At 45.9% G+C, this 101082-nt stretch overlaps 4 protein-coding genes across 10 annotated transcripts in view; all 4 read left to right on the top strand.

The window, feature by feature from the left end:
* The first annotated feature begins 7092 nt into the window (after nucleotides 1-7092).
* Nucleotides 7093-41905, top strand: sulf2a (sulfatase 2a). Of its 2 annotated transcripts, XM_071917421.2 has the most exons (22): nucleotides 7093-7145; nucleotides 14736-14804; nucleotides 30700-30978; nucleotides 31789-32028; nucleotides 32188-32339; nucleotides 32664-32833; nucleotides 34479-34629; nucleotides 34937-35112; nucleotides 35282-35410; nucleotides 35736-35792; nucleotides 35911-36040; nucleotides 36833-37043; nucleotides 37430-37694; nucleotides 37836-37932; nucleotides 38066-38160; nucleotides 38256-38315; nucleotides 38424-38590; nucleotides 38765-38907; nucleotides 39125-39233; nucleotides 39325-39358; nucleotides 39908-39961; nucleotides 40349-41905. In XM_071917421.2, the coding sequence occupies exons 3-22, from the start codon at nucleotides 30777-30779 to the stop codon at nucleotides 40377-40379; spliced, it is 2673 nt and encodes an 890-aa protein (XP_071773522.2). In that variant the 5' UTR covers nucleotides 7093-7145; nucleotides 14736-14804; nucleotides 30700-30776; the 3' UTR covers nucleotides 40380-41905. The 2 variants fall into 2 exon arrangements, with proteins under 2 accessions (XP_071773522.2, XP_071773523.2); XM_071917422.2 differs by lacking the exon at nucleotides 39908-39961.
* An 829-nt stretch (nucleotides 41906-42734) lies between these two features.
* arhgap46a (Rho GTPase activating protein 46a) lies at nucleotides 42735-76319 on the top strand. 2 transcript variants are annotated; one of them, XM_071917442.2, is made up of 10 exons: nucleotides 42735-42844; nucleotides 54896-55405; nucleotides 64313-65759; nucleotides 68411-69077; nucleotides 69434-69526; nucleotides 71925-71998; nucleotides 72349-72548; nucleotides 73244-73335; nucleotides 73453-73622; nucleotides 74593-76319. In XM_071917442.2, exons 1-10 carry the CDS (start codon nucleotides 42831-42833, stop codon nucleotides 74785-74787), a joined length of 3462 nt encoding a protein of 1153 aa, XP_071773543.1. In that variant the 5' UTR covers nucleotides 42735-42830; the 3' UTR covers nucleotides 74788-76319. The 2 variants fall into 2 exon arrangements, with proteins under 2 accessions (XP_071773543.1, XP_071773544.1); XM_071917443.2 differs by having other exon boundaries at nucleotides 68411-69053.
* Nucleotides 76320-79500: 3181 nt separating this feature from the next.
* Nucleotides 79501-95239, top strand: phf20a (PHD finger protein 20, a). Of its 5 annotated transcripts, XM_078283589.1 has the most exons (18): nucleotides 79515-79629; nucleotides 80677-80763; nucleotides 81890-81996; nucleotides 82458-82629; nucleotides 84308-84392; nucleotides 85793-85869; nucleotides 86021-86639; nucleotides 86797-86847; nucleotides 86967-87233; nucleotides 87516-87710; nucleotides 87940-88035; nucleotides 88682-88837; nucleotides 89313-89494; nucleotides 89751-89850; nucleotides 90855-91050; nucleotides 91228-91684; nucleotides 92748-92928; nucleotides 93785-95239. In XM_078283589.1, the coding sequence occupies exons 2-18, from the start codon at nucleotides 80761-80763 to the stop codon at nucleotides 93925-93927; spliced, it is 3087 nt and encodes a 1028-aa protein (XP_078139715.1). In that variant the 5' UTR covers nucleotides 79515-79629; nucleotides 80677-80760; the 3' UTR covers nucleotides 93928-95239. The 5 variants fall into 5 exon arrangements, with proteins under 5 accessions (XP_071773555.1, XP_078139717.1, XP_078139716.1 ...); XM_078283590.1 differs by lacking the exon at nucleotides 80677-80763 and having other exon boundaries at nucleotides 79507-79629; XM_078283592.1 differs by lacking the exon at nucleotides 88682-88837.
* A 1010-nt stretch (nucleotides 95240-96249) lies between these two features.
* ndrg3a (ndrg family member 3a) overlaps nucleotides 96250-101082 on the top strand; it is a 31717-nt gene continuing 26884 nt past the window's right edge. The window contains exon 1 of the mRNA XM_071917417.2: nucleotides 96250-96382. The gene's annotated coding sequence lies outside the window, so the exon portion shown is untranslated. The remainder of the gene's footprint in view (nucleotides 96383-101082) is intronic.

Below are 101082 nucleotides of genomic sequence, written 5' to 3' on the forward strand. Positions count from 1 at the left end.
CAATTAGACCTCGGTTACTCAAAAGCAATTTGCAACTCCCCGCAGAGTAAAATGTGTGCCATCTCCCAGGCCTTACTCTGTGATTGTGTTTGTGATGTATTCATTCCATTTCTGCGTGTGTGTGTCCTAGTTTGAGACAAGCCACAGTATGTTATCCACACTGTCCATGCACACACAAAAGGTAGAACATGTTAGAGGTGTGTGTGTGTGTGTGTGCGTATGTGTGTGTGTCTGTCTTTGCATGCACAAGGGTGCCCATGAGCGTGTACAAGAGGTATTGATACGGCTGGCATTCTGGGCCCTGATTAATTGCCATGGCATTTGGCTGCTCTCGGTAAATGCCATATCCCATGCTGAGTGCTTGGTTAATGGATGTCTGTCCACGGCAGGCCCAGGCATCAGTCTCATCCTTCCTTTCGTCTCCCTCCATCCTTCTATTCCTCCCTCCTCCCTTTCCTCTTTTCTCGCTCCATCCTTCCCTCCTCTCTTCTGCCCTCTTCCCCTCCTCTGCCACAGAAAAGGTTAGCTGTGTTTTATCAGCAGGAATAGACAGATGAGTGGACTGATACCGCGCGGCCCGGGGGTCCAGACTGTTGACAGTTTTGGTCAATGTGGGCTGCCGTAACGGGGGGCAAGAGGCTCACCTCGTCAATATTTTTGACAGCGCCAGTTCAAAGGTAGCTTAAGGTGACGTTCTTTCCCTTTTCCCCTATAATCTACTGTAAACAAGTTATGATAAGAGCCAGTCAGGAAAGCGCTCTACCTTCAAGTGCACGTATCCCTTAAGACCCAATTTAGCTTGTCTCTATATCTACGAGGGGAAGAAAGATATGAAGAATTAGCTTTCTTCCTCAAGTGAATTAGTTTGCTCTATCTTAATGAGGTTTGCCATGTCGGAAGGAACTGTTCCCAGCCTGCATGCTAAACAGACAGACTGAAATTGGAATGAAGTGTTAGCTCCTTAACTGCAAAATACCTTCTCTCTTCAGCTCTAATTCCAACCATGCCACGCAATTACCCTCTCACACAATTTCATCTTGTCTCTTCCAAATGAGAATAGAAGACCAAGCAGAGGAGAAATCTTCTTGTTTTTTAGGAAAACTAATTCCGAAATCTAATTAACTGTAGAAAAACATGTCACCAGTTCGGCTGGAAACATCTAGCATAGTTATGCAAATGAGCCCAAGGATTGTAGAATATGATTTGACAGAATCTCATGCTGGCTGATGTGAGACCAGATAGAAAGATTACTCAGCCATATCTGAGTGGAGGCAAGCAGGAGGCGATGAGCCTGGTAATTTATTGTGTTGGTATTTCTCCTGTTTGACTTGAGACAGCTCATTAAGGAGAGAGGTGTCGCCCAGCCGGACAGAAAGACAGACAGGACCATTTCTCTAATGGGCCCTCCTCCGCTCTGTCTGCATCAGCTCTTTTCTGCCTTTTGCGTGGCTGGCTTAATCTCTGACTTTTTTTAATATGAGGTGCCAAAGATGATTTTACACAATTCATCATTTTGCTCCTCACGGGAGAGCGGGAGATGCTATTTCATCCTCCCACCTGTCTTTTCTCTGCTTACAGGGCTGTTTCAGGGCACCGACGGAGAGATGGCCAGAAGGCTGAGATAAGGAGAGAGGGTCTGGTTTGGATTTTCCAGGATACTATAGAGCTTAGAGTGATTTGACGCTGTTGTCTTGTGACAGTCTGCTTTACAGCTGCTATTCCACTGTAGCTGGTGTACTATTGGCATACAGTGGTCCACATGCAGGAAGTACTGAGACTCAAGGAGCATTTGTTCTTTTGCGCGTGCATGCATGCTCAAATACACACACACACACACACACACACACACACACACACACATACACTGCCAGAATCCCCCCCTGTAGTGGTGACCTTTCGCTGCGATGTCAGTTCCTATACCAGGCTCTTCAGGAGCCCTCCTCACACCCTGACAGCTCCTGATTGCATGCCAGCGAGTGTTTGTTTGCAGACACAGACAGCCGTACAAAAAAGAAGCGAGGTCCACTTCTGGTACAAACAAGTAATTAATTATTGAGGACACCAAACACGACTGCCTGCTAATCTACATAGCCGTTAAAAGGCCCCGTGATTTATAATTCAGGCCCCTCTCCCTCACTCTGGTGAGAGCGGAGGGCTGCAGTGGAAGGCACTTGGAGCTTTACTGGGGCAAGATCTTTGTTAAAGTGAGGTTCCTGTGTGACTCTGTGTGCATGCGTGTGTGGTGTGTGCATGTGTGCATGTGTGCAGGCATGCATGTGCCGCTGAAAATGAAAACTAAGAATACGTTGAATATGCGCACCTTACAAGTTCACACAAACTAACACCTATACGGCAGTACAAAGTTCACTGCTATTGTCAGAGTAATTCAGCGCCTCTGTAATGCTTCCCCCTCCTCCCCCTGATGTTTTAAAGTGATTACAAATGTATTTGTGCTAAAAACACTGGGGTGCCTTGTTAGACAAACCCACAAGTGCTTCTCGCTTAATATGTGTGGCAGATATTACAGTGAGCGCTGTACATTAGGAATGCAAATAAGACGGCGTCAAAGGGGGTTTTAGATAATTAGCTGGAGATGTGGTGCTGGCTCTGTCCCATAGAGGCTTCTGTTCCTCGGGACCGCAGACCTCAACGGGGGGCCACTCTTTGATCTGTGGATCCCACGGTCTGCTAACGGTTCTCCAACCACTGCAATGCCTACCACACACAGACAGATGGGAGCAAAGATGGTGTGTGTTTGTGTGTGTGTGTGTGTGTGTATTTGTACTGCATGTGTCTGATCCAATCTGTTCTGACCTGTTCTGCTATATCTTCCTTTACTGTGACTCTGTGAACAGGTTGAATAAACCTTTGAAGTGTTGAGCAATTACCACTGGTAATACAAGATCATGCTGCTCATCGATGGAAGATACCAACGTTTTTCTTCCTTTTTCACAGCATAGAGACAAACGTGTCCATCAGTTTGGGATGCAGAGCAGAAGATTTCACTAGGGTCCTCTCCACACATGACTACTCCGCCCCCTACTGGCTGGTGACAAAACAACATGCGCTCGCTAGGTAAGACTTGACCTTTCTCACCTTTTCCTTGGCCCCATCTCTGTCTTTTCTCTCCGTCTTTGTTTCTATCTGTCCTTTTCTCAACTCTGTGAGATTCAAGATCATTTGCAGACTTGCAGGATACTCATGAATGAATTATAACATCACCTCAGGGCATGGAACCAATTGCCGGAAAAAGATGGTTGTTCATAACTGACTTATTAACTATTTATATTTACAATGGGAGCTCCTGATGTGCGGGTGACAGGAGGGACCAAATAAATAAGGAAAGAACACATTAGACACGACAGGATGATGTGTGGTGTGCATCATTGCTGGGATGTAATGATGTCGAGGTGTTCGGTGTTCCTGCCTGGCATTCTGAGGACACACTACGTCACGGGGACTCGGGCAACGGAAATATGGTTCATGAGCGATGAGCACAACTGCAAAATGTGACTGAATCAGCTATTTGCATTTCTAATGAGCCAGGAAAACTGTCCTCTGGACCGACAGTATTTTTAATCCTCTGATGTTTGCGTGTGTGGGCGTGCATGCGTGCGTGCGCGCGCGTGTGTGTGTGTGCAGCGCTTGTGTATGTGTCTGCACATGAGCAGCATGTTGGGAGTGTATGTTTTTATAGTGTATCCGATAGTTTTGCTGATGACTGCTGCTGTGCGTTTGTGTGTGTGTGTGTGTGTGTGTGTGTGTCTACACAAGCTGATCAGCAGGGTATGGGAGGTATAATGTGGCTGTCTGCCTCTGATCTAAAGCCACGTGCCCAGAGGTTAGATAGCCCTATTACCATTCTACCTGCAGTGGCCTGTGTGCTATTTTCAGGAGACTTGTTCCACGGTGCCAGGACTCCTCTCATCTCAGTATCTGTCAGTCCTCCGTCATTGAGTCCCCACATTCTCAGCTCCTGCATTCTCTTGCTTTCTTAGACCTCTCTCTCTCTCTCTCTCTCTCTCTCTCTCTCTCTCTCTCTCTCTCTCTCTCTCTCTCTCTCTCTGTGTTTCTCTTCATAACGTAGCCATGGTGATGGAGAGCTGTCTCAATGCAAAGGCCCCACTGACGGATCCACACACCCACATTCAGCCAGGGAATCAGAGGATGGATGGAGGGCAGGGCGGGGAGGGATGGGGGGGGATGGGGGGGCGACTCAGCCTTGAACTGACTAGCCTTAACCAAGAGAATAGAAAGAGGAGTGCTTTCAGAGATAGAGAGCTGGCGAGGAGCAGAAGACAGTGAGGGGGTCTGCCTCATTTGCACCGAGTCCTCCCCTCTTCACGCACCCAGCTGACAGGGGATATTTTTATCAGCCCGGCGCACACTGCGCAGAAAAGGAACAAATTCATTTGTAACAGCAGACTCTCGGCCAAGGACAAGGTCTCAGCAGGATAGAACATAGCTGTCTTTCTGCGCTATCAGAGGAGAAATCATTCATTCTTATTTATGCACCGGCCTCGGCAGCATCACGCAAAGGGGGCTCACAAGGCCTCCCCCACTCGGTGTCCACTGAAGCACAAAATAGCAAGGCAAAACAAGTTGCCCAAGGTTAGCCCAGCCTCGACCCTCTCTGGGGTCTCCAGCACAATTGTCTCTCATTTATTTGTTGTGTGCACTGTGCAGACATTTGTATTCATTCTCTCTCTAGATCTCCCTGTCTTTCTCTCTGCTTCTTTCTCTCTCTCTCGCTCTTGCGCTCTCTCCCCTGATCCTCTGTGTACACTTTCCTCAGTTTGGTACATTCAGTGAAGCCAGCGGGGATCGAAGGTGTCAACCTGTAATAGTAGTTTCCAGCAGGAGAGCTTACCGCGCTAATATGGTTAGTAAATTGTTAAGTGGCAGTTTGATGGAGGATATACGTATCTGTTGATCTATGCTAAACTCAGTCAGAAGTCAGTGGGATGACACAGCTGAAGGGTGCGTGAGAGAGAGAGAAAGAGAGAGAGAGAGTGAGCATGAATAAACCATGTGCTAAAGTGGTGTCACTGGGTTGCTGTGTTGGCATGTCAGCACCGCTCAGGAAAAACATGGCTGTCTCTGGGGCTTTGTTTGTAATCCAGCATGTTAGAGCGGCTAGATGGCTGCTTTATGTAAGCAGTCCCAGAGTCTCAGACATCATCTGATATGCATACGGTGGAGGAAAGGATAATTTTCTAGCTGTATGTTTTGTTATAAGATGATTATGAATAGTATCAGACTTGGCTAATCCAGTTTTACAAAGGACTTATGGTTCCACTTGGGTTGAATGACAATGCTTTCTTAGCAGGATTAGTGGTGAATGCACCTCACGTTAGACCAGGAAATACATTGTTCTGTGTCCACAAATGTTATGCAATGTCCTCTATCTTGCAGACTTTGTTTTGCATCTGCAAAGGACAGCTGTGGCCAGAGAAATGCAGTTTTCATTCTCTCAAGACAGCGTGATTTCATCTCCTTGCAGCGACACAAATACCGCTGCGTGCCAAGCTGACAGATAGATGATCCATCGCAGGCGTTGTAATTGAAAACACTGAGAGGGGGTGGACAATTAATCTCTCTCCCTCTCTCTGTCTCAGATTTCCATGGAGAAATACCTAGAAATGCAGATAATAGATAAGAGCGTTATTGATTAGATGGGGTGGGAGGAGAGGCGAGGAGGTGGAGAGGTTCTCCATCAGTAATCTCTCGTGCTGTGACTGCATCTAAATAACCTGCAGAGAGGGATAAACAGGCGCATCCATCACGGGACGGCTGCTACAGACAGTGATGGATGCCTCCGCCCTCCTCCGCCCTCCTCCACCACACCTCTCCCTCCTGGGATAGGAAGTGACACCGGCACTCAGGAGAAATACCTGGCTTCAACCAGGCAGGAAAATGCCTACTTTGGTTCCACTGTGATGGAAGGATTCAGGGCGGATATGTGTGTGTGTGTGTGTGTGTGTGTGTGTGTGAGTCTGTGGAATTGTCCTCTGTGCTCTGTCCCCTTGTCTCTTTGAGTTTGCAGGATTATCCTTCTTGATAGATCCTGTTTGTTTTGTCAAGGAGGAAATGGGTTTTGTGGATTTGTGTGTGCGCGCGCGTGTTGCGAGTGTGTGTATGTATGTGTGCATGAGCGTTCCTGTTCCAGTGTGTGTACCCACGCGTCCATACGTGCCTTTTGAACGTGTGTGCGTACGCATATGCACGCAAATTGATTTGGGTGCACGAGTGTGTGTTCTTTTTGTGTGCATTTGTTTTCTATCTGCAACATGAGCCAAATCCCCCTTGAAACCTGGTCCCAATAAACAGGCTTGCCCACGCCAGCGCGCCTCGGAGGTGCCAGCCTGATAGATATGGTGTGTGTGCCAGGCTGTGCCTTTCCTCCCCGCCCCTCCAGCATTAAGATTGATCCCTTGTTCCCTCCCATTCCTTTCTCTCTCTCTCCTCTCTGCGCCTCTGCCTTTATGAGACTGTGAATAGGTGAAGCTCACAGGCTCCAACAGATGGCCGGAGCTGCCCTGTTTCACTGTCTCGCACGCAGGCATGCACACACAAACACACACACACACACTCACACACACACACACACACACACACACTCACACACAAGTGCCCCATGAATGAGAGCCCAGAGAGAGGGGCAGAGAAAGAGAGGAAAAGGCAGAGAGGAAAATGGGAAAAATGTGACAAGGAGAGAGAGAGAAGAAACAGGAAACAACATAGTAGAAGAAAAGCAGAAATGAATGGAAACAGAGAGCCGAGGAGGGATAAACAGGGAGGAGGGAGGAAAAAGGAAAAGGAGAGGGAGTGACAGAATAAAAGCGAGAATACGCTAAAAACAGGGCGAGAGAGGGAGAGAAAGACAGCGACGCGGCGAAAGGGGGAGTGAGGGCAAAATTGAATTGTAGATTGAGGGAGCCTCTCTCCTCCCCCGTTCCCTCCCTCTTTTATTTATCTCATGTGAAACCACGCCTCCCTCCTTTCACTTGTCAGTGCATCTATAACAGTGAGCTGTCTGCGCCGGGCTGCGTGGGGGGTGAGACTAGCTCCTCACTCTGCCAGCACAGGGGACTGGATCGGAAGAGACCGGACAGGACCGGACGGGACTGGACTGACCAAAACAGGTGTGTGTATGTGGGTGTCAGTTAGTGTGTGTGTGTGTTTGTGTAATAGATGACTGAGGACAGCGTGTGTTTCCCTCGGTGTGTGCGTGATCGGTTGTTCTACCCAGGGACTTGTCTCCAGAGTAGCATATCCAGAAGGTGCAGTGCTGGAGCTTTGCCCTAGTTTACACTTGAATGCTCTGATCCATTCTGTTCGCCTCTGAGATTTATTCATACAGTCGCTAACGGCGCTGCTTATCGGGGTAAGGGAGTTGAGACCTCTCATTTATCATATGCACTGGGCTCTTTCTCAGAGTATCTGGCTTTGCATTGGACCGGTGTGGAGTGGAGCTGCTGTTTATCTGTTGAAACAAGTTGGTAGTTTTTGGACTGAACTGTGCGAACACCATGTATTGTGTCTCCGTTAAGTATTAGTTCAAGTGTCTGTATTTTAAGTGTTGTTCAGGTGTCTGTGTGTCTATTATGCTTTTGTTACACCAGGGGAACTGTGAGATAGGGTTTGTGCACGACGTGCAGAGAATCTGTGAGAATCCACTTTGTTCAGCGTAACGGGTCGGTTGGTCGGCTTCCACAGTTTTTCTGTCTGTCTTGGTGTTGGATCTGATTTGTGTTTGATCTGTCTCTCTGTTTCATGGTCTTTTTTGTTTGGAAATCTGGAACATTCATTGTCTCAGCATTGCTTTATCTTTGCTTAGCTCGGATATAATCCCGACCGCTGCTCAATAGTCTGTGGGTTTTAAAATTTGAGATAAAAACAACAACAGTGTAAATACAACTATTTCCAAAGGCAGGATAAGTCCATTTTTGGATTGTTTACCTCGTGGACCTTTTTCAGAAAATTAGGAGATATCCACCAGTCAGCATTCATCCAGCAGGCGCCATTTCAACAGTTCCAGCCATGCCCCTCCTATAGAAGCCTTTGCCTGTAGTCTGTGTGGTTAGTCCCGGTGAATATACTCACTAGCAGAGTTTTGTCGGTGTCTTTATGGGTCATAAGGCTGTGGCAGCACCGTGTGGTGGGGGCTAAGTGCAGCGGGGTGGAGGTGGTCGCAGGCACTGACCTAGAGGCTGAAATATTTATGGCGGAGACAGCTGAATGCCTCGGCCCCGTGCTGTTTGTAGCTGTACGGGTGGAGGGATGGACGGATGCAGGGATGGAGAGAAGTAGCAGAGCTTCACAGATCTGTTCTTTAAGCATTCATTATTTAGCACGGCGCACTCTGCCATGGAAGCTCTAACCCCCAGATCAACTGGCCTCTTTTCTCACTGAGACGCCAGTGGACTGGAGGAGGACACTCCTGCTTAGTCTACCTGTCAGCTGATCCCCAGGCATGTCACCACTGCTGCCGCATGCTGCACCGTGCACACACACACACACACACACACACACACACACACACACACACACACACCCATGCACACACAGATGTTTACAACTTTCTGTTTAGGTGTTTGTTTTTCACAAGTGAACACCCACAAACACACTAACTGCCGCTATTAGTATTACTAAACTGTAATTGTTTGGTTACACTCACTGATGTAATGGGAACGTGCGCACAGGAGAGTGCCTTCACTTCTGCACATGCACTCCAGCGCAAACACACACTATGGTTACACTCACTGATACAATGCCACTTGCTCACACAAGCATCCGCACACAATTGTGCTCTTGCACCCATGCGCATGCGCATGCACAATCTTATGGTTATGCCTACTGATATAATGGCACATGCGCATGCAGGCGCATGCATGCACATTCACTTGTGCAAAGGCACGCACGCATGCGCACACACACACACACACACACACATTCGCACCACACCCTTATTTACATTTATTTTGCTCATATCTTTCTTATTCTTCTTTTTCTTCTTCAACTCTTCACATGTATTCTTTCTCAAACACCACATATACACAAGCACTCATGCACACACACACACGCGCGCGTGCACACACAGACAAAATCAGCAGGAGTGACGACCTTGAGACCTGTTGACGCTGTTTGCTGTGGCTGTGGTGTGAATACATAAGAGGACATGTGGGACTCCCGGTGAAAATGGGGCACTTGACATGCTGTTTGTAAAAATGGCTGGAAAATGTGCAGGAGTGCCGGCGATGCAGTTGAAGGGAGACACCGGCATGAATATGTATTGTATGCTAATGCTGCACGCTTAGGCTGTTGACTCAAGCTGTTGATGAAAGCAGAGGACATGTTCCCCATCGCCACACTCAGGAGGAAGTGCTATTGACAGACCCATTGTAGACGTGGCCACATCGCCGGCCACAGGGGCCGCCTGGTGACAGGTGGCAGATATCAGTGACAACAGCCAAGGTGACACCGCTCGATAGTCTCTGTGGGCCCGCAGGCGGCCGGGGCGGCTCCGGTGGCTGCTCGTTTTACCGCTGCTCTGAACCTTTCTGGTTACACACACAGAGGTTAGATTAAAAGGGTCTTAAACCTCATACTGCTCAGCTCTCCCTCCCGCCTCCTTTAGCCCTCTCCATAACTCACACTCTCACTCACTCACACACACACACACACACACACACACACAGGGGGTTACTTTAAAATACATTAAAAGTAGCCTGACAGTAAGTATTGCTCACATGGGCTCCCTCTGAGTCTCCCTGTTCATCTGTATGTATGAGCTGCTGTTAACGGGTCCTGTGATGAGGCGGCATCAGGAGATCAGCGTGTAAATCTCAGTGCTGCTGCTCCACTCAGCTCTAATGATGGAGAGGCAGAGGGGCTCTTTGACAAAGCCTCTCAAGCGCTCCTGTCTCAACAGTGGGTAGCGAGGGAAGAGCGAGTCTACAGGAGGAAGGAGCAAATAAGGAGAACGAGGAGCGTGTGTTTGTGTGTCCCGTCTGTCTGTCTGTCTTTGGGAGTGTGTGCACGTCTGCCTTTGCCATATCTGTACACCTCGGTTCTTATGAGTGTGTGTGCAAGGTGTACACGTGTGATTCCAAATGTTCATGTGTGCACGCCCACTCTCCCGTTGTGTGAGTGCAATCAGATTTCAATCTTTTCCCTCGATATGGCTGAGCTGCTGCAGCGGAGGTGCCCCACGGGGAAATGTAATTATACCCTGCTGGCCACAGAGTACGAGCTTCACTGCCCTATCTATCTCAGGGGAGAGAGCGGCTGGAGGGCCCTTCTCACTGGCAGTATCAAACACCGGAGATGCCACTAAGGTCCAGCTAGTTCTCTGAATTTGGATTAAATCCTTGCTCCGCTCTCTTCCTCTGATCAGTTTTTAGATCCCAGGGTTATCGTTGGCCTTTTGCGTCACAGTTGTGAATTATTTATGACGGAATTAGCTGCGGTTGCTAAGAGCAGCGATCAGGAGATTTTGGAACACGGCCCAAATCTGACTCAATCCTCTTGAAAGTCCAAAGGCGCTTTTCTCAAATGTTTCCTCCTTTTGATGCACAAAATATCTGCACCCTATCATCATCATTGTTGTCGTAATTATTGCCGTAATCGTTTTCATCGGCGTTATTTTTTTAATCATTTCCACCGTCTGAATCCCTCACATCTTTATTCCAAGAGTTTTCATTGATTAATCTATATTCCTCTGTGCCAGTTGTTCCTTCATGGCCGTGTCTCCTCCACTGCCTGTTATTGGCCCGGCGCTCAGTGAGGTGTGTGCTGGTATGGTGTCCATTAGTAAGGCAAAACAAATAAACAGACACACCCCACTCTCCTGGATTTAGACACACAATCAATGAGAGCACTCAGATAACAGCAGTGCTAAGTGGCCCATTGATGCTACGATTAAATGAGTACAGGATGCAGTGGTGGTAGAATGGGTCCTGGTTCGGTACGCCGAGGACAACAACAGGCTGGAGTTGTAGTTACAAGCACGCCAGTCGAGACCAAGACCAAAAGCACTCACAACTATTTTCTATTCAGAAATTCTATTCAAGTATACACAACATAACCCAAATCCCCCACTAACTCCGGCCTATTCAGGCTTTTGAAAGAAGCAAAGATACAGGCAGTAATTGGCGGGGGAGACACTATGTGTAATAAAAAAAGAATAGAAAAGAAAAGAAAAGTGGTGTAACAAATTCACAAAATTTGAGACGCACGCCTGAAACCAAGACAAGATTAACAAATTATGTCTGAGACTGAGGTGAGCGATGAGATCTGCAGCAGCAGGGGGGATGATGGCAGTAGGAGGACGCTGACTGTAAATACTGACTGGCAAGTTGAAAATTAACTCCATGAATCTTACAGCATTGCCCATTTCATTATCTTGTACCTAGTCATGCTGACTTACTTAAAGTGTAGCTGTGTATGGTGTGGCAGAAGACCTCTTTTTTTCTTCATTGTCTTCATTCGTCTGATTTGCTACACTCCGACTCTACCTTAATCTCCAGTTCTGCGGGTTCATCATCACCCTCTCCTCTCTCTCTTTCCCTGTGTTAAGTGTGGTCATGCCTTTAACTACCCTCCACCCCTCCCTCACCCCGCTCCCTCGGGGTGTAGCGGCTATTGTGGTGCCTAATAAGGTTTATGGAATTACAGATCTCTGAAATTGGATTTTCTCACTCCACCAAAGCAGCGGGATTACAGGTTTAAGGCCGGGTGCATTAGGGCCCCAGTGACCTGTGACTGAACCGCTTTTTGCGAAGTGCCCCCTCAAGGTGGACAAATCAACAGATTGACAGACCAAGAGTTGTGAGGAAAGACTGGCAAATTCCTAGTACCTGTAAATGTACCAATTAAATTGATTCCGAGTCGGACAGCTTTTGGCTCCGACTCTCAATACGTGTGGATTTCTGTCTTCTCTCATGTCGACCACTCTCACGCACGTACACACAAACACACTCTCCCACTCTCTCCTCACAACTTTCAGCGTGTTTGATCTAATTCTAATCTAATGAATCCTTTGATCCTTCTCGCCTGACACCCAGACATATCTCTGACTGTCTGATTTTATACATCCAAAGTAGCTCAATTCGGTCTAATCCTTAGATTCTGGCACCCGGTGAAGCAATTGATTCCCAGTGATGCACAGAGATTTGGACTTTTCTACCCATGCTTATGTTTAATGAACTGTGGGATCCTTTTCGTTAACCTTGATTCCTTACTCCACCCCCCCCCCCACCCCCCCGAAGCCCCATGCTGCTTCATCGCAAATGCGGATCAATTCTACTGCCGTAATTGAACAATAACTAAGGCTAAGGTGGAGGAGTAGCGTGGAAGGGGGTAACGAAAGTGAGAAAGACGGCGAGAAAGCGCCAGAGAGTGGGGAGCATAGTGAATAGCGATGTTGGCAGGAAGGTGGTATTCATTAGGAGCGGTCCATAGTGGCGGCTTAGTGAACTCTTAATTGGAGGAGAGACAGGGCTGGGGATGAAGGATCAATAGGGGCAGAGCTGGGGTTCCAGCCCACTGAAATCAATCAGCCTCCTGCCCGAGAGGGAGAACGCAGCCAATCAAAGAAAACATGGCCTCGGGCTCCCGCTCATTTACCCTCTCGGTCAAACTTCATCAGGATCAGCCTGGAGAGACGGACAGCTCATTCCAGCTCATCACGCTCAGAGGAAGATGGAGTCGCCTGATCGCTTTTATTTGTTAACACGGGCATTTGATGTAATTGCTGGAACGTTTGAAAATGCCGTTACAGTTTTGATTTACGTCTGCCAAGAACAGGAGATTATTGTCTTTAATAAAACATGATTTGATGAACAGAGTAGTGCTTTTTATGGCAAGGAATATTAATTGAATGCCAGGCGTATTTTTACTCTACCTCTAAAAATAGTCACTTTCTCCTCTTCTTCTTCCTCTCCCTCTTCGTCTGGATAATAACCGTCTTTTTGCCCTGTCACTTTTTGATGTATCATCCTCTTATCCATATCAAGGACAAGGCCAGGTGTCGCATTTTCTCTCAGTTGCCACGCTTGTCACATTGCCTTGTCACCCGCAGCCTATTCCAATCCCCTCCCTTCCTCCTCCCCCTCTCCGCCTATTTATATTAAATCTGTCACTCCTTTATTTTAGCGAGAGAAAAGGAAAATAAATCATTTTTCCCATTTGCAGCCTGCGGTGTCTGCTGAATACTGCAAGTTTATGCGGATGTCGTCGTGGGCCAAATAAAATCCTGTGTAAATGGATGATGTGTCTCTTGTCTTTGTAGTGTTGTTGCACAAACGAAGGTCCTCCTCCTTGTGCCCTTGGCTTCAAATGTGTATGTGTGTTAAGCTGCCGAGGAAAATGCTCCACAGTGCAAAGCAAGCCTCGACAGCTCTTTTTTTTTTGTTTGCTCCAGATGGACGGACAGACAGATAGACAGGCACAGGTGCCCGGCCTCGCCTCTCTTTGATGCCCATGAGTGGCTGGCAGAGCTGGCATGGGCGGAGAGCAGCTGGGGTCAGAGACGTGCCTTGGCAGGGAGCTTCATGTGGGCTTATAAGGTTTTCCAGCGTATTCTTAGAATATCAAAGACCTCGCTGCACATACCGAATGAGTGTATGCGTGCGCGTTGTACATACAGTGTGTGTGTCTATGTGTGTGTACGCACTGGTGCATGCATCACCACAATGCAACCTCGCCGAGAGACTTTGTAGTGTACATACTCCCAGATAGCATTTCACCAAAGACTTAAGTATGAAATGTTAGAGGCTCTATCAATAGTGAGAGATTGAGGCCAACATTTCACAGACTGGTTATGGAGATGTCGAAGTTGGTTTGGCTTGGCTCGGATGGTTACACGTTGGCCGCTGACACCCGTCCAATCACAACACGGATCAGACAGCTCCAGTCCTGTCAACACGTCTTCACAGGCAGACACAGAACAAGGCCTTGTAGCTTACAAGATCACAACGAGAGGCAGTTTGAGACATGGAGACAGTGTTAGACAGCAGCTTGATGGGAAGAGCTGGGTGAGAACGGCTATTTTCCTGTAGCTCAGCTTGTTCTGACACCTAGTTTAAAGCTCTATGGGGATTTACTTGTCTGCCTGACTGAAAATGAATGGCGCTTACATAGCATAACAAAGAGAAACTGATTATTAATCTTTATGGCTAAAAATGTCTCGGGAGGTGAGAGGTAATTACGCTAAAGATAAGACGCTTTTTTTGCACTCTATTTCTGACACAGTTCAAATTTAACCACCCTCTGAACTATGCCTTCCTAAAGCATCACAGCACATCAGTCAAATGTTGCGTAACTGCTTCCAGATGGGTGTGATGATAAACCCTGTGGATTGACATGCTGTATGTGGTAGTTTACTCTCCATATCATAATGTTCTTCGCAGTGTCTTTGTGGAAAACAGATGTGTCATCATCCTCCGGGCATCTGTGAGGGAGGAATAGTGGCTGGGAGTGGCATCTGCTAAGTAGGACTCAGAATGGCTTATGGCATCTGTCAGGGAGGACAGAGACAATAGAGGCCGGCATCTGGCAGGGATGAGCCAGAATAGACTTAACACTCCTAAAAAGCCAAAACAGAGTAGCTATGGCCAAAGCATGCTTCACCATATCTGTTTTCTGAGCCATTTCCTGGATAGGCTGCTCCTAAGTGGAGGACGCATATGCTCAGAGTGCTCATCTCCTCTGGACGCTGTGTTTGCTTACAGAACTTGGCAGTTAGAGGCTGACTTCTGAGGGAGAGGAGAACATCAGAGAGCGCTTCTTTAGAAAGGAAGGTAAGGCTGCTCATCTCTTACACACTATGAAAGGGAGTTCTCTTTCTGCCCTCTTTCCCTCTCTTCAATCTTCTCTCTCTCTCTCTCTTACACACACACACAGTTGGCTTGCACACGTGCATGTTCATGCAGGTGTTGCTATGGCTATAGCTTTGTGTATTTATTTTGGATGTGCGTGTGTGTGGATGTGTGTCAGTACGAGGGTGCTCTCTCTCTATCTATCTGTCCATCAGGCAGTCTCAACCTCTCGCAGAGCAGGAGTAAGATGGGCTCTTATTAGTGCTCCTATCACTATGGATTCTGCAGACCCCGGGGGAGACAAACAACACAGCAGGCTGCTGTCAACGCCAACACTGTATTTACCGCGGGGGATAGATTCATCACCGCCAGAGGCAACTCTCACATCACGCTGCTTCATTCGGCCTCACAATCACGTCGTCTTATTTCATCTCCCTGTCAGTGATTTGCATCTCTTTTTGGTCAAACAAGAGACTGGTTATTGTCGGGCCAACTGAGATGGAGCGCATGATCAAAGAGAGCTGTGGTTGTTGTTGCAGTCGTGTTTTTGGCCGCGGCAGATGCCCCCTTGGTGGTCATCAGTCCATGGTAATCATGGAGAAAAGAGAAAGACAATTGAAAAAAGTATGGAGAGAGAGGGGGAGCCGGTGTGTCAGAGGGGAATAGCCATGAGAATTAATGACCAAGCCGAGCTCAGAATTAATAAATCAATAGCTGAAACATCACGTCGCTCACTGTGGCGTTGGGCTTCACTGCAGCGGATTAATGCTGTAACCTTGCTTTATGCCTTTACTGTACAGCCACTGATAACACAGGCCTTGTTGTGTGCTATAAATCACTAGTTACTGGCACTGATTTCCAGAAAAAAAAAAAGGAAAAGTCTTTGCAGGAGTTTTGTTTGTTCCAAAGAGGAAATTAAGTCTGCATGAGTTGTACACATGGCTTGAGTAGCCAGCACTGTAGCGCTACTACTGTACTGTTGGCTGCTGACCAGTAAGTAGCCAGCAGGCTTGTGGTGCTGATGTGATCAGATTCATCCTGTGTGAACAGTTGGATGGCAGCAGAAGGAGCAGCATTCAAGCAGATGTGGCCATATTAGGTGCACAGCTGCCTGGCTCATAATCACTTGCAAAAAGATCTGCATGTGTATCTGTAATCAGCTCTCCTTTTTGATTAACGAATGGCTCGCTACGAATGCCGTTGAACAAAGCTGTGATAGTTAACTGTTTTGTTTGTGAAAAATGTGGCTGGCTACATAAAAAGTTTCCCGACTGAGCATCGGAGGAAGTTTAACTTTGATTTGCCTTCTTGTCTGTCTGACACTAGCAAGAGAAGACAGGTGAATGATGTGCCTTTGGTGAGCTATTCTGTTTGAGGACTGATCTCCACTTCAAAACCACTGTGAGGACAGCATTCACCTCTCCCTTTCTTCTCCCTCCTCTCACTGGCAGAAGGGGCCTTTGGCAGTACAGGATAAAAACCAAAACTCTTCAAGAGAAACTCTTCAAAGGCACAGTTCAGTCGCCGTGTGAGGACTTCATCAATTTCAATTTTCCTCTCCTCGACCACTGTCCCTTCCTCAGAGCCCTGGTTGTTTCTGAACAGAGATATGCGATGTTTCTCATCCATTTCTTGCAGCTGGTTGCGTAAGGTGCTTTTGATATCTTGTGAGTGATGAAGGGACGTTTTTCCTCGCCGCTCTGGGAGATTAGCCTGTTGTTAGTAGCGGTTTCTCCCCAGACTCACAGTTCTCACATCCTCTCTGGTGTATGCGATACGTGACTTGGGGCTCTGGGAGCGTTTTCCTGACCCTCATTTTCCACATCTGCAAGATGGGAACTGCCGGCCTTCTTCCATGTCCCTGTGCGCCTTCTGCCCACTGATTAAAAGTCAAATATTAAAGTGCTCTGTTGTGAGCTTGGCCTAATTGATTCTTTCCGCCGGGTGCACACAGAATGGGCTGACAGCAGGCGATACCAGGCTTTGTCAACATCGGGCATGCTGCCCGACGCTCAGGACGGCACCCCAATAAAGCCCCCTGTGAGTGTGCCAACCTGCGGCGCCACACACTGAGATGCCGCTCGGCATTCTAGCCAGGCTTTATAGCAACGATACAGAAGCAGCTCATTCCCTCGCTTTGTGTTAGCTCCCAACGGCTAGCTGGGAAGCCAGCTCTCTGTTTGTGTAGGAAGGAGCTGGCTGTGTAGTGTGTGTGTGTGTGCATTCTGTATGGTATACAGACAAAAAATACCTCTCATCTCTACAACAGAAAAATAACTGTTCTGCCCACTTGCATAACCACTCAGCTAACTTAAGCTATCTGGGGCGATGGTGCTGAAAGGAGGTTTCATCTAAATTCGACAAAATTCTCTCTCTTCTGCGATCCCCGGCTCTCCTGCTGTTAACGATAATTGCTTTAATAGCTTTTAAACACAGGCGTGGTTAACAAGGAGCTTACGAAACACAGGATGACACCGAGTATATCATCACTGCCCACCCTGTGAAAAATTCAACACAGTTGGTGGAGATTTACCCCCCACATCTTTTGCTTACAGTCTTATATTCTCCCTTAACTACTAAATGTAAAAGAATGCCCCTCTCTCCTCCTCAAACCGAGGCACTGTACCCCTGTCCCTCTGCCTACTTACCCTATGAATTTACAGGCCATTTTATGTGCACCTTGAATTGGCTTCGCTCCCCATTTATTTTTACTGCTTTTCTACTCCACATGTTGGAGAGCGCAACAGCGGTCTTGGCACTATGCGCTGTTCATTAAGGGCGGACATCCATCCGCGACGCTTTCCTCATGAATCTGATTGACCTTTTCGCTCAATGTGATCCACGGTAAAAGGTTATAGGCCTCTATAATTCTCCCCACGGTTGAATAGCTGGGTATATCTCCTGTCCTGTCTGATGCTTTATGGCCTGTCTGAGCTGATAGAATGGTGAGATATTGAGAGGGCCAATAAAGAAGGTTTGTGGGGGTGGGCTGGGGGTCAGAGAGCCGGCCGACGGTGTGATAATTACTCTATTAGTGAAATGGGGCTGCGCTCCACACTCTGACACAGCACTAATTACAACGCAAGGGTGATGAACTTGATCAAGGCTCTGCTAATTCATGTTTAATAGAAGAGCGAGGGAGAAAATTTGAGAGAGAAAGAGACAGAGACGGCGAGCAGGTTGCCGCTGCATATGTGTGAAGAGCATTTTGAGGAGAACATAATCAGAACGTGTGCCTTCTCCACCCGTGCAAATCAATTATAAAGTGCATTTGACATTTGAATTTTTCCACATCGCGTTCCAGCGTGACGGATTGAGCACCGCGGCGCTCCTCTGATCTGCAGCACGTCCCGAACGTGGCACCGTGTCCCGGCCGCTTCAATAGTAAAGGCTACTGAAAAGTCATTACAGTGTCCACTCCCCTTCACTCGGGATGATGAGGAGTGAGCAGGGGGTTTTCAGTAGCACCTCCATCCCTCCACTTCCCTGCCGTGGATCCCAGGGGAGAGTCTTACAGGCCGAGGTGGGGTCATGATCACAGCCACAGGGGGGCCGACAGCTGGCTGCCTCTCTGACAGCGGCCTAATGGAGGGCTAATAGGAGAGAGCGGGGTCCCAGCCCGCTGCCACGACCTTGACATGAGCCTGGCTGTGGTTACTGTGGTGGGAGGCAGGTGGGGAGCAGGGGAGGTGGGGGCACGAGTGCAGGGAGATACCATTAGAGTTTGACAAGTAGCTGGTTGAAATGTCTCTCTTTCTCGCTGTCACCCTCTCCATCTCTCTTTCTTTCTCTCTCTCCTTCACTCTCCAACTATCTCTCAAGATTCAAGATTAACTTTATTGTCCCACAAAGTGGAAAATTTGGCTTGGGCTTTCACCCATGCTGCAGCCGTAAAACACAAAACATTCCACATACAAAGATGTTAGTAAATAAAAACATACAGCAAGGTTCCTAAAAGCACCTATAGACAAACAGAAGAAACAAACACATCAATAAAAGCAAAGATCTGCACAAATCTCCAGTGTCCATCTTGGCCTCGTCCTTTTCTTATCTGCCGCTATTTAAAAGTTTTATTGACACATAAATGGATAAATGAATTTTTAAATCTATTTAATCAGCAACACGGGACTCTGAACCTCCTCCCAGAGGGCAGTAGCTGATACTCAGTGTGTAGAACATGGGATGGGTCAGTAACTATCCTATTGGCTTGTTCGTAAGTAAACTGCAAGGATGGATGCTGTCTTACCCCTATAATCTTCCATGCAGTCTGCATCAATCAGACCAGTTTAGACTTTAGTTGCACGGAGAGGTTACCAAACCAAGCTGTGATGCCATATCGGATAAGGCTCTCTAAGACTGCCTGATAAAAGACTAACATAAATTTTTGATCAACACCAAGTCGACGCAGGAAGTGCAGTCGTTGTTGTAATCTGCTACAGAGACTGTCCACATGGGTGTTCCAGGTTAATGAGTTGTCAATAAAGGTATTTGTATGAGGAGACCTGCGAGATGGTTTCATCGTGGATGACCACAGGCCTGTGATCGCCAACTCCCCTGGGGTCAAACACCATCTCCTCAGTCTTTTTAACATTCAAGACAAGGTGGTTATCATCACACCATTTTACAGACCTTTGTATCTCTGAATAGTAGTCAGATAGATCGCTATCCTTTTTCATTAATCTCTTCTCCATTCGTACTTTGTTTATTTCTATAGTCCAATTAGTGACCCCAAGTTCAACTGCTACACAGAGGAACAGGGGAATTTATTTTGCATTTCCTGTGTGTGTGGGTGGGTGAGTGGGCGCTCGCAAGCGTCAGGATTAATTTTCATTTTTTTATTTAACTTTACTTAAGTTATTCATTTCCTTGTTTTAGTCTGGCTTATATTTTATTTATTTTTTTTACAGCTTTTCATATTTTGTCTCTGTGTTGTTTATTTTCAGTTGAAGGGTTAGTATTTCAGCAGTAGCTTAATATTGCTGAATTTTTTGCTTTCATTTTGTCTGTTTTGTTTATTCAGGTCAGATTTCAGTATAAGCCCCTAGGGTTTGTGTTTTTTTTATCTCGCTTACACAGTTTGTTTCACCTGTTACCTTTTTTTTTTTCCCTGTGTTCCATTACATTGTGCAAATAAACTTGAACTTGAACTTGAACTAGCTCTACTGAGAATAGTGTTAAAAATATGGGATTTGGGGAATGATAGTTGAGATGATACAGAAGCTGGACCTATTCATTACTACAGGAAAGTGTGCACAGTGTACTCTTAACTCTCATTAAAGTAATAGCCAAACGACGAAAACTGAAAATATTTACATTGTTTATTGTGTAGGCCTAGTAATATGTTAGCAGCTTTAGTTTGGTTTTAGTTTGAGTAAACTTTCATAACCCTGGTGTTTTCTAGGGCTTGAAAAATTTGCGTTGGTGTTCTGCAGATTCTTGCCTTCTACTGAGGGGAATCCACATGTCTTCCCAACATGATTTGGAGGAGTAGTTAAGAGGAGCAGTAATCTGCTCGTCAGGCTGACATGATGCCACTAGCAAGCTTGTGTACTAGCAGGCTAGTAGAAGAGATCGCAAGATTGACAGAGAATGAGAGTCTATGGAGCCAAGGCATGAGGAGCAAGGGACGCATTCAGTTCAATGGGCTGTAAAATAAATAAATAAATAAAGTAAAACAAACTACTGTTTTTGGCACATTTGACGTGCAGGTTGGGACTCAAATCCATTATGATTTTTTTGGACATTTTACTGAAATTTGAATATAAACATTTCTTCTAACAGCCACCCACAGTTTTTTGTTGGTTTATATGTGTGTGTGAGTATTTGTGTATGAGTGTGTATGTGTGTGTACATATGTAGGTGTGCGTGCAGCATGCATGAGCGTGTGTGTGTCTCGACCTCCCTCCTCAGTCCCTGCTATAGATCAGAAGGCGGCCAGGCCTGCAGGGACGGCCTATAAGCATCATCCAGAGTAAAGGGAGAGCCACTATTGCCTGATCAATCTGAGCTCTCATTAAAAGGCTGCCAAGCCCGATGCAACCCGATACAACGTCAATACTATAGCGCCACAGAGAGACCTCCAGAGCTGTTAGGCAAGCCGCTGGCAGCTTGACTGTCATTACAGGGTGGGCAGCGTGCCAGAGACCCCCTTCCTGGGCCACTTAGGCTCCCCCCACGGCCCCACACACAGGTCAGGACAGACAGATGGGCTGTCTGGGCATCTGTCCCGAGCAAGGGGCAGAGAGAGATGGATACCGACCTGTAGAGGGGGAGACAGCCCGCGCTCACCCAATATGGAGAGATGCGGACTGTGTGTGTTGGCTCGATGCGGTTACACACCGCCACGGTTTCACCTGAGGCCTGTTTGTTTGCCGTGGGTATTTAGTTTTGGTCATTTACCACGGATGATTAAAAGGACCATCACGCATGTTTCTGATTATAGTGAACAAAAGAGAAAGGATTTGGCTGAAAAATACGCTCACTGAACTCTCTAAATGTTGATACAGATTCAAAAAATCTGCCCCGGGCTTTGGCATATAGCCCAAGACTCCTAGTGGGAAAATCACTAGCGGTGAATAGCGCTCTGTGGTGATTTCTGAGTAGAGCAAATGGGGGCATATAAGTGGGCATACATAGAGAGCCTCTGTAATTCAGATCATTGTGTTAAGGTCTCGCCTCTGCGCTCCAGTCTTAACCCCCTGTGTGGTTCCGATGGGGGACAGGGGGGGGATCAGGGTGTGCGTTTCTAAGCCCCCCGTAATCCCCCGACAAAAGGGCTAGGAGAAAGCCGGCAAGCGAAAGAGGGGGGTTAGGACAGAGAATGGGAGGAGTGAAGAAGTAAAGAAGTGGTCTTTGCCTCTCCACCCCCCAAGGGCATGCTTTTAACACCAGATAAGACGGTCCCCACGGTGCCCACAGTCCCATTAGCAACCCCACTGTTATCCAGCTCTGGGATGCTGAGGAGGCCGAGCGCTTCAACAGGGCCCTATGATGCTGACTACTGTAATCCTGCCCCCAGTGAGAAGTTATGGGAACGACAAGTGCCCCCCCTGGGTAAAACATGCCTCCCGTTGAGTAGGGCCCCTTCGAGTAGTCAAGAGCCATTGTCTTTTAGCTGAGTAAAACAATCTATAGAAGTGATAACTTCTGCAGTCGCTGCAACAGTAGCTCCCTCCCGGCATATTGATTTATCTGTGCTCTCTGTAATTTATTCAGAGGGCGGGCGGCAGTTGTTTACTGAAAGTTGAAACCGATATTGTCTGTAATCATCATTAAGTCAGAGCCATTAGGAGTAGTCCCCACTGCAGGTGCTAATTTGATGAGGGAGAGAAATGGGATGTAATTAAAACAGAACAAATGACAGTTTAAAACCTATAGGTCCTGTGGACCACGATCTAATTTTACCAACGCGAGTGGAACTTATACACTAGAGACAAACACTATTGTTTAGAGAGCAGATGATTGTATTATCACAAGCAATCTCCAGCTAAATATCACTGTGCATTCCACTAATGTTCTTCTCATCAAGCTTTAGCTCATTGAATATTATTCAGTTTGTAGCCGATCGTATCGTCTGAGTGATGAGTGTTGATCATTAGCTCTCATTGGTGCTGCAGTCATGCAATGTCACGCAGGAGTCACTTGGCTGTACTGGGGTCTCAGTGAGGTAGTTAGGCCAGAGGAACAATGGGCCCCGGCTGATTTGTCTGTAATCCATTTAGCTGAGATGTGACACACTGTAGGGGGGCTTTGCTTCTGGTCAATAAGTGCCAATAAGAAACAGCCATCACTCAGCGGGCTGCCCTGTCCACCAGCTTGCTCACTTGTTTCAGCTGTCAACCCCTGTCTCAGAGAAGCCAGCGATTGTACCTCTCTCTTTCGGACGCATCGCAAATGGCTTTCCCATACAAAATTCAATAGCACAGGAAAGGCGAGAACACTCACAGACTGCAAAGCAGGCGGCGTTTCCCTCCGACATCTGAATAAACCCATCCAAAGTGAAAACAGCTAAGTATTTACAAAACACCATTGACAGTTTCTCATTCTCTCAGCCTTAAACCCCTGGAGGTGGGGCCGCGGGGGGGTTGAACTCAAGTCAGGGACAATCGGGGCTCTGTTTGTGTTTTCTCTACCACCTCCATGTTCTTTTTGAGTTCCCTTGGAGCGTACCGCAGGGGTGCAGAGGAGGAGGGGTAGATGCCGTGACCCCTCAGGGTCAGCCCACACAGCCGTGGGCCCTGTGTGAAGCCCCCCAAAACTTGCAGACCACCACGCTAGCCCCGCATGCCGCCGCGTTGCTGCTGGAAACAGAGAGCGAAGAGCAGAGTGGACGGCGGATGAAAGTGGAAAAACCCCTAAACCGGAGCCTTAAGGGATGAAGACTGGATTCAGAGCTTGTGTCACATCCTCACTGCAACAGTTTCTGACATTGTTATTGTGGTGCGGCTACAATCCAAGCTCATTATGAGGAATATCTTCACTGAGATTGTTTGTTAAACCTGCAGGAGACAAAAAGGCAGGCAGTAGCCGTGTGATGTCCCTCTAGTGCTGCCGGGGCCAGACAATTTGAGAACAACAAGACACTGTTCATTTCCTCCAGATTCTGAGATAATTAGCCTGGCTGTTGTTCTCTCCTTTTATGTCCTCTTGTTGGAGAGAGAGGTTTGAAGTCTGATACACTGTGTGTGTGTGTGTGTGTGTGTCTGTCTGTCTGTCTGTCTGTCTGTCTGTCTGTCTGTCTGTCTGTCTGTCTGCCTGTGTGTGTGCGCACGGTGTACATTTATAGTCAACAGAGCAGACCCAGAGAGTCTGTCAGAGCTCTTTGTTCTCCAGCGAGAACACATCATGACTGGGCCTTTTGTCTGAACTGACTCCGTCATACACTCTGTTTCTCTTCCTCTTCCCCTCTCTCTCTCTCTCTCTCTCTCTCTCTCTCTCTCTCTCTCTCTCTCTCTCTCTCTGTGTCTCTCTTCCTCGCCTCCTCATTTTTTCCACCAAACCAATCACCCGGCATCTCATCGCTCTCTGTCGCGTTGAAACCATTTAAAAGATAATGGGCCTATGTGGATTATGGAGTCGGGGAGATGGAGATGAGGCTCCCAGCATGCATTTCTGTGTCTTTGCATGCACGCCCTTGTGTGGGTATGTTTTTTTTTTTTGTATGAATGTATGTGTCTTTGTCTGGCTTTGTGTCTGGGTGTGAACAGACTTGCAAGGAAGTCTTCCCAAGTATAGAATCACTACCAGAAAGTGACTTGTGATAACAGTTGTTCCAATCGTCACGATCTAAAAGGGTTTATTTTAGGGTTTCGGTGTCGGGGTTTGAATTAGAGTTCGTTCAGAGTCACAGTTAGGCATTCGGTGGTTAAAGTTAGAGTGCTATTTCAGGGAATTAATTCAACTGCAATGTAGTGGTAAACGACAATTGATGGATAAACTATAAACAATCACCAACATTTTATAAATACACCATAATATCCAGTATTAGATATTATATTACATTCTATACTAGATTATCTAATTAGATAATAGATGAAATAATAAATAATATTGATTAATAATAGGTATATATAATGTATGATTTATATATAATGCATTTCCTTGAAAATACCCTATTTCCATGTAACTTACACCGATCTGATACATACATATTATAGATGCATATGATGAATAAGTTTGGAAAGGGAAAACTATTAAAAACTGTTTCACCAATAAAATGGTGGATAAACTGAATCTAGGTGAGTTTACATTGCACTCCACTCCTGGAGGTAAGAAAATATATTTGAATGGAAATTCAAAGTAGCAACATTTGCGTGTGTGTGTGTGTGTGTGTGTGTGTGTGTGTGTGTGGTATGTGTGCGTGTCTGTGTGTGTGTTCCAGCCAGAACACATCACAGATTCACCCTTCCCTCAAAAAGCCAGACAAGCAGACTCATTGCAGGATTAATGATGTGTTAAGCACTAAAATTACACTCATTCATATTTCACTGTCTGAGCAGCACATTCCAGCTGATATTAAAGGTTACGGGAGAGTTTCACTGTGTCACCGAGGAAGGAAACACACACCGAAACACACACACACACACACACTGAAACAAACAGCTGAACAGTAACTGGGTATAAATATTTCACGCTTGAGCCTCCTCATCGCAGCAGAAATCTAATTTTCCCACTTTTAGAGTCCAACCACTGCTCTTTTGTGTCTGCGTATTCAAACAGAAAATTGCTGTGCAGATTCTGACTGTCAAGTTAAAATGTCTGCCGAGTGCCGAGCTTATCGGAACCTCAGGGAAATCTAAATGAAATCTTCCCGGTGAATGGGATCAGCCTTGGCGCTATCTCTTGTCATTCTCAGCTATTAAAGTTAGTTATTAGGAGGCAAAGGCACATTTGTCAAAAGAATGTGCGGGCGCTATTTTTAACCACAGAGCAGTTGGAGAGTTTTTGAATGAGATTTCAGGGTTATCAGCCTGGGGCTCGACAGCTTGGAGGGACCGCGCTGACCTATCAAAGGAGCCATTGTTTTAGAGGTCACCAAACCAGCGCTTAATGATGGAGGAGCCGTTAGCTTAGAGGTCATTGGTAGAGCGGGCCATGTGGGACACAGCTGTACGACCTGGGTGATGTTTACAGCACATGAGATGATGCTTTTCCTTTAGAAGTGGGATGTAGATTGACAGGCCCACTTGAATAGAGTGATCTTACCGCTATGTTTTCCTGGCTTCTAATGGCGGAGCGGAGATTTGGAAGCAGAGAATGCTAGATGAAGGATAGCAATGGCTGCTACAATCCATAGCTTCACATTATCATGAGAAAGGAATTCCGTACAGTATTTGGCAATAGCCCCCACCCCTACACACACACCCATACACACACACACACACACACACACACACACACCCCATCCCGGCACCATATCGTCGTATCAAACACACACACACACCCATGCACGCACACACACACACACACAAACTCTCTCTCCTCTCAGAGAAAGTTACTCTCACATAGAGGCATGCCATTGCAAAATTTGCATCTGAATGCCAACTTTTGTTGGTAAATTCAAGGGTCCTTGGAGATTTTGCACATTCTGTCCAGAGCTATACAGGCCAATGGGAACAAAGTCACACATTAGCAAAGCTCTGCCAGCCTCAATTATGACCAAAGGGATTGGCTTGATAGTGTTGCAACAGGCCGCATTCAGGACTGGATGTGTCTATTTAAACTTTCTTGGCCATTCCCTTTATTTATTCCAGCACCAATAGACGGTGGATTGAAAATTCCTGTGTCGAGAATGCAGAGGAGATTTGGGTTTTCTGCTATTGCATTCCGTTTCATTCCATTCTATTTTATATGGATGCCTTGGTCTGTGAATCTACTTTTCATGTTTGGGAAAAACAGTCTGCAATGGAAGTGCTCAAGCTTTGTTCTCTCCAGATTGTATGCCTAGAGGTTCTTTCCTTTTCTTACACTGTCTCCCCCTCTTTCTCTCTCTCTCTCTCCCTCTCTCTCGCTCTCTCTCTTCGAACATTCGTGATAGAGAATCCAGGAGCTTGGCTTCATGCTTGTGGGCTTTCTCCTCCATATTTCATATGCATTATGAGACAGAGAGCTGATTAAATTGTAAGTGTACGCCATGACTCGTCCTCCTTCAGTATGTAATAAGTGTCTGTTTTTTTCCCGGTTTTCTCATATTCTTTCTGTGTTTCACGCCTTCTCAGGGGGCTGCAGATAGAATGAATCAGACTTTATACCTATTTCAAAGCCCAAGGTGTTTTATTTATGGGGAAAAAGTACATTAACGCCTCTGCAAAGCCTTTGGAAGATTTATCAAGTACTCTCTCAGCTTCCTTCCCAACTCACTTGAGCTATGAAAGTCAGAGTACAGCAGTGTGTTGTTGAGCAGTGTAACGTATCTGTCTGTCGATCTGGTGTCTGTGTTTCATCCCTCCACTCTCGCCACCGTCTCACCAACATGCCCATACTGTGACATGGCCAACTCTGTTGTCACGGCATTTATAATTCAGTCTTATCAATAAAAGATGGACGGCATTAACTTTTTATCTGGTGATGCAGTGCTGCTGTCTCCTAGAGCCTCTTTACAAGGGAACGACTTAAGAGCAAAACTTTGCTTCTCTGTTCTGAGTTCCAGGCATCACTTGGCATTAGTATAACCTTAGATGATCCTTGCTCTTCAAACATGCTTTTAGAAGCTTATTCCGTATGATCTTATATTCTGCTCTCTCCAGCCCGCTCTCTCTCAGTCCCTTCCTCCCTTCCTTAGACTCCATGCTCTAGCCTTTAATGAGTTTTGCGGAGAGTTATATTTACTCATGTTGTCTTGCGCTTCTGTCTAAATGGCAAAATTCCTCTTTCATTCTGTCTTATCCAGCTGAATCAGCGTTGTAGTTTCGCCGTTCACTTAGAGCAAAGAGCTGATGTGGGCAGCACTCTGTCTGAGTGTCAGGAAAAGGAGCTCTAAATCATCACAGTTTACAGAAACAACATGGCTTGGCTTGCATTATGAATGCATACAAATCATCGCATTGGTCGTGTTGTCAGACACCGAGAATAGCTTGGCTAAGTCCCGCTTTTTTTCTAACGCTTGTCCATGTCTATATTTCCACACATATTCAAGGTATAATGGCTTCTGTCTGTTTGGAAGTTATGGTTCCCACTGCTTTATTCCTCGTGTTTTCATGTTGCATCTGCCACCTGGAGAGATAAACAATATGGGTAGATAAAAGAGAGAGAGAGAGAGAGAGAGAGAGAAGTGGGAAATAAAGGACTGTATGTGTCACTTAGAGCTGATAAAAGCCTGGGAATCCAATTAGTCTTCCCTATCAGGGGAAAGAAGGCCTCATGGGAGGAAGATCAGGAAATATCCACCACCGTAGCATCATGTCAATAACACCACATTTACATACTTGGCTATTGATAGATCAGTGCAGCATGCAAAATGGAGCTGGATGTTTCTTGTAAATTCAGGCCTACACGTCCCTGACGGGTTTTTGCCCACATCAGCTTTTTGAACAGACAAACAACTATCAAAGGGAAGTACCTTCCACGCCACAAACCACTGTGAAAGAGGAACCAGTGGTGGAGGACCGACTTAATTTGAGCACACTGAATCTATTCTTTATTCATCGTAAAACGTCCTGGAAGCCATTTCGGCGAGGGGGTATTTGCTGCTGTTTGGAGACAGAGCTGGTTAAGTGTTTGTCTTTCTTTCACCGGGGTTTTTTCTTTCTTTCTTTTTTTTTTTTTGTGGCTTTCCTTGTTGCTGGTGTCTTGTTTTCATCTCATGCCAGAAATGAGAGAGGGATGCAGGGAGGGAGAACAGGAGGGGAGAGCGAGAGAGAGAGAGAGAGAGAGAGGAGCAGGGAGAATTTCAAACAGCACACCGCCCCGGGTCAGAGCTCATGTGTTCCTCCAGGGAAGAACTGCATGCCCTGGGAGAGAGAGGAGCACGAAACCAGAGCTAACACAGCTGTTTTTGTGTAAATTTGTGTGTGTGTGTGTGTGTGCATTAAGGCCGGGCAGGGGGACGGAGGACATGTGTGGGTGTTTGAGCGATAGGGAGGATCTTAATGAGCGGGATCTGAACTACAGCGGAGACTAGAGACAAACAGGAAGCTCTGTGTCAGACAGAGGAGCTCTCCTACATTCGGACAGAGTGTGATAGCTCACGCTCACCTCATCTGCTGTGACGGTGCTTACAGATAAAGCTCCACAAGAGGAAAGTTCCTCAGTTATTGGTGAAGGAGGTAATGAGTATCTCTTCTGTAATCATCTCTTCCCTGAAATGAAGTGCTCTTCAGGTTTTTGCTTTTGATTACTTGATTTTGCTTATGAGGAGTGTGTAGGCGCTGTAGAGGTGCATCCAGTCACCTTTGCGTGTGTGTGTGCGTGTGTGTTTGTTCCCATGTTGAATGGCACACCACTCAGGTTGTTGTTGAGCAGGAGGTGCAGTCCCAGCAGAGGGACGTTGGCATTGTGTTGTTGTTGTTGTCATCTTCAAACAGATAGCACTCTGATAGCTACATGCTCCCTGTGGACTCACACACACACACACACACACACACACACACACACACACACACACACCTTTCTATGAGAGTGGAAGCTCTCAGTGGACACATTGATGGCACTGCTCGCTAATTGTGTTCGTCATTGTGGTCACTGAGGTCTGTGGCTGGTGTGATTATGTGTTGTGATAAAGCAACGGCATTATGTCAGCACTTCTCCAACTGGCCAACCGATATCCATTGTATGATAGTGGTATGACAAATAATAACAGCTCCATAATAGGTATGTGGAACAACATGAAGGCTTTCATTTATTTTTTATCCTATCCATTTATTAAGACAAATTATCTGATGTTCAGTGCACATTATTTCAAAATTACCCCTTCTACAATGTCACAGATTTACAAACAAAGGCCTTGCTTTAGCTTAAAACTTACCTCAGAGCTCAAAGAATGTGAACATAGTTTAATAGATATCTAATTTTGTGACAAAAATCTTGTTTCTAACTCCTTGTTCATTTTTTGTTAGATTTTGCAATCTCCAAAAAGTCGAGTTTCATCATTCAGATTCTAATAACTGCACATAGTGCTGAAGTCTAGATTGCCATGTGACTGCTGCTCTGTCTGCACAGGAACATAACTAACAGTTGCCATGGTAAACTCAGGGGGGATATGCGCTTAATGATGAGGAGATATATACTTGTATTAGAGAGCTAATAGGAAGGTAGTGTAATTTTAGCAAACTGTGCATAGAGGTTCATTAAGGGAAAGCTCTATTGCCATGACATTAATTGTTATATTAAACTTACACAGGGTGAGCAGAATTGGTAATTTTCTGCACATCTAGAGGCAATTTGCGTTTATGGAACTCATACAGTGTACTGATATTGATACTGTGATATTGTCACATTATCGTCGCCTGCTGTAATTTTCACAGGCGCTTCGATATTATTCTGTTCCACGGCTCTCTTGACTCGGTTTAATCTGAAGTTTGAGTTTTCCAAAGCTTTGTCTTTTGAACTGGGGTCCTCCACTGTCGCTCCCTGTTCAGTGACCCCTGTCTCCTTTTTCTTCTTCTCATCCCCTTGTCCCCCTGTCTCTCTCCTTCACCTCTGCCCCACTCCCCCTCCCCCTCCATCCCCTCATCTCCACCCTAACCCTCTCAGGGGGAGGTGAAGGGGAGGTGAGGCCAGTGCTGGCCCTCGGCCCAGGCCCATTAGCCCCAGCCTGGCAGCCATGTGCTCATCACCAGAGATCATTACACCCAGCCAATGACACCGCTCTAATGCATCATTAATGATTGATTAACGAGCTGAGCTCAGCCCAAACGGGCGCATTTGTACGGAAGAGCACCCTGTAATGGCTCTGCAAGGCTTGCATCTGCTATTTTTCACCGTGTTTCTGTGTGCGTGTGTGTGTGTGTGTGTGTGTGTGTGTGTGTGTGTGTGTGTGCGCGCATGCATACCTGTGTGTGTGTGTGTGTGTGTGTGTGTGTGTGTGTGTGTGTGTGTGTGTGTAAGAACAAAGTGTCTCAGCTCCAACTCTGTGTACTCCAAAAAGGTCTCTTATCTCCCATAGGTACAAGCCGTGTATGGGTGGCCTCTCATTACTCTCTCTGCGCCTGCCTGTTTGTGCTCTCTGGTTTGTGTGTGTGTGGGTGTGAGTGTGTCTCCGTTTCTGTCCTTTATTAAGCCCTACAGTATACACTGTGTCCTTCCTTATCCATATACAGTATATAATGTATACTTTCTTATCTCTAAGGTACTGCCCTTTCTTACCTCTACTAACTGTTCTTTCTTACTTCTACACGCGGTGTCCTTTCTTAGCTGCCTCCCTCTGTGTGTTGTCTCCCAGGTTGAGTGAGGGAGCTGCAGACTGCTCTGTGTTGCTGTGTGAGAGAAACACTGAGGAGGTGACTGCAGGGTAGAGTGATGGCGGGGCGGGGGCTGCCTGCCCCTCTCCCTCTCCTTCTTCTTCTCCTTCTTCTGCTGGTGGGAGTCCTTCCCGTGGCCCGGGGCTCCGGCTACCTGTCTGGCCATCGCCTCAGGTCTCGGCTGCAGAGGGACCGCCACATCCGCAACGTCCGACCCAACATCATCCTCATCCTCACCGATGATCAAGACATAGAACTGGGTAAGACATTAGGTTGCTTTGCTCTTTTCTTGTGTGAGAGAAGGGGGTGTCAGTGCATGTACTTGTGCATGCGTCTTTGTCTGTGTGTTTTGTAGCCATTTCCCATGGGTATGGATGTTCTGTCCATGTGTAACAGCATCAGCAAGGGAAGTCCACCTAATGCTGCCTCTTGGCACCATAACAACCGGCCCACTCCAAGTCATGTGCTCCCCTTGCCAACTCCTCCATTGCTGGCATGAAATGAGGGCGGCCTATGGCTTCCATTGTCTGAGTGCCAAACCCTGGCCATCTCCCTACCCGCTTAAGCCCTTTAACGGCGTATTGGACTAGAGTGGCTGCATAATGGCCTCGGTGACATCCTTTGTCCTCCTGTGATCGCCAGTGAGAAGACTCCCATTGAAAAGCAGGAATTTATGGTCAAGCATCTGTTTCCCCAAACAATCGCCATCAGCCTGAAAGGCTTTTAGTACACATGAATTCAAATGGGCTACACTTCACCAAAAAGATTTATTCTTTCACTTGCTTTTCCCCCTCTTCTTTCTTTCTCTCCCTCTCCATAACTGCTTTCTATCTCTCTTACCCCTCATTCCCTATATTTTGGCCCTTCACTCTTTTTACCCTCTCTCTTTTCCTCTATCTCTCATTCTCTTCTTTTTTTTACCCTCCCACTGCTTTATATCCCCCATGCCCCTTTTCATTTCAATCCTTGTCCCTCGAATCTCTCGCTCCTTTTTCTTCTCATCCCCGCCCCCTTTCCCCCCTTCTCTCCCTTCACACAACTTCCCTCCCTCTCCCACCGCTCCCTCCCAGGCTCGATGCAGGCCATGAACAAGACGCGGCGTATCATGGAGAAGGGGGGCACGCATTTCTCCAACGCCTTCTCCACCACGCCCATGTGCTGCCCGTCGCGCTCCTCCATCCTGACGGGGAAGTACGTTCACAACCACCACACCTACACCAACAACGAGAACTGCTCCTCGCCCTCGTGGCAGGCCCACCACGAGCCGCACACCTTCGCCGTGCACCTCAACAACTCCGGCTACAGGACAGGTGAGCGCGGCGACTACACCGCCCATAAATGTTAATATCGCTTCAAGCAGCTATTTAAAGTTGATGTATTCTCAGCTATTTAAAGTTGATGTATTCACAGACAGGTTGCAGCTTCAAGCCCAAACACTAACACATGTTTTTCTCCTGTTCCTCCCTCAGCCTTTTTTGGGAAGTATTTGAATGAGTACAACGGCTCCTATGTGCCCCCTGGCTGGAGGGAATGGGTAGCACTGGTGAAGAACTCCCGCTTCTACAACTACACCCTCTGCAGGAACGGAGTCCGAGAGAAGCACGGCAGCAACTACCCCAAGGTCTTAATGCACTGCATCTGAAAAATATCACACCTACTCTCATAGAATGATTTCTGGCATGAAAGTAAAAAAAAACACAGAATATTTTGAGGAAAGTAATTACTGTACTTTTGGAAATATTTAGCAATTAGGAGTTTGGGATTTAAAACTAATTCATTTTATAATTTCCAAAGAGCTATTATAATGACTCTCTTTTCCATGTATTAAACTGTAATTAAATCAATCCCGGGTCATTATTTAGTAACTTCTACAAGGCTTTGATGTCTGCTCTTTCATTGCCTCTCTCACTACAAGCCTGATGGACAGTGTATGCTTGCTCCACAGGACTACCTGACGGACATCATCACCAACGACAGCATCAACTACTTCCGTATGTCCAAGAGAATGTACCCCCACCGTCCCGTCATGATGGTCCTGAGCCACGCCGCCCCCCACGGTCCGGAGGACTCAGCCCCCCAGTACAGCTCTGCCTTCCCCAACGCCTCGCAGCACATGTAAGGATGAGCAGGTTTCACAACTACTGAAACAAACTAAACACTGACAGGATTTAGCCAGCTGTATATTTGCAGGTCTCTCTTGAAAACTAGATATTCTATTTTAATAAGACTAACCTGCGTAAGTAAAGGTTTAATCAGATACTCTACTGGCTTGGCTGACTACTTGCCCATGAACTGTGTTAGGAAGGAACATTTGATTTGGTTTATCTGGGCCAAGGCTGACAAATGCTAGAATACAATTTACATTTCCACATGCAGAGCTTTTTGCTTGCATATGAGTCATCCACACATTCACGCTCACTTTCATTTGACCCAGAATGACACAAATTCCATAATCTCGACGCTATCATGTTTATCTTCCTCTGCCTGTAATATGATGTAGGCAGCACAGCCTTCTCCTTCAACAGCCACTGTAGCGCTCTAGTTTATTTGGCTTATGTGCTCACATTAGTTGTACCGCCATGATGAGCCTTGTTAATTTGTACCATTCTGTCAGGCATGCTTAAAGAGGGGCATGAATAATGCCAGACATAGGTAATGAGTATACACACACACACACACACACACACACTGCATCCCAGCCCTGTCTACCTGACCCTGCCTGCACCTGACTGGCTGTCTAGCGCTGCTGGCTAATAGCAGCTCTCCTATTGGCCCCTAGAGACAGATCCAAGGCCAGTAATGAGCCAGCAGTTTCTACCACCACCCCAACCCCCACCCCGCACCCCCCACCCTCCATCTAATCCCACCAGCATCATTAACCTATGCCACACAGACTTTATAGACAGAATCTTTGGAAAAATTCAGCCCCAATGTCTGTATAGTAACTTTTAATTGCTCTTTTCCCATAAATCTGATCTCCCTGGGGTGATACTTTTTGTTGAGAGGGCCATCTCAGGCTATTTCTCTCACCCTATCTCCCTCACCCCCTTATCAACCACATGGAGAGAGAGGCAGTAAATGTCCTGCACTCCTCTGGTGATAAACTTTCTTCTCACCTCGGCACCAAGCAGACACATCTTCACACCACGTTTGAGTTTACTCTGTAGACGAGGCTGCAAGACATTAGCATTTCTTTAAAGTCGAATCAATCCACTTTAAACGTTAAATATGTTTGCCTCTAAGATCTCATTAGATATTTAGCAGTGTTTATTTTGAAATAATTAAGGTTCCATATGGCCTGGAGTTAAATATTGATCAAACCATCTTCACTGCGTACAGGCCTATTGATTGCAGCGCTTTGCATTTTACATGCTTTATATAACCTCCAGTTCAGCATTACATAAACAGTTTTCTGGTTACTTTGGAAAGGAAAGGGTAGGACACATCTGCAGACACTGGCAGAGGTTATTGCTGTGCATGCACATTGTAATTGCACAATACATACACACATTGGTACATTTTCTATAATCCAGTTTCCAGTGGAAATACAGCAATGCAATATAATAAGGGAAAAAACAACTGAATGCAAATCTATGGCAGAATACAGTGACATACAATGGAGTGTGCATTCCGCTTTGGTACGGTTTCCTTTCAGATGTAAATGTAGGGACACAGCAATTAAATGTTGCCTACTCCACATCAGATTTCCATGTGGCTTGCATTTGTGTTCACTCTTTTTCTCTATCTACCCCTCTTTCAGAACTCCCAGCTACAACTACGCCCCTAACCCAGACAAGCACTGGATCCTACGCTACACCGGCCCTATGAAGCCCGTCCACATGCAGTTCACCAACATGCTGCAGCGCAGGAGGATGCAGACCCTGCTGTCTGTGGATGACAGTGTGGAGAAGGTAGGTGGACAGACAGACAGATAGACATACACACACACACACACACACACGTGCTTAAACACAGACATACACACACTTGCGCACACGCACAAACACAAACACACACTCCATCTGACAGTCCCGAGTCCTGAGAGATCTGTGCTCGTTCTTGGCTGTGATTGTTTAATGTATTCACTGACACACTTGGTAAATGGTTCACCCCTATTCTTTAAAACTGGCACGGGAGACTTACTTAAATTATCAAGCATGAAGCACAACTTTTTACATCACTGTGACTGTTTTAAAAGGGAACTGCTGTCCTTTTTAGGTGTATAACATGCTGGTGGAGACAGGCGAACTGGACAACACCTACCTCATCTACACCTCGGACCACGGCTACCATATCGGCCAGTTTGGTCTGGTCAAGGGCAAATCAATGCCTTACGAGTTTGATATCCGTGTGCCCTTCTACATACGAGGACCCAGCGTGGAGCCAGGAGCCACGTGAGTGACTCAGACTCTTATTTGACATGGCTATGAAACAATCAATACTCTGGACACTGTGCTCCAATATCAAATTTAAGAGATTCATTCTCATTCAATTCATTGATTTTATGATCATGTTGCTACCCAATGCTATTGAAAATAACACTTTGCTCTTGTTCCACTGCAGTAATCCTCATGTAGTGTTGAACATTGACTTGGCACCCACTCTGCTGGACATGGCCGGTGCTGACATCCCCTCAGATATGGATGGCAAGTCCATCCTCAAGCTGCTGGATACAGACAGGCCAGTCAATAGGTGAACACCCGCATCTATTACTTTGCACACTGTGCACATCCACAGATGATATTTGAAACCAAATACTGAAACTAATTAGATAATATTATATATTGACATTCAACAAGCAATTAGCTTAGACTTAGACAAAGTTTTATTAAATCTCTCCATTCTTAGTAATGAATAGAATGGCATAGTGGAAACCCTAATCCAAAGGCAAATATGTCACACCACTTTCTTTTCAGCGCAGTACAAGGATGACATTTGAAAATGCGCCGCATATTTGTTCAGTCCAAATATCACAGCCAGATCTGACAGGATTTTTTTTCTTTATGCTCATTTTCAGGTTCCAGTTGAACAGAAAGGGAAAAACATGGAGGGATTCGTTCCTGGTGGAGAGAGGGTATGGTTTATTGATTGACCTTTTGCAGAATACATTTCATTGTCACCCGGTGACATCAGGCTCCTTGTAGTTGATTGGTTGAATGAACTTTCATGTGAGTCCTTTCCTGTTCACACAGGAAGCCTCTGCACAAGAGAGCTGATGGGAAGGAAGTGGCTCAGGAGGAGAACTTCCTGCCTAAATACCAACGGGTCAAGGACCTGTGTCAGAAAGCCGAGTACCAGACCTCCTGCCAGCAGCCAGGACAGGTACCTGTCTCTGAGAAGTAAAGAAGCAGAGGATATTAAAGTCTCAGGAGTACGGCATGGAGTGTAACACTGCACCGTGAAAATGTTCAATCTGGTTGACATTTTCAGTGGGTATAATGTGCAGTCATTGTGCTCCCAGGGTTTGCCTTTGACATCAAAGTCCCTTTTCTACTCCCTCAAAGTGTGTCGAGTATGACACACACACACACACACACACACACACACACACACACACACACAACCACAATGACCCAGGGAACCCTCTGATTTGTTAAAATAAAAAATGGAAAATGAGAACAAAAGACCCAGTGTGAATCCTAAACAGTTATTTTAATATTGTTAATCTGGAACAAATCATGCATTCTTAAAGGGTTCTTTAGAGCAGTGATTCTCAACCTTTTTCATATCAAGGACCCCTAATTTAGTCCACATTTAGAGCCACGGACCCCCATTTGATGAGATTTTGACTCTTGAACCCAAATCTGAGAAAAATGTTATTGTTAGATATGATTTTGTCCAGAATTCCATGACTATCTGTATTGTAGGCAGAGAGATAACAGAGAAACTATGATCAAAATTGTCATTCTTCTACGTTCTCTGAGTGTGTTAACATCTTGTAAATTAAATAATGGTGAAGTTTAACAATTCATCAGTTTGCTGGGAACCCCCTCAAGGACCCCAGGTGGTCCCCGGACCCCACGTTGAGAACCACTGCTTTAGAGCACCATAAACCAAATCATCTTGTGGCGCTATATAGAACCCTCCATCATCTATCCCTCTATCTTCTTATAGAAGTGGCAGTGTGTGGAGGACCCGACTGGCAAGCTGAGGCTGTATAAGTGTAAGGGCATGGCCAGCCTCTATGCCCCACGTATGCAGGCTCTGATGGCCAGCGGTGGCTCCCAGCTCTACGGCAGCGACTCCAACTCTGACAGCTGCGACTGTGGCCCTCTGGGCTTCAGAAGCACAGCGCTGAAGAGGAAGAGACTGCTCACCAAGAAGAGTAAGCTCCTCCGTCAGTCACATGAACCAGTGTTGCAGTAGTTATTAATAGAGGCTGATTTTGTTCAGAAAGACACTTGTGCTTTACTTTGAAATGTCCTTGCAGTACAAAGCCTTCCCAAACAGGGCCATTAATCTCAGGCTAAAATAACCAGCTTTTGAAGTATTCATGAGATGAGGAGGATGTGTCTGTGCTGCCACCAAGTGGTACACTTTAGAATACACACTTCAATCATAAGGTTTTGGCAACAGCGAATATGAAAACGTGGTCCCAGGGATTCACAACATCAATAATTTTCTGTTATGTGCTGGTCCTCTCTGGCTTACATCAACATAGACTCTGATCCACAGAATCACAAACTGATCCGTCTCTCTTGTCCTATTCAGAGATGAAGTCCGCTAAGACCGTGGCGAGGAACCGCTGGGCCCGCTCGGTACCGTTTGAGCTGGATGGAGACCTGTATGCCGTGGACCTAGAGGAGGGCTACCGGCCCGTGGGCTCCAAGAACAGCAGCTGGGCCAGCGACGGGAGGAGAGGAGCCGGGAACAGGGAGGAGGAGGAGGATGAAGAGTTCAGTGGCATGGGAGTCACAGCCACACCTACCACCAGCAGCAGACTCACACCACCTGCCTCCCTTAAAGTCACTTACAGGTAGATGTGTGTGTGTGTGTGTGTGTGTGTGTGTGTATGCATCTATTTGTAATGTTCAAAGAAGGGAGAGAGAAATGTAAGAAATGTGTAGGTGATTTACAGATGATGTCTTGGTGCTGATGTGTTCTATGTTCCCTGCAGGTGCTCCATTCTTATGAACGACACAGTAAAGTGTGACGGAGGCCTCTACAAATCCCTTCAAGCATGGAAAGACCACAAACTGCACATTGAGCACGAGGTACTGCTGCAGTCTCTTCCTTGATAAAAACTATTCTGGTTAATCCTCTAGTTCACCTAAACACCCATTTCATGGGTTGTCAATAGCTTGTGGTGTTTAACTCAACCTTGTATGGCTGTGTGATTGTGATTAGATTGAAACCCTGCAGACCAAAATCAAGAACCTGCGTGAGGTCAAGGGTCACCTGAAGAAGGTGCGGCCTGAGGAGTGCCAGTGTAACCCTCCAAGGTGAGAATGAATCAATACTGCACTGTCAGCAGCGTAGTGATCTAATTATCTCTGTGACAGTCGTCACTTACGCACACTGTCTCCTGTCTTTTCAGTTATCTCCTCAAGAACAAAGAGGCTTTCAGGCTCAATGCAGGACGCATCCACTCACTCAGGTAAAAGTTAAGCAGGACCAGCAGACCATCTTGTTTGACTGTGAAAGGAATAATTATGTTTTCCCCTTTCAATCTCACTCCTTCTCTCCATTGATTCGTTCTCATCAGAATGCCATCCAGGCAGAAGAAGCAGTGGCTGCTGAAGGAGCAGAAGCGCAGGAAGAAACTACGTAAACTCCTGAAGAGGCTCCGGAACAACGACACCTGCAGCATGCCCGGCCTCACCTGCTTCACCCACGACAACCAGCACTGGCAGACCGCCCCCTTCTGGACAAGTGAGAAATGACGCACAGTTGTGGAAAGGGAATCAAAGAAAACTGTGGTGGAGTGTTTTTTCCGCCAGAACAGATATGATGAAAATGTTATTTTGGAACACTATTGTAATTGTCCTTGTTTTCTTCTCTTTCCCCTCCCTTTCCTTTCTCGCCCAATCTCTCCCCCTCCCTCAGTGGGGCCGTTCTGTGCATGCACCAGTGCCAACAACAACACCTACTGGTGCCTGAGGACCATCAATGACACACACAATTTCCTGTTTTGTGAATTTGCTACTGGTTTCCTGGAGTATTTTGACCTCAACACTGACCCGTACCAGGTATACAGCGTTTGTACAGACACACTGACACACACCTAATGCCAGATTTTCCAAGAACTTTATGAAATTATCCCACAACATGATTCATATGACATTCCTGTAATCTCCACCACACGGGGTACAGCCAGCCTTTCCTGTTGAGTTTCCAAAGTAAATCCGCTTTACTGTCTTTTTTGGCAAAACCCTTGCTAACATTTTATCCTCACTGTGCCTGCAGCTGATAAATGCTGTCAGCACACTGGACCGCAACGCTCTGAATTCAATGCATCAACAACTCATGGAGTTACGGAGCTGCAAGGGACACAAGCAGTGCAACCCAGAGAAGGGTGAGTCAGAAAACTCAAAGACAAACATGATTGATTATAGTGTCTCTGGTAATTTCAGACTGAAACTAATATTACTTCTCCTTCCTGTCAGGAGGAAAAGAGCGAAACTACTTCAGTGAATACAGGTATTCTCATCTCCCTCTTGTCCCTCTCTCCTCGCTCTCTGATTACTTTTACAAACGCCACAGATGGAATTCATGTTACAGTGTGAACTCAGAGGTTGCAGCCTCCCTAGTGTGTCTTTGGTTATGTTTCTGCTTACTGCGAGTCATCTGGGGAGTCAAGGAAATAAAATACAGTGATGTTGTGGTGAAATTGAACCTCTTCAAAGTTTGTACAAAGTGCCATGGTTCCTTATTGTCGTGATCAAAGCCTGTTAAGCATGCAGAAGCCAATGGGGGCCAAAATGCAAGCCTGCTTTCAGCTTCTGCTGTTCCCTTTCTGTAATGAAGCCTAATTGCTTGTCTCTGCTGTGTGTGCGGTGTGTGTGCACACCTGTGTGTGTCTCTCTGTGTGTGTGTGTGTGTGTGTGTGTGCGCACGCGTGCATACATGTATGTGTGTGCACGTGTGTGTGTGCGTGTGTGTGTTTGTGTGTATATAACTGTGTGTGTGTGTGTGTCTCCATGCACGTGCATTTGCCCTGCACGTGTATACGTGCTGTGCATGCTTCAGGCCAGTTCATCGTCGAAAGAGGCCAAAAGTGAAGAAGCCCTCCTCCAAATCGCTGTGAGTTTGTCATAACCCATCTGTTCCTTTGTATTCAGCCAAGCTCCCCCATCTCCATCCAGATTTTTCTGCTTGGTCAGATGACCCAGCAGCATGCTCCCTGTAGCCCCCCTCTTTCTTATTTAGTTCTGTCTCCTCCACTTAACTCTCATTTACCTGCATTGCAATGCTGCACCCTTCCTTTTTTCATTCACTCACACAAGTCAAAATCAATGATGCAATGCAGATGAGATGTTGTCCCATTATGTTATGTTCTTAGTCCTGTTATTGTCATCTCTTACTTTTTCTCGCAGTGTTGCTAGGAACAGGCCACAACTGGAGCCACAGTTTCCAGTGAATGCCTAAAGCGACACATTTAACTTAATAACATTTGTTTCCTCTGCACAGAGGGCAGATTTGGGACGGATGGGTTGGTTAACCACCTGTATCCCACAACCCACCACACGGGGTTCCTCCAGCAGAGGAAGGAGAAGGGGGAGTGCAGGCGAACCCAAGGACCTTGACCACACTTCGCTGGAACATAACCTGAGATAGTACTCTACTGTATTATGAGTTTTGTTTTTGAGAGAGCTGCTGGTCCCAGGCCCACTGCCGGCGCTCTGATCACCGTCATCTTCACCCAGGCAGAAGAAATGTCGAGACCGATAGGAAACTCCACTGACTCTCCAAGGCTCCATTTCTCCCTCGCGCACATTTCCTTCATATTCATCTTCCGTTGGCCCCCGCTCTCAGGACCCTGAACACCCAATAGGATGCTGTGTTTCATGTGGGGTGGTTTGGTGTCCACAAGAACAGACACTCTTGCAGTACTGCCTGTAGATAATATATATCAGCTTTAATCAGCTTTCTTTCATGTCATGTGGGACTGGGTGGAAACAGAAGCACCAGTAAATATGACGTATTACATGTCAACTCTGCTGCTACACACTGATGTTATGGGTGTCATTGCTTGCCTCATGGTGTCTTTGTGGCACACATTGATTAACTACATCATTAGTGCTTAGGAGTACGATGCTGACAGTAACACCAAGTCATTTTTTTCTTACTGTACACCAACGTGTCTGTGCGCATGGAAAGTGGTCTGGATTTACTGATGGTGAATGGTACTGGACTTTTGCCATAATCTTTTGTATTATAGTTAATCTTAATGTTGATGAATGTCCTTGATGCAGCATCATACCCTCCTCTAATCTGAGAGAGGTGAGGTGACTAGATTTTGCCTGCCTTGACCCTGTTCCTGATAACCCTATGCCATGTCAGCCACACCTTGAACAGGCCTACACTAACCACTATCCCACAACGGTACAATCCAAACCTCCGAACCTCGGACCACTGGCAGAATGTTTCATTAGTGGATGCCATTTTACTCCTTTGTATCGTCAATACCACACTGTAGAAGTATCCAAATAGTTTGTTCAGCTTGCTATACATGGTGCTATATGATAACAATACAGAAATAAAAACTTGCTGTACAGTACAGTATGTATTTGAATGTATGTTGTGCAATTAATATAAATGTTTACAATATTTTTTATAATACTGAAGAGGCAGACCTCGTTGTATGATATGAGTTGACAAAATGACCTTTTAGGTAATGTAGCTTGAGAAATTTCATTGCCCTCAATTTGTATGTTTGTCCTCAAGTCCTTTCCTTATTTAGAGACATTTGATAAAAGGCTTTAGTATAAAAGCTTCTTTACATTGGAAAAGCACTTAAAAGGTTCACTGTGAAAATATAGCGCCCTGTACAATGAATGGATGTATACTCTACGCCAGAGGAACGACACAACAATGTAATAACTTCTTGATGTGAATTTTAGCTACCTGCCTTTATTAGCTTCTTTGAATTTTTTGTTTTTGTTTTTGGGGTTTTTTTGTTTTGTTTTTTTTAGCAAATATTTCCATAGACTTGAGTGCTGGTAGTAATTGTGAATAAAGTGTTGTTTGACCATACAAATGATGTTACCTTTGTTCTGAGTGCTGCATGATGGTCTGCTTGTATTCCAGCAGGTGTCTCTGTCTGCTTTCACATACTAACACGTATAGGCTACAGTTACATGTTACTTACAGTTCACTTCACAACAAGTGGAAGATTGTCATTATAATTCTGATTGGAGTCACGCCAGATTGTAAAATACCTGTTGAACACATCTGTGACCGCGTAGTTAATTCAAATATTAATGCGCCAACCGAAGACCAGCACTCACTGTGTACCTATCGCTTAATAACCACGTTGTTTAGCTGCCGTACAATAACCATATAGAATAATAAAAAAAAAAAAGAAGAATAAAATAACGTTTATTGATCGAACAGTCTAAGCATGACTGAGCCCAAAGTTGATCTTTAGTCTGCTACTGGACAATTATGTGGAATCCATATCCATGTATATATATTTATAAGCATTCAGGATAATGTCTAAACTGTGTTTGTGTCTGCACGTCTAACAACCCTACTATCACAACCACTGTGTCCCCAAAAATATACGTTATGGGTTTAATGAATTGACGCCCCTGCACTGATGAAAAGTTATTCTCATAGTTGATGGGAAGTTAACTAGCTTGTCCCGTCAGCAACACCAGCCAGGGGGAGTCGAAAGATTTAGTGTGTGTGTGTGTGTGTGTGTGTGTGTGTGTGTGTGTGTGTGTGTGTGTGTGTGTGTGTAGATACAGACTGGGTGACCCCCATCCCAACCTATGACTCACGTGCAGAGGCGGAGACTCCATATCGGATTCACTACCGGAGGACCGTCCCGTACTCAACTACTCTGTCCGCTCTATGCGCTGAGAAAACTATAATCCCCATCCCGAAACCAGCAACCGCAAAATACTTTTTCCTCCTTTATTTACGCTTTGATTACAATGTGAAGAAAATGGCCGGGACAAGGTAAGTCGGGCTCTATCCATTTGAAACTGATACAAAGTTGACTGGAGAAAGTTTATTGCAGCTTACTTGCTTCGCTATACGCCGCCGTCCCGACAGCAGACTGACTGTGGTGAACAAGACCACGCCACTCAATGGATAGTTGCATTGTTTCAGTGTATCCAAGTGTTTTAACAAGTTTATAAGTAGCTTAAACAACTTCAATGTTTGTTACAGTTTGTGAAAATGAAATACACGCTTGAGAAAATCCAGGAATGTGAAGAAAGTAGCTGTGGCATAGATTTTTCGGAATGGTTGAAATTCAAATGGCATTTTGCTAACGTTAGTGGTTTGACTGTGTTATGGCACATATTGGCAATTATAACATTATAAACTATTATGTGGCAGGCTAGCACAAGGCTTGGAAGACTGTGGGAGAAGTTTGTCACATAGGTTTCGTCTCACGTTGACAGTGTCAGTATTTTTGAACTATATGGGAAAAAGATTTAGCTTCCTTTCTTGGTTTTCCTATAATCACCAGGTTCCTCTTTTGATTTTTCTCAAACTGGTCCACAAATTGGCTCAGCTAACTCTTTGCTGTGGTTAAGAGACCAATAACCTAAACGGAAGACAAATGTTCCACAGCCCATTTGTTGCACCCCTTTTTTTTTTTTTTTACTGGTGGAAGCTAACTGGGGCTATTAGCTTTACTGGTTTGATCTACACATGTTGATATTCTCCACCATCTGCTTAGACTGCAGATGTGCATTAAAAACGTTGTTTAGCTTTCAAAAGTTGCTTGAGACAGATGGTTTGCTTTAGTTCTTACTCTATTTAAAGCTACTACATATGTTAGATATATAGGATAAGCTGGTTTGGTTCCCTTCTATTTTTAACCTCAACTGTTTTGGCATAAAACACATAATTCATATAACAGTGCTGGTTTAAACGTCTCATGGTAGTGTTGTGACTTTGCACAGTTCAGAGTTTTAATGGCTGAAGTTGAAGTTTCCAGAATCTTTTGATGTCTTACATTCCTCCTCCGGTGGGACGTCCAGTTGTGTAATGAGTCATGTGGAGGGTCTGAGAAGCAGGCTGTCCAGATAGGAGTCATTTATATTGCCTGAGGCAGTTCAGGTTGACATGCTACACCAACCTGACTTCCTGGGCGCAGCAGTTTTCTACTTCTCCCTGTCCAGCCGGTCCTACCATCTCATAAGCTGTTGGTAGCATCTGCTTGGTGTTGGTTTCTGCAGACGTGTTCACTTCTCCATCTGTGTAACACAACAACACAACGTACTCCAGTTTGGCCCATGCCATTAGCCTTGCAGCCTCCCATAACTTCTCTTAAGTTAGACTGTGTGAGCTAAGAGGAGCTACAATAGGATGTTTTCTCACTGTTTACTCTGCTGGCTCACAATAGCAGGCAGACAAAAGAGAACAAAACACAGCATTCCCCTAGCAACGTTACCCTGGTTAAAGGTGGGCCTTTTGACAATGACAATGCAAAGGCAGGACGTCCATCCTACAATGGATCTGACGATAGACCTGTTTGATTGGCCCATTGAGAGGAAGCGTGGTTTTGAACATTGTGCTCCAGTGCCAATTGCTTGTTTTGGGTTGTGACATGTTGAAACAATGATGAAAGATCTATGGATGGGATTTTTCTTCTTCTTTTTTCTTTTTTTTTTCAGGATTTTAGTTTTTTTTAGGCAACTTCAGATCCTGTTTTCCAGCTTTCCACCCCTTCTTTCCTGCTTTTTTTTTTTTTTTTTACTGTAATGCTGGTCACATCCCTGAAGATCAATGTTCTTAACACTCTGTACACGCTTTTGATCCGACTTTGATTCTCTAAGGCCCACCACAAAGACGATGTAGTCAGGTCGAGGTGATTTGTCCAACCACATTTGTCTATCCCTGTACAACCGCTGACATTTTGAACCCCTCCTCTGTGGGGATAAAGAGCTGGCTTAACTTCCTGACCCACACTTGGTTTAACCTGATGTTAAGTGTTCTGATCACCACTCGCTGGCATTATACAGGATAACATGTGGGTTTGGTCAAACCGTCTAGTGGGTGGTAAGGACACATATAAATGAGTCATCTGCTCTAAAGAGTTAAGTACTAGTCATAATTCTGGTGAGCTGTCATAGACACAAGGAAACTCACTGTATTGTACGTAAAATCAATTAAAAAGCCCACAGAAGTAGTGCAAACCTGTCATAACAATATATATCAAACCCTCCTCCACAAAAGCACACATGCACAAGCACCCACATGTACCTGCACACACCCAAACACAACCACACACACACACACACACACAGATATACTTAAATACACAGTGATGAAACCTAGTCAAAGGCTTCAGAGAAAAGAAAAGTTTTAAGCCTGCTTTTGAAAGAGGTTAGTGTTGGGACATTTCAGTGCCCCAGCCATAACCTCTTTGGAAGCAGTGTCCCATTTGACTCCTTCGGCCATATGATTATGAGGACAGTATTAATCTGTCTCTACACCATGGATCCCCAGCGATGGCCTCTTAGGTCATTATCCGCCACACTCCTCCCTTCATGCCCAGACGGACCCAGCGTTAACATCTTCACCAGGCTGCTCTGCATTTCTAATCCTGGAGGACCTGCCGTCAGCAGCCTGACTTCCTCCAGAGGACAATCCGGACATTTCTTTCCTGTGTGGCTCCTTGGCCACCCGCTGACCCCCCCCCCCCTCACCCTGTAACTCTGCTCTGGGATTAGACTCTGGCCTCGTTTGTCATGTCAGCAGGGGTGGATTGGGGGTGGTGGTGTGGTCCAACTCAAAATGAAGTTACAGACCGCCGCTGGTCATAGCTGAGCAGGTCAAAAACTAATGGAAAGTGTTTTTTAGACAGCAAGCAGATGGCAGAGGTTGAAGCAGCGTAAGCTTTTCTTTAAAGGCCCTGCAGAACATGTCTTCATTCGTTACATGTTTGACCCCAAACGATCGGACAAGATAAAGTTTGGGCAGTGAATGCTGAGGTCTATTAAGCACAATTATATCCTAATCGGTTCATTCGTTTCTCTTGTTTGGACAAGTGACCCCATTGTTCGCTGGCTCTGACAGCTGGTGCACTGGACAGAGAGGCTGGCCTGTATGTGGTAAACACTCTGATCCCTGTCCTCGGCTTCTCCTGCACATGTTCGCTCTCGTCCACAGTCTTCTGACCTGAAAAGTCCCCGTATGCTCTTAGACAAAGTGGGGAAAGGGGAGGATTTTAGGAAGGACATGGGCCGCTGTTGGTCAGGCTTGCCCCTATAAAAGGGGATTTAGTGACCCTGTTGCTGCCTTGTGTCTCAGACAGACACTGACTGTTCTAGAGAGCAGAGAGGGGGCCGGAAGTTCCCAGCATTTCTGCTGAAGGCTGCTGCATTAGTGGGAGGAAGAGCAGGATGGCGGGACAAGACAATACTCTCCATACAGAAATCACAGAGCGCTGCAGCTTCTCTGTGGCTAGTTTGTAGGCGGAGCGCGGAGAAGGTATCTGAAGTAGCATTCAAGACTGCCAACGCAGAAATGTTCTCCTGGAGCCATTGGCGAGGTAGGCACTATTATCTCACACCTCATGAAGAATCGGTTTGTTGCAGTGGGGGCAAACATTGGCAGGGAGAGGGAATGAATTCACTCAGGCCATGTAAAATCGGTAGTTGGAAAGCAGCATGGGAAAGACTGGCCGTGCTGAAGGTGGTGGAACGACCTTGTGAGATCCGGTCTAATCCAGTGCCAAGAGAGGGGGAAACTGTCTCTAGATCTGGATTAGGGCAGCTGTTGAAGGAGGTCACCCCAGACCTCGTATACATGTCCCAAGCTCCTCCCCGTTGTGGCTCTGATTGGCTGGGCACCCCTGTGGGAAGGCAACAGAGAGAGTTCTCGTTGAATGAAGTCTGCCTGTCGATCTGACAATAGTGTGCATTGTTCTGTGCCATCACAGGCATTCGAATAGGGTGAGCTGCACAGGCTTTGTAATGCATATGATTGTGAGTCATCACAAGACATGCTTGTCAGCTAGGTAACCTTTTTTTCTCTTCTCCGAGACCCCACAGGCTTACGTAAAACAAGACACCGTTGTGGAGTAAAACAAGCGGGGATATTTTTCTGACTTCTCCATCTCTCCTCATTGTAATGGAGCAGTGTGTTAATGTGCCCGTCTTTCACAGGGAGGTGGGGGATATATTCCTTTGTACCCTGCTGAGCACAACTGGGAATTGTGCTGAAAGCTAGAAAGTTGTGTGAAGTCCACTCCTTTGCATTTTGAGTTGGACAATTGCGTTCAAATAGACCCTATGTCCAATTATGGCACACCATATAGGCTAGTGTAGACCATCTGGTTCTCAGGGTTTCAGGTGTGTGGAGTCACTTGAGTGACTCAGAACTATCATTCGTACTGTTCACAGGTGATCCTAGACAAGATGAATGACTTCACTGGAAGAATATTGACTCATGCGTGGCAATTGCTGACATTTCCTAGTAATACGGCTCCTGCAGTAGAAATATTGCACGTGACTTTCTTTGGCAGAAATGAAACTGTGGTCACGAAGGTGTGTAATGCGGTGGTGAAGTTTGTTTATGCTTTTACCAAGACATCAAGAAGCAAATTCAGATCAGCCAGTCGGGGGTGAGACACCTCAGTCCTCTACACCTGTGTGCTATCAAACTTCATCATGGCTTACAGCACTTGAGAAAATCATTTTCCACACAGCATTTTCTGTTCTTTATTGAGCAGTATCTAATTAATAAAAGGAACTTAAAGTTGTATTATTGTGAAAATTGCCTCATGCCGAACACGCCATGGGACTGTACTGTATCTATACTGTTTTCAGCAGTTCAGTACAGTAATAACAGAACTGCCACACCCAATATCAACAGCTTGTTAACGTCTTATCCATGCACGCTGGCTGTCTAGTCGCAGGCCTTATGGAGGTAAACCGGGCGACAGAGTGAGATCAAGAATCTCCCCCTCTGTTCTTCTTTATCCTCCCACCCTGGCCTTGTTCTGTCTGCCAGGCATGTGGCTTCCCGGCTGTTTGGTCTTAAAGCGCTTTACCTCTCTTCCCCTCCTTGGCACCCTGCCTCTCCTGCGCCTTGGTCGGCTCGCACACGGCCGGCTCTATCATGCCTGACGTGTCCCGTCGTGAAAAACGACCCCTGCGCCTCGTTTGCCAATGTCAGCAGAGGACGAGTGAGGAATGGACACCAACAACTGCTGCTGAGGGGTGACAGAGAAAGAGGGGAGGGGAGGAGGAGTAGGGAGAAAAGGTATAAACCTGTTTGAGAAGTGATTAGCACTGCTGTCAGCTTTTAGAAGTCCCACAGGTAGGACTGATGCGTATATAATCCTCTTTGAACACCATTCATCATCCCAAAATCCAGTCATCCATAGATTTTCACTCCTTTTTGGTCATATGAACTCTTCATGGGCAGCCAGTATGCAGCATGGATAGCCCCATGCCTAAAGGCAACGCAACCCCACCACACACAGACACTACAGAGGAAGGCATTTATCAGGGTATTTAACATTACAGTAGAGTTAATGAGATGGCAAATAAGCCCATAGAAATTCTAAACAGGGTTAGAAGTCTAAAGAAGACAGGCAGAATGCAGCCCTGTGGGCCTGGTTTAAGAAGCACTATACTGTTAAAGTCAGAGAGCATTATAACAAGTGCACATCGTCTCACCCCCTAGCATTAACTTTATGAGGGTTGCTGTGGGGATGAATGCCAAGTCGCCTCTCAGAAGTCCATTACTCTGTAACAGACTCAGCAGTCCATGTGCCGGTTTGTTTGTTGTTAAATTATACACGACACAAACGCATACACAGAAACCAATTGTGCTTTGGGTTTTTGTGACCCCTCACCCGGGTGGAACGGCAGGAACGGGAGGTGTTAAACAAAAGGGCCAAAGAATGCTTGTATGACAGGTGCAGGGCTTTTTTCTGTCATCTGAAACATGTGCACTCTCCCCTCTCCCTCTGATTGTTCGGGACGGCCTGGGCAGGGTGTGGGAGCCTGCCAGTCCATCCTGCACAATGATGACCCGCATGTCCCAGCTCCGTTTCAAACAGAAACAGCATTTGGTTCAACAAAGGCTGATCGTCATCACGCAACTGTAAATGAACCGAGCTCCGTTCCATAAAACCAGCAACCAAACATCCTGACTGCAGCATGTATGTGATCAAAAAGAAACAACAAAATGACACGCAGAAATGCAAGCGTGTCACTTCAGTATGTAAATTTTAAAGTGGAAAGTGTAGCTGAATATTGTTTTCCCTGAGTCTTATTGAGCGTGCCTGCCTTCCAGTGCAGCCATTCCTTTCCAGTGCCGCTGAGCCGTTGATGGTGTTACACATGCTAGAGCTGTTGCCCTGTTCCACTCCAGTAAAGGGGACCGTGGCCGCAGCGCTCACTGTGCCAGGTTTATGGTTACGCTCCGAGTTAGTCACAGCTACTGGAGCTACTGCCAGGCACACTCGGTAGTCGGTCCATGTCCCTACTCTTGTTTTACAATATTTAGATAAGCAGGTTGCCTAGCAGCCTTGCTGAATAGACTTTGTACATGGTTTATACATAATCAAACAGAAGTCCGCCTTTGGCAGATCACTGCATGCATCACGTTGAGGTACAGGCCTCTGCCTGCTCGATGACAGCAAATTACCGTTGAAAAAACATTAACAGTCTTTCTCAGCATAACACAGGTTTGAGGGTTTTGGTCTCCCATTGTTTCTACATTTTTGATAGGGTTTTGTAACCTGTGCTGCTAGGTGAGTGTAAATGCCTTTCTCTTCTCTTAGCAGAGACTTTTATTTTTAGAGCCAGTATCTGAGGAGAAAGGATGTTTTATGTCTCTAAATAGGAAATAGCAGGTCTGTAAATATACCGGCCAGGGCGGACCTTGGCACTTGTTGCTGTGGCTGGTGAACAGAGCGCTAAGGTTTCCTAGATGAATGGCAGGCCCTGTGTGAAACAGCAGCCCGCCTGGGTCCACCAGGGACAGTCACAGGCCACAGAGGCCGCCTCAGAATAGTCTGTTGTAAGGAGAGGTTAGAGGTTACTTTACGAGAGTACTAAATGGTAAATGGGAGCTTAACTGGCTCACTGGTGCCTATTGTCTCGCCTTAACAAATTTATGGACAAATGAATGCAATCATACCCCCATTTGGCTTGATTTCTGAAGGCGCCCTATCTGTCCATCAGAAATGCCACAATGGCATTGGAGCGTTAAGCTGCATTTCAGCCATTACTAGATTGTCTGATAAAAAGCTGCTGCTCTTGTCTGGTCAAAAAGCTAAGCTACTCAGAGCAAAAAAATCTTTCTCTGTGTACAGTTTATCTTTCTGATGGAATCAACAGTCACATTGGTATTTGAGTTTGATTGAAATCCAAAGCTGAACAATGACACAAGGCTGTGTGTTGCCCTATTTCTGCACAATGTATTGTCCAGTCCTCTATGTTTTCCACTGCTGGGAAAAGTGCCATTTACACTTTGGCATGGCTTAGAACAATGGAGCAGATTCCATGCTATATTCTGTTGTTTCCCTCGCTCTGGGAAACCGCTCTCAGATCTACAGTTATTTTTGGAGTTGACTGTAAATTGCAGATGATAGATGAAGTATTTCTTCTTCGAAAGGAGACCTCTGGCACATCGGGACAGGGAGAAACAGGATGGTTAAGAGGGTGTGTTTGTGTGTGTGTCTGTGTATGTGTTTGTGTGCGTGCAAGCATGTGTCAGTTTTGGCCTCTTGGTCTCGGTGCAGAGCTCCGGTGCGTGCCCTGTGTTGCAGAGGTGTCTTTTTTTACTGTTTGACAAGCCTTATTTTTAGTCACTCTGGAATAACCATCGGCTGCTGAAACGTCTCCTTGACCCAAATGGGAGACAACGACCCTGTGTGCCATGGGAGAGCAGAGAATGTGTTATCACGTCAAGAGAATAAGATTGAAACACCGTTGTTAAAGATACACTTCACCACAAAACAGCTCCAAAATATTCCAAAGCTGTGAACAGTCTTGCAAAATTTAGTTTGGTTTAAGAGTTTTTCTCTTAACCTCTTAAAGTTGTTCACCGTGTCATGTCATCCGGTGTATACTGAACCCCTGTTGTGTTAATGAGAGTTCAGTGAAACAATGTAGGTTAGATGGAAAGAAAAGCATGGCCCAAATCCCCAGTTAGGGATACTGTTGGAAAAATAGTTTCCATGAAATTAAATTGCTATATATACTTAGACTAGAGAATCAAAGCATAGCAACTAAATATTTAATCAACTAAAAGAAAATCTTTCTGTAAATCTTTCTGTTAGAATCAGTTGTAGCCAAAGTAAGTGCAAACTAGTGTGGAGGTAAATTATCAGAAAAATGCCCCTTTAAGGAGTCAATATTTTTCCGCTTGCTCCTTAACACGGTATTAGTTTACTGCTCACATAGCTGTTATTTTTCATCTCCGCATCGTATCCGTGCCAATGTTTACTGAAGGCAGTGAGGTGCTGGTTTAGGGCTACACAAACCCTTTATTCTAATAGGGGTCTCCCCTGCATACAAGTCTGCTTCAATTAGATTGAGTTTTCCAGAGGTAAATCAGGTGCCGTGTCCTTTGGTCATAGGACAACGCGTGTGTAATAAGTTAATTATAGTTCATTATAAAACATTTCGGCTGGAGTTTAACTCGCCGAGCTGGTGCAGACTGCATTCCAAACCATTTATGAACATTTGCAGCGAGAGGCTGACTGCCTCGGTCGTTCAGAGACCTGCGCTTTAGTTTTATGTCTCCCTCTCTCATCAGTGAGCAAATGGCCTCGGGTAGAGTAGATTTAGGTTTATTTGCTTGGCCATGGTGTTACAGACGCCTCTCTTCACCAACTTCTCACCAGGAATCAGTAGCTACCAGGGTGGCTTTCAATTCATTTACAGTTCATTCACTTAAGGAAGTTGGATCACTTCAAAATACAACAGCAAGAAAACTTCTGCCATAAAAGGTTTTCTTATATATAATCTATTAAAAAAATAGATATATTGGAATTACAAATTCAATTTGTAATCTAAATTTTGGGAATTCAAAGTGTATTGACCTCAACCCTGGTAACTGCAGCATCTCATCTTAAAGAGGTTCTCCACAGTAACGTAAAGCAGGTAAGGGCTGTCACACTTCAGTCACATGGCATTAAACAAACCCGTATAATGGAAGTTTCTCATGTTGTGTAAGTAATCCCAGAAGCGATGTTCCAGGAATATCAGAACCTGACCACCGGTCTGTCTTCCTGCTTATCTGGTCGTGTCAACAGAGCCCAGCGGGCTCGCTCTCAGCACTAAATGCTGTTTATTTACCCAGAAGGAAAAGTCCTTATGCAACCATTACACCCCATACTGCTCCCCTCTGGTCAGCCGTGGCTTTTGCAGTTGACCCTGAAACGCTGGTTTCCTGTCAGGGTGTTGAGGACGCAGTGTGGCCCTTTACATGCTATCCTGGCCACCTCTCACCAGCGTTATTGCTCTTTCACTGTTTCCCCAATATAGTCACAGCAGCAGTGCTGCACCGCTGCTATGAAGTTTTGGGACTCAATGAAAGCACAGGCGGGACACATTCTCCGCTTTATTTCACTCCATGTTTGATATTGGAGTGTAGATGTGCGATCCATGAGCGATTGGTTTGTTTTGTTTTAGGCGGAAACACTGCATTTACAATAATGTAATGACAAACACAGAGTTGAATAGCAAGGAATCCAGCGTGGAGAGATCAGGTTCTCTGTGTGGGAATGCCTCTTTAGGAAGCTGGGAGAGCAGTAAAGGGATGAAGGCTTGGGTATGTGTGGGGCGGTATTGACTGCTTAGGCCTCTGCTTTGAATGCCCCATTATTTGAAGCGCTTCCCCCCCATTAAGCCGGCGTGGATCTAATCAGTGTTAAAGTCGTCTCCTCAGCCAGCGGGGCCTCACTGTAGGACCCTCTCTTTTGTGAGCAGTCAGACTTGTAAACAACAAAACTCCCCTATAATGATCCCAACCCCCTGAACACACACAAACACCCTCACACAGACAAACAGTCAAACTGTTTCCCTCTGATTCGCACATTGCGCACTAACATTTCTTAATCTTTACCTTTGGCACATTATAAACTTTGGCAGCTATTGCCTTTGAGAAGAACATAGGGCTGGTGTAAATTTCCCTACTCTAAGAGAATCCTCTCTTTTCTTCGTCCCATGTGGGTTAGAAATGCAACATTAAGACTGTGTTGAGTGTTGAGAGCAGGGCTTTATCTGTGCCTGGTGTGAGTGACAGGGCCAGATGGCTTCCCAGCGTAGAGCAGTGACTCATGGGTAGGCAGGCTGTGGAAGGCTCCTTTATCCCCTCCATGTTCTCTCTATGTTTACCTGGCTGTTGGAAGATAATATGGAGAGCCTGGGCCTGGTGTGGGCAACAGAGAAGAGTAAAAGAGACAGACTTAGGCCTATACCTGATAGATCGGCACAGCAGATTTACTCAAGGCTGTGCAGTTCAAAACGGAGAGCAGCGGTTGTTCCCAGTGAGGTTTGTAGCCAGCAGAGTAACATGGTAACCCTGGCAGACCTGACTGGCACCATGCTCCTCTGTGTCTATTTCTGAGGCCAGGGGCGGGCACAGGGTTGATTTGGCAGCCACATGAGGAACCAATGTGGGTATTTGGTGGTCATTGTGGGCACTATTGCCCACGCTGGGCATCATGCCCCCTCTCATCGCCACAGGTAGCCTGGACAGCGGGCTCGTATCGCTGTGACTGGCGTGACAGGAAGAAAAGAGCTCCTCTATACTGAGAAAGCTGGGAAAAGATCCAAACCTATGGCAGATTCCAATAACACTAATCCCTCCCCATCGGCCTTGTTCTTTCAAAGATACTAGGCCGGACTTGGATGGGTTACAGCGAAAAGAAAAAGGCTAGCCTTGCCAGACCCTCAAGTGGTCATTACAAGCGAAGAGGAGGGAGCGTTGTGATTTATTGGATATTTTGTGTTCACGGTGGAGCTTTTTCCTCAACTCTGTACCTCTATCTCCTAATTCCTGTCCTCCCTCCCTCTGGCCTTCAACTGTGATGCTTAGTCCAGTGAAAGGACTCTCGCTGGCTGTTCTCAATGTTCCCACATGGATTTGTTGGCACAGTTAAGGCCGCTCTGCATTAGGGAACTAGATCAAAGGAGACATAATGGAGCCCTCTAAAGGGTAGCATGACCTGGATATAAAGCACCAGCAAACTGCAGCACTTGCTTATTTGTCATGCTTTTTTGTTGACCCTGATTTTATGTAGGTAGCTGTAGCACAGGCCCATAACCTGGGGTGATATCGTTCATTGGCAATCTACTAGACACTTATTCGTTTAACACAGATAGAGAGTGTCCTACTATTTCTCTGAAATTCAGTTCATGGTCTAATTGTGTCTGAGATTGGTTGTCCCTCTTATCTGTGACCTGTACATTTCTGTAAATTGGGTTGTCTGTTTGTGTATTTCTCTCTCTCTCTCTCTCTCTCTCTCTCTCTCTCTCTCCTGCACCCCCGCTCTGTCTCTCTTTGTGCGTTGTGCTGAGCTAGCTGTTGTTAGCCGGTTTTGTTGGACTGTAGTTCAGCTAGGTGGTTTTTGCATTAGTAGCACTGAGAGCGTATGGTTCTCTTCGGGCCCTGCTGACTCCATGCCTGGTGTCTCACTGAGAGTGTCCACCTGTCTCCTTAGTCAGGGAGCGTACCACACACACACACACACACACTGTTGCAGTGATGACATCACTGCTGATACATACACATACACACACACACACACACACGCTTACAGATGGACACATGCAGGGGACACAAACATTCACACTCTCTCCATATGGACAAGTGGGCATTTTCATGCTTCTCAGTCTGTCAAACAGTGTGAGTTGTTTACAGCTTGTCTAGTTGATGAGTACTCAGGCGTGACCGTGGCTTCTGTAATGTGTCATCATATCCTGGTGGTGAATAATCTGTTGCCGTTTTCAGCTGTAAAAAACACTTTTCCTCTTTTATGTCGTGTGTTCTAATGATCCCCTTCTTCTCTTTCTCTTCACTCAGCTCTGATTGGGTGGAGATCCTGGAGCCGCGCTCTCGAGAGCGCATGTATGTGAACCTGACCACCGGCGAGTGCGGCTGGGAACCCCCGCTAGGCGCTCCTGTCCGCCAGGCTGACGGCAACCAGTGGTGGGAGCTGTTCGACCCCCACAGCGGCCGTTTCTACTACTATAACTCTGCCGGGCGCCGCACCGTCTGGCATCGACCCCAGGGAGGAGATATAGTGCCCCTCTCCCAGCTCCAGGCCATGAAGCGCTGCAGTGAGGCCAAGCGGGTTGCGGGTTCCGCGGAGAGGCACCACCATGGGACCACGGGGAGTATCGGCAGCGTAGGGAGCCAGGGGCGCCGCACCCCTCTGCCTGAGCAGGACAGAGACACCCCGCTCCCCAGAGCCCCAGAGACCGCTGAGAAAGAGACCGCCGACCCCGAGCCGGAGCCGGCAGCGGACAACAGATCCCAGGGAGACGGCAGCAGCACTGAACACAGTGCAGATGGCAGCAAAGAACCGCAGAGGTAAGCCTGACCTAAACTTTACCACCAGACCGTGGCAGCTTCTACTGTAAAGCCGGAAAGGGAATTGTGCTTAATCATTAGGGGATCATATTACCAGGAGAAATGGGGGGAAATGTGATAGTCATCACAGCATGTGGCACAGTGACTCCTAATGACTTTCAAATGCTCAGGCTATGAGAACTCATTGGATTATTTTGACTTTTGACCGGCCAGGCTGATCTCAAACTGCCTTTCTATTTTCATTCTCACTTATCTGAACATTCCATATGTCCCGTGTTTCCATAGTATCGCCTGTGAACCGTGCACGGTCATTTCAGCAAATCGCTACCAAATGGGGAGACGGGGGTGCAGTCATATTATAGAGCATGACATTTCCCCCCCTCTCGCTAGTGGTGTTGGTGCAGAGCGGCCCCTAACAGTAAACCATTCAGAGACCCCATCATGTGCTTGGCGTTGCGGCCTCGTCCAAACCACCATCTCTCCCTCCCAGCCAGATTCCAGACATGCCACTTCTATTTCCCCTGGCCCAGGGCCACTGGGGCCGTCTTAGTGTCCTTCTGTGTGCTCACCACCACCCCGCTCTGCTCCGCTCCTATACGCTCATTTCATTTTCCTAAAACAAACCTAGGCTCCAGGCCATCAAAGACCGTAACACCTCTGATGGGTGTAAGCTCAAACCATCACGGACCCAATGTGACTGGATGTACTCATTCAATGTCATTTCAGCGTTTAAAGATATGTGTGTAAATACATAGCATGCATGAGAGGCATGTGAGAGAGTGTTGTCTGTTTGTGGCTGATAATAAGCAGAACCGCTACATTCCATCTGGCTATAAACAGGCGAACCCTGCTGTTTCTAGAGGCCCTGCAGCGGCGACTCGGGCTCTCCGGTTCCTCCTGGCTCTTCTTGTACCTCACCTTGGCCAGTAGGAGGCCTCACCTCTGGCCCTCCGACCCCTTGGGATTACGTAAAGGTAGAGGGGGAACCAATTGTTCAGCCAAGGCTGTTGAAGGACACTCCTGGAGGCCTCCTCGCATTGCCCCTGGTGTGTGTGGGGAGTGTTAAAACTCCCCACAGGGTCCTGCTCTGCCCCAGTGACTCAACCTTTCCCAGAACCCTTTCTGTCTCCCCCCCCAAAAACAATGGCCAGCTGTGTTCCTGAGAGTAAGGCTGACGAGTCTTTAGCCCACAGAGGCTTGATACCCTGCTTAGCCATATGGCGCCTCACATGCTCACCGGCCACCCTCTCTTAGCAGGTAATTAGAAACCACCACGCAATGCAAAGAGAGGGTGGAATGTGACAGCTCAAAATGGATGAAAACAAACTGGGTCGTCTGATGTTTGGGCTTACGGAGACTTTCTCTTCTTCAGCTAGCAGCCAGACTTATTGATAATGACAAGGATCAGCGGGTAAGAGCAAGGGAGAAGGTTGAAGCGAAGACGAGTTGGAAGGGTCACAGTGGTTTGAGGTCCGCTAATTGTACTGTCCCGCCCAGAACAGAAAAGTGTTGGGGACTTTCATGAGGCTATTGTCCTCTTCCACTTTTTGGCCATGCTATTTTCGGTCGTAGCTTTTTTTAGTTCTATAGGGTATTTCTATTTTTTAAGGTTCCTCAATTTTGTCCTTGAAAGTCTGAGCTATTTTAGACATGTCATGTTCTTTTTCTTCCTATTTTCTTCATTGCTGAAGACAAGAGATGAGAACTTATTAGTTTATGACTTTTGAAAAACAATGCCGTTCTTTGTGGAAATGGGACAATCCCAGTTCTTCCATTGCCAGTTTCCTTTTGTTTTGCTCTATGAATAAATCACGGGAGGGGTCATAATAGATTGACGAGTTTCTAAATTTTCCACACAACACACCATCTGTATTATTCTATGCACTGGCTGGTTGATTCAGCTTCCTTTCTCTTTCTCTCCCTCCCTCTCTTTGTAACTACAAAGGCTCATATCTGTGTTTGTGTACGAACATGCTTGTAGGAAGCGTAGGCGTAGGGTTGTGCTTGTGTGTCGAGTGGTGTGCCAAATCTGTTACTCATTGGCCAAGTCTTATCACATGTCCTGGGAATTTCTGGGTATTTTGAGCGTATGGAGCTCATCAGGAAAATACCTTGGTCTCCAGGGGTAAACATGCCAATCACGTGCGTATAGAGGGAACCGAGGCAAGCTGATCTGTTAGCATGATGTAGGGCTGAAAGGTGTTATAGATCATCTAGCTTGTAACATCTGTACTGGATTTCACCCAGCTTTCACAGTGTGTGTCCGTGTGTTGTTATGTCATCTACTAGGTAACATGTGTACAGGATTTCACCATAGATAACCTGTGATCTTTTCGTGTGCGTGTGTGTGCACATGCTCGCTGTGTGTGGGCTGCTTCCCATGCTGCTTTCAAGTTACAGAAGACATGCTGGGTTTGAGTGGATGTTAAATGTCTGCTGAAGACGCATGACAGCGCGGTGTAAGGCAACCCAGAAGTGACCCAGGATGGTTCACATCAGGGTCACAGCCCTCCATTGTCCTGTGGGTTGGTCTGGAGGCTGTAATGGACCACTAAAAGGAAGAAAGGCCCTCACTTAAGCCCAATTGTCCCCCAGGGTCAACTGAGAGCTTTCTCTAAGCAGGAAGTTTAGGTACGCTGAATAGTGAACACCAAATGACTAGTATGTGCTCTCTCATTTAGCCCTGTAATGATATAGCGGCGCTCCAAAGACCGACTGCGTTCAATCCGAGGCAGTCAGGCTGACATCAGACACTTGAAACTCGCCATTCCAGATTGTTAACTAGCTTTAACGCATGCAGATTCCTGTGGAGAGATTGCACAGGCATCAGTATATCAATACCTTTGTAAACTCAGTTCTCTGAAGGGTGTTACATTGCTTATTTGTGAACCGACTGTACCAAGTTTGAACCAGCTTCCACCCATTGAAGAGGAGACAAGATAGCTGGCTTTATTTAGACAGTGTGTGATGAGTTCCAGGCGCTTAAAGGGATGCCACTTTTTATTTTAGTTGGTTGTTTTCATTTTAACAGACAATTCGGGGGGGGGGAAATAAAGGGTAAATGTAGAAACTATCCTCCAACGTGACAAGTGTCGGGTGAGGTGAACTGAAATATCCCTTTCACTTTGATGTTTCCATTTGGGGGAAGTTTTATTTCAACTGGAAGGTCAAAAACCCCCGTCCTGCATATGAAAGCAAAAGTAAACAAAAAACAGTTGAGATCTCCCTCATGTGCCTGTGACCGTCTGGCCGTGAGTCATGTAGGAGAAATCACCAGTAGATTTATTTAGGAAATGAGGAGGCGTCTTATGGGGTAGATATAGTTTTTAATGAGTCACACATTGTCTACATGTTTACAGCGGGAGCACAAGCCTCTCGCGCTTTCATCTCTCACCACTCTGAGGACCTAGCCACAACATTTTACACACACTGGAAAGACTAAGGCTTGTTTTATCTCCACACTGGTAAGCTCATTTCTTGTCTTTCTCCAGATGGCGTTTTAAGTCTGCCTATAATAATGTAGTAGGGTTTTTTTTTTTTCCTCTGTGAAAAAGTTACACTTTGAACTCGCAATCTAGTTATGTGCCTCAGTGCTTTGGTCTGGTTAGCAGTGACAATTTCCTTATTTCTTTTTTATCTGCACGCCGTTTCTCCACACGTTTCACTCTCTCTCTCTCGTAAATGCACAGTTTACGGCATTCTCTAGAACTGGATTACAGCGCTACGGTTTTATGTGTCTAATTGGAACAGTGTATCCAAAACCTCTTCTGTTTTATTTTAGATATCATTTAAGCACTGCTTTATGCTGTTAGCTTTCCTTTCTGGTGGAGCGGTGTGCTGGAATGTCTCCAGTGACTGTCATGAAGGACCAATGGCACCACATGTGAACTGGCCTCAGGCATGGAGCACAGACTGCTTCAGCTGACTTGCAGCATGCTGGGAAGGTATTTTTCAGGGGTTTAATCTCATTCATTTTAATGTGAGATTACAGTTTTTTCTGCTTTGTTTGTGTTCCTGATCACATCCCCGAGTTATGGGAAGCACACAGCAGTGGGGCTGCTATGGAGCAGCTTTCATGATTGTGAAGAGGATCCAGTTTTATCATGTAATCCAAAGAGTGCGCTCCAATGGGATCTGTTTTCGTGTGAACAGATGTAGACGCACTATTCAGATTCCAGAGGCGGGTCTCTCCCTCTGGCGTCGAGTCGGGCTCGGCCTCGCTGTCACGCTGTCCCTTCAGTATGGAGACCAGGGATTCCAGTGGCTGTCCTCTGGCCCGGGCCCAGCGCTCCTCGCTGGGTGGGTCAGCGGGAGCCACAGATATGTACAGCTGGTAGACATCTTGGCTCAGAGGCGGGAGGTGCGTCGGTTCAGCTGTTGCAGGACAGCTGGTTCTCTATCCCCTTGGAAGTGTCTTTAGGTCTCTCTTACAGGAACTATGAGGCCATCGCTTTACCCAAAATGCAATTTTGTAATGCTGCGGCTTGGGTTTTTTCATGGTGTATTGTTCAAAAGCGTGAAGGCAAATCAACTTTGAACACTGACGAAGTGGCTGCAACATTGTCCTCAGCGAATCCTCTTTGTCTTTTGGGTTTCCTTCCTCTACGCAGATCGCACGGATCCCATTGGCCTTTGCTCTGAGGTGTTTGTGTAGCAGGAGCTCGGCCTGTGCGACCTCATTTCCTCTTCCTGTCCAGCATATGATAATAATAACCCCTGTTTTTCAGACCCCACTATTCCCAGGGGATATATTTAAGAACTTCCAAATCCATATCCCTATCCGCCAAAGTGACTCAGCTGATGGCTTTTCCAACAACGGTTATTCCAGGCTGGAAAGAAAGGAAAGACAGAACATCTGCTGACAGCATAGTCCCCATAGTATATTTAGTTGGTTATTAAGACGGTCTGACCACAGTAATATTCAGAACAGCGACAGAGGTATCTGGGACTGTGGGTGTGAGACACCAGAGCCGGCGAGACTAATTGAAATTTGCTGACCGTTAAGTTGATTTGCTGCCCCGCAGTCCAATCGAATTACCCAGTCGGGCTCCAAAGGGCCTCTAACTTCATTTTATCTTCCCTTCCTCTATGTTCCTAAAGGTCTCACATGCTAGCTCCAGGCTCTGAAGGAATGTGTTTGTAAGTGCGTATGTGTGTTTGTGTGTATGTGTTTGTGTGCACGTGCACATACTGTGTGTGTGTGTGTGTGTATGTGTGTGTAGGGGTGGAATAGCTGAACTGGAGATGATCACTTTGTAAACCGCGAGAGATCCAGAAAAATGTGGAGGGAGTTTTTATTTTCCCAGTGATAATAATCATGTTTTTTCTTCATGCCCCTGTGATATATTGTTGCGTGTAACCGCTCCTTTAGCTAACATTCGACAAACACCTGACAGGCAGGCGGTTAGCATGCAACACACCCTTTTTAAACAACGTTCATTATGATTAGAGAAAAGGACGCGTGGTGCTGGTGTGTCACTGCAGCAGTCCAGACCTGTTCAGCATCGGTTACATAAGAGACTGTCTGTCTGCCTGAGTGACTCTGGAGGTCGAGGATGGCTCTTTCAGGTTGAGCCTCCCTCCTTCTCCCTCCCTGCGCTCTATTGCTGTCGTTAAGGGAGGCGTCTCCGTGACGATGGCACAGCCATGCATTGTGTGAGGCGCCCCACACCACCGCCGAGGCCCCTGAATGAGCCCTGAGGAATGCCAGCCTTCCCGCTCATTCCCTCGCTGCACTCTCCCACGACTAATCCCCACCCCTTCTCATTTACACATACTCTCACCCTCCTCTCTTGTCTCTCTAGCTCTCGTTCTTCTTTCTCCCCCACTCGTCTTCCCACTCTGGGCTTCTCTTAGTTTCTCACCATTGTGCCGTCTTTGTCTCGCTCGTTTTTGGTCCAGGGTTTGTAATCATACTTTGTTTGGTTGACCTGGGGTTTGGTGATATGTGAATGTTGTTCTAGCTGTGTAATGGGATTAGAGGCTTTACATTGAGACCGAAGACAGTGTGCGGCCTTACTGTTGGAGTTGGCTACTGGCCCCCATGTGATCGTGATAATCATCGCACCGCACTCGCTCACTGCTGACACCCAGCATAATGTGCCGATGCCGGAGGGGTTGAACACACTGGACCTGTACCGGGCCTGACTGGGACAATGACAGGCAAACAACAGAGACAAAGCCTGATGAAATCCCTATCTCTCAGTGCTGGGAGCTGGGCTCAGCAGAGCGCTCCTCACAGGCCTCTGAATGTGTTCAGTTACAGCCCCTGCAGGATAGGCTGTCTGCCGTTGTTATCGGGTATATCATAAGAGAGCTGATATCATTTAGCGTCAGTATGAACAGGCATGGATAATACGGATGGAAGATTTTTCCGGATTCTGTTTTGTTTTGTTTTTGACATGGTGAATCGCAAGGGATTAATTGACCCAAGGAAGTGGATTTTCCCTTGCATGAAGTCAACAATTTTATAAAGCTGCATGTAAGCCCCCAATAAGCGTGATTCAGCCCTTGCTTCCGCCCTGGTTGCAGTGTGTGAACGTTACATTAGGCATTTCCTGTTTGTGTTGCATAGGGAAGCCCTCTCCCCAACCCTCCCGGGGACCTCCTCAGACAGGAAGTCCTGGTCACTACTCTCTCAGGGTCAGTCCTCATAAAGTAGACCACTCACCCACCAAGGACCCACAGTAGATAGATTCAGGGTTTTTTTTTATAGTCGGCCATTAAATGAACTTGAGAGATTGTGTCAGGAGCAGTAAGCTTTAATTTGTTGATGGATAATGGAAGTGGAATGTGATTATTGTGGTTTGCGTGTGTGGTCTCCTGTGTTCTTTGGCTGTCTAATTATACGAAAAGCCTTGATGTTTTGCCTGTGAACTGTTCCTGCAATAGCAAACCCGTGCTAAACAGTCAGCTGTGCGTCAACCTCTGAGGTGGGAATGATTTTGGAGTGTTTGTCTGCGTTTGGTGTCGAGGTGACACCGCCTCCTCCTGCCTGGCCCACGACAGGACGGGAGTGAGAAAACACGCAGCGTTTCAAAGAGGACAAACAGTGGCTTCTCGTGTTTACAGCTGTCACCTCCCAACCCCCGCCCCTGTCCCGCATAGTCACACACACTCACACCCCCCTGTGACAACTAAACAGTGGCGGTTTGAGGTGAATCCCATCCGTCACAGCTCCTCGTCTTCACACGTGTCTGTCTCTGCGTGTGTGCGCGCGTGTGCATGTGTTAGGCAGTAAACAGGCTTGATTGGTCTTTCGTCGCTCCATCAGAGGAGAAGTGAGGCGGGGGCCTTGGAGTGTTTCCCAACAACAGCGGTTGTGTCAGGCTGTCCTGGTGCTGCGCCAGGTGGCTGAGACCCAGCTGTTTATAGGCCCTGCCTGGATGGCATATCTGTGGGACCGTTTGAAGACAAGAGGCTGTTTACATTCAAACCACAGAGGTGGCGTGACTCACTCTCAGAGAAGAAGGGGGGGGGGGGGGGGGGGGGACTAAGAGAGAGAAAATGCCGAGCAGTAGCTAGGAGGCGTAAAAGGAAGTTTGCCATTGGGTCTGAGGACCTCAGGGGAATTGTTTCTGTATTGTTCCAGAGAGATGTGGGGAGGCTGGGGAAGGGGAGGGGGGGTCACTCCGCCTCTTTCCCTCCTCCCTCTGTGTCCTTTTCCTGCCCTGACAACCCAACTCTCCACCAAGTCGTGGAGCTCTTAGGAAAGGGAAGCCTTTGAACGGCTCTAGTTCTACATAGATCTGTGTTTATGTTTGGATTTACGAGGACAGAAGGCGATCAGCTTTGATCTGGTTAATTACCCCACTGAATGTAAAGGAGAGAGGGTGGAGGGAGGGAAGGTAAGTCCCTGGGCCTGGCTTCAAACTTATGTACCTGCTGTCATAAAACATGTTTGACCTTTGATTGTTTGAGGGAGCATACAGCCAATCGACCTTAGATATTCTGTGCTGCGTCATGCTGTGTCCTACTCAGGCAAGTCACTGAGTGAGTGTGTACGTGTGCGTGTGTGTGTGTTTATTAATGCCTGCTTTAGACACACTTCTTGGTTTGAGAGGACAAGTGTTTGATCAGCTGAGGAATGAAAAGTCTTGATTCCAGGGGAAGATTATGGGGTGAGAGCACAGTGGAGGGCAGCAGAGCAGAGCGGTGTGACCAGATTGATGGCAGATTGTTTTACGCTGCTGCTGGGATTAGCATTGTGCCATCGGGTCTGAAGTTAGCCCAGCCGCTAAACCAGAAGGAAAAGAATTAACCTTCTGACCCTTGGAAAGATTTGCACTGCTGTGAACTACTGTAATTTTAACTTCTCTCAAATCAACCTCTTTCCACGCTGCCTACCGATTTGCTGTCCAAATGTTCATTAACTGACAGACTTTTAGGCCATGCGATTTTCACATATAAATGAAAGCAGCACTATTTACTCCACAGGCATAAAAATACTATTAAACAACATTATACAGGGTGTATTCTCCATACCTCTGGGCCACAGACAGTAACGGGAATTCTGGATTGGTTTCAGTGATGTGTTGCAGTTGGTCACTCAGTATTTTCAGGCGCTCGGTTTGCACAACACACACTGGAGTTATTGTCTCACGGGTCTGACAGGACTATTATGGCTTGCCAGACTAAAAATGGAGCAAAGGCTTTGGAGGTCAGTGAAATGTTTGGAGAAGAATTTGTGGATTTCTGTTCATTTTCCCAGCCCTGTGAGCCTTGAATTTTCTAAAATGGATGAAATATAGGGGTGGCTGTAAGCCTGTGTATGTATTTATATGATGATAATGCTTTGCTGGTATTGTCAGCTGTCTCCGTCTCTCTGAGTCTTTATTTTTGACCATAGGTATATTTGTTAATTTGACTGAAGTCACATCTCACCCTGCTCTGTTTTCTCTCCCTTAGGGACGCTTCCCAAAGATGGCAGCCCCCACCCGGCACTAAGGCGGCCATGTTGGTGAAGGTGAATAGCATGAGCCGTAGCCAGCCCATCCCAGCCTTGCAGCAGCACCTCCACCACAGTACACACAACAAAGCCAACACCTTCACACTCCACCCCTCCAGCAACAAGGCCCAAGGGGGACACCTCAGCTCCACCCAGGGATACAAGACTGCCCCTTCCGGCAAAATGGCAGCTGACACACGCCAGGCCCACCACCTGAGAAAAGCTAGCAACGGCAGCTTCTGTTTGGTGACATCAGAGAGCGGCCATCCCAGTCCGCTCCTTCACAGGTCGCAGACCAGCACGCCACGCCCAGTCTCCCCCCAGTATGGCTGCACTGCCCCAATCTATGATGACCCAGTGTCAGAGTGCCCCATATATGATGAGCCCCCAATAGACATGGAAGTAGAGGGGGTGCACCTCTACAACGGGCCATCTCTGTCCCGCCTCACACCCACCCACAGCCTCCAGAAGCCCAGGCTCCTCCAGCACCCTGGTTCGTCCCACTCAGCCTCCAGGCACAAGAGGAACCCCTCTGCCTCAGACTACAGCCCAGCTGGCCTGGAGTGTATCAAGCACATGATCAACGTGGACCCCAAACAGGGACACCTGTCTGGTTCTCCCGTCCCCACACGTACCCCCTCCCCTACCTCCAGGCAGGATGCTCTCTTGTCCCAGCCTCAGCCTCAGCCTCAGCCACATCCCCAGCACCAGGCCCTGTCTCTTCCCCAGGCTCGAGGCCAGCCGAGGGACAGGGAGCCAGGGACCCCGGGCCCGGGCACACTGGAGAAGAAGCAGAGCTGGCGGGCCCTTGAGGCCACCGTGCAGCGGGCCATGGAGGCACGACACAGCAGGCAGAGCAGCCAGGCCTCGCAGGACTTCCCCACCCCGACCCCGCAGGCCACGGCCACCTATCAGGACTCCGGTTACTCCACCGGCCCCTCCCCTAGCCTGAGGAGGAAGAGCAGGAGGAGGGTGGGCGCCGGCGCCGGAGCGGGAGGCAGGCCGGGGTCAGTGGGCAGCAGCGGGGAGCTGTGCGCCCTCAACGAGAGGCTGATGGCCGAGATGAGGGAGGTGGTGAGTCGCTCCAACACCATGAGGGAGGTGAGGGCGGGGCTGGAGCCGGAGATGGGGGAGAGGGGGGTCGTGCCCCGGACGCGCTCCCCTGCGGACTCGCTCAGGTGGTACGGAGGAGCAGGGGGGTCAGCGGGCAGGTGTTCGTCACGAGAGGACCTCACTGGGGCCGCCCGGTCACTGAGTAGGGCAGGTAACCATGGCAACCCTGCCCTGACACCCCTGGAGATACCAGGGAGGCAGAAAAGGACCTACGAGAAGGTGGACACCCTGGAGAAGAGTATCACTAGCCAGGCCAGCCTGTCCTCACCAGAGACCCCAGGACCTCCCTCACAGGTAACCCCACACCCCACCTGTGTCTGTGTGTGTGTGTGTGTGTGTGTGTGTGTTGTCAGTTACATATGTCATCTGCCCAGGTAACATCTGTACAGTCTTCCACTGTAGATAACCGTGGTGTGTGTGTCCAAGCTCACTGTGTGTGGGCTGCTTCCCATACTACTTTCAAGCGTTTGTGTGTGTGTATGTGTGTGACTCTTTGTTTGTGTGAGAAGTTAGATTGCTGGTAATTACAAAATATGGATTGTAAAAGTATCACATTTTGGCTAATCCAATATTATGATACTTTCCTGTGTGATTAAGAGCTCAACTGTGTCTATATTATTGTGTGGTCTGTTTACCTCAGTGGGTTTGTTTGGATTCAATTTTGTTTGGTCTGGAAGTGCTCAGATTGCTGGTATCTCTCCAGGACCACATTCACTGTCAGATTAGAAGATAATCACTGTGTTAAACGAGGCAAATGATGTTTTTCCCAAGTTATGCTTAAAAAAAAGCATCTGCATATTATGGGAAATTTTAGCTCCTGCTTTTGTATTGTTCACTGTTCACTGTCTCCTCCTTAGAGAGCTTTAAATGGAAGAGTGGGCAGATTGTTTGAGCAGAAACATTCCTCTTGACTGTAAGGGCAGGGGGCAGGTCAGTTTATTAAAATCTTTGACAACAGAATAGATTTGATTATGATATTTTGACTTGGCAGAGCATTAAAGTACACACAGATTCACATACAGTAGAGCACGGTGATGCATATCTTGTCGTCAGGAGTTATTACTACAGGTGCACATGATTTGAGTTAAGGGAGCTCTTTGATTCCCCCAAACAGTTATATAAGTAGCAGCATGTGGAGTCAGAGCTCAGTTCCAAGATCTGCTACTTCTAATCTCCAAAGCCCCTTCAGCAACAGAGTCACACCCCATGCCTCCATACATTATGGTTTTGACTTGGGAAGTGAGTTCCACTATAATAGCGAATGTTTGATTCAGCAGGGAGCTCTGGGATGGAAACAATAAGGGTAAAAGATTATATCTGTCTCGGAGAAGAACAGAAGCCATTTTGTGGGTAACGCCTCTTACATTCCAATCTTCAATGCCTAACTGGGCCCAAAACATTAGGCAGTGGGCACCACTGAGTATAATGGCTACGATCCCAGCATTACCTGTCATCCTCCATCTGCCCTACACTGCAGGTACCTTAACTTATGTGCCAGTTCTGTGCCTGGGCATCAGGGGCCCATGCCAGGCCAGAGAGATTCAGGACATGGCTTCCCTCGGTCAGGAAGGAGGACCGCTGTGGCCCATATGGCCCAGGCTTGGCAGGGAGAGTAGGAAGGAGGAGGAGGAGGAGGAGGAGGAGGAAGGGGAGGGAGGGAAGGCTGGTTGGTACCGAGGGCTATTGGTACCACTGTGGCAATAGCATGTTAGACACCGGCCAAGGAGCGCTGAGCGGGCCCCCTAAGTCTGTCCTGGAATGTTCTTCAGACCTGCTGTTATATCATTCACTCACCCTCGCACACACATACAGATTATGGCTTGCTGTCTGGGGCTGTGTGGGATTTGACATTCTATGTATTCCATATTTCAACACTTTCTTCTTACTGAAAGACCTTTGAACCAGATTGTTCAAAGGATTCATTGAAACTCCCAACTGTTTTCAGAGAGTATTCTAGACCAGGAATGTTTGATGTTTTTAAGGGCTTTTGCCACTGTTTCAGTATCCCAATTCATAGCACGACTTAATTACCACCCTGTGCTGGTGCATCTGTAAGCTATCTGTATAATAGCGTAATGGAACTTCGTGAAAGTATAAGTCATAGAGTTTATGTCCCTTTCCCTAGTTTAACATGCCCCTGGTTGCATTTGATCTTCTGGAGTTGACCTCTGCCACCCATTTTAAAAAAACATCAACTCCATACGGCCGTATAGTCCCTCTGCCAAAGCTGAACCACAGAGATCTGCTACATTTGATTGAGAAACCCTAAATCTAAAGTCCAGCTTCTCTGGCACTCGCCAGCCCCACATTACATCACGGTCTCATTGAAAAGATATGTCAACGTGTTTTATGTTCCGATAGTAAATTTGAGCTTTGATTCTGGCTCTGGTTCTGTGTTGTTCCTGGCTGTTTGCAGAGCGTATCTGGGTTACTGGCTGTCTCTGTTAGAGGCGATGAGGGGTTCCTTATGGCCATAAACCCCACCGTAGGGATCAGAGCGAGGTCTTGTGTGGGACTTAGCCTTAGCTGTAGTTCTGAAGGGGAGGTGAGTCTGGAGTGGGCGGGGGCAGAGGTAAGGTCTGTTACGCCACTATCTGGTCACCTGCTGCTCAGGCCAGGGTCCATGTGGACTTTGGGGGGATTTTTTTCCCCTGTGCAATTCTTTTCCGGCTTTAGGAAATTAATGTGCCGATCCTGCAACAATTCCCCCTCGAGCCCTAGCACTGCAGAGCAGAGCATAGCAGGGGAAAGGCAGCCCAGCTCCCACTGACACAGCGAAGACACTGCAGCTGCACAGACACAGTTTGTACCTCTGCTGCACTGACGCCTCCCCCCTCTCTCACCTCTCCCTCTCGCCTCCCTCCTCCCCTCCTCCCCTTGTCTAACTCTTCTTCTCCTTTCTCCTACCTCCTTTCCACCTCTCTGTGCTCGTTCTCCTCCTGCAGGCGGGCACCCTAGAGCTGCAGGCTCAGTTGGAGAGCAGGAAGAAAGGCATGGTGGACGGGCGGACCGCTTCACTGGGCCCCCACCGCCCCGCCGCCCATGACAGCAGAGAAGGAGGCGATGGGGGCGGAGGAAGGGCGGGAGGCTCCTCCTACCAGCTCTCCTACGCCACCCTGCGGCAGCCCCCGCCCCCGGACATGGGCATGGAGGACTGGGCCAGCAAGCACCTCAACATGCACACTCAAGGCCTGTTCCGCCGCCGCGTCTCCATCGCCAACATGCTGTCGTGGAACCGCGGCTCCATCAAGAAGCCCATGCTGGTCACCAGCAACCGCGCCGTCAGGAAGGAGGCCTGCGAGATGTTCAAGCTGGTGCAGGCCTACATGGGAGACCGGCCCTCGCGGCTGGACCGCCGCCACTGCGCCCTACTCATCGTCACCAAGTGCTGGGACATGCCGGGGCTGAGGGACGAGCTGTACGTGCAGCTGGTGAGGCAGACTACCGGCAACACCAGCCCCAGGAGCTTGGCGGCGGGCTGGGAGCTCATGGCCGTCAGCTTGGCCTTCTTCGCCCCCTCGCCCAAGTTCCGCTGCTACCTGGAGGGCTACATCCAGAGACACACAGAGCCCACCAGCGACAAGAAACGTGAGTCTCAGACTGAGCAACAGGGTGGGTCACCTTTCTCTCTTCCGTCCCTCCCAATGTTTTTTTTTGTCTCATTCTCAGCGTATTTGATGTGATGTGATGTGATGTGATGTGATGTGATGTGATGTGATGTGATGTGATGTGATGTGATGTGATGTGATGTGATGTGATGTGATGTGTGTAGATGTCTCTTTTTTAACTCATCACACCTTTTCTTCTCTCTTTTCCTTCCAATTCTAATCGAATCATGTCAATTCAGTATTGGAGTGATAGGAAATAACTTTATTGTTTATGTTGAGCCTGATAATGTGATTGTAGGCCTTGTACTTATCTGATTGACTCTCAGAGATTTGACCTCCGCTCTCTTCTCTGTTTCACAGTGACTCAGTTCATACTGGAACAGCAGGAGCTGAAGCTGAAGAAGAATTCAAAGTCCAGAAAGAAACGAAAACAGAACACCGACGAGGAAGAGGGTAAATCTTTTGTTCTTTTACTTTCCCCTCGGTCTGCTACCCAAGATATCGCTTTGAGAAAGTTGGATCTTCAGCAATTCCCATTTGTTCGAGATTATGTGTTTGACAGAGCAGAAAAGGGGGCAGGCGTGGGAGCCCAAACATGTTTTTCTACTCTGTTTCTACTCTCTGCTCTTCAAAAGCTGTCTTGAGCCTGTAAGCGATACAAATCGTTACAAATCAAACATATTGCTCCCTGTAGAATGACCATTTTGAGTAGGATGGAAAACTCTGAGATGTGTAATTCGTCAGATGAGTACATGCTGATGTACTTCTGGACACAATGAATGGGTTTCACAGAAAGTAGGGCTGGGAAAAAAATATGTAGGATGAGAATTTCAGAGAGTTCTGTAGACACACAATAAACTACACTGTGAATCATATTAGTGATCTCTCTCGCCATTCCCACATTGCATGTCAGTCAACCATTTAAAGGATGCCTACTCATTGGCACATGCCCTCATTAGGGCAGCCCACATGGCCAGCTCTCATGATGTCACCAGAAAGGAACCCACTCGTCTCATAGCAGACACCGCAGCGGTGGTCTCACACATTGTGCTACAGTGACTCAGACGCAGCGCTATCTGCTGAACAACTCCAACTGACTTAACAAGGTCAAAGGGAAAGCCTACTCCACATGTCTGACTCACTACAAAGGTCTGTAAACTATAAGAGGAATCGTGTCTTCAGGGAAAGGCGCTATTATTGCTCTCGATGAAGCCCAAACCACCAGAAACGCCTCACATCCACAAAAACAGCATAATGAGAGCTGCTGTCTGCTTGATGGATGGAAGAGCTGGAACGAAGTACGGCGTGTCTGACCAGAGCAATGAGCAGCTGTGAGCAGGAGGGGTGGGAGTCGCGTGTGGGAACCGGAGGCCTCTTGTCGGGCCAGACCTGGCCTGGTCTGGGCTTGGAAACTGACTCCTTTGGGCTTGGGGCCTGGGGGGTGGGTGTTGATGTGGATGGGCTTCGACTGGCCTCACCGCCGAGACTCATAAGCAAAAACCAAGACGAGACTGAAGTTGTCTCCTCGGTATTCTTTAGAGGGTCTGTGTTTTGTTGTTAAGTTTAGCCTCAGCCCAAGTGTAGACAGGTGTCATGCCGTTCTCGGCCTGGTACAGTACACTCAAGCTCCTAATGAGCTCGGATTTCTCCTGGGCTTTGGTTGCTTGGTTGTTGTTGTTGTTTTCATGCCTTTAAACTCGATGTAAATATAGACCACCAGTAGTGTTCAAACCCTTTCTCACTGCGGAACAGGGCTCTTCACTCTTGCTTTCCTCCCAGTAAATGAACAACCTCTATGTTGGGAGTCCTGGGACAAAAAAACCTGTGTGTTTTCTCCAAGATCAAGGGCAAATTATTGGTATGATCTCTCTAATTAGACGTAATTATAGTCAAACTCGGTCAGATTAACGACGGTTGTGCGCATGCATGGGAGTCACCTGTTTGCTATAAATCCGGGGGCTTTGGCTTGAGGGAACATAGCGGAAAGAGTGTTTTTTTTTTTATCCCAGCACGAGGTTCTCCATCTGGCGCCGGTTCAGGTACCTGAGACAGTAGAGATTCTGGGAACGGGAATGGACCCCATGGGTGTGATTGGAAAAGCCTAGAGAGGGGAAGTGGAGACCAGTGTTTGGTGTAAACCAGAGTTACCACGGCAATGAAAGATGGGGATGATTTCTTTTTGTGAGTGCAGACGGTGACCCGTAAATTGGGGTTTCCTGTTTGCCTTTTGCTTGACAAACTGAAGTGTAGAGGATCCCAATTTAATTTTTCGGTGACAGCAGATCGGGTTCCTTTTATAGGTAGTGCCTCTTGAAGTATGCGCCACCTCTGAAAACAATGTTGTTCCTCTAATGCAGTTCACTTCCGAAATAGATCTGGGCCTACGGTAGCTACATAGGGCAGGTAGCAGACAGGGAGCCTCTGTGTTTCTCATTCTCTCCGGTGGCCTATATGTCTCTGTGTACTGATGAATCACCTGAAACAGGATGTGTAGGCTGGCTCCTGTCTCTTAAGCTTTTGTTCAACAGCAGTAAATCTTCCCTCAGCTTGACAGTTTAGTCAAGCCTGCTCTAATCCCCATATGCCAGAATCACACCGTCAACATGTCTCTCCAATTACCACTGCCTGCCTGTCATACACTATCTGACATCTGTGGGAAAAGAACACCACTTGTCCTATTTGTGGGAAAGAGTTTTAACTATTTATTATTTGGTGTGTTCAGTAAGGCCAGATGCTTACGGATTTTACTTAGGGGGCTGTGGGGATACGGCGAGAGTGTGAGTATTGTTTCTTGTGGGGTTGGGTTACACTTTTCCTCAGTCCTGTACTTGTCTCTCCTCCCACCCAACAGGCCTGCCGATCAGCACATATGCAAAGTTCTGCTATCGGAAACTGCAGAAGGTGGCCATCACTGGAGGCAAAAAGGTGAGCTGGAAGAAAGAAAAAAAAAGGAGTTAGCCAAAGTACAGTCAAAATATGTGATAAAAATAGGAGGTATCACAATGAAAGTTGTGATGTGTAACTTAGTCACGTCGAACACAGTCATAGAGAGACATAATTATAGGCATGCTGACACAGTCAGAGGCAGAGACGTAAACACAGGCCCAGTCATAGTGCCTTCCAGATGTAATCACAGATCCAGGCAGTCATAGACACAACCATGATTAGTATCATAGTCGCAGACATGCACAGGCAGTAAACCCCCCCCTCTCCTCTCCTCTCCTCTCCTCTCCTCTCCTCTCCTCCCTCCTCCTCTCCTCTCCTCCTGGCCCCAGGGTCTACGCAAGCCCACCTTGGAGGAGATCGACCACAGCAGGCGGGCCATCGTCACTCCCTCCCTGTTTGGCAGCTCCCTGGAGGAGGTGATGGAGAGGCAGACTGAGCTGTTCCCAGACAGGAAGCTGCCCTGGGTGCAGGTTCAGCTCTCCCAGTACGTTCTAGCGCTGGGCGGGGCCCAGACGGAGGGCATCTTCAGGTAAGACGGAGCAAACGCAGCCAATTGCGTGCCACGACTTGAGCTGTGGGAGTTGGGGTGAGAGGTGGAGCCTAGGAAATTTGAAGGGGAACTGTATGCGTGTGTGTATGCATTGTATGTACACAGTATATAGATCTATGTGTGTGGTCTCCTGTATCATTACAGTCTGAAGCAGGCTCTCCCTGTGTACAGTACACAGGGTAGACAACAGAACAAACATAGCCCTGCTTTGCACTGTTTAATTTGATACTTCATAATATGTGTTTACATTACCGCTGAAGCGCTGGATTACAAGCACGTGGAAGCTTTGCAAGTGTTTCCAACTGTGTGTTGCACAGTTTATTTGTGCAGGGTCTTCTCTAGCAAATTGAATTCTGTAAGATCTTGATTTATTTAGAAGACAGTTCCCTTCTCACCAAACATACTATATACCAATCTCCCTGTGAAACTCTCACTCTCTTGCCTGTACAGTGTGTTGTTTGCTCATATTACATATATTCTGTTTTTGTTTTGTCCTAAAGAAATAGTGCCAGCAAAGAACAGTTTATTTCGAAAGCCAGCAGGCCACATTTGGAGCCAACTGGGTGGGAATGAATAATGGATTCGCCACAGGGCACGGAGAATGTGGAATGATAGAAGTAGGGGTCCCTCTTGTGGCTGTTGCGTGTAACTGACGTGCCGTGTAACGTCCTCAGGGTGCCTGGAGACATCGATGAAGTGAATGCGCTGAAGCTGCAGGTGGACCAGTGGAGGATCCCAGAGAATCTCTCCGACCCCAACGTCCCAGGTGAGGCAGGCCGGACTTTGTGTGTGAAGCGTTTTGCCTCGGGCGTCTGCCTGTTGTGCTCATGCATGTAATGTACGTTTGAACACGCATACTTAAGAGCGTCTCCGTCTCGTTCAGCCTCTCTGATGAAGCTGTGGTACAGGGAGCTGGAGGAGCCTCTCATCCCCATGAACTTCTACAAGCAGTGTGTCAGTAACTATGACGACCCGGTGTCGGCCATCGCTGTGGTGCAGTCTCTGCCTGAGCTGAACAGGCTGGTGCTCTGCTACTTCATCCACTTTCTGCAGGTAAACAACATGTTAGCATCGCCTTAACTCCCCTCCCACACACACACACACACACACACACACACACACACACTCCTTACCCTTAATAATAGTCATAAGCCACCAACCTTATGGCTGTGTCTTTGTCTTTGTTTTTGCTGCTGTCCTTTTCTCATGCAACATTGTTTCTGTGTCTTTTGTTTGTCTTGATTATAAAGCACCTTATTATAGAAATGTGCTATATAAATAAAATTATTATTGTTATGTCTACAGAAAAGTAATGCCACTAAGTTATTGGCAAAATGTCACAGCAAAACATTTAAATTCACTATTTCTGTTGCACTGTCATGAACACACATTCATTTTTTTAAAATCATATTTAGCCCAGGAAACAAGGTTATTATCACAAACTAAAACTAATATGAAAAGTAGGTGTTATAAAACATTAAAACTGGCTTAAAACTATCTTGACTACTTGTATACTAATATACGTCAAATGTTTATTTATGTGCAGGGTAAAAAAAAAAAAAGTTTAGAATTTTGGGCAGAGAAGTTTGGGCTATTTTTACTGAACACTAATGAAAAATTCATGTAAATACATTTTAAAAAGAATGAATGATTTATTGTTTGTATTACACAATACCTGTTGCAAACATATGCAAAATACCTGCTCTGAACTTTGATCATTATATGTTTAAAAAATACCACCCCTACCAAAAATACTAAAACTGGAACTAAATCAAAAACGAAACTAAAAGTAAACATTTGTGAACAATAAAAAACTTCCAAACCCGCACTGAAAACGGAACTGAAATTGAAATATAAATTGAAAACTATATAAAAATAAAAACGAATGGAAAATCCCAAACTTGTAGTAACCCTGCCTGGATGAACGGAGCATGACTCGTCCGCTGCACGGTGCAGGTCAAAGGTCAGTCTGTGTTCTAATTCACTGCTCTCTCCCCTCTCTCTCCCTACATTCTGCCCCTAGGTGTTCGCTCAGCCCGCCAACGTGGCCGTCACCAAGATGGACGTGAACAACCTGGCCATGGTGATGGCCCCCAACTGCCTCCGCTGCCAGTCGGACGACCCGCGGGTCATCTTCGAGAACACGCGCAAGGAGATGTCCTTCCTGAGAATGCTCATCGTTCACCTGGACACCAGCTTCGTCGAGGGGGTGGTGTAGCGCTCGGCAAGCCGCCTCACGTGCCGGGTCAGCCTCCGGCGACCACAATTACACATCTACAATCAGACGTGAACACGACGTCTCTGTCAAAACCACACTGGAAATTCTTACATCGGACCCATGTACTTTCCTGCTTCCTTACTGGGGGACAATGCGCATCACTTGAGGCTTCATTGTGTATTTTTGATACCAAATCCACAGTGACGAGAGCGAAGAAGACTCATGGCGACTCCGATCACATCCTTGGAACCGGCTTTAACGTGGTTCATTTTAGTGACTGTTTTCTAACTGCATGTGAAAACTGATTTTACTCTTTCATTTCTTTCTGAATGGGTAGTACTACAACTTCATTGGATAACTGGGCTGTGTAAAGTAAGATTCTCACAATATTTAGTTAACAAAATGGACACTGGCACAAGGAAACTGCGTGTGAGATGAATTCAACCGTGGTCAGTTGCCTTATTTATATTTACTAAAAAAAAAAAAAAGCATTGTTGATGCTTGGCCTTTTTTTTTTCTGGCTCGCTGTCTGGTTTCATACAAGTGTGTTTGTGTGTGGGTGTGTGTGTGTGTGTGCACACGAGTGTTTGCGTGTGGATGAAAGACACGGCCTTCATTTATTATGTACAGAAATTGAAGATATGAAGAGTATGAGAAATCTCGTAATGACGTCTTATTAATAAGCTTGCCTGTGCTGTTTTGAGTAGTTGTATTGATAGCAGCCTGTCGTGGTCTTCCTCGTATGTTCATTTTACGAGACACAAGTAGCCGTACCGCCACGACTGTTTTGACACACAGTGCAGAGCCAGCGCTTCAAAGCACAGACTGGGAGGATGTGCTGTTGACACGCTCCTCTTAACAGTTGGTGGTGAGTTCAGAAACAAGTAAACATGGAAGTGCTTTGATTTTACAATTTCTTAACACTGAACGAGGGTGTTGTAATTACAGTTTATGTGGTATATGTAGTCGTTATGTGGGAGCTCGGTTATTCAACTGATGATACTCTTTCTCTGTTATCTGTGTGTAGACTCTCAAACCGAGAGTGTTCTCTTCTTTTGTTTGTGGTCTGTACTTTTTTTGGCTCAGGTCTTATGATAAAACGGGTGTTGGATGTGATAACTGTACTTGGCCTCCCTTGCAGACTGAAAATTAGATTATTCGACCACAAACCCCCACACCGAGGATGGAGTATTGTTCAACTGTCAAGCACTATGAGAATGTAGATAAGGCTTTTTTTTTGTTTCCCCTCTCAGGCTTTGCCATTGTAAATATATTCTGCTTGTAAATAGTATTAACTCTCCTTGAGCCTATTCTAATGATCCAGGGTAAGGGTGAAGCTTCCTGTTGCTGAAAAGAGGAATAAAAGAAATGTGTGTTTTTTGTAATTACAGTTCATTTCTCTGCTGTAACCGCCTGCCTTTTTGACAATAGGACTGATTCAAACCACTATCCATGTGTGTATATGTATGTTTGCATACCTTCTTGTTATAGTATGGAATGACTGTCCATAAATAAAGGTTTGTTCAATTGTAGATTGGCTGGCTTGTGTTTCTGACCGCTTTGCATTGAAAGTCAAAGAGCAAAGAGAACTGATACAAAAAATAATGTCGGAAAAACGAAATTATCACGTTGTCCGATACAATTCTGCCAAGAAAAGGGTAGGCAGATAAAGAGAAGTTAATAAAAAAAAACTCTGTTTTAAAAGAAAATATTAAAAGAAATATTGAAAAGAGTTGAAAAGGTTTTGGCCATAATTCCAATAAAACTTGACATTATACACTTTCCTAAGGCATAATTAATTCCAAGATGCCGTTAAAAAGTTAGCACAGCTACGGGATCCATACATTTTTGTCTAATTACATTCAACTGATCACCTTCAATCATAAAACCCAAAGGAAAAACAACGGTTAATGTTGAATATTTGTGTAAATAGCTGCAGAAATGCTTTATTAGAACACATTTTATATGACTGTGGGTCATTCACCCTCATTAAAAAGGTGGTAAAACTTGGCACAGTACAGCAGATTGTAGCTGCCAGCGGCTGAAAAGGGTTTAAGCCTGATGAGGCCTTTATTAACTTCTGGTATAAATGTGGTCCCACTGCGAGGCTGAAGTTCAGGCTTTCATATGAGCCTGTTAGATCAATGCAGCTTACTGTCAGATCATTTCAGTTACTGGAAGCATCTTTCCGTGTTACTCTGCTCTTGCTTAAACCACATCGCTATTCCAGACTCACTATGACATGTAGAAATATCACAGACAACACTGAGATGGCCAAAAGACCTTCTTTTTTCATAAACAGAACAGCTGTCTGATAAATATTTGGTCTGCACTATTTAAGGCATTGAATAAAAAATCATGTGAATTTTGACCATCTTTGGTATTTGCACCTCTCTAAATCAGCCAAATTATCTACATTGACTGCTCATGCATAGTAGCAAGGGGAAAGTCACCCAAAGCCTTATTTGCATGTGTCCTATCTAATTCAAATTTTTGAAAATGCTATTGTGAAATAGTAAAATGTGGAGATAGATACTTGCAGCCACAGCTACTCTGTAACAGACGGTTTTATGATTCCCACAGTACGGTGAATCTCTAAACACAAGTGTGGCCATGTTGCCTTTAGCTAATAATATTCACTAATAGTTTTAAAGACCGTACTGTGGAGACACAGAGTGGATAGACATGGCTGAAGTTTTAAAACTGATATATCATAAACATGTTAGTCTATTTCTTTGTAGATGTGGTTAACATACACAGAGTGATCACCACTAACATGTAAGCACAAGCAAGTGCATCCTGCAGCATTTTAAAACGCACCGTTCTGTCGTTCCATAATACATTACACTTCATTTGTTTGATTCAATAATGCTAATTATTGATCTGCCTTGAAGGCAGCAGCAGTTTTCCAGTCACACTTCGAGTTTATCAAACTATTTGGTCTTACATAACTCTATCCTTTTTTACAGTCATTGTTACATAATCAGACACACACACACACACATATATGTTTTTCTGACTTTAGTGAGGAAGTCGGTCATCTCCTCTATCTCATCTGCGGAGGACAGTATTTTAAGTCTATATTCCCACATATGACATGATTGTTCCTATGCACCAGCCACCATTCATCTATTTGTCCATCCAGGCTCCCCGCTGCACAAACCTGCCAACCGCAATCATGTAACTGTCCACCATTGATGAGAAGCTGGGTTGGCACGGTAACCATGGCAACTGTCATGGCCTCGAGGACAGAGGACCCCTGGCCTCAGCCTGTGGGAGTGGAACAAGTTAGAGAAGACAACACAGGATGAAATAAATACCAAGGACAGCCTCACGCACAAAAACAAAGACTTTCAGTGAAGGATGGCATGAATATACCATCCTTAATGTTGGAACCTACCTAAATACAGGGAGATACTGTCTGCCATTCATTCAGATGAATGGCCTTGAACTCAAACCTAATGAAAATCACTATAATATTCCTATTATATTCATAGAAAGACTTATAGTGTGTCTGTGGTTCACAAGAGTGAGTTTGTTTGACTGATTATGTCTGCTTTGTAATCATTATAATATTCCTATCATACTCATTGAGGATTTTACATATAGTTTATAGTTCTACTGTGATAGTTGCATAGTATACTTCTAACATTTATGATGGAATTATCTATCAGTAGTTATTTTTCATCAAGGTTTACTAAAGTAAAACTAATTGGACAGCATGAAACGTTTATTTGAGCACTATTTGTCTCAATTTGAGGGAATGATTGAAAAATTAGTGGGCATGGCAGCAAATATTAAATGCATATAGACTACAGTATATATATATATTTTGAACTGAGAAAAATTTAAAAATAAAATATATTATTAAAATGATTTACAGCTGGATTTAATCAATGTTGATGATACACCTCCATAGAGTTGCACAAATCTGAGGATGTTTCACTTAAAAGAGAAAAATCTTGCCTAGGTGAGAGAGTTCAGTGCAACATCAGGTGTACAATACCACCATCAATTTAGACAAAAGTCAATTATACTTTCAGAAAAGGGTTAATTTATGCTTTTCCCCTTCAAATGTTCTATTCTCATATAACCTAAGCCTACATCATTTTTATATTACTTAATATGAATTATAATATGAATTTATGCCATCCTAAATGCGTGAGTAAACTCAAATCCGCAACTAATGTGGGTAAACAGAGTTTGGCGGGGTTTACCCTCCACTACATCCTGTAAACAACTGTTAGTTGCATGGGAAGGACGATAGGGGGAGCTATACGCACAGTGATCTATAAAGGAGAGAGAGTAATATTCTTTCATGGACAGGACGAGGGGATTGCAAATAACTTCCAATGTACACTCTCATGGCTCTTTCTGACTTATTGTAACAAAATGTACTCATATCCAAGACTAGCTTCATATATCTTGGCTTCCATTTTATTAATTTAAAGAATAACAATAATAGACTAAGGGTTGGTTTTAAGGGCCCTGTGGAAAATTCTGGACTTATGTAGTTGAGGCTTGTCCATTTACGATTGCTTCAGCCAACAAAATTGATTTTGTTAAATACTCGATGAATACTAATACGACAGAAAATACAAAAACAACATATTGTGCAATATTGGGGTTATTATGCTAAAGATCTTTATCATGAATTTATAAGGGTCCTCGTCTGCGCATGCGTACTGTGGCGCCACACTGCCCGCGCCGGTGGTGAATGCAACGGAGAGAAATTCAACTGCGTGCTCTGGACCAGACAGACGGAGGCGGCGGTACCTGCGCTTCAAGGGATTACATCGCACATTTTACACCCAACCGGACAAAGAGTGACTGGAGACCAAGGTAGGAAACCAAAGCCGTGTTCCTCATCGCGTTTAAGAGTTTATCACCCGTGATAGCATCGCGGAACAGGCCCGTTTGCTGGGTGCATCAACAGCCTAGATTGTGTGATGCCGCATGTGGCTTGGCTTTGATGACGGCTTTTTGAGTTCAAAACAAACGGGACGAAGTAGCTAACACAGTGTTGTGTTAGTGCACTTTGTGGTCCCTTTTGTTGGTGTAGAGCCGTCTCTCGTGTTCGGCATGTGTTTCTTCACTGGGTGTTTCTACAGGGGTCCGTGGTTTCTCAGTTAGGGAAGTTTAAAGCTCTGTGTATTTCCACGCCGCCTGATTACGGCAAGGAAAAGTATGAAGAAGTAGGCCTAGCAGCGAGGCCCCGGCGAGCTCTGTGAGCGACAGCTCGGCGGCCAATCAGATCTGCCTGTCCCGCCCACACCAGGCACAATCAGCCAGTTATATTTGCCTAAAGCGCTGACGTAGGCGGTGGTTTATTTCACACCACGCCTACTGGTTATAAAACACTGGACAATAAACTGTCATTACTGTATGGAAGTGGTCAACAAAAGGTTCCCTGGAAGTGCAAGAGACAAAATTTTCTCGCTTTAGTTTCTGTTATGAAACCTGTGAGACATATGAAGTGTATTGGATGCGTGGTATAAAAATCCAAAGGGGGTGGGGGGGACTATTTTTCGCTAATTTATCATGATGGAACATATAAGTTGAGTCGTGTGATCCTAATATATGTATCTCCCGACCTTTAGTGTCTTTAGTCCTTATTTTGTGTGCTGATCATCTGATTCCTGACACATGAATCGGCATCAACACACCAGCTCTCTGTTTGCGCCCTGCCTTGGTCGCTTTCGTTTCTCTCAAGCCGCTCTGTGTAGGCCATTAAAACAAAGAATTTCCTTAAATCAAACATTTTATTGAATCGGGCATTATTGTCCACCCTGTGTCAACAGATTACATATTTGCTTGCAACAGATAAATACATTTTAGAGTCATTGCCATTGTCTCCCATTGTTTCCATACGCGAAATCGCCTGACCAGAAAACACGTGGGTCGCCCAGTAGTGTGAAGATATCCGGTTTATAGGTCGCATTGAAAACCAACAACGCTGAGACTTTCTCCACTATGGTGAGTTAAATCGTCCACAGGACTAATGTAAGCTGTTGCAATGTATACTGTAAATCTGACAGATTTTAATTGAGGGCGGACCGGGAGTAAAATTGTGTTATCCGGATACCGGATAAGCATGACAAAAGAGGCGCTATTATCTGGAGGGAGTTGATATTTTCTATGAAAGGCAAATTGAAAAGAATGACCTCCTCCACCCAGCCTTGTTTTCTAGCTGAGGTTCTCCCAAACGTTTTAACACCAAGGACCCTCAAATAGATCAGCATTAAACGATAGGCCCTTATTTGATGAGATTGCATCGTAAGGGAGCCCATTTGAGAAGATTTGTGTTGGTAGACATGGTGCCGTGTAGGATTTGCTTGGTATAGAATACGTAATTGCCTGTAGGTTTACTGTAGGTCGGTGTTAACGGTGGAGGAAGAGGAAGTTCTGCTCAAACTAGTCATTCTTATATATTCTGTCATTGTGCTAACTTACAGGGAGTGAAATAACGGTGAAATTAAATGATTCCTCATTTTGCCGGGGAGACCCCTGGTGGTCCCAGACCCTCTGTTGTAGCTAATGTTAACAGTGAATATTTGGTATAGTTATGTTTCATTGCCAGTTGTGAGAATGGCTCAAGTTAACTCGGTTCAGACTAGCTTTACATGGTGTTGCAGTGTTTCAAAAAGAGTAATCTATAGCTATGTGTACACCAGTAGTATCATATCCCAACATGCTCTTCACTAAGGACCATTCTCTGGTGCAGGTGGAGCTAGGAAATAAAATCACAAGCGTGCTTTAGGTTTATTTGTTGAAGTTGTTTAATAGCTGTCTCAATCATAAACCCGCCCAGCTTTCTAGTGTCCTGCTGGCAAACAGAGGGAGCTCCTTTGCTTGCTTTTAATCACTTAATTACAACTCAGTTGCAACGTAGTCCTTGTGTAAAATAATTGCTAGAGAGCTGACAGTGAGAACGTCTTAGATTTTGAAGCCTTGATACGGTTGTATTTATTGTAATCAAGGCTAGACACAATATGGCCTTTCTCAGTAGTGCTATCAAGGCCATGTGGGTGTAGTTTAGATTGGTCTATTTCTTGGTTAACCGTGTGTGTGTATGTGTGTGTGTATGTACACGTACGTACAGGAGGTGAGCCTTGATGTGGGCAGTATGAGTAAGACGCCCCCTAATAGAAGAGGGATAACATTCGAGGTGGGAGCTCAGCTAGAGGCCAGAGACAGCCTCAAAAACTGGTGAGTCATGGCCCCACTTTTTCCTCTTTATTTCTGTAACTGTTCCCTTCCTTCTCTCGCTAACTTAAATTCTTAGTCTTTCCAAAGTGGGCCTGGCTAAGCTATTTTGTATGCCTACCATACATTAAAAGATTAAGGAAAGACTCAGTCACTGCACTTGGAGACCTTTGCTTGCATCACTGATCCTCCCACAGTAAACGACAGTTGGCGATGGGTGTGCGCTCTGAGTAGGCACCGACCCAGCCTCTGACCTGGAATAATAATGAAAGCCATTAAAATGAATCTATGACTGTTAATTCATATTTTACATCATCTTTTGTTGTGTTGTGTATGAAATGCATTGGCTGCTTGTCTCTAATCGTAAGTCGGAGGTAAAAAGAAAAAAAGGTAACCTTGTAGAATTATCTTCTTTTCCTCTCCCTTCTCAATCATGCATTGTTGATCTTCTTTCGTCACCTCAGGTATGCTGCCAACATAGAGAAGATCGACTATGATGATGAGAAAGTCCTCATCCACTACCGCCAGTGGAGTCACCGCTACGACGAGTGGTTTGACTGGACAAGTCCCTACCTGAGACCCGTGGAGCGGATCCAGCTGAGACGACAGGGCCTGCAGGAAGACGCCCCTGTGCCTGTAAGCCAAGATTTCTGTTCTCTCTTGGGTTTGCCTAAGCCTGTATTACATGTTGTTGGCATGCATGACGTAAATGCAGCATGGAGCCAGTAGTGGACCCATATAATTTTCAGTGGAGTGGCCAGTTCGACCAGGGGCAGCTGGGTCTGTATGTGCTTTAAGACCTTCCATCAATTGTCCTGCTGGTGCCTACCTTTGCATTTTGGCTTATATTGTTGCCATATTTCACAATATCATCATCAAGTTTATATATCCCCAAAATCTGTACAACCTTAGATAATTGGATATATCACTCACACAGCATTACAGTATTATAGGAGAAATTGAATTGTTACTTATTTATTGGAAAATCACTGCAAACTATGAGAATGAAAGAAAATAAGATATAAAATATGTGCAAATGGTTACAAGTTATTTGGCACTTCTGCCATCTTTACTTTTTGAGCTCTGCTAATTTTTATAAGCAGTGTCCCCAGGTGTTTTTTGCTCCTGTCACACTACCAGTGTCTTTGTGGAGAATGTAGCAATAGTGGAATAGCAACTTTTGCAGGCAGATGGCTGCCTCTTCCTCATCACTATTTCTGAATGACTCCACAACCTCCTCAGCTATAAACTTTCTCCTCGCCGTCTCTGGATTTGCCTCAGAATGAATGCTAGCTCAGGTGCTAACTTCACGCGTCACTCCCAGGCAAACAAGGCCAGCCTCCAAATAAGACACTCTGTTAGGCTTTGACCCTACATGATGACGGCTAGTGGTGAACATATGATCAGTAAAGATGGCGGAATATAATCGGGCTAAGTCCCTCATGTGCCAACCAAAGTAGCGACCAATTCATGTTTTCACAACTTTACACATTACTTTCAAAGTGAAACACATACACAACTGTCAAAAAAAGGCGAATCCAAGGCACTCTTCATATGATTAAAAAGCTTTAATCAAAGGCTAGTTCATGGTCAAACAGATAAAATCAAGCCAACATGTTTCGGCCAATATTGGGCTTGCTAATTAGCTGCAATTCTGTAGTTTCACATGCAAAAAACGCATCTATCTAGCTCAAACTATTGAAACACAGTAATGTTTTAAAGCCACATTTTGGTATGGCCTTTATTTAAAATGGGTAAAACACAAACATATCTTAACTACTACTCCTAGGATACTTGAAGTTTGCTGCAGTTAGATGTTTTTTTTTGTCTGTGGCATTCCTAGAGATCATAGTGAGTTCAGAAATGAGGTGGTTTAGGAGAGAAAGTGAGAACGGTGAGGAGGGGACTTCAAAGAGCTCTGTGTTCATCTGAGATCAATTTAATAAGGCTTAAATGAAAGATAAGAAATGTATCCTCTATTAATATAAATATAACATTTATTGTTCATAAGGGAGATCATTCTTAAAATTGGTGTATGTTCAAGATGTCTTATGGAGAGATCAGTCAGATTTCAGAGGCGTGCATGGCCGCCCCTGTCCAACCCTCTGCAACCGCCACTCCATAGGCCACTGGTCCATTCCACACCTATCCATAACTGATTTTTAGTTATGCTTGAATTAAGCTCTGATCACTAGTGATTTAAGCTCAACCTGTATAGTTTGATATGATACCATTCTTGCCAAACTTTGAACTGTTAACGGGGTCGTTTAATAAAGACGTACCCTTGTGATGAATGTCTCTGTCCTTCCTCCAGGGGTTTCATGTGAATGACAAGGTCCTGGCCAGCTGGTCTGACTGCCGTTTCTACCCAGCTAAGGTCCTTACAGTCAATAAAGATGGTGGGTATCAGTTAGTTGTGGTGTTGAGCACTGGTATATAGTTTTGAGTAGAAGCTAGGGTTGTGCATCTCACCATCCAAGCACGATTCGATTTGCATCTCGATACGCAATCAACGATCCGATGCATGTAGATACATTTTACGCAGCCACCAGATCAATACGCTTCGATTCAGCTCCGTCTCAATGCGATACGATGTGGTGCGGTGCGATATGTCTTATAAGCGACTGTGCCTGGTTATGAGAAGAAATATCCTAATTGGTATATATCTACTCAATCCAGTAATGGGAGAGGGAGTGAAGGATGGTGTTAACGACCTATTTGGAATCTCATTTGTTTGTATTAAAACATGAAAATCAGTCAAACAGGCAGTTGCTTATTAACAATTATTTTCTGCAAAGAGATGCTTGCCTAAACAATATGAAAAATGCATTTTTATATTTAAAATGAAAGGCTGACTGCCAACCTGCTGTATGTAGGCTCTAGACTATCAGTCACTCACAGGAAGTAGCTTTGGAGAAAACACGAGAGAAACAGACAATGCAAGCGGCAAATTATTAGATGCTAAAAAACAAGAGACATGTGTCATATCGGGCTTTACACTGAAGCCCGCATCATATTATCTGCGATTCCCTCCCAAATTTTGCCCGATACAAGCTTTCTGAATCAGTGTAGCCGTATCTTAAACATTAAGCCCGATACATCTGTTAAAATTGGTGAATCATCACACCCCCAGTAGAAACAGTATACTATAAATCTATTTCACTAACAATATAAATGTGTGCATTCATTGTATTTTTACTTATTGATTGTTCTGGCATAGTATCACAACAGGACTTTTTTTTTATTTATTTTTTTAGAAAATGTTAAATATTTATATGATATATGTTGCTTAATTAATGTCGTTGACGGTTGTCAGCATAGCGTGGTGACTCAAATTGGCGAGTCTGGACAAGGTACAAGTCCGTGAATGAAAACCTCATATCCCAGTGTTGGGCAAGTTAAACTAAAACGTGTCAAGTTACTGCCTAGCCCATACCTACACACGCACACACATGTGTGCAGGCTGGAGCATACTGTAGAATTTTAAGTTTCACTTTTGTTTTCACAGTCCGTTGTGTTGATTGGATGAGATCCAGTAAGAGCAGAACTGCTTTCTCCTCCACTGGCACCGCTTTAAAACGAACTGAAACAGTTTGGAGATAGGTGTGTCTGATGTGCCACCACAAAGCACCTAATAGCAATATGGCAGTCAGATTGAGGAGAATATCCCACATTAAGAACAAAAATGACAGTTCAAACATAGCTGGCTGGAAAGGAGTCAGTAATCGTCCTTCTGTTTGGCAGCCGGCACTTGTGTAAAACATGGTTTGCATCAGTTTAATCCCCTTTATCCCCTCAGCATCCTACACCGTGAAGTTCTACGATGGTGTCATCCAGACGGTGAAGGGGATTCACGTGAAGCCTTTTGTTAAAGAGGTAAATTTAATCAGTGATCATGAATATCCAGAACTCCTATTCAGCATACATCATCTATCTCTATGTCTGCTTTTTCCTCTGTCGTCCATGTCTTGAGCGCTGTATTCAACTCTGTTTTCTATTTTTGCTCGTCGCCCCGCTGACAAAATAGAAGGGTGGTGTTGGCGGAGGGAGGTGTCGGTCCAGCGACAGGAACATGGTTAGGAAGGTCCAGAACGGCAGAGACCGGAGGCCTCAGGAGAACGGAGGCCCTAAGAACAAGCGGGCCAGACGCAGCACCTCCGACCAGGAGGAGGACAGCAACAGTGAGGATGAGGAGGACGAAGCGTGGGAAGAGGGAACGGTCGACGAGAAGAGCAAGAAAACAGACGGTGAGGTAGAGGCCGCTAAAGTCGGAGCACCCGTGATCAAACGGGAAGAGGAAGCGTCGCAGCAAGCGTGCCAGAACAAGCCCAGGGACGGGGAGAAGGAGACGGGACTCACGAACGGAGTGAAGGAGGAAGAAGAGAAGGGGCAAAAGGAGGACAGTTGTCATTTAAACAGAGAGGTAAAGAAAGAGGAGGTGGAAACAGAACTGAATGGAACCAAGCCATACACAGAGGTGCCCAAGCCATACACAGAGTTGCCCAGTCAGACGTCAGCGCAGACGGAGCAAGTGTCTGTCACTATGACAACCACAGAATCCAATGGTGACGTGGAGCAGAAGCCAAACGGCCAATCGGATAGCTCCCAGCCTGCAGGGGAGGTGCCACCTGCCCAGCCCGTGAAACGTAAGTGTCCGTGGCAGTGAATCAGCAGGAATGTCTCTGCTGGAGTGTGAAATTGAGTAATTGAGTGCAGTAAATATCACATAAGATCTGGGTATATCTTTCAAGATTTGAGTTGCCAGCCACTGCTTGTTAAAAGTATTTTCTTTATCTTCAATAGCGGTAAGAAAGCAAGGTTTCCACAACCCCAACAGATTCAGCAGAGAACCATGTGAGTATATCCCAACACTCCTGGTTATTAAACCAATACAGTTGCCACTTGTATCTTTGTGTGTTCTCCTTTTCCACACCTCACATACCCTCCCCACAACCTTTTTGATGCTGTTTCAGTGTACCGGGTTATCAAAAACCAACCTCCTCCAGTCCTGTCCATCAACCTCGACCACAACCCGTTTAAGTGCAGTGCTCCCGGCTGCACCAAGTCGTTTCGCAAGGCCAAGCTGCTGCACTACCATATGAAATACTACCATGGGGAGGACCAGCCTCTGGAGGGGGACCGCAGTCCGACCAGGAACATCCAGACCAGGGCCTCCGAGAAGCAGGCTGCCACTTCCTTGGAGAGCCCCAAAAGAAGGCGCACCATCTCCGCCTCGATGCGTGAGTTCCTCTCTTAAGTCGAGGCTTGCAGTCCACTCGTAGCGACCAAAGTGCCGCTTTACAACAAATTGGGTCAGTTGCTATTTCCACAAGTGTCTGAACTAAACGCTAGTCGCGCACCGATTATTATCAGCCTGATTATGTCATAGTGAACGATGGCACGCTTACATCAGGGATCACACACTTCAGAGATTTACACTATATTGTAAATATAGCACTTCTAGCTTTGCTAATATATCAGGGCTTTGGGCTGATGTTTGCCTGTTTCTTTCCCATTCCTAGACCCTGGTGGAGCTGCCCCGACCGCCCGAAGCGAAGTGAAGGCTGCAGGCAGACGCACATCAGCCCCCCCTGCTGTCAACACCCAGGGCCAGCAACAGAGGGCACTGCTGAGGGAGAAGAGCAAGGAGAACCAGCTGGACAGGAACGGATGCCAGCAGCAGGAGAAAGACGCAGACAAGAGTGGCTTTGACATTGGTCAGTATGATGCGGAGAGAAGATGTTGTAGATGAAGTGAGAAATGGCCGCTGTGTTACGTACAGCCCTACCTGTTCACTGTCTGTGTCACCTCTTAGTGTATTGTAATGACACCGTTTAGTGTTTTTGCATTAAAGGGTTTCACATTAGCTCATAGAGTAGGAACTCTTGCTTGCAATGTTAGCTGCGCTCACATGCGGCTTTCCTCTTGCCACTTGACTGTGCCCAGGGTCGGTGAAAGACAGACTGAGGGACAAACCAAAACAGAAGGACTTCCTCCGCATTAAACTAAAGAAGAAGAAGAAGAAAAAGAAGGCCAAGTCTGGTAAGAAGGGGACCCTGGCGTACTGCATGGGGCCTCCCCGCGTATCTGCTGCCACTGCATGTGCACTCACCGCGACATTGTGGTCATGGCTAGGCCGTGGAGCATAAAGGACTCCATTCACCCCTCTTGGTGTGGTGGCTGAGCCTCTGTGTGTGGGAGTAGTGTTACATCTGCTGCTGGCCTCCATCACTTCATTGGCCCAATCAAATGGCTCCGACTCTTCTCTTTTTCATCTTTAAATCATAGCTTGCTTTTTTACCCTCTTGTACAACAACTCTGACAGTGCTGCTGAAGAATAGCCAGCTTCTTTGGTGGCACTGATAATGCCCAATTCAAACACCAATCCAACACTGGTCTCCGTTCCTAGTTAGGAATGACACTAGTGTGTATGGCATGCACACAGTTGCATATGATTGGAATGTATCCTTCCACTGATTGGTTATTTCACACCATTAAAAGGCTTTGCCTGTAACGTGGGCTATATGCATTGTATAAAAAGATTGTCCCTGACCACTCTTGAGTCTATCATATTTCTCCATAGTGTTTGTTGTGCCACAGTTTGTCACCTCTAGACTAGCTTTTGTTCAGCATTTACAAAGTTGACATTTTGTTCTACGTCTGCTTCCCCCCTTCCCTGTATTAACAGACTACACAGGTAGTGAGGAGAATATTGACATCTCAGTATTGGGTCTTCAGTCCAAATTGAATTTGCCACTCAAATTCCCCCTCTCACACAATCACAAGCCTGAGGCCTACCCCAGCAGGCCCGGATACAGCCACTCAGAGCAGATACATGTGGATGGTGGGTATCTCTATGGTTGTGTGTGTGTGTTTGTGTGTGTGAATGTATATGGCTTGCTCTCCCCTCCATTCTTCCATTCCCTTGGATTCAATCCATCAGCCAATTATCTCAATTTGATCTGCATCATTCCTGGTATCTGTGTCCAAATGTTCTTGCTCAATTTTCCTCATACCATGTAATGACAAGTGAAATAAAACTGGGCTGCTGCCACAGATTGGACCTGATTTTCATGGTTGGTTGATTGAATCCTGAGCTGTTCTTCGCTGCTACGGCTTGCTTTATTATGTAATTCCCACATAATTATTCACGAAAGCTCGTATTACTGTGCATTATAAAAATCTGTAGATTTACAATATTTAAATTGGCAGATGTTTGTAAAATGGAATTTGAATTGAATTTGTCCTGGGGCAGATTGCTTGCAAGCTGTGCCATCCCCTTGAAAATATATCTAATTTTCTTTCCTCCTCTACCGTAGATGAGGACAGCATCAGTGACTGGTCCACTGACAGCTGTGGGTGGAGCGACGATGACTTCGGCGTGGATTTGGACGTCACCACGCCGCCCTTGAGCGTGGACTCTGTTGCCCTTGATACGAGCGATCAGGAGATAGTACGGTGTATCTGTGAGGTGGAGGAGGAGAATGACTTCATGATCCAGGTGAGCTGCTCATTGTGTTAATGTGTTGCGACACCTCACTCCCCCACCCTGCTTTAGAGCTAGGAGTTTGCCAGTGATGCCAGATGAGAACTTGTGTAGGGGGAAGAAAATGTATGAAGCGCACTGCAGCTGTTAGTTGTCACTTTTTGTCATGATTTACAGTTTGTTGATCTATTTTTAGACAATGCAAGCTTTTTTTCCCCATTTTATCTCAGAGTTGCACTATTGTTAAGTATTGTATTTGTGCTTCTCGCAGTGTGAGGAGTGTTTGTGCTGGCAACATGGCACCTGCATGGGCCTCTTGGAGGACAATGTTCCAGATAGATACGCCTGCTACATCTGCAGAGACCCACCAGGTGAGGGAAACCGCCTCTTAATCCCAACAGCTTTTAATAATCATGATATACTATCATATAATAAAAATGCTCATTTTAATGTGGAAATAGCTCATTTTATCTCATTTTATGTGCAGTTTCATGGTTCTGGTTTGACTTGCTTTTATCTTTGTAGACATCAAAGCAAGATTTTTGGCTAACTGCTAATCTGATAGAAATGGTTGCATGCTTCCAGCCAGGCTGTTTGACTTGGTAAAGCATCATGTGCCATCTAGTGGACAAAAGTATGTTATAGCAAGTGTACAATGAATATGGGACAGTGGAGATTTTGCACATATGCATAATTTATAAATTACTGTCAGACAGTACATAATCTAAATATGCTGTTACTATTACATTATGAATCTAATTTTTACTACCTGAGTGAATCATGAATATTCATGCTATACAGCATACTCCTGAATGCTGCCAGCCATTGTTTTTATCATAAGCTGAAATGCAATCCTTAAAGATACTGGCTGCAAGCTAATTTACAAGCATGTGCACAAATACAGTAAATGTGTTGGTAACAAGCTGTATGAATATGGCTGTTTTTACGACAAGTGCGTTTAGCGTTATCTAGGTGCTCAGGTGGAGGTTTGGGGGTTTGCATGATTGGAGTGAGTGAAACTGTGTTGACTTTAAAAACTCCACCTGTTAACACCAAAGAGCTGTAGAAGCACAGTGTTATTGTAACTAAGAGAATTGCTGAACAAAATATTGCATTCATGCATTGGCTTAGCCATTATAGTTAGAAATTAAATCTCGAGCTACTTCCTGGTATGTGTCACGCTTGTAACTTCTACCGTACTGCCTGGTGTACAAGTGCACACAGTATTTCCCTTATGCAGGCATATTGGGGCTTTGGCGTAAAGAGCGCATAACGTAATTCCCTTTAACAAAAAGCATTTCACAGAAACCAACCAACCAACGAGCACACAGAGCATTTATAATGTGTTTTGCACTTCTCTCATCATGTGTCCCAGGTCAAAGGCAGAGCCTGCGCTACTGGTACGACCGCGAGTGGTTGAGCAACGGTCACATGTACGGCCTCTCCTTTCTGGAAGAGAACTACTCTCACCAAAACGCCAAGAAGATCGCCACCACCCACCAGCTACTGGGGGATGTGCACCATGTGGTGGAGGTCCTCAATGGACTGCAGCTCAAGATGAGCGTCTTACAGTGAGTACAAGAGGCTCGTCAGCACAGTATAGGTTGTGTTATCGTTAGCTACTGGAGTCAAATTGAATCCAGGGTGATTCAACTGACAATTAGACCGAATGAAGTTCAGCAACAGACTAAACTGATTTGTTGATGTGTTGATCACACGGCAGTCTGATCTTTGCTTTGCCTCTTCAGGAGCAAGACCCACCCTGACCTGCGGCTGTGGTGCCAGCCCTGGAAGCAGGCGGAGAGGCCCCGGAAAAGCTTCGACTCGTGCCCGGGCACCGACGCGGCCCCGTCCCCGGCGGCGCCCGACGAAGACATGAGCCGCGGCGAGATACTGATGTCCAACGCCTTGGAGAAGCTGAGCCGCGCCGCAGCCACCGCCACCTCCTCCGCCTCCTCTTCCTCCTGCTCCTCCTCCTCCTCGCCCTACCTGTCTTTCCAGGACTCGTACATCAGCAGCGAGCACTGCTACCAGAAGCCGCGGGCGTACTACCCGGCGGTGGAGCAGAGGCTGGTGGTGGAGACCCGGCAGGGCTCGGAGCTGGAGGACAGCATGAGGAGCACCGAGGACCTGCTGGAGAGGGAGCAGCGCTACGGGGGCCTGCTGGAGACGGACAGGCCCAAAGCACTCAGCGCCAACATCAAGGTTAGGCTTCATCCCACAGGGGACAAACTAGACCTGCAGCTGCCTTCAACTTCATATCACCAACAGTACCAACAGTACTTGTGGTGTGACGTGAGATTAACTTTGCGTGAGTAGTGGATCTAGGAAAAAACATTTCAATTTATAGGGCAGTGTAGCCTATAGAACTAATCGGTATATACTATATTTCCCTCTTTTGTGAAGCCAGTTTCATTTCTGCACAATTACAAAAATAGCTTTACCAGCAGTTTATTATCAAAGGAAAATAAGAAACAAGAAAACAGGGGTTATGGTTAAAGTCTGATTTTTCAAGTTGATTTACTGCTTAGAAATCTCTTTAAAATATTTTTTCATACCATTTGGTCAGGTTGTATTTATCATGTATTTATCATTATGTTAAAAGCATTTCTCAACTTTTATTCCCAGTTTTCCCACATGTGAACACATTTAAAAAATGCAATGAAAAAATGTTCCCAAATCTTGGACATCTTTGGCTCACCTGTGCCTTCTGCTTCTTGAGTCATCTCTCCAAACAGTTACCAAACTTGTATACATCATGCTCACCTTGCCTCCTGCTGCTGATATGCAACTACTGAAAAACCCATGTGAAATAGAAGTTTGCATATTTTTCTAGGTTGCTTAGCATGGCTTGCCATTAGTATGCAGGGAACACGCAATAGCATGATCTCTCAATAAATAATAAGGGTGAAACGAGCTGGCAAGTGCACGTAGAGACCATGCACATAGACATGTTTAGACACACAAATTATGAATAAGATGAAAGAAGGACTGGAGGGGAATTTAAATAAAGGATTTCTTATAATTGATTTGCTAAAGTCATTCATGGATTTGTCTCAGCCCTACTTCGAATATCACCAACCCTCTTTTCATTTAGCTATCCAATTCTGTCAATTTTAATGAACTGTTTCAAAATAGCCACGATGTATCTACTTATCATTTGTGTGCATGAATGATGTGAGTTGATGTAGCAGAAAGCTTATGTACAATGACAAGTGAAGCCTAAACCTCTGTGTAATGAAAACACCGTCCGACCGTTTCACTCCAGGCTTCGAACGCTGGCCGATGGTTCCAGGCTGAGGTGAAGGAGGAGGGAGGGGGGGGTCCTGGAGGGGCTTCAGACGACAGCAGGCAGCATCACCAGTGGCAGATCAACCTGCTGGACCACATAGACGCAGTCCAGGACGAGGTCTCGCACAGGATGGACTTCATTGAGAGGGAGTTGGATGGTAAGATATGGGGCGGGCTGTACTTGGTCACTAGCTTTATCTCTTTAACAGTGTAGGAAACGTAACGTAACACCAAACCCAAATCTATGTAAAGCCTGACATCTTAAAGGTAAAAAAGCATGCTACTGAAATTGCCATTTGCAAATGACTGATCTTTTTCAGGGCAGAGTGATCTTTGGACAAAACAATTTATATAAACGCCAAAATTATCGTTTGATATCGTCAAGACATAAGAAGCCAAATTACCCACAAAGGTCCAAATGAAAGACAACTGGATTGAAGAGAACATCCATGATGTTAGCAGTCAGTTACTTCAAGTTGTTAACATTATATTTATCTCCAAGCCTAGGTTGAATTGTGCAAGTTGTATCCGACAGCTAGTTCACACAGCTAACGATTTGACTGTCAAAGAAGCCCCACTATGAAGCATAATGTAAGCATATTGCTAATACTAAAGACAAAGGCTGTTAATGCTAATGTAAGCCTAATGTAAATTCGACTAGTGACCTGGGAAATGCACAGACCGACGTTGGTGTGAAAGGCTCTACCCAGGTTAGTCGACCCTGGTCAGGATCTTCTTTGTGTGAAAGTTGAGTATTTGAGCCGTGTTGCTCGATGTTGAACACAGAATGTAAACACATCTGCTTTTGATGATGTTATATGAAATGATAAGGTGACAGCTCAGAGGACATGCCCATGTAAAAGGTGCGGTGACAATTGCCTCGTACCTGGGATGGACCCGGATCAGCATACTGTAATATTCCCGGGTCATGTAGCGTTTCTGGGCTAGAGGAAACCCATCATGTATATCGTAACTGTGTACTTGGCTCTTAGTTGTTCTGCTTCTCCCCCTCAGTGTTGGAGAGCTGGCTGGACTACACAGGGGAGCTGGAGCCTCCTGAGCCTCTGGCCCGTCTGCCTCAGCTCAAGCACCGCATGAAACAGCTGCTGACAGAACTGGGCAAAGTGCAGCAGATCGCCCTGTGCAGCTCCACATGAGGGCGCCAGAGAGCAACGCAGGCCTCACTCGCCACACGGCACGCGGAGACGATGCAGAGGAGGAAGCTCACCGCTCTCTGGTCGGAGCGATGTCGATAGTCAACGCAAATGCACAGGTCGAGACTGTTTGGCGCTTTCTCTTTGACGTGAATTCAGCTGCTGTTTCTCCTTTCCTGAAAGGTTCTGTGCGGTGGAATACAATGCTACAGCCAGTGATCATATAACTAAATATTTATATGAACATGTACGGAAAGTAAGCATCACGAATCAGGATTAAACACAAAAAGTAACCTCTTAAGTGCAGGAAAATCCATAGGGCCAGGTTAACACTTTTTATGGTTCCCATGCAACTCCAAACCATATGAATGCCTTTTGTCTGAGCTACTGTTCGAGGTTGCCCTGTTTCTCTCAGTACACAGTGCTTTACATGCAAAAGCTTTATATTCAAAGATCTCAATCGAGCTCCTGTTCCAGTTAACCCACATGGCCTCTTTGCAATAGTTTTTGAATCCATTCTTAAAAATGATCACCCTTTTGTTTTGTTTTTTCAAACAATATTTCATAGTTCAGTTTCCATGGTTCCATCGTTTGTCATGCCATACTGTGTTTAAAGCTCTTATGTTTTGCTGTTAATGTGGACAGAGGACAACTTGAAGACATCCAATATATAACGGCACTGTACAAGCAATCTCTCCACTAATGTTTCGTTCTGTTTTTGACCTTTTCAAGGGTTAGTTTTATACTACACTGTGAAGTTATTTTTGTCTGGAATCAAAGGGGTTTATTTTCAGCTGTAGAGACAGTGACGAGTGAGAGTTTGGTTTTCTTTCTTTCTAAATGTAATATTTGTTTTGGCTTCTTTCCTAAGAGAGTCCTCTCATTGATGTACCTATTATATCAGTTAATCTTTAAGTGTTTGTCATTTACAGTATCCCTTACTTCCATTTACTCTTGCATCGTTGTTGCTGTAGCACTTGACTCGCTGAAAACTGTATGTGGACTTGTCTCTTTTAAACCTTTGCATCTTGTGCTTTGTCAGTGACAAATACTACTCAGCTGACCTGTAAATTTCTGTTCCTCCTTGATTCCATTTCACCTGTTTATTTTGCAGTATTTTGTATTCTTTGTAAATACGTCATTCAACAAATGTGCTCTTCTTGGGATCTTTGTATTGAAAACATTCTCCAAAAAAGGATAATATTGTATGCTACTGTACTGTAAGTGTCTGGCTTAGAAGCAGGGGAGATGTCAAAAACAATGCAAAACAGATTTGCTGGTACATAAATAAACTATCATTGTTATTAATAGCCTACTTGTTGTGCGCACTATGGCCTCATTCTTGCCATTTGTAACATGCAGTTCCTCCTCATCTCTCTGACATGTTTGGCCTTTGAAGAAGAGTGGCCCTGCTGATCTTCTTATTTGTCCAGCTGGCAATAACCACTTCCAGTGAAGTCAAAGGTTGCATCTAGAGTCTAAAGCAACATGCTTTCTTCACAAGCGCTTACACAATCAGACTGAAAGTAGAGGTGGTAGAGACCAATGCTTTCTCCTTTCTCAACAACTACAGATAAAGGTTAAATAAAGAGCTTGCATCTATGCTTTAATGTAATATGTTTTTTATTGCACAGCCGATTTGTGCAGTTACATCATCAGATTCAAAACAAACTTGATGTGAATTGTAATCGGTTAATCTCTAAAATTTTGTCCAGCATAGTGTGGTCATAGGACGGCAAGGGATGTTATATTGCCCCCTAACCCCCGAAAAACTTGTACCAGCCGTCATGGGCATCTAACCTCTTGAGGGCGTTAGAATGGATTTGTATCAAAGATGTACTATGTTTTAAAAGAGAAGCCACTTAATAGTTAAAATAAAATACAAACGAGAGGAAGGTGGGAAGGTGGGAGAAAGAAAATGGGAAAGAGGAAGGTGGGACACCTCCGCAAAAGTGGGCGTTAAACCTCACGCATGCGCTGCCCCCCGTTACCATAGCGACCGATCTGGCACAGAACCTAATATAAAGTTGTTAACTACTCCTCGCAAAAAAAACGTGATATTGATCTCTGTGTGCTGTAACAGCACTTTCGGCTTTCGGCTCTATATAAACCTTCGATCTATTTTAATGGAAGATAGGGCCTCCATATCTCGTTAACGTTTCAGTCCATTGGGAGCAGAGAGTGGTGCATTTTTTTCGGGACAGAGTGAGACCTCTTCGCTCCTCTCGCCTCTCTGTCTGCACCGCCTCCTCTTATTGGCTGGCCGCCTGGTCGTCCGTAATGTCTGGGACGCAGCGTGTAGTTCCGCCCAGAGTCACATCGAAATACTAGTTGAGGCAGAGGAAGCGGGCAGGAACAGCGTGCAGAGCAGTTTTTATTACACAATTAACGTCGTTACTCAACCCATACCCCGAGAGGAATTGACTAGGATTCACCGGATACTTATTTTGTCGAGGCGGTAAGTCCCAAATTCGTGTTTTCGAGGTAGTATTTTCCGATTTCCCACTTGCAGATGTGTCGGATGCCACAGGAGATAGATAATCCCAGCTCGCTGGATTTCCCAGTCCGCTCGTGTTGCTCTCTGTGAACCGAATCGTGCGTTAAACGAATAGGAATCGTATCTTTTGATCAGACGTAACGTTAGATCGACCGGCATTCCGTGATGAATAGATTAAAAACAAATGTTAAAACACAAGGGGATTCAGTAGCTGCCTGAGCGCGAACGAAGCGATGCATCCGAGAACTGCAGTTGAATTGAATTTAGTTCATTGTCGCTCCTGTAAAGTGTGATGCGACACAAGGGCTGTTTTTACATAGTGTTTTAATTTTCAGTGCTGTACGTTACAGTATTGGTATCTGTTTATTTTTTTGTTTTTGTTACATTACGAATCCTCTCAATAGTAACTTGCGCTGTATCTGTAGCCCAGTAAGGCCTGTCACGATTCGTAACATCGCAAATTCGTTTACGAAAAAGCTATAGCAACGCTATAACAGAAGGTTGCTATACAAATATCACAGCAAAAAAAAAATCCTGTAGGAATATTATCGAAATATAATAGTGATACCATAGGAAATAAAAAAAAAAATAGCCTTCCATAAAGTACGATAAGGCCACTATAAACTCATATTGAGCATCACAAACACCAGTTGTGGCTATAGGTTTATTATAGGAAAAATATCGTGTTTTTACGTTAGGAGTACATCTCAACAGATGGCAGTTTGTCCGAAGTTGGGAGAGGGAACCTTCACGTAGGCCCTGTTTGATTTGTCACACACCATCTCTCATAGTCCCAACCTATCTATCTATTCTTCACATTATTCCAGCTGCACTGACCAAGACCCGACTTACACTAAGACCCGATCCATCATGATCAATCAGATCAATCATTATGATGTAGCTGCAGATGGCACATCGTTCAGACACCACATGATGGATGACAATGTCACTCGTGGCCATGCAAGGTCACACAGGTGGGAAGTGTGTGAGACTGGGCATCAGGTGTTTAGGTTAGTAGAAAGATCTATAGTAAACCTATAATACATTTTAGAAGGATACTGTTGTCTGCAACATCGCAGCAAAACTGTAAGTCCCTATAGGAATATTATAATGATACTATAGGAGATTAAAAATACCATCAAGTACGATAAGGTCATTATAACCTCTGTATTGAGCGCTGCATATACACTATGAGTCCCTATAGGAATATTATAGTGATATTTTTTAATTTCCCCGTGGTGGTATTGAATTCAGGTGATTTATCTCCCATAATGCCCTCAGCAGTGTCACGTGGTCAGCACGGTTTGGATGGAGCTTACACAACAAGCAACAACCAGGGCGTTTGTTGTCACTCACAACAGTGCTCCCATTGAAAGGCTATGGCACAGCCTATAGATAACAGACTTGACAGATAACTGCTGTCTATAAGCCACTCTGTGAAATAGTCTTTTGTTTTGGAAGCAGGAAAAATAACTGATAGTGGGCAGTTTGTGGTTTATTGGCATATCCTTGGAAGGAGTCCCCACCTGGTTGATTATTACAGTTAAAGGCTAATCCCTAACTGGTGGGAGTGTCAGAAGTTGTTGATTAAACCATACATTGCACCTTAAGAGAGAGATCTTGTGGAAATTTCCAGGAGATGTGTTCATGTTCTGTGCTATCTGTCTTGGCTCGTGTTTAGCAGCCTCCACTGGAATTCCAAAGTAGGAAAAGGCCATTCAAGATGGAGACATCCCCATTTTGAATGGTTTAAAATGGGCCTATGCACTTTATTACAATATTTTTGTAGCTGACAGGCTTCATTTATCACATTTAGGCTAATTCAACTTTTGTGGGATCCCACTTTACACAGGTGCACAGAGAAATCTAACTTGGGGTCACATCACATTCAGAGTAAAAACAAAACAGTGCAACAATACCTTGAAGTATTACAATGTGTCCTCAAGTATTGTAATGTTAACAGTAGTAATATAAGTGAATGATGCGAGGTAATTCATGTGTGTCAACATAAAGGATCCACAGTACTGAGGTACTACTATCCAGCGGGGATTACAGCGTGCATCTCGCTGTAAAGTGATTGGTGCATAGAATTGCTTCTGTGTAGAATAGGATTTCTAACAGGAATTTCAGGGATGACTGTCAGGAAGTAATGCTCACTAGAGAGCTGGAAGCTGTAATTAAGCCGTGGTGCTGACAGTCAGAGACAGTGATGCTGAGGTGAGAGCGAGCTCAAGGCCGTCTCTCTGTTTGTCAGCGCTGGAGGGCGAGACAGAGGAGATGGACATTTACTCTGACTTATTCACGTTGTTGGAAATGCCTCGGTTGTCAACAGCACATCCCAGTCTCCTGCCTCTCAGTCATCTGCTGTGGTCAGTCGTTTAACCGCACCCAGGCCGCTGTGGCAAACAACTTGTGTTGATGTTGTTTTTTCTTACAGATACATGCCCACGAGAGTAACCTAAGTTAACACTGTATCGTGTGATTATTCTTCAGCCTGACCTTCCCTCTCTGGAGCTGTGCTGCCGCTGCCGCTGCTGTGTTTTTGTAACTGAACTGCATCTGTAATTTAAGCTGTGCCAGGCCTAGAGTTACAGCACAAGCCTTGCACAGCAGCTTCCAGCTCTCCGAGCAAAAACAGCTGATGCATACGTGCCTCTGTTCCAGGGTAACTTCTGAAATGTTTCCCGTGACCGCAATGTTTCCCAGACAGCTTACCTGAACGACGATCCCGTCTGTCCCTGCTCTGTCAGTCTTAACTGTCTGACACTGCCTGCAATAACTGGGATCTAGTGGAGGATGACCCCACTTAAACTCAAGTTACCCCCATTTACTTTGTTGTGTAATAGTTCACCTACCTTTTTTTTAAAGCCGAATAAATAAATTCATTGCATGCATCATAGTAGGTAGTGCCATATTGATGCAAGTTACATCAAAGTGCTTTATATTGGTGCTTTTTTGCTTCGCCTCGTGGCAATTGCTGACTGAATGAATGTAAAACACCAGCAGGCTCGTGCGGGGCAGCAGCGGCGTCCACAGGTTTCTCAGCAACTCCTATCTGCCGGATCACTCTGCCCGCTGGAGAGAGAACTCTATCTGTCTCCATTTTCTTTATCGGCGTCAGCAGTAATATCAGCAGGTGGCGCGGAGGAGAGGGGCAGAGCACAGGTGGGAAGCTTGTTGATCCAAAGGGATGGATGCGGTCCAAGTTGGACCTCTGGACCGCCCCGGGCCGTCCTTCAGCGCCGCTCTTCATTTACGATCGTATATCTTAAAACCCGCCCGCATACGTCTGCAGGCACACATTGCAGATGCATCACCGCAGCACAGTAAAGGTGGCTGACCGCCCTCCGTTGCCTTTACTGACATAGCACATTGTAGGAAAAAGTGGTTGCATTCGTCCCTCTGTTTCCCTAAAGTGGCTTATGAGCGACGTCGGCACTGTTGAAATAACAGGACACGGCTGTTTGCAAAACAAAATGTCACACTATTCCTTTAACTCTGATGCTTTTTATTCTCGATCTAAACGACAGCCCGTCCTTGCTCATTCTCACTCGCTATAAAAGTAAAGGCGACTTTACTTTTTTCCCCTCTGAGAAATCTCATTAAGCTCATTGGGCTTTGCTGCTCTGTGCATCTATCCACGTTACACCGAGAGAGAGAGAGAGAGAGAGAGAGAGGGAGAGAGAGAGAGAGAGAGAGAGAGAGGGAGAGAGGATGTTCCGGCCCTCTTCTGAGACAAATCCCCTGTTGGTCATAGATACGAATAAGCCGGCATACACAGCACACACTCGTCCAGCCAGAATGGACAAACCCTAAGACGTGTTCAACATGTCTCTGGATTGGCCGCATGCAGCATGGACGATTTCGCCCCTCGGTTTGCTTTAATGACCCATGGAGCAGCCAGGGAAGTTAAATGCTTTAGCGGTTGTAATTGTGATGGAGCAAATGGCAGATACAACGCCCCAGTGGACGCCCTCCCCCCCCCCTCCTCCACCTCCCCCCCCTTCAGCAGTTAAACGCGGGCGAAGAGGATACGCCACACACTAATCATCAGACGCTCGTTCACTGAGTGAAGAGCACTCTGGGAGATTGGGCCCAGGCCTGAGTGTGTATGTATATGTGTGTGTGTGTGTGTGTGTGTGTGTGTGTGCAGCTCGGCAGTAAGTCGTGACCCTGGTCGTGTCATAACGCATTTGCATGTATATTGTTTATATATGCGAGGAGAGAAACAAGGCGTCGTGTGCTTTCATTTCTTTTTTATGCCTTATTGCTGTGTTGGAAGTGAATGACAGCTCTCAGCTCTCACGGGATCTCATGCCTTGGCAATGTTATCAACTTGTGCCTGTGTCAAAAGAGGCAAACATTTGTCCGTTTCCCTTTTGTCAGAGTGGTCCGTGTTCGGCGTCGTGCATCCCGAATGCCAAGTGCGGCCGCGTGGACCGGTAAAACGTTCCAAGTCGTGAGCGGGTTGCCATGATTGAGCAGAGAATGACTTTATGTAAATGACGGCGAAAAGGTCATTCGATCTCCGCGGCGCCACGGCGGCGGCGGTCCCCCCCCCCCCGCGGTTGCCAAGGACACCGCCGACCTCCATGGAGAGCAGCCGGGAGGGGAAGGCGCCAGAGGAAGCCACTCTGTGTTCCTCGGGAGACCGAGTTGTC

The sequence above is a fragment of the Centroberyx gerrardi genome, chromosome 5 (assembly GCF_048128805.1).
Source record: "Centroberyx gerrardi isolate f3 chromosome 5, fCenGer3.hap1.cur.20231027, whole genome shotgun sequence".
NCBI lineage: Eukaryota > Metazoa > Chordata > Actinopteri > Beryciformes > Berycidae > Centroberyx > Centroberyx gerrardi.

What these genes read in the sequence shown, in the direction of transcription:
- sulf2a (XM_071917421.2), top strand. Translation starts at nt 30,777, where the DNA reads ATGGCGGGGCGGGGGCTGCCTGCCCCTCTCCCTCTCCTTCTTCTTCTC. An exon ending in CCCAACGCCTCGCAGCACAT is followed by an intron (nt 32,834 to 34,478) that starts GTAAGGATGAGC and finishes CCCCTCTTTCAG; the next exon opens with AACTCCCAGCTACAACTACG. An exon ending in TCGTTCCTGGTGGAGAGAGG is followed by an intron (nt 35,793 to 35,910) that starts GTATGGTTTATT and finishes CTGTTCACACAG; the next exon opens with GAAGCCTCTGCACAAGAGAG.
- arhgap46a (XM_071917442.2), top strand. An exon ending in CCCCAGGACCTCCCTCACAG is followed by an intron (nt 65,760 to 68,410) that starts GTAACCCCACAC and finishes CTCCTCCTGCAG; the next exon opens with GCGGGCACCCTAGAGCTGCA. An exon ending in CCATCACTGGAGGCAAAAAG is followed by an intron (nt 71,999 to 72,348) that starts GTGAGCTGGAAG and finishes TCCTGGCCCCAG; the next exon opens with GGTCTACGCAAGCCCACCTT.
- phf20a (XM_071917454.2), top strand. Translation starts at nt 79,505, where the DNA reads ATGCAACGGAGAGAAATTCAACTGCGTGCTCTGGACCAGACAGACGGA. An exon ending in TGAAGCCTTTTGTTAAAGAG is followed by an intron (nt 85,870 to 86,020) that starts GTAAATTTAATC and finishes CTGACAAAATAG; the next exon opens with AAGGGTGGTGTTGGCGGAGG. An exon ending in CACTCAGCGCCAACATCAAG is followed by an intron (nt 91,685 to 92,747) that starts GTTAGGCTTCAT and finishes GTTTCACTCCAG; the next exon opens with GCTTCGAACGCTGGCCGATG.